The 119,447-nt window shown below is 55.8% G+C and overlaps 9 protein-coding genes and 1 long non-coding RNA gene across 25 annotated transcripts; 6 read left to right on the top strand and 4 right to left on the bottom strand.

The window, feature by feature from the left end:
• Positions 1-210: 210 nt before the first annotated feature.
• On the bottom strand, positions 211-6,340 carry DOK4 (docking protein 4). Of its 3 annotated transcripts, none has more exons than XM_037408873.1 (9): positions 6,274-6,340; positions 4,775-4,982; positions 3,818-3,925; positions 3,018-3,132; positions 2,802-2,921; positions 2,502-2,691; positions 2,049-2,187; positions 1,838-1,961; positions 211-1,745 (listed from the first exon to the last, which is right to left on the bottom strand). In XM_037408873.1, exons 2-9 carry the CDS (start codon positions 4,838-4,840, stop codon positions 1,621-1,623), a joined length of 987 nt encoding a protein of 328 aa, XP_037264770.1. In that variant the 5' UTR covers positions 4,841-4,982; positions 6,274-6,340; the 3' UTR covers positions 211-1,620. The 3 variants fall into 3 exon arrangements, with proteins under 3 accessions (XP_037264770.1, XP_037264772.1, XP_037264771.1); XM_037408875.1 differs by having other exon boundaries at positions 211-1,693; XM_037408874.1 differs by lacking the exon at positions 6,274-6,340 and having other exon boundaries at positions 4,775-5,473.
• A 456-nt stretch (positions 6,341-6,796) lies between these two features.
• CCDC102A (coiled-coil domain containing 102A) lies at positions 6,797-14,033 on the bottom strand. 3 transcript variants are annotated; one of them, XM_037408826.1, is made up of 9 exons: positions 13,956-14,033; positions 11,516-12,113; positions 10,355-10,557; positions 10,131-10,239; positions 9,767-9,883; positions 9,473-9,682; positions 9,031-9,201; positions 8,832-8,935; positions 6,797-7,280 (listed from the first exon to the last, which is right to left on the bottom strand). In XM_037408826.1, exons 2-9 carry the CDS (start codon positions 12,053-12,055, stop codon positions 7,040-7,042), a joined length of 1,695 nt encoding a protein of 564 aa, XP_037264723.1. In that variant the 5' UTR covers positions 12,056-12,113; positions 13,956-14,033; the 3' UTR covers positions 6,797-7,039. The 3 variants fall into 3 exon arrangements, with proteins under 3 accessions (XP_037264723.1, XP_037264724.1, XP_037264725.1); XM_037408827.1 differs by lacking the exon at positions 6,797-7,280 and adding an exon at positions 7,287-7,840; XM_037408828.1 differs by lacking the exon at positions 6,797-7,280 and adding an exon at positions 7,287-7,795.
• Positions 14,034-18,907: 4,874 nt separating this feature from the next.
• On the top strand, positions 18,908-22,934 carry ADGRG5 (adhesion G protein-coupled receptor G5). Its single transcript, XM_037409448.1, is given in 12 exon segments — positions 18,908-18,987; positions 19,093-19,216; positions 20,178-20,312; positions 20,460-20,576; positions 20,749-20,791; positions 20,952-21,058; positions 21,384-21,502; positions 21,647-21,912; positions 21,993-22,031; positions 22,034-22,091; positions 22,433-22,695; positions 22,832-22,934. Coding segments are annotated over 12 exon segments (1,428 nt in total). The 3' UTR covers positions 22,909-22,934.
• Positions 22,935-28,320: 5,386 nt separating this feature from the next.
• ADGRG1 (adhesion G protein-coupled receptor G1) lies at positions 28,321-40,846 on the top strand. The gene is made up of 14 exons (XM_037408798.1): positions 28,321-28,761; positions 34,391-34,478; positions 34,990-35,415; positions 35,945-36,068; positions 36,151-36,298; positions 36,383-36,511; positions 36,757-36,873; positions 37,414-37,459; positions 37,803-37,903; positions 37,984-38,099; positions 38,695-38,969; positions 39,605-39,716; positions 39,977-40,245; positions 40,411-40,846. The coding sequence occupies exons 1-14, from the start codon at positions 28,354-28,356 to the stop codon at positions 40,530-40,532; spliced, it is 2,481 nt and encodes an 826-aa protein (XP_037264695.1). The 5' UTR covers positions 28,321-28,353; the 3' UTR covers positions 40,533-40,846.
• An 857-nt stretch (positions 40,847-41,703) lies between these two features.
• Positions 41,704-46,807, top strand: ADGRG3 (adhesion G protein-coupled receptor G3). The gene is given in 15 exon segments (XM_037408832.1): positions 41,704-41,749; positions 42,218-42,243; positions 42,323-42,417; positions 42,419-42,475; positions 42,558-42,666; positions 43,213-43,353; positions 43,438-43,560; positions 43,637-43,676; positions 43,762-43,862; positions 44,353-44,468; positions 44,618-44,900; positions 45,458-45,552; positions 45,995-46,125; positions 46,128-46,280; positions 46,692-46,807. Coding segments are annotated over 15 exon segments (1,632 nt in total).
• Positions 46,808-47,421: 614 nt separating this feature from the next.
• LOC119157722 lies at positions 47,422-48,022 on the top strand. The gene is made up of 2 exons (XR_005107634.1): positions 47,422-47,655; positions 47,731-48,022. It is a non-coding gene; the product is annotated as an uncharacterized LOC119157722 (long non-coding RNA).
• Positions 48,020-54,691, bottom strand: LOC119157697 (uromodulin-like). 3 transcript variants are annotated; one of them, XM_037408843.1, is made up of 9 exons: positions 54,443-54,691; positions 53,449-53,515; positions 52,740-52,907; positions 51,762-51,967; positions 51,017-51,177; positions 50,206-50,451; positions 49,382-49,541; positions 48,822-48,966; positions 48,020-48,163 (listed from the first exon to the last, which is right to left on the bottom strand). In XM_037408843.1, exons 1-9 carry the CDS (start codon positions 54,443-54,445, stop codon positions 48,060-48,062), a joined length of 1,260 nt encoding a protein of 419 aa, XP_037264740.1. In that variant the 5' UTR covers positions 54,446-54,691; the 3' UTR covers positions 48,020-48,059. The 3 variants fall into 3 exon arrangements, with proteins under 3 accessions (XP_037264740.1, XP_037264741.1, XP_037264742.1); XM_037408844.1 differs by having other exon boundaries at positions 48,020-48,160; XM_037408845.1 differs by lacking the exon at positions 53,449-53,515.
• A 1,766-nt stretch (positions 54,692-56,457) lies between these two features.
• On the top strand, positions 56,458-69,885 carry DRC7 (dynein regulatory complex subunit 7). 3 transcript variants are annotated; one of them, XM_037408801.1, is made up of 15 exons: positions 56,458-57,239; positions 57,669-57,843; positions 58,703-58,828; positions 60,008-60,202; positions 60,525-60,686; positions 61,009-61,227; positions 61,949-62,074; positions 63,326-63,398; positions 63,858-63,986; positions 64,822-64,950; positions 65,584-65,810; positions 66,678-66,896; positions 67,985-68,095; positions 69,176-69,286; positions 69,674-69,885. In XM_037408801.1, exons 1-15 carry the CDS (start codon positions 57,115-57,117, stop codon positions 69,674-69,676), a joined length of 2,130 nt encoding a protein of 709 aa, XP_037264698.1. In that variant the 5' UTR covers positions 56,458-57,114; the 3' UTR covers positions 69,677-69,885. The 3 variants fall into 3 exon arrangements, with proteins under 3 accessions (XP_037264698.1, XP_037264697.1, XP_037264699.1); XM_037408800.1 differs by having other exon boundaries at positions 63,323-63,398; XM_037408802.1 differs by lacking the exon at positions 64,822-64,950 and having other exon boundaries at positions 63,323-63,398.
• Positions 69,886-72,180: 2,295 nt separating this feature from the next.
• KATNB1 (katanin regulatory subunit B1) lies at positions 72,181-90,297 on the top strand. 3 transcript variants are annotated; one of them, XM_037408815.1, is made up of 20 exons: positions 72,181-72,364; positions 72,501-72,683; positions 75,286-75,416; positions 77,491-77,608; positions 79,376-79,476; positions 80,015-80,056; positions 80,765-80,848; positions 81,822-81,937; positions 82,466-82,537; positions 82,798-82,948; positions 83,390-83,577; positions 83,704-83,834; positions 84,656-84,706; positions 84,882-84,958; positions 85,615-85,734; positions 86,708-86,857; positions 87,194-87,270; positions 87,660-87,734; positions 88,452-88,568; positions 89,170-90,297. In XM_037408815.1, exons 2-20 carry the CDS (start codon positions 72,644-72,646, stop codon positions 89,300-89,302), a joined length of 1,974 nt encoding a protein of 657 aa, XP_037264712.1. In that variant the 5' UTR covers positions 72,181-72,364; positions 72,501-72,643; the 3' UTR covers positions 89,303-90,297. The 3 variants fall into 3 exon arrangements, with proteins under 3 accessions (XP_037264712.1, XP_037264711.1, XP_037264713.1); XM_037408814.1 differs by having other exon boundaries at positions 72,182-72,364; positions 83,701-83,834; XM_037408816.1 differs by lacking the exons at positions 72,181-72,364; positions 72,501-72,683 and having other exon boundaries at positions 75,303-75,416; positions 77,491-77,618; positions 83,701-83,834.
• Positions 90,298-91,277: 980 nt separating this feature from the next.
• KIFC3 (kinesin family member C3) lies at positions 91,278-115,360 on the bottom strand. Of its 6 annotated transcripts, XM_037408794.1 has the most exons (22): positions 114,591-114,605; positions 111,595-111,751; positions 106,793-106,907; positions 105,050-105,195; positions 103,576-103,723; positions 101,266-101,480; positions 98,860-98,925; positions 98,424-98,567; positions 98,095-98,334; positions 97,688-97,861; positions 97,397-97,544; positions 97,178-97,308; positions 96,972-97,083; positions 96,534-96,715; positions 96,353-96,457; positions 95,994-96,124; positions 95,195-95,318; positions 94,598-94,727; positions 94,256-94,485; positions 93,465-93,599; positions 93,004-93,112; positions 91,278-92,476 (listed from the first exon to the last, which is right to left on the bottom strand). In XM_037408794.1, the coding sequence occupies exons 3-22, from the start codon at positions 106,875-106,877 to the stop codon at positions 92,451-92,453; spliced, it is 2,781 nt and encodes a 926-aa protein (XP_037264691.1). In that variant the 5' UTR covers positions 106,878-106,907; positions 111,595-111,751; positions 114,591-114,605; the 3' UTR covers positions 91,278-92,450. The 6 variants fall into 6 exon arrangements, with proteins under 6 accessions (XP_037264691.1, XP_037264689.1, XP_037264690.1 ...); XM_037408792.1 differs by lacking the exon at positions 111,595-111,751 and having other exon boundaries at positions 114,591-115,360; XM_037408793.1 differs by lacking the exon at positions 111,595-111,751 and having other exon boundaries at positions 101,266-101,462; positions 114,591-115,360.
• Positions 115,361-119,447: the final 4,087 nt, after the last annotated feature.

Below are 119,447 nucleotides of genomic sequence, written 5' to 3'. Positions count from 1 at the left end.
GGCAACTCGCTTTACCCTTCTCCCCTCCCAAGTGGTGTCAGGGCTTTACTTAACAATGTCCTGGCCACGGCTGGAGGCAAAACAAAGCTTTGAGCCAAGCACCCTGCCAGGAGCATCAGGAAATCTTTCCCCCATCAGCATTTTTCTCTCTGGCAGGCACTACTCCCTCTTGCACTTCCCAAGCGCATTTGGATGGAACAGACAAACAGGAAGGGTGGATAAGGTTGTTTATTCATTGAGCAACTCCTTAAAAAAAAGAAAACCCAAACATTTTTGGTAATAAATGTTAAATCTTTTCCAGATGAGTTGTGTAGTCAGGAAAAGAGAGCGAATTACACCTCTCGCCCAGGGGAGGACGTGCTACTGGGCAGTGCTGGGGTGCTGATGAGCCCCTCCATGCCCTGCTGTGCTGCAGGGAGCAGCATGCTGTCCCCTCGTCCCCTCAGCCACAAGCTACACCAACCCAAGACACAGTATTTACAGAACACAGGTTCCCACATCACAACACTCCCTGTCCCCAAAGCATGGACCTGGAGCTCTAAGGGCAGAAAAAAACCCCACTGACCACCCAACCCAGACCGAAAGAGGACTCCAAAGAAACACCAATGTTTGCACAGCAATAAAAAGATAGCCCTTCTAAAGGAGGTCAATGAATAGGAGAACTAGAAAAAAATCAATTGCTTTTGAGTTCAGCACATGAAGCCCAGCTCCTCCCTGGGTGAGGGCTTTCAACCGGCTGCACCAGCAGGTGAGGAGGGAGCGAGGACAATGGGAATGCAGAGAAACGCGGCTCTTCCCCCAGCAGTGTGGGCTGCTCTGCCCAGGGACTTCTTATATCCACAAAGCTGTCCCTCCAGGGACAGATGCTACTGGCCAAAACTGGTCCCTAGGTTGCCCATCAGCAGATAAACCAGGGGTGTGGCCGGGGGGAGCAGCTGTGGGTAGAGGAGTGAGGGGTGCTGGGGTAGAGGCAGCCCCAAAAAGCTGGGGAGCTCGGCTCTGCCCAGCTGCTCACCCCAGCTGACCCCCCTGGAAGGAAAACCAGTTTCTCCTGAGACATCTCAATTCTACAGCGAGTGTTTAAATAGCTTTGAGAAGTGCAAAAATCAGCTCAGGGGTGGCAGGGCATCCCCACTCTTCACGGGGCAGGGGAGGATGCTGGGACCCTGCACCATCAGCCTGGCATGGTCGCATCCCCCAGCGCTGCTCCATCCCTGCGGTTGGGTGGTGCTCCAGCCTTCCCACCTTGCAGAAAACACACTGACTTTCTTGCCCCCCACCCCCTTCACCTCCCAGCTGGATCCCAAAGAGTCAAAAACCTCTGAGCATCTCTGCCTGAGGGCTCTTCAGCAGCCGTGAAGTTTGCATTCATGTGAGAAGAAAAAATCTCTTACAATACAGCTATTCAATACATATTTCAAGTCAGTCGAGGCTGAGCCAGTCGTCACCTCCACTAGCGCCAGGCCAGGGCACGAGCCAGCGCCTGCTCCTCCAAGGTCCTGGCACAGCGGGTGCCCCAGCTTGGTCGCCCTGTGGACTTGGAGGGGTGGCTGCCTGCGTCCTTACCACCCCCTGGGGAAGAAAAAGGGGACCCCCGCCGCGGTGTCCCCCATTGCCAGCTCACGGGGACGATGTGGGCTCCCTGCTCTCAGGCTTGTCGCATTTGGAGGACTTTGGCTTCAGCAAGATGAACCTGTTGAGGAGGTCGGTGTCCGAGCCAGCCTGGGCGCCCGCGTATGCCTCCCCTGGGGATGAAGCGGAGGGTGGGCTCACCTGGGGGGGATGCCCTGGGGGCTGGAGGAGCAGCAGCTCCTCGGTGGGGGCCAGGGACACTCACCAGCGTAACTGGATGACTCGGCCATGTTCTGGGAGCCGGTGATGTGGTGCCAGTAGGCGCTGCGGGGCAGCATGGTGGTGGGGGTGCAGGGGTAGGAGAAGTGCTCGGTGCCCTTGTTCAGCAGCTGCAGTGGATGAGAGAGGGGTGAGGTTGACACGGGGTGCCCCCAGCTCCCCCCCGAGCTGTGTCCCCAGGGTGGGCTGGAGCTCACCCTGACATTCTTCTCCATTTCCAGCAGGACCCTCTTGTGCTGCTCGGCAATGGCCAACGTGGCATTGTGCACGCGCTGGTAGATCTGCTCACCCTCCTGCGTCTGGAAGGTGTAGAGACCTTCCCCTGCATCACACATCCTGAGGGGACAGGGCACGGGGCATCACTGGGGTCCCCAAGCCAAGGGATAATAAAAAATACACACCCCAGGTGGCAGCTGGCCCAGCTTCCCACGCTTTTATTGCTGTCCCTACGGCCCCTCCACGGTGCTGAGCTGGGACCAGAACCAGCTCCAAACCTCCCCAGCCATAGGGCACCCTATGTGGCCATGGCCATCACCCCGGCGTCAGGCCTGCCCTGGGGTGATGGCTGCAGTGCCACCTCCTGGTGCACCCAGCAGGGTGGAGGCACCCAGCGATGGTGGTCCCCAGTCCCAGCAAGGGTGACATCTCACCGTCCGGCCTCAAATGTGAAGCGGGTGGCATCGCGCCCGTAGCGACGCAGGGAGCAAAGGGGCCAGGAGACCAGCTTCACCCGGGGGTTGTGCGTGTCCCAGAGGTAGATGTTTTCGTGGGTGATCTGCAGCTTGCACTCGCCGTAAACGTCCAGGTTGGGGCAGGGGAGGAGGAACACGTTGAACCGGTCTGGAGAAGGGGGGAAAAAAAAAAAAAAATTTAAATGATAATAATCGGGGGGGGGGGGGGGGGCATAGCAAGGCCAAGCCCCGGGGAAGTGCCCGCCGCCACGTGCTCACCCGTCTGCTCGCACTGCACGCCGGGCGCCAGCAGGTCGGGCTCCCCCAGGCTGATGTCGTTCAGGCGGGCCCCCAGGCACTCCACCGACAGCGTCTTGTACCACTCCTCCGCCTCCAGCTCTGCAAGGCACCACGGCAGCCCCTGGGCAACCCTGGCCACACCGGGGTGTCCCACCCGGCACCCCCCGCCCCGCTGCCCTGGGCTCTGCCCCATACCCGAATCGCAGGTGAAGGTTCGGGCCGAGTCATCGGTGAAGACGATGGCCACAGCCTGCCTCTTGGTCTCCTTGGGCAGCCGCGTGATGCATTTGACATTGCTGATCTCGGTCACCTGCGGAGGATGTGGGGTGTCACCGAGGACTGCACCCAGACCCCGGCTGCTGCACCCAGACCCCGGACCCCACTGCACCCAGACCCCGAAAGCTGCACCCAGACCCCGGCCCCCGCTGCACCCAGACCCCAACTGCTGCACCCAGACCCCGGACCCCGCTGCACCCGGACCCCGAAAGCTGCACCCAGACCCCAACTGCTGCACCCAGACCCCAACTGCTGCACCCGGACCCCGAAAGCTGCACCCGGACCCCGAAAGCTGCACCCAGACCCCAACTGCTGCACCCAGACCCCAACTGCTGCACCCGGACCCCGAAAGCTGCACCCAGACCCCGGCCCCCGCTGCACCCAGACCCCAACTGCTGCACCCAGACCCCAACTGCTGCACCCGGACCCCGAAAGCTGCACCCAGACCCCAACTGCTGCACCCAGACCCCAACTGCTGCACCCGGACCCCGAAAGCTGCACACAGACCCCGGCCCCCGCTGCACCCAGACCCCAACTGCTGCACCCAGACCCCAACTGCTGCACCCAGACCCTGGCCCCTGCTGCGCCCGGACCCAGCCGCATCCCACCAGAGCACAGGGGGCAACAGCCACCCAGCTCCAGCCCACCAATTTCAGGCAAGAAAGGAATCGCTGTGGCCCCTGTGCAGCGCCCCAGCACCCCCCAGCACGCCCCCTCACCTTGGGGCACCCACGCAGGCATGCCGACTTCTCATCTGGATACTTCTCCAGGCGCTGGGGCCCTTTGCTGGAGGATTTCCGGAAGACCAGCCAGCACCGCCGGTAGATCTGCCGGACAGAGAGCGCTGGTGGCTGCTGCGGTGCAGGTGGGGGTCCCTGTCCCCACTCCATCCCCTTCCCCAGGACCCCTGCCCAGTCCTGCCGACTCTGCTGGCCTGGGAGCAGGAGGGAATGGTGGGGATATCCCAGGGCTTCCATCACCCACCCCCACCCTGTCAACACTAATTACAGAGCGTAATTAATGAGCATGGGTAAGGCTCCCAAGGGGACCCCCCATCCTGGCATCTCCCCATCCCCTCTCCCACAGCCCCTGCCTCCAGAGTTGGCGGAACCATTGCCTCCAGGCATGTCCCCCACCTCAAGCCTGCTCCCTCTTTGTTCTCCCTAATTAGCGTGAAATTACCCAGCATGCTTGTTGCTGCCAGCTCTGAGTGATGAAGGCGGGCGACCAAACCCCCTGACCCTCCACCTATGGGTGCTGCACTCCAGCATCCCTCTAATAGGCAGCCCCCCCACTGGCATGGGACATCCCCGGTGCCAAAACGGGGTGTGGAGGGAAACTGAGGCATGGGGGGAGGGGGGTCAGGGACAGCCCCCAAAGCCCCATGGTGACCCGTGTCTGGTGAGGGGATGCCACCCCGTTCAGGAGCCAGTCAGTGCAGGATCAGGCCCCGGGGGCTGCCGGATGATTTGGGTACCAACAAGTGGCCCACCCCTGCCCCCATGCTGCCACCCCTGCCCCCAAATGATGCTTATTCAACCCCAAACCAGGGGTGCAGGCTGCCGCAAGAGCTGACATGGCTGGGCCCCCCATCCACGTCACCCCTCGCAGCAGCTGGCACCCCAAATCCACGGGTGCCACTCCCCGCCCCCCCATTCCTTGAGACCCCCACTCACCCCCAGCTTCTTGCTCTTCATCCTCACATAGCCTTGCTTGATGATGTCGTTAAAATTTGTCGCCATGGTGATGGCCTGATGGGGCGCGGAATATTTTGGGAGGGGGGGGCTGCCTTCACATTCGCCCCCCCCCCTCCATCCTCTTCCCCCGTACCCCCCCTGCCTCACTGCTGGCCCAGCTTGGTGCTAGTGGCATCCCCCATCCTGGCTGGAAAAAAGAAATGACAGATCGATGGGTGACATCTTCCTCCTCCTCCTCCTCTTCCTCCTCCCTTCTTTGCCTGAACCATCTGAGTGGAACAGTCCGGCGTTAACCCCTGCCAGCACGGCTGTGCCAGGTGGGCATGCACGAGTGGTGCCCTGCCACCAGCCCCAGCGTGTGTCCCAAGGGACACCCACACTGGACCTTGCCCACGGGTCTCCACTGCCTGTGGCACTGCCCCTCCTTCCCCCTGGACCACTCGCCTGGGCACCAACACGGGTCAGTCGCTCGCCATCAGTAGGGTTCAGTGTTAACGACCTCCTGCCCCAGCCAGGCTGGCTCTGCTGTGGGGTGTTTCAGCCCCGGGCGCCAAAGGCACCCTGGCTCCCAACCTCGCACCCCCGGCACGACCCAGCCTCCCTCCGGGCCCACCGGGAGCTCGGCCTCGCTCAGCCTGGTCCCCACCTGGTCCCTCCACTCCGTGGCTGGGGGTGATCAGCCCCAGGGCGGTGGGACCAGGCGGGGACCAGGTTCCTTTCCCAGCCTGACACCCCACCCCCCCCCCCCAGAAGACAGTAACCTTGGAAACGGGATGGGGCCACCCCCAGGGATGCTCGGGAGCCAGGCTGCTCCGGGCCGGTGACGCCCTGGTCCCCAAGCCCCGGCACCGCGGGGCGGGGGAGGGGGGTCCAGCCCCATCCAGCTCAGCAGGGCCAGCCCGGAGGGGCCACCCCGCAGCCGCTGCACCCCGGCACCCCCCAGGCACCGCAGCCACGGCCCGGCCGGGTGCCAGCGGCACGGCTCGTGTCCCCCCGAGCCGGGCTGGCCCCGCGGCCTGGGACCCCCGGGGCTGCTCTGGGGCGGCTCGCGGCCCGCCGGGACCAGGGCTGGGGGCGAGGGGACCTGGGGGGGCCGCACCCTGGGGACCCTCCGCTGTCCCGAGAGGGACTGGGGCCAGCGCCCACCTCTGAGGGGAATATCCCCCACCATGCCCCCGCCACTCCATGGCCCCCAGCCCATCCCCCACCCCACGCACATGAGCACCCCAAGGGAATTCAGAGATGCTGGAGGGCAGCTCCTGCCCCCCTCCCCGATCTGTCACCTCGGTCACCCCCAAACCCGGGCACCTCCATCGCCCCCAGGTCTCCGCCGCTCCCACCGGCATCCTCCCTCCCCGCGCTGCCCCCCCCGCCGGGCCCCCCCGCCACTTGTCACCCCGAACCTCGGCCAAGCCCCGTCCGGTGTGTCCCCCCCAGCCCCGCAACCGCTCCCGCGCCGCGCCGTGCCGCGGCCTCACCCGCCTCCTCGCGGCAGCCGCCGGCCCCGGCGTCCGGCTCCGCGTCGCTGCGAGCCCTGGAGCTGCGCGGCCCCGCCCGTACCGGCCCCGCCCCTCCAGGCCCCGCCCCCGGTGCCCCGCCCCCTCCCCCCACCCCCACCCGCCCCGGGCTGCCTCCTCCGTCCCTCCGGGCCCGGCCTCGCCCGGCCCGGCCCAGCCCGAGCCACACCCGGCCGCCCTGGGTTTCCTGCCCGCACATCGTTAGGCTTCAGAGTGAACGCCCCGTGGAGACCGACGGGCGGCGGCAGCCTCCCGCCGCGCCGCTGTCCCGGGCTGTCCCTCGGCTCAGGCAGCCATCTCCTCGTCCCCATCCCCCCCTTCTGTGCTCCCCAAAACGCTGCTTTTCAGGGCCCCCACTGAAACTGCCTGCAGGCGCCTCCACCCCTGCAGCCTCATTTGTCGGGCCATAAAAAAATGAATAATCGCTGGAAATAAATGGGCATTAAAAAGAAAAAAAACCAACACACGAGCAGCAAAAGAGCCATGCTTTTAGCCAATCAATTAAAAGGCATAGCGAGGGGATTAGCTCACTGAAATATCAATTTTTAATAAGGTTGTGTCTGAGCTCCTCCAAAGCCCCGTGAGGCCCTGCTCAGTGGGGGATGGGCTGCAGGGGCTTGGGCTGGGGTGGTCAGCACCCAGGGGTGAGCACCCCCGCACCCACGGGCCAGCACCTCTGCCTGCCCGCTGCAGCCCTGCAGAAACAGGCCCCTCTGCAGCCACAGCGTCACCAGCCGCCCCCCAGCCCCGCTTCTCTGGCAGAGTCACAGGTTTTACCCGAGCTGGGCTCGTCCCCGGCGTGGGGGCAGCGATGGCAGTGGGGTGACACCACAGCCATGCAGCCAGCCCCCTGTGCAGCTTGCAGAGTAAATGCTGTTTCTCCCCAGTGTTGTCCCTTCCATCCTTGCTCCCACGTGGAGACAAACCAGCATCTCAAGCCACTGCCAGAGCCTGGGCCCCTCTGGGCTCTGTATTTATAATAAAAAAATTCATATACAAATACATACATATATATAATATATATATATAAAAAAAAGTGGGCAGGAGAGTGTGGCCGGTTACAGGGCCTGGTGCCCCTCTCTGCCCTGCGCTTCCTCCTCCTGGGCTGCTCAATGATGCCAGCTTTCGTGGCCACATCTGTGTCCCAGGAGATGCTGGTGGCCGAGGGGCACTGGATACTGTCCAAGAGGCAGCGGGCTTGGAGCATCCCTGGGCAAAGTCCTCCCCACCACTCTGTGCCCCAGGCTCCCCATCTACAGGAGGGTCACCATGTGGCTGGGTCCCGCGGTGACAGGCACTTGTGGGCAGAGGACCACCGTGGGACGTCCCCGTGGTGGTGGCACCTGGCCCTGGGCTCTAGGGCACCTGGATCTGCAGGTCCTCATCCTCGTCGGGGTCGCTGGTGCCATCCCCGGCGTCATCGGGGCTGAAGCGGGCACTGCGCATCTTGCTGAAAAGCGGGGCGCTCTGCTGCCGCCGCAGCCTGCCAAGGGAGAGCTGCCAGGGTGGGGGGCGGCGGGGCGCAGCCCTGGGGGGATGCCAAAGCCAAGCCTGTCCCCCTGCACCCCTACAGCATGACTGCACCCTGGTGGGACCCCATTTCTGCAGCTCCCACTAAGCTCTGGGTGCAGGACCAGCCCCCCCAGCCAGGGGCCAACCCTCTGGTGTGGGGCTGGGGACCCCAAACGATGCTCAGCACAAGAGGGCATCAGCTTAAACCCTCCAGGGCCGAACACCGCCACGCCGAGCATCTCAGACCCAGCCGAGAGTGCAGTGCAGGGAGAAGTTGTCCCCCTGAAATGGGGATCCCCCTGCAAATAAAACAAGAGTCCCCATTCCTGGGAGCCTGCAGTGGTTTTAGCTCCTCACTCGCCCTTGCATGAAAGTTCAATGAAAATTTATGAAGCAAATATGAAACCAAAAGGCCCAGGACCTGGTCAGATCCAACCAGTTTGCAGCATTTTACTGGAAAGCATGAATTATTTAAGAACATGCACATGGGGAGGCTGGAGAGGGTGAAGAAGAAGCCTCCATTATTCCTCCATGATTTAATGAATATGTCCCAATAAAATAAAGAAAGATGATAAACACAACCCTCCCAGCGCCTCCCAGAGACGTGGCATTGATCTCTCACAGCCACTTCAGCTCTTTACTGCTAGAGATGAAGTGAGGCTCGGGAAAGTTTTTAAGGGCAATAAAACCCACCTCTCATCTCCCCAAACTGGCGTGGGAACCTCAGAGCTTGCCCTGGCCCCGTTTACTGGCAGGTGAAACTGGGCTGTACTGGTCTGCAGGCTGGTTGAACTGGGAGGTGAATGCCATCCAGCCTGCAGTGGAGTGAAGGCTGCCCCACGGGTGGCTGCACCCTGCCCGCTGAGGATGTCTGAGGCACTTTGGCCATGCTTAGCCCAGGGTTCAACCGGGCAAATGCTGGCTGAGGGGTGGTGGCAGGGAGAACGTCATCTCACCCATGGGTCCTTGCTGGTCCCCACTGTGGCCCACCCTGGTCCCCCACTCACCGCGACTGCAGATGCTCCAGCTGCACCTGGAAGCTCTCACTCTGCTCCGTCTGCTCATCTAGCGACCGCTGCAGCTTCCGTGTCTGGTTGTGGGCTTCATCCAGCTGCAGGTGGGATGGGAAGGGACGAGGCTGTTGGCAGTCACAGGGGGCATGGAGCTGCCCACCCCAACTCTCTGCACCAGCACAAGCTTCCCTACCTCGTCCTCCGCTTGGGCCAGCTCCTTCTTCAGCTCCTCCACCCTCAGGCGCAGCTTCTTCACCTCGCCCTCATGCTGTTCCACGCGACGGTTGGCATGAGCCAGCTCGGCCATCTTCTCCTGGTACTGCTTCTTCAGCTTGGTATGGATGTGCTTCAGGTCAGCCAGCTCCTGCAGTGGGCACGGGGTGGGGGGCTGAGAGGGGCTGAGAGCCATCCCATGCTGCGAGTGCCCCCATCTCCCTCCCCAGGGACCCCTCCCAGTGCCCCACCGCATGACAGAGGAGCTGGTGGAGCAAGGATGGGGGTCACTACCGCCCCTTAGACAAAGGGTGGTGGCAGAGTCAGGGCTTGAGGAGGTCCTGGGGGATGCCAAGCCACCACGGAAACGGCAGGGTCACCCAGGGAGCGGGTGGCAGGGCATGGGACCACCTCCATGGCACCTTGTTCTTCTCGAAGAGCTCAGCCTGGATGGTTTTGAGGTCGGTGTCCAGGGTGCTGGCCGTCTGGCGCCGCTTGCGAGCCAGCACCTCCTCCAGGTCCTCAATCTGTGCCCGCAGCTTCTTGTTCTCCCGTTCCAAGTTGAGCTTCTCCGTCTCCAGCCGCTCCCGCCGGCCCCACTCGGCTGCATTCTCTGCCTGCAGCCGCTCCATCTGGGACAGGGACACGGGATGGCCAGGGGCAGCAGGGACTCCCCTCGCTGTCCCCTTCAGCCCCTACACTGGGATTCAGCTCACCTCCGCGCGCAGCTCGGCCAGCTTCTTGTCCATGCTGGAGCGAGCGCCCAGCTCGTCCTCCAGGTCCTCGGAGATGCGCCCCAGCTCGTCCTGGTGGATCTCCTTCAGGATGTTGAGCTGGGGACACACACACACAGCACCCAAGATGGCAGCAAGCACCCATCTTGTGCCACTCAAGTCCTGCCTGCACTCGTCCACCCATCCTCTGTGGATGGACTGACTGGCTCAAGAGCGTTAATTAAGACCCTTAATGAACACCCCAGAGTTGGGGAGGTGGCTGTGGATCACCATGTCCAACCACTGGGACATGCCACCTTCTGGGGGACAGGCTACCCACCAGGGCACCCCTGCTCCCTTCACTCACCTGCTTCATCACCTCCTGCTTGTTCTTGTTGAGCTCCTCGTATTTGATCTTCCACTGGCTGAGCTCACCCTCCAGCTTCTCGATGCTCTTGCTGAGCGCCAGCTTATCCCTGGGGAGAGGCAATGCTGGTGACAGCTGGCAGGACCCCATGGGACATCCCATCCTGGTGGGGACCAGTCTGGCCTTGGCTGGTGCCCCATGAGGATGATACCCCAAGCACTCACTCCCGCTCCTTGAGCAGCACTTTTTGGGACTCATCCAGCCGCAGCTTGAGGGCAGTGACTTTGGTGGCGTCCTCCTCCACGACGCTGACATCGTCCCAGAGCAGGCGGCTGCGTTCCTGGCGGGAGAAAGAGGCCCGGGGCCCCCGCTGCTCCCAGCTCTCGTCCTGCTTGCTCGTCAAGATGTTTTCCATCAACTCCTGCTCCTGTGGCGCCGTGGGTGGCCCAGCAAAGGGGAGAGGGTGAGGGGGCAGCCCAGGCTTCCCACCCCCTACAGCACCCGACCTTCACCCTGTAACAAAGCCAGACCTAGCAGCATCCCTCCCTCCGGTCCCCAGGGACCCCCTGAGGCTGACGGAGAGGGACCCACCCTCCCAGGGGAGCTCCCATTCACCACCACGCTCTGCTGCCGGCTCCCTGCCTCCCTGCAAATCTGGGATGGATAATACCGATTTATTACGCTAACCTTGCTGCGACCACCATGCGGGTGATCTTCTACCAGGCTCCACAAGCGCATGGTAAATGAGCTGCAGGGGTTTTCTGGGGACAGGACATCCCCAGGGACCAAGCAGGGAGCCCGCAGGGCATGCTCAGATTAGTCTCAGATTTGCCACTCAGCAGCTCTGCCATCGGTGGACTGAACCAGCGCGGCGCGGCACCCTGAGCAGCAACATCTGTGTCGTGACAGAGCCAACAGCAGCAGAGAAGGGAGCACAGCAGCTGGGAGCAGCTCTGGGGAGTCTCTCGTGTCCCCTCCTTCCTCCTCCCTTCAGCACAGACGTCCGCCAGAAGCCCATACGGACACTCTGGCATCGGAGTCGTTGCTAGCAAGACGCCACCAGTGCTGCTGAAGCCACTGTCCCCTAAAGTGGCACAGGCTTCTGCCTAACGCCTCCAAAGGGAAAGCCCTGAGAAAGGGACCAGAGCCAGCACCAAGGTGATCTCGCTGCATAGGGCTATGAGTGTCCTGGACCCCCCCCATGACACTGCTCTTGAGAGGGGTCTGAGCCCCTCCGCTGCTCCAAGGGATCTGCCGCACGCTGCCCACCTCTGTGGGCAGGGAGTGGCCCCATGGGCATGGCAGGCAGTGGTAGCTTGGGGGTGCATGAGGGGAGCTGCTGGGGGTCAGGAGACCCCCCCCCCAGCACCCAGTCACCCTCTCACCTTGGCTTTTTGGGGTGCCTCAGCCCCCACATCCCGCACAGGCTCATGCTCAGGGTCAGCTTCTCCCTCTGCCCCGTCGGCAGCAGGTGGGCTGCAGGTGCCGTGCCGGCCGTGGAGCCGTGCCTGTGGCCGTGCTGGTGGCGGGCGCTCCTCCGGCCGGTCACGGTCACGGTCGCGGCGCAGGCCAGCCAGCTCCTTGGTGAGGGCCTCCAGGCGATGCCGCAGCTGCCGCACCTCCTCGCGGGCACGGTTGCGCTCAGCCCGCACCTTGCTCCACTTCTCCCGCCAGTTGGCCGTGCAGTCCGACCACCACCGCATCGTCTTCTCCATCTGGGCCGCCCGCGCCCGCGCCTCCTCCAGCTCCCGCAGCCGCAGCTCCTCACGCCCTTCCCAGTCCCCTTCCAGCAACGCCGGGGGGGGCCCGGGCGATGGCGTCCCGCTGGGGGGGGACGGGGAGGGCTCGGGGGCCAGCAGGGCCAGCAGCGAGCCCCCCGGCAGCGGCGGGGAGCCAGCCAGGCGCGAGGCCCCACTCTGGCTCATGGTGGGTGTCCCCTAGGGCATGGCCGGCACTGTTGGGGTGGCACCTCCACCTGGGGACCTGTGGGAGAGAGAAGGGGTCAGGGCAGCCCAGGGGGCTGCAGGAGGCGGCTGTGGGGCTGGGAGGGAAGGCGAGCACAGTCCCTGGTTTCGGGGGGCAGCACGCTGAGCAATGAGGTCCCAGCACAGACCCTGGTGATGGCCCAAGCAAGGAGCTGAGTGATGGCTCCCACCACGTCCCCAGCGAGGACCCTGGTGGGGTTTCCAGTGGGGATCCCTGTGAGGTCCCTGGTGATGGCCCCAGCAGGGTCACCAGCAGAGGCCATGGTGAGGTCCCCAGCAAGGACCACAGCCTCCTGCCCGGCCACCAGCACCCTGTCCCAGTCTGGCACTGCAGCAGGCACCTGCCTGACCTGGGGCACTTCAGCCAGCGCACTGGAGGCAATGTCTTAACATCATCTGGGTGATGTTACCCACACGAGGTCATCTGGATGACATCACCTGTGGGCCTCTAAGAGTGTTCCTGGTGCTGTGGTGGGGTTGGGGGTACCCCGGCTGCACCCCAGCAGCTCCAGCGAGGGTCACGGCCCTGACTGGGAACCAGCAAGGCAGGAGCAGCTACAGCGCTGCTGGGCATGCATGGCAGCAGGACGCGTGCCAGGGTGGGATGCATGCCGGGATGGGGATGCGTGCTGGAGTGGGATGCGTGTTGGGGTGGGATGGGGATGTGTGCCGGGACAGGATGCATGTTAGGGCGGGATGCATGCTGGGGCCAGATGTGTGCCAGGGTGGGATGCATGTCGGGGTGGGATGCGTGCTGGGGCAGGATGAGTGCCGGGGCAGCCGGCCGCACTCTCCAGTGACGCCACAACAAAGGGCCAGTGCTGGCCGCCTACGTCCCGGCACGGCCCTCACGGCCCGGCTTGGCCAGGGAAAAACCGCCCCGGGAAACCGTAATGGGCGGCTGCTGCGCGCCCTAATGGGATAAGTGCAGGGGCCGCGCCACAGCCCCCCCGCAGGCGCAGCCCTGACCTGCCGCCAGACCCGGCTGGGCCGGGAGGGCCGGTGCGGGAGCGGCGGGAGCAGCAGCCGCTGGCGGCGGAGCGCTTGGCCCGGGGAGGGGAATCCGCCTCCCTGACGGTACGTGCGGAAACGGTGAATCGGTCACCGCCGAGGCCGGCCCCGGCCTGCGCCCTCCTGCTGCCGGCGCGGCGGCTGCCGCGGGGGGAGCCCCGGGCCCGGCGGCATCAGCCCCGGCAGAGCCCCGGCCGCTGGGCAGCGTCCACCGCGGAGCGCCCGCGGGAGCGCAACGCCCGTGCGATGCCCACGGGAGCACCCGCCGCCCCGCAGCGCCGGCACCGGAGCGGCACCCGCGGGGCGCACGCACGGGCCGGGGGCACCCCGGGGTGCTCGCGGGGAGCACGCGTGGGGCGCCGGCACCCGCACGGCCCGCGGGAGCGCGCGTGGCTCGCGGCAGCCCACGGACGCCGCGGCGCGCGCCCCGGCCCGTCCCGGCCTCCCGGCGGGGGGCGGCACCGCCCGCCCCCCGCGCCTCCCCATTGGCTGCGGACGCCGCCACTCCGCCGCCAGCGGTGACGCGGCCCGGCCCGCGGGAGCCGCCGCATTCCTCCGCGCCCGGCCCGCCCGGCCCGGCCCGGCCGGTACCGCCTGGCGCCGCTGGGCCCGGTTCGGCTCGGTCTGGCATCGCCCGGCTCGGCTCGGCTCCGCCCGGCTCGGCTTGGCTCCGCCTGGCCCCGCCCGGTCCGGCCCGGCGCGGACCCCCCCCACCCCAAAGTTTGCCGCAAGTTTCCCGCCGCCGCGGCAGCGCCGGTGCCGCCGCCCGCCCGCCCGCCCGCCCGGCCCGGCCCTGCCCTGCCCGGCCCGGCCCGGCCCGGCCCCTCACCCGTGTCGGCGCGGCTGCGGTGCGGGAGCCAGCGCGGGCCGGGGCGCTGCCGGCCGAGTCTCCTCCTCCTCCCCCTCCTCCTCCTCCTTCCCCCCGCTCCCGCCCCCCGCCCGCGCCCGGGGGGCCGGTCCCGCCGCCGGAGCCCGGCCCGTGCCCGCGGGTGCGCGTCCTGCCGCCGCGTGGGCATCCGCGCTGCTTTTGGCACGGGGGGGAGGGGTGTCGCTCGTGTGCGCGTGCTTGCACGCGTGGGTCTCCGCGCGGTTACACTCGTGGGGCCTTTACACGGCTGCTTGCACTTGGGGGGCCGTGCACGGCAATGCGTGCCCATGTTGTGCGTGGGTGCACACTGGCGCGCTTGCACACGTGTGCAGGCGGGTGTTCGCCCACGAGGGAGCTCGCTCGCGAGTGTTTCTGCAGGTGTTTGTACGTGTAGGTGGGTCGCACAGAAGTGTCTGCACCGAGGAGTCCATGGGCAGCAATGCCTGCACACGGACGTGCACGGGTGTTTGTACAGGCTGTGCACACCAGCACGCTGGCACACGAGTGTGTTGCACGCTGCTGCTTGGACGCAAGAGGTTGCACGCTGCCATTGGCATGCGGTTGCTGCTGCTCATGGGTGCTTGCCGACATGCACAAGAGCTCCCTGGTGGGGTATTTGCACACGTGAGCATGGTGCACGGAGAGGCTTGCACAGACACGTGCTCACACACATCTGCGTGGCATTTGCATGCAGGAATGCTGGCGCACAAGTGTGATGCACGTGGGGCTGCAGCTGCCAGACTTCAGCTTGGCCGTCAGCTTCTTTCCAGCCTGGGCCCCATCAGGGTGGCTGCACCGGAGCAGGCCTGACACTTTTTCCCTGTGGTTCTGCCTGCTCCCGCAGGATTTGCATTGCTTTGCTCCAAATCCATGAGTCGGACATTGCGGCTTTGCAGGGGACCTGGCAGGGATGGGACATCCCCACCTGAGTGTCCCCATGGGTAAGTGTCCCCCAGCCAGCCACACGGCACTGTCCACATCATCCCCACACATCCCGGTGCTGGCTCCTGACCAAGCAGCAAAGCCCCAAACCACCATTTTCTCCCAGTAGTTTTCCCTTTGCTGAATGCTTTTCAGCCAAAAAAATGGGAAATACAAGCGGCCAAGAGGATTTGTGTCCCACAGGAGGTGGAGATGATGCCATAGGACACTGAGACCCTTTTCTCCCCCAGCATCTAGCAAAGCAGGGAAAAAGAAAACAAATTAAAGCAAAACTTCAAATGCCCCTGCGTGTTCTTTCCAAGCCCGGTATTCCTCTGCTGGAAATGACCGCAAAAAGCTGGAGGCAGGGGATGCTTTGCTCTCCCACGCCCCTATCCCTGCATTTTGCGCCAGGGAAGCCTGAACCAGCAGCGTCACTTGCAGCCGCAAAGCGATTCTGCAGGTGGTTTGGCCAGAGCTGCCGGTGTGTGCTGGCGCGTTGGGGTTTTAACCCACTCCCGGCACTAAAACCAGGCTTTGAAAGCCGGCAGTTTTTTCAGGTGTCTTTACTCTTTGTTTAAATGTGCACATCTTGGTGACACCAGCAGGTTCGAGGGTGCGTTGCAGCATCCTGGGATCTGTGGGTTCTGCCCTTGCAAAAATCAAACCACCTTGGTCCAGAGCATGTCACCTTAAGGATGTGGACAGTGACCCATCTCTGTGGTCCGTGGACCATCCTCCTGGCACCCTTCTCTGGTTCCAGGTTTCCTGCCTGGCCCAGGGTGCCTGGCCATGCCCAGCAGATCCCCTTAAATCCATCCCCAAAGGGCTCCCATCCTCAGAGTGGGTCGGACAGAAGCAAATGGCTGCCCCACGCTATGAATTGAGACCTGGAGACTCATTGCATGAGTGGCTGCAGGCACTGGGCAGGCACAGGGTGGCATGGCTGCTCTGGGGCAGGCACCAGCATGGCCAAGCTGTCCCTGCTCCCCTGCCTCTGCATGCAGCCACATCCCTGCAGCTGGGCCCAGCAGACCCTGGTGCAGAAGGTGAAGCTTTTTGGGGCAAATGTAACCATCTGGGGGCAGGGGGGAAAGATGACCTTTTTTTCCTTCTGCTGGGCCGGCTGGCATCACTGGGGAGCTGTGCTGTCGTGGCTGGTGATGGCATGGAGGATGCCAGCTCCATCCTGGCAGTAGCATCAAACGGTAGTGTCACAGAATATCTCAAGTTGGAAGGGACCCATAATGATCAATGAGATGCGTTGCCCAGATGCTCCTTTGAACTGCGCCAGGCTTGGTGCCATGACCAGAGGTTCCAGGGACCAACCACCCTCTCAGTGAAGAACCTTTTCCTAATGGCAAACATGAACTTCTCCTGACACAGCTCCGCTCCATTTCCTTGTGTCCTGTTGCTGGTCACGGGAGAGAGGAGACCAGCACCTCCCATCTGCTGCCCCCCTTGAAGAAGCCGTAAATTGCGACGGGGTCACACCTCAGCGATGAGGGCACCCCTCAGCCTCTCTTCTTCAAGCTGAACAAGCCCAGTGACCTCAACTGCTCCTCTAAGACCCTTCACCGCCTTGGTTGCCCTGCCCCGGACACGTGCACATAGTTTGATGGCCTTATTGTGAGGCACCCAAACAGCACGCAGAACCTGAGGTGGGGTGCGGCAGGGAGGTGCGGAGTGGGACAGTCACGTCCCTTGACCAGCTCGCTGTGCTGTGCTGTGCTTGATGCCCACCAGGACACAGCTGGCCCTTTTGGCTGCCAGGGCATGCTGCTGACTCATATTCAACTTGCCATCAACCCAGAACCCCAGAGCTATTTCCATGGGGCTGCTCACCAGCCTCTCATCCCCCAGTTTGTACAGGTAACCAGGGCTACCTCATCCCATTGGGTCCTGTAGAGTCATGCACATCCAGCTGGAGCAGTGACTCTCAAACAAGTTCAGGGGCAGCTGGGAGTTTATCATCCCCCCCAGTCATGGTCTATCAACCCTGGGACCACCAGAGCCCATCATTGGTGTTGAAGATGGAGGTGAAGAGGGCATTAAACATCTCTGCTTTATCTGGGTCCCTATTCGTGAGGAGACTGACCTCTTCAAGCAATAGAGTGATGTTACCTCCAATCCTTCTGTTGCTATTAACATATTTTAAACAGCTTTTTTTGTTGTCCTTCACAGCACTGGCCAGCTTGAATGCTAATTGAGCTTTGGCCGCATGAATTTTCTCCCTACAGTAGCAAAGAGCATCCCTGTAGTCCTTCTGTGCCACCTGTCCTTGCTCCCAACATCCACACACTCTCCTTTTCCACCTGAGTCCCAGCAGCTGATCCCTGCTCCGCCACACTGCCCTTCTGCCCTGCTGGCTGGACCTCCCACACCTGCCAAAACGTGAAGTGCTGCTCCAGACCTGGTGGCCCCGCTACAGTGCCAGTGCTGCCCAGCATGGGAGAGCAGGGGCTCCTGATGAGCCAGTGGCAGGGATAAGCTCATTAGAGACCGAAGGCTGATTATATCAGACATGCCTGGGAAGCAGGTTGCCTTTGTGCCACACCAAATTGCAGCCATCTGCCATGTCCTTGGGGTGCCAGGGATGCTCCCTCTCTGCCCTGGTCCCTTGCCAGGCTGTGAAAAAGAGAAAGCAAAAGGAAATTTAAAAGCTCTCTTGATTTAATCTGCTCATCTGCATATGAGCACTTCCTTTTCTGTCACCCCAACTGCTGCACAGGCAGAGCCGGAGCAGCCGATCCCACTGTGGTGCTGCCAACGCCAGAACTGCCCCGTGCCCAAGGTAGGGGCTTTCCTGGGGCGAGGGAGGGATGCAGGGGGCTGGCGTGGCGCTAGGGGCTTACCAGGGCACCAGGCTGCTCCCACAAAGGCAAAACCCACCTGAAGTGACCTCCATGCCCTGCAAGGGTGCGATGCCCTCGTTGGCTTGGTTGCAAAACAACCTAAGGGGGACGCGGTGGCTGTCCCTCGCTGGGGGTCAGAGGGCAGCTGTGCAGGCAGCTGCTCAATGTGCTGCCCACTGCACTGCTGCTCCTGCCCTGGGAGGCTCCAGCTGCTCTGGCATCACCAGCTTCAGCGCCTCAAAGCATCGATCCCATTGCTGCATCCACAGTAAAGCCACTTGCGCACCTGCAAGTGCACCTGCAGGATTGCACCCTGGCACCGCTGGACCCACAGCCTCTCTTCCCTGGCTGCTTTTGGTGCCGGCAGTGTTACCATGGCCGGTGTTGCTGTGCGTAGCACCGGTGCGGTCTTACAAGGGATGCAAATCTTGCTACCAGCCACCTTCCCCCAAGCCTGTGCCAGGGACGCTTCCTTCCTCCCCAGCTTGGTGCTGGCCCCCCGCCAGCAAGCCCAGGCAGAGCACGCTGCTGGCCCTTCTGGCTTGCAGGCTGCTCGCTGGGGATTTGCAGCCACGGGCTGGGATGGCAGCAAGGGCTGAGTCTTGTCCCTGGCGGCTTTACAACCTTAACGGTAAAACGGATGCAAAGGGCACCTTGCACCCTGGTCGCTGTGGCAGACAGCCGCCCTCTCGTCATCCTGCCACTAGCACAGCCACTTCATGCTTCTGGGGTGGGGCTTTGCTGCTGCAGTGGCCTTGGTGGGGCTCGGATGCTGGGGTGTTGGGAAGCTGCCGGGACCCTGTCTTTGTCCTGCAGCTGGCGTGTGGGAAAGGGCCAAGGTCCCAGGGGATGTGTGTGTGTGTTGTAGGGGTGTCCAGGGAGCTGCCCCAGTCCTGGGTGCATCTTGCAGGAGAGAGCCATGGTGATGCCCACCCCACTGCTCACTGCCCTAGTCCTCTGCCTCGCTGCCGGCATCCTGCAGGCTCAAGATAGGGATGTCTCCCATCCCAGCGCTGGGCTGGGTGCTTTGGGGGGTCATTCAGGGCTCCCCAGGCTGGCACAGGATGGGGAGTGGGGCAGGGTGCCATATGCTGAGGCTCAGCTCCCAAAACAGCTCTGTCAGAGCTGATGGAGACAATGGAGATAGAGAGAGAGCTGGACACTCTGGAGGAGGAGCTGCAGCAGGGCTGCAGCAGAGCCCACCGTGCCAGGAAGAGGTGAGGGCTGGCTCCTACCCCGCTGTCCCCTGGACCCTCCACAACCCCCAGACCCACAGAGTCTGGATGCTGCTGCACCCTGCCCTGAACACCCTCCCTGTGCAGGTTAAACCGGCTGGAGAAGCTGACCAGCTGGGGGAAGCACAACTTCACGGGCAGCATGATTGAGGCCTACGTGTTCAAGTTCATGACCGAGCACTTCAGAGGGTTAAATCTCAGCAGCAGGATGGTTGGTGCCCCCACACTGCTGGGGGTGTTCCCAGGGGATGCCCGTACCCCCAGCCCCCTCTGTCCCTCCACCCCCAGTGGGAGGTGCCAGGGGGTGCTGAGGTGGCTGACACTTGCCCATACTGGGTTTCCGTCATCCTCCAAGGATGCTTTATGTCAGCAAAGCCCTCAGAGACACGGCTCTGCTGGGGTGTTACAGGCAACTGTGGCTTCAGGTTCCCAGCGCCGTCACTGGGATAAAGCTGGGGGTTTCTAAAGCTGGGGGGCGGGCTGTGTGTGTTCTGCAGCTGAGAGCCAGGATTTCCATCCTGAAGCTCTTGTGATTTATGAAAAGGGAAGCCCTGTCTTCCACTTCCCTGCGGTGGCAAGGGAGAGTGAAACCGTGGTGGGAAATGTGCGGGGTGACTTCTGTGTCCTGGTGCAAGGGGCTTGCACGGTGGCACCACAGCACTTCCCCCGGCCATGGGGCTGCCCTGCCGGGGACACCTGACCACTCAGCCCTGAGGCTCCTATCTGCAGGACAAGGCAGGTTTGGCTGGCAGGGGTGCCTGCCTGCCAGCTGGGACCCCCCAGTCGGGATCTGGGAGCAGAGACTGTCCAAGGGAGCCTGCCAAGGTGTGAAATCCCATGGGAAAAGCATCTGACATGATGCCATCTGCCCCATGCGGGGCCGGTGGGACAGGTGTGCCCATGCATGGGTGAGAGACCCCACCCACCCACGGTCCCCCACGTGCTACGGGTTGGGAGAGCTCTGAAGCTGAGATGGGAGCAGTGCCATATTTGCGTGTCCACAGGCACCAAGGCAGAGCTGGAGCTGCTGCTGGGGCTGGGGATGCTGCAGGGCCATGCCAGGAACGGGGGTAGCTGTGCTAGGGGCTCAGCCAGGGTAGCACTCTGACGCCCCCGAAGCCAGCTGAGCACAGGGGTGGATGAACCCATCTCTACCCTGCCCACTGGCACAGGACGTGAAGCTGGGTGGCGTTGGGAGGCTCCGGCATGCTATGAACTTCCCGGTGGAGCTCATGGAGGGCATCCAGGAATGGGGAGCGCAGCAGGAGCTGGTCTGCATCTACATCCACAGCCCCTGCATGTTCCAGGTGAGCTGCAGGTCCTCACATAAGCCCCCTGAGCATCCCCAGCAAGCAGCACACCTGCCCCATCACCCACCCCCTGCTGAGATGCTCAGGACGGGCAGGATGTCCTGGGGACCTGGGACTCTCCCTGCAAGCACCTGACTCTTGCAGGACACCAACAACAGCTCTGTGTTGAACAACGACGTGCTAGGAGCCTTCCTGCAGAGCAGGCGTGTGGCTGGGCTCAGCCATCCTGTGGAGATCCAGTTCTGGCATGACATGATGCTGGTGAGCAGGACTCCACTGCAAGCACAAGCTGGAGGTCCCCAGCACCAGCATTTCCCCTAGTGTTGGGGAAAAAGAGAAAGTGTCTCCTCTCTGCATTGGGACCAGGGGTTTCTGGGGTCCCCAGCGTGCAGGGAGGGTCCTCAGATCTCCCCTTCTGTCCCCTTTCTACTAGGATGCCTCCAACGCCACCTGCGTATTCTGGCTGCCTGGAGCTGGTAAGTGTGTCCATGGCCAGGACAGGGGCAATGCCAGCTCGGTGCCACCCTGAAGGCATTGCCTGTCCGCCTCCTGGGCAACCCTGGCAGGCCTCAGTGTCCCCTCAATGTCCCCATGCCCTGGCTGCTGTGCCAGCCTCCGATGGTGGCTCTCTGGCAGATGCGGGCAGCACAGGCAACTGGAGCACGGAGGGCTGCAAGACCACGCACAGGGAGGGCACCGTTATTTGCCACTGCGACCACCTCACCTACTTCGCCGTCCTGCTGGTTCACAGTCCTCCTTCCTCCTTGCCTCTTCCTCCTTTCTCTTTCTTCCTTCCCTATTTCCCTCCTTCCCACTTCCTTCTTCCCTTCTTCTCCTTCCCTCCTTCCCTCTTCCTTTCCCCTTCCTTCCATCCTTCTTCCTCTTTCCTGGAGATGGGGGGGTGGGGGTGTACAGGGTGTACAAAAGGGTACAGGCTGTATGGGGGGGGTCCTGCAGGACAGAGTGGCTGGGGCGGGGAGGTTTGCAAGCCCCCCGCTCCCTTTCCTAGCAGGTGGGTGCTGCCACGGATGCTGCCCTGGCTCAGCCCTCCTTCCCTGCTCTCAGCAGCTCCCAGCGGGCGCCCTGAGCCCGGCTCAGCTGGCATCACTCACCCACATCAGCACCATCGGCTGCTCCCTCTCAGCTGCTGCCACCCTCTGCACCTTTCTGCTCTGCTGCTTCTCCAGGTAGAGCCATGCTGTGCCATTCCGTGCTGTGCATGCCATGTAGGGCTGTGCCACGCAACCCATGCCATGCCATGCTGTGCCATGCTTTGCCATGCCATGCCAGCGAGCACCCACCAGCACCCCCTGCCCTCCCCCCTCTTACAGGCAGCAGCTGAGGGACAGCACGGCCAGGATCCACATGCACCTCCTGGCCGCGCTGCTCCTGCTCAACTGCAGCTTCCTGCTGAGCGTGCCGCTGGCTGCTGGCTCCGAGGGGCTCGGCCAGGTCACCGCTGCCCTGCTGCATGCCAGCCTGCTCTGTGCCCTGGCGTGGATGGGTGCTGAAGCCTTTCACCTCCTCCTCCTCGTCATCAAGGTCTACAACATCTACATCCAGCACTACCTCCTCAAGCTCTGCCTCTTCGCTTGGGGTGAGTGGGCACCTGCCCAGCCCTGCCTACCTGTGCCTGCCTGTGGCACAGCCCCTCACAGCCTGTCCCTGCACCCACAGGTCTGCCTGTGCTGGCCGTGGTGGCTGTTTTTGTCTTCAAGGAGATACATATGGGTACCATGTCATCAGCACCCCTGAAAGCTACAGGAACATGACTATGTGAGTGAAGGGGGCTGCCAGCTCCCCTGGGCATCCTGTGGACCCTGGGCACCCCAGGGACAGCATGCACCCTGGGCACCCCAGGGACAGCATAGATTGCAGGCACAGCATGCACCCTGGGCATGCCAGGCACCCTGGGCACATGGGGCACCCCAGGGTATGCATGGCGCCAGCAGGAGCTAGTCGTAGCTCTGCTGAGTGCCACTTTTCGGTGAGCTTGGCTCTGCCAGCTGCCCACCTCCATCTTGCTGCGTGCAGGGCACCTGCTACCATGCCTATCCTGCACCCAGATCCTTTGCAAGGGTGCTGGCCCTTGTCCCCAGGAAAGTCCTCTTTGCCAGGTGCTGGCTCACCAGCCTGCCAGCCTATTATGCCACCCTCTGCTATGCTGGCCTTATCCTGCTCTTCAACATGCTGGTGCTGGGGAGGGTGCTGATGATACTGCGGAGGATCCGGCGGCAGAAGGGGCAGGCAAGGAAGGACTGGGTGACAGTGCTGGGGCTCACCTGCCTGCTGGGCACCACTTGGGGTCTGGCCTTCTTCAGCTTTGGTGTCTTCTTCGTGCCCCAGCTCTACCTCTTCACCATCCTCAACTCCCTGCAAGGTCAGTGGGGGAGGGGTGTTGGGGGATGGGCACCCTGTGGGTTGGGAGCAGCAGGGTCCTTGTCACCTTCCTGCTCCTCTCAGGGGCTTGGTGCACCCATGGCAGTAACCGCATTTTCACACACACCCCCCCCCAGGTCTCTTCATCTGCCTCTGCTACATCACCGTGCACGGCCGGAGCAAGCCGGGCTCCGTCAGCAACACCTCCGGCTGAGGCGCCTCGGCACCGGGTGGGGGGCTGCCAGGGGAGCTCGGGAGCAGCACCTGGGCTGCAAAGCGGGATTTCTGGGTGGGGGGAGCCGCCTGCTGCTGGGGGGCTGTGCCGCTGTGCTCCCCTGGGGACCCGTGCCAGCCCCGGGCACCCTGCGGCTCACAGCCCCTCCACTGACCCGCACGGACTTCTGCTGCGCAGGGCAGGCGCGTCTCATTAAAAGTGCTGTTTAATTGCTGATGCGCGTCTCCTCCACCGCTGGAAGAGCAGGGCGGCTTTGGCCGGGTCCCGCAGCCACCCGCTGCCACCTGCCACCCCGGCCCCGCGGCGGGCAGCCACCCGGTCACCCGGTCACCCCGGCCCCGCGGCGGGCGCCACGCGCTGCCCTGGCCTGTCCTTAGCGAAGGTCCCGCTAGATGGCACGAGGGTTTCGAAGATGGTCCCGGCTCCGCGCTGCGCCACGGCAGGGCCGTGCGGTGAGCCGTGCTCGGTAGCGGTGCCGGTGAGCCGTGCCGGTGAGCAGCGCCCGGTACCCGTGCCGGTGAGCCGTGCCGGTGAGCAGCGCTCGGTAACCGTGCCGGTGAGCCGTGCCGGTGAGCAGCGCCCGGTACCCGTGCCGGTGAGCCGTGCCGGTGAGCAGCGCCCGGTACCCGTGCCGGTGAGCCGTGCCGGTGAGCAGCGCTCGGTAACCCTGCCGGTGAGCCGTGCCGGTGAGCAGCGCCCGGTACCCGTGCCGGTGAGCTGTGCCGGTGAGCAGCGCTCGGTAACCCTGCCGGTGAGCTGTGCCGGTGAGCAGCGCCCGGTACCCGTGCCGGTGAGCCGTGCCGGTGAGCAGCGCTCGGTAACCGTGCCAGTGGGCGGTACAGAGGAGCCCTCTGACAGCCGGTAGGGGACATCTGAGCTCCCTGGGGGAGCTGCCAACCTGCGTCTCACAAGGAACAGGCAGAAGTGCGGGCTCTCCGGCTACATCCCCCCAACCCATTTGGTGCCTCCACGGCTGTGGGCTGCCAAGCGTGGCTGCAAGGCCATGGCACCCCCAAACTCTTCCCAACCCCAGGTTTTCACTCATGACAGGACCCCACCAAAAGCCCTCCTACTCATCCCAAAGCCAGCAGGGTGGTGGAAGCCACCAGCATCACTGAGCTGGTGGGCAAATGGGCAAGCAGGGCTTCAGCTGGGTGTTGGGCAGACGTGCTGGTGCAGAGGAGAGGGTGGGAAGTGAGTAAGGGAGCCAGTAACTCCTTACTCCCACTCCCTCTCCCACTTAGGGAGGCAGACCCCAAGCAGAGCTCCTCGACGTGACCAAACAGTTTATCAGCGTTTAAGCAGCCCAGCCTGCAGGAAATAAATAGCGAGGACAAATTGCAGGGACTAAAATCATCATTTGGAGACGACGAGTCAGCCCTGAGCCCCTGGTGCATCCCCATACACCAGGCATAACCTGGAACTGCACCTGTGGTTTTGCATTTTCTGGTGCCTGAGATTTTGGAGCTGGGCATCCTCCTCTACCTGCAGGGATGCAGAGCAGCATCACAGTGTGGTGATGCTGGCATGGCCACAAATCCACTTGTGACAGTGGGATCCCCACTGTTGCCATGCTTGTAGCTTGCAGAGTGCGCCAATGAGGTGCCAGTTGCTGCCCATTTCTGGTCCTACGGCGGGGGACTGGGCATCGCCAGGCAGCCTCACGGGGTGACACACTGCCTGTCTCTGCCCTCCTGTGCTGCTCTGCTGAGCAGCATTTCACTATCTGGCTGCTTCCCAGAGCCTGGGTCTGGGCAGTGAAGGAAGCTGCTGGCTATTGTTCTTTGTTCCATGCACAAAGGGCAGCCAGCGCCACCGAGTTTCCATCCCTCCCGCTGGTGGCCAGGACAAAAGCCCGTCCCGCCGGGGCTGCGTGCCCCTGCCTCCCAGCCTACCGGGCACCACGATGCCCCCAGCTCGCGGGCATGCTCCTGCCGCGTGACGATGAGCTGTGCATGTCTCACCGCTCCTGCGGCTGACTTCAGCTATTAAATAAGAAGCCTGAGGGTTTGGTGAGATGCCAAGTGTCCAGCTTGTCCCCCATGAGCCCCACTGTGGGAGAGCTGCATCCTGGCCGTGGCAGCTCCAGCCCCCAAGTTGCTCCTGGCATGTGCTTTCTGTGCCCCTTCTCCCCAGCTCGAGATTTTGGGGCTTGCGGCATGAGTCACGCCTGCTGCCAGTGCCTGCGTATGACCAGCGTGTGAATACACCTTGTTCCGGTATCCAGTGGCGTCTGGAAAACAATTGTTTGGTGGTTGCCTCCCAGCACCAGGAACACGGAACCCTCGGGGCATGGTGGCTCCCGAGGAATGCAGCCTGTTGGGGACCCGTGGGATGTGATGGTCCCCAGGGAGCTGAGCCCATTGCTGGCAACTGGCAGCAGAAAAGGCTCTTTTTCCACCCTGTCACAGCCAGGAGTGGGGTCCAAATACTCTCCGATGTCCCCTGGGAGCGCAGGATGGGATCCGGCCTCCCAGCACTCCCAGTGCCCCACAGCACCAGGGCTGGCTTGCCCCAGCCCCAGGTCACAGTGGGCCCCTCTAACCTCCCAAGGAGAAATAATCCTATTTACCTTTCCCTGTGCCTTATCGGAGGAGAGGCCAGTGCCACGCTGCCAGAGGGGTTGTGCCGTCCTCTTTTCCCCAGAACAGGTGGCTTGGGGTCACCACGGTGCCTTCAGGCTCCAGTGCCAGCCCTAGCCCCAGGGGGAAAGCTCTAGCATTATTGCAAATTCTCCCAATTTTGGGGAAACAAGCAGCCAGAGAAGAGTCTAAATCCATTTGGGGATGGAAGGTTGGGGGCAGACCTTAGCTCCATTTATGGACCCACCTTTGGGACTTGGCTGCTGGGGAACAGATGAGCCTGGCTCTCACACCCCATGGGATCATCCTCACTCGATGCTTGTGCAAATACCCCGGGGACCAATTTTCCTCCAGACTCTCTGACATCGTTGCAGGTTTATTTGCAAAGCCGAGCCTAAACAAATAAATTTGGTTTATTGCTTTCTCTACAGTTGGGTTTTACAGCCCTGGCACCTGGTGAGTGGCTGTTGTTGTTGCTGTCTCATGGAGAAACCCCGATGTGGGGTGGGGGGACCTACCTCCCTATTTCGGGAGCAAGGCTGAGGGAGGTGGAGTGGCAGTGATGGGGGAGCAGGAGCACCTACAGCCGCTCAAGGCAGCAGTGAGGCTTCCTTGGGCTCCCTGCCACCGCCAGCCTCTGAGGTTCCCAAGGCTGTCCTGGCATTGCTCACTGGATTTGGATGGAGGACTTCTAGTCATCTCCTCCCACCAGCACTTCTCTGCTTCATCATCCTCATCCTCACCCTCCTCCTCCGCCCACCAGAGCTGGGCTGGTTGCACCCCTCTGGGAGCACCATGGTCTCCCAGGGGGCTTTCAGGGGGGCCGTGGCACCCTGGGCTGGGGCTGCCAGCGCTGGGCGGCTCACCCTGGGCCCCCAGCGGCGCGGGGCACCCTCTGTCTGGGCTTGCTGCACCCGGCGGGAGGTGCTGAGCCTGCCGCACCCTGCCCACCCCGGCACGCTGCCACTCGCCTGCTGCCACTGCCAGCTTGTAGGAAGTTTTAGTTTTTTTCAGAAGTTTTAGGGTTCTTCTGGAGCTTTTAGGAACTATTAGGGGTTTTAGTAACTTTTAGGGCTTTTAGGAACTTTAAAGATTTCTAGGAGCTTTTAGGAGTGTTTAGGAACTTCAAAGTTTTTAGGAGCTTTTAGGGCTTTTAATATTTTTAGGAACTGTTAGGGATTTTAGTAACTTTTAGGGCTTTTAGGAACTTCAAGGATTTCTAGGAGCTTTTAGGATTTTTAGGAACTATTAGGGGGTTTAGTAAATTTTAGGGCTTTTAGGAGCTTTAAGGATTTCTAGGAGCTTTTAGGAACTTTGAGGGTTTTTAGGAACTTTAAGCTGTTGAGGAACTTTTAGGGCGTTAGGAGCTCTTAGGGCTTATAGAAACTTTAAGGGGTTTTAGGATCTTTCAGGAACTTTTAGGACGTTAGAAGCTTTAAGGGTATTAGGACCTTTTAGGGTTTTCAGGAACTGTTGGGGCTTTGAGGAACTACTCAGCTTGAGCAATAAATCTTTATCAGGCCCTGGCCTGAGCCCAAGGGGGAATGTCCCTTGATGGGACAACACAAAGATTTCCTCCTCTCCATGCTCAGCCAGTGTCTTTGAAGACAGCAGCAAGGCCTGCTGATTTACAGATAATCCTGGTAACAGCAACAAGTGCAGGCATCAACCTAAAAATAACTCCTGATAACGTCAAGTGCAGACAAACGACTCTTTGTTCCATAAACAGCGGCAAAAAAATGGCCTAAAACGTCCTTTCTTCACCCGGACAGGGGGTCTGCACCTGATACACACACACACACACACACACACACCCCCCCGCAGGAGGGCCTGATCCTACGGGAGCCACCACTGGATTCAGCAGCGTTATTCCCGAGAGGCGGATTTACGGCATTTCCTGAAGGAGCTGGTCGGGATGACCCGCAGCAGGAGCCTTGGCTCCGCGCGATGCTCCTGCGGCTCTGGCTGCCATGAGTGTCCATTGCAGAGCCAGCCCTGCTCCCCGCGCTGCGGGCACATTCGGGCTTCAAAGGCGGCCTTGTTAGCCACGGTTCAGCCGCGTGATCCGCTTCCCGTGGGAGCCTCGTCCCGGTCCCGTGGGAGCCAGGGAAATGTGGGGCTTGGATCTGGACACTGAAGCAGGCTGGGGGGTCGAGAGGAGCATGCGCGATATCCCCCACGCCGGGGGTCCCAGTGCAGCTGTGGCATCTCCAGCCACTTTTTATTTTCATCATCTTCCCTGCCAGGGTGGGAGGTTGTTTCCACCCTTCCTCCAGCAGAAAGAAAAGTCTCATTCAAGGCACTGAAAGTCTCTGCAAGAGTAACTATTTACACAGGGCACTTCCCGGGGCCCCCCAGCCCCCCCCACTCCGGATCTCACGGGCACACAGAGCCGGCCTCGCCACGGGGTCCAATGGCGAGGGGCAGCGCGCCCTTCGCCAGCCTCGGGATGGGTGGTGGGAGCCGGGGGTCGCATCCAGGCTCCACAGCCCACATCCCAGCCCACCTCCTCCGGAGATGTGCCATGGGGGGCACGGTGGACCCCCTATCCAGCTCCCCCCGGTTCAGGCCTGGCCTCCTTGCCCGGCTTCCCACCTCCCCCGTTTCCTAGAGGGCGCGGGCCGGGGTTCACGGGGACACTCCGTCCCAGCTGCGTTCCCATTAATTGTTATTTTTTAATCTCATTCACCGCCCGGATGCCCGCCGCCTGGATGCCCGCCAGCCCGGAGCTGAAGGGCGACGGGATGGGGCACCCCCCCGCTCCCGGCTGGCCCCGGCCGGGCATTGAGCCCCGAGCCCCGTGTGCTCCCAGTGCCGGTGCCGGTGCCGGCCGGGCGGGGTGATGCAGCCCGGTGCTCCCAGCCCGGTGCTCCCAGGCAAAGTCGGACTGAGCCGGGCCGAGGTGAGCCCGGCAGGTGCCGTGACCGAGGGCTGGTGGCCCCGCGGCAGGCGCGGCGATGCCGGGGGGTCTCGCAGCGGTCGGTGCGGCGCAGCTCGGCCCGGTCCCGCCCCGCTGAGTCACCGCCCGCCGGGGGCGGGCCCGCGCCGAGCCCCGCCGCGCCGCGCCGTGCCGGGCTGGGTTGGGCTGCCAGGTGCCGAGCCCCGCCGAGCCGGGCGGTGCCGAGCCGCCGCGCCGGGCCTCCCCGACCCCCGCCCCCCCGCCCCCCGAGCCTCCCCGACCCCCCCCCGAGCCCCGCCGACCGCCGCCGAGCCGAGCCCCGCCGGCGCGCCCAGCCCGACCCGGGCACAGGTACCGGGGGCAGCGGCGGGGGAGGGCGGAGGAGCGGGGGGGTCCGATGTTTGCTTTTGGGATCCCAAAGGCCACGGTAAGGAGCGCTGCCCAGCACGGCCTTAGTGGGGATACTGGGAGGGGATGCTGCGGGGTCCTCGGTGCGGGCGGGGAGGCGGCCGGGGCAGGAGGCACCCTCTGGGTGCGGGGGTGAGCGGGGTGGGGGTCTGTCAGCCCTAGGGCTAGCCCAGTAGTACTGGGAGGGCACTGGGGCTGTGTGGCTGGGACTGGTGCCACTGGGCAGCACCCTGGGGTGCTTAGTTGGCTGGTGGGGCAGGGGGCAGCCTGGCTGGCTGGAACCGAGGGGTGCTCGCTCCATGGGGTCCTGGGCGCACCCTGCTGTGGTGGGTGCAGGGACATTTTGCCACCCCGTCTTCATCCAGGCGGGGACCATGGGTCTGTGCTCGTGGCTGTGGTGTGAGTTGTCTGGTGAAGCCCCCATCCCTGCTAAAAGGGGCTCACCCTCGCCTGCCCCGCCGCCCCTCGCCTCTGCCCCGGAGCCAGGCTGAATTCCCAGGCCACAGAGCCATGAAGCCCCCCGAGCCACCCGGGACCAGCTGCTCCCGGCTGCTGCCAGCCGCACAGCTGAGCTCCGCAAAAACCCCGCCGCCGCTTCCACCCCGGGGGAACCACCCGCACACCCCATTCCTCCTCCTCCCACCTGGCGGAGGGCGCAGCATCCCCCTGGGACCGCCAGCATGTCTCTACTGGGTGATCTCCCTCCCCTAAAATGCCTGTTGGGGGGATTCCTCCTGCAACATCTCAGCTTGCTGCTGCCGGTCCTGGCATGCTGATGCGGGATGCTCTGGGTGCTCCCTGCCTGCAAGCTGCCTGGACTGCCCCTCCAGAGGGACCAGCAAAACCCAGCAAGGCCAGCTGGAGAATTGAAATTAAGTCTCCTGGAATAACCCCCTGGCAGCAAGTCCAAATGGCTGTTGAGGAGGGAAGGCAGCCAAAGCTCGTTTCATGGTCCGAGGGCTGCAGTAGCCCCCCTCCAAGCTCCACTGCCAGCAGGGAGCCAGGAGCGTTTTGGAGATGGGGGTGGGGGTTGGGGGGCAAATCCTTTAAGCCCGGTACCGCCGCCACAGCGGGTTTTGCTGTGCCCCTTGCTGGGTTTGCAGCTCCCATGTGAATTAAGCCAAGGACTAAAAATGCTGCATACTTGGTTGCAGTCCAGCTCCTAATCCTGTTGGCCCGGGGGCTGCTATTCGCAGAGCAACAGGTTTGCAAGCAACTGCACGTTGCCAGGATGCGGACCCCCGGGGCTTGCTGTCCCCACACCTTGCAGTGGCACCCATGGGTGTTGGAGGGGTGTGGTGCTGCGGTCTTTGCAGACAGTGGGGCTGGGTGGCTTGTGGTGTGCCAGTGCCTGCACGGTACCAGCTGGGTGACAGCCTGTCCATGCCTGCTTTTTGGGAGGGCTCCGACCCGCCAACTCCTTTCCCATCAGCTTACCGACAGCTGTGGTTTGGTGGGAATCCGCTGGGCGGGGGGCACGGCCTCTTACCTGGCTCCTTGGGTGCTGCAGACTTCACCCTGGCTGCGCTTGGCTTTTCTACAGCTGGAAAAGCCTGCAAGGACCAGGTTCGCCCTTGCTGGGCTCCAGACTGGCTGCTTTCTTTGCCAAATGCCTGGGAGCTTGATTTGGGGTGGTCCTGTGCTGCTCTGCACTGCCCTGTACCTCCCTTCCGCAGCACCCCCGGTGCGGGCAGGCAATGGGGACCTTGCCCGTGCGGAGGGGGAACGGGACCCGGGAGGGGATGGGGTGTTTTGGGAGCCATTTAAACCCAGCGGGGTGGTTTGGGTGGAGGGAAGGTACAAGCCCACCTGCAGGAGAAGGCCGAGGGGTTGTTCCTGAGGAAGGCTGAGCAGTGGGAGTGCACTGTGAGGATGGCTGGCTGTACCCCTGAGGCCAGTGGCATGGTGCGGGGTGCTGGGGGAGCGATCTGCAGCATTTCATGGCAGCCCTCAATTTGCCACAGGTGTACCTGGTCCTTTGCAGCCCCTGCTGAAGCTGCAGGCTTTGTGTGCCACTGAACTGGATGCCGTGTTGCCCAGGCACTGAAGGAAGTGCTGGTTTAGTTCACTGCAGTATTTCTGTCTGTGATGTTTTTTAGGAAATGGTGTGGTTTTTTTTTTTAATATTGAACATTGAGTTCTAGCTTTAAGCAAATGCTCCATCTTGAGAGCCTCAGGCACCAGCAACCAGCCTGTGCCAGCCTCCCCTTGGCTCTCCCCATGCCTGCTTGGGAAGGGGCGGTTGCCAGTGGCTGGTGAAGGACAGATCTGGCACGGAGCTGTGCTGCTCCCGTGGGAAACTTTACTGGGTCTGGTTTTGTCCTGTTGGCAAAACTCAGCTTGCAGGTGCTGGGTCCTGTGTGCAACCCCACAGCCCGGGAAAGCTGAACCACTGTGCCCATCTCGCGGCACCAGCTTGGCACAGCCGGGCCGCTGGTGCAGCGCAGCTGCTGCCCAGCTCCTTGGGCATTAAACGAATGTGCCGGGTCGGACCCTGCCGCCCACTGGTGACTGGAAAGGCTCGCATGCCAATGCCATGAATAACGTGCGGGCACGGGCTGCTGGCCAAGGTCAAGTGCATTTTCTGAAGCACCCGGGTGACCAGTGTTGGGGCATCCCCTTTGCCCGGGGCGGGGGTCCCTACTGGGGGCAGCTCCAGCGCCAGGGCACATCACCTGTTGTCCCTATGATGGGGGCTGGTTGTGCAAAGCTGTTCTGTGTCTTGGAGAGCCCATCCTGGCTTGCCTCTCTGTGCCTCAGTTTCCCTATCTGGTTCCCAAGTCCTTGACTGGGTAACAGGCTGCGTGTGATGAGCTGTGGGCTCGTTAGCATCTTGAGCAACAGAGCGTCTGTATATTTTCCTAATGGACCTGCAAGGAAAACAGAGCTAAAAGTCCCTGTATCTCCCTGTTTCCGGTGTTTGTTTGAGATGTCAAAGCACCTTCCCTTCTCCTCGGGAAAAACGTCACGTTCAAAAGCCACGTGCCACCTCCAAAAGCTTAAATACCTGCTGCCAAGTCACCCAGAGAGCAGTAAGGTGGTAGTAAACACTGGGTGTTTGGTTTTTTTTTTTTTTTCCTGTGGTTTTTTTTGGGTGTTTTTTTCCCCCATTTGCCTACAGGTTTAGAGGCCGTGATATTTTCCTCCTCTTTTCTTTACAAGACCAGCTTGTTCTTTTAATGGCAATGGGAGGTTACAAAGTGATGCCTGGGGCTGAGCCTCCCTCTGTGCTGGCGGCAAGGGAGCCTGCTCCAGACTGCTTAGCCCTGGCGCTGTGCCCACCACCTCTTTTTACGTGATCTGGCTGATTTTATGGCCAAAACAGGAGTTTTTCTATGTGGTATTGTTCTTGGAGGAGCTCAGCCCCCTGGCTCTGGCTGGGGCAATGTGTAAAGCCATCCTGCCTCGGGGATGATGGAGTGGAGGTAGGGTTGGTGCCGGAGGGGGGGTGTCTCTGCTTGGTCATTGCAACAGCGTGGGGCTTTTCAAAACTGGTGACACTAGGGAGATGCCCTACTGCCACCCTGGGATGGGAGGGAAGATGGTGGGGCAGGATCTGGGCCCAGCATGGGCTCCATGCATCTGGCTCCCTCTGGTGCCGCTTATCACGCACGATGGGAACCGTGTTTTCCCACTGTGAAACCATTTTCGGGGAATTTTCTCTTGCTATTGTTCGTCTCAGGAAACAGCAATCAGCGTCGGGGCAAGTGGGACCATATAGGGCTTGGAGGGGAAATACCAGTCCCCCCACCCACATCCCCACAGGGATTTCTGGTCCCCATTGAGTAACGGCTGAAAGGGGCTGATCCTGTCCTCTAGTCACCCCAATAAAATCCGAAAGATGCCAGTGCAGCAGGAGGGGCTGAAGCCTCGTTGGGATTCAGCATTCCCCATCCAGAGGAGATGCTTTCCCAGCATGCCGGCACTTTGCCATGACAATGCAGTTGGCATTCGTGTGCTGCGCTGTTGCTTTTGAGCGATCCAGGTGTTTCTCATCATCACCGGTGTTTTGCCACCCCAGATCCAGGCTTTTCACATACATGTGCGTGATTCCCAAGTGTACAGCAAGGCACCAGGGTGCCAGCCCCATCCACATCCACCTGCCGCCGCCAAGTTGTGCCTGTGCTGTACCCTCCCAGCCCACACTGGGAAACCTTGTTAGTGTCACGCTCAATTACACACATGGCAGCAGGTTAATTAACAACCGAAAATCTTCCTCTTTTTCAATGAACTGCTGCAAGAAGCAGAGGGGGAGGGACGGGGAGGGGGCTGTGCCCACGGTGATGCATGGGCACAGGACGTGCCCTGAGTCTGTGCTGGCCGGAGGAACCTTCAGAAGCCTGGTCTGGTGGAAGAAACCTGCCAACAGGGACACTGAGTTTTCAAGCAAGCAATTTTCCCCCAGCCTTCCCGTCTGATGACCCCTGGGTGCCTGGGAGAGTTCATGAGCCTTTGCAGGTGATACTGGTGGGTGCCCTGGCACCTGCCTGCAGCAGACAAAACAGGACTCAGCCACCGGGTGGGTTTCAAGAAGGATGCTTTGAGAGCAGCACAGAAGTGGGATGGAGCGGTGGCAAACTGGGTGCCAGTTTGCCTTTGGGCATTGGTGAGTGTTTAACTCTGCTGGCTGGTCTGGTAACCTGCACCAATGCTGTCCTGCTCTGCGGGGGGCTTCTGCTGGCTGCTGGACCTTGGCAGGATGGGTGCCACCAGTCTTAACCCATTGCTGGAGTGACAGCAGGGTGAGGAGGAAGAGAAGCTTGGCGCATTGCAGAAGCGCCAGAGATGTGGTTTGTGGCATGGGGAAGGTGGAAGGCATGACAGGAGGGGCTGCAGGTGCAAAGGCTGTGGCTGGGTAGAGACCATGAGTGCGGTGGCACCCTGGGGTGCTCGGCACTTGTCTGGGTGAGGATCACAGGAGCCCCGCATGCGTATGAAGACAAAGAAAAGGGTGATGGAGCGGAGTGCAGGATGAAGGGCTGGGGAAAGAGGCTGCAGAGAATTTTTCTGGCTGGTTGTGGGGGACAGAAGGGGTTTTGGCAGCTGTAGTTGCTGTGTTGGCATCTCCAGCATGAGCCTGGGAGAGCCTGTTTCTGCCAGGCTGGAAAGACAGAGCAGTTTGCAACATGCCTGGCTCCTCAGCTAATCTGCAGGAGCTGAAAGCACTCAAGAAAATAATTTCAGGGCTGGTGAATTAGGAAACCACTGTTTCCTTCTGTTCCTATCGCTCGCTATAAGAAGCCAAGACCCAAAGCGAGAGGTGAGCAGGGAGCGGAAGAGGGGAATCCTCCCATGCTGGCTCGTTGGTGGCTGGCCCCTGTGCCAGGGCGGTGGGGCACCCTCTCCATGCCGGGAGCCCGAGGACCCCGCTGCTAGCCTCCTCCGGCCTTCCAGCCCCACAGCTGGGTGGGATGCCCAGTGCTCGTGGCTCCTCCTGGTAGCAGGGGCACTGGGGAGCCGGTGACACCAGCCAGCATCCCACCGGCACAGCCTTTGCTCTCTGTCCCCTGACCCCAAGGTATGGGTGACACCTAAATAACTCACACGGCCCCTTTCCTCTGTACCCTTCCAGGCTCTGTTTTCTCCTCGGAGGCCAAGGCAAAGCAGAGAGCCGCCCGGGATGAAGGTCCTCCTCCTGCTCCTTCTCTACCCCCTCCAAGGTAGGTCGGCTCAACTGTGTCCTGCCCTGGGACCGTGAGCCAGGTTTGGGCTGCTGAAAGTAATTGGCAGCCTCAAAAAATTGGCTGGGGGGCACCGAGGGGCGTTTGCAGCCGTGGCTTCCACAGAGGTGAAACGTCTTGTGGGCTGATGTGTCTCTGGGTGGGTCTCTGGGCCGGATGGGTCCTTTCTAGGGAAAGGAGATGGGCTCCATCCATCCCTTCTGGGGCTGGAGAAGTCCTCTGTCAGTCTCTGCCAACGCGGGTGGTGGCAGCGGGGAGAGGGTGGCCCTGAGTGGTGGAGGTCCTGCTGCTCCAGGAGCCCTGGCAAATCCTCTCAGTGCGGCCAGGGGCACGTCAGGGAGGTGGCCAATGTCATACAGCCTGTCCAGGACAGAAGCAGCATGTCTGGGGCAGGGAACCTGGCGTGGCACGTGTGACAGGGGCTGCAGGGTGCAGCGTTTGCGGGGGTGGCTGCCTCTCCAGCTGAACTCTGTGCACTTGTGCAATGCAGGGGTGAGAGCCAGTGGCCTCCGGGAAGAGGATTTCCGCTTCTGCGGTGACCGAAACCAGACCCAGAACAGCTCCGTCATCTACGAGCATGGCCCTGCCACCATCTCCATCGAGAACACGGCCCAGGCGCTGATAATAAAAAGGCCCTTTTCGCCAAACAGGAGAAACTCTTACTACAAGTACGGCTTGCCCCCCGCTTTGGGCAGGTACCGCTTCTGTGTCTACTGGTTCAAGGCCAACAGGACGCTGCAGCTGGCGTACGGGAAGCAGAGCTTCCTCCTGGGGGGGGACCCCTCCAGCAGCATCACCTGGGGGAAGGAGAGTCGGAAGACTGAAAGAACCAGCATGTCCATCTTCAGTGTGTCCTACATCTCAAAGGGTGGGAAGAACACCTCCCTTGACAGCGCATCTGAATACTTCTTCCCTGGTAAAGGCAATTCAATGTGACTTTAATGAAATAAAGGGTTCATTTCATCCCCACCCCGTTCTCTAGCCATCAGCAGAGCATTGGTGATGTCCCAGTATACAGCAGAGCGTGATGGTGTGAAGACACAGCTGAAGGGTGGTGGAAGGGGACATGGGTTCGCTTGAAGAAGCCCAGAGGCAGGCCCAGTACCCAGGCTCCCTGAAGATGAAGATGGAGATTTTTAAAAGTGTTTTGCCCCCTCAAATCCTGGGGAACTGTGGGCTTTGCGGAGGTGCACGAGGGTCCCATCTGCACTGCTAGGCACTAGCTAGCCTCAGCTAACTTGGTCCTAGTGGCCTTGGTGGGAGCCAAACTCTGGGTGGCAGGAGAAGCCCTTTGGGTTGGGGTCTTTGTCAGCTCCCCAGGCCTGAGGCCACCTTGAAGACCTCTGCTGTCTGCTCCCACCAGGGCTGTGCCCGGTTAGTTTGGGGCATGAGGAAGCCAGCTCTTCCCGTGAGTTTCATGGTGTTTCCTTCTGTGTGCCCATCAGCCTCTCCAGAGAGCGTGCCCGTCTGGGAGGAAGACGTGGAGGAGCAGCTCACCGCCTTGGACAGCCTCATTGCCCAGCCCCTGGCGCTGGCTGTGGGAGCTGTGGAGCAGCAGACACTTCGGCGGTGAGTTCCTGGCTCGCGCTGTTCTCACTGCCACCAACGTGGTGCCCACTGCACACTCTTCACTGTGCCCCTTCCCCAACAGCAAACTTGGGGAGCTGGAGAAGACACTGGCCAAGGTGGAGCTTGAAGGGCAGAACCAGACCTTTGGGAAGGCCACTGTGCATGCGACCGTCCTGAGGGTCCCCCCCACTCAGGCTCCTCAGCACCTGGCCTTTGCTTCCCAAAGAGAGGTGGGTCCTGGGCAGCCTGCCCTGGTGGTCTTGGCCCAGCAGCATCCTCTCCCAGGCTCTGTCCTGACAAGTCTCTCCTTGCAGGAGAGTGGAGAGGTCCATGGGTTCATGGTGGACCTGCCAGGCAGCCTGTTCATGGTGGTGAAGGAGAGGGAAGAGATGGTGGAGCACAGGGTGCTCCTCATGGACATCAACAGCCAGACCATGTTCCAGGTAATGCCCATGGGTGTGGCATGGTGGGGTGCCCCCACCGTGCCAGGGGCTCCGGTGGTACAGGGCAGCAGGGATGCAGCCCAGAGCAGCGTGCTGGTGCTTGCTTAGAGAAGGTGCTTCAAAGATGAGCTAGAAGCTTGACAGGGAAAGAGGCATGGGACCTCCTTCTTGGGGACTCTCACCTGCTTCATGCCTGGCAGCTCTCCCTTGCTCTGCTGCCACTGCCTCCTCTTCTTCTCCAACAGGATGAAAACAGCAGCTATGTCCTGGGTGACAAGGTGGTCGGCATCTCCCTGGTGGACATGGTGGTGGCCAACCTCTCCGACCCAGTGGTCCTCACTTTCTTCCATGACCAGCTGCCGGTAGGTGGGGAAACAGCCTCATTGAGCCTGACCCCACCAGGAATGAGGGGGCAAGGAGGGCTCAGGCCCTGCCGGCTTAGAAAGTGGTCACAAGCCAGCAGGTCCATGCCTTTGGCCTGCCTGTACAGGGTCTGCTACATCTTCTGGGGCTGTATCGCCATCGTGGCTTCACTGTGTGCACTGGTGGTGGCACTGCCTGCACCTGCCCAGGAGATGCTGCTTTGCAGATGTGTCACCTTCCGGCACAATCTCCAGGCCTTGGTGACACTTTGGCTTAACAGTCCCTTGGCTCATTCGTGGCCCTGCCAGGCACCTGCTCAAAGCTGAACCCCTTGTTTGAGAAAGGGGACCTGGGAGGAGGTATCTGCTCCAGGAGCTGCCAAGAGAACAGTCTCTGCCTGGAGCCTGCTCCTATGATACGGGACAGTTTGTCTCCTGAGACTGTCTCTCCTGCCCCGTGTTCTCCCCTATCAGATGTGCTGGCCAGGCAACAAACCGACAGCTGCATCCTGACAGGGGCCCACGGTTTTGTCATTGCAGAGCAATGTGACCCCGCTGTGCGTCTTCTGGCAGGAGGACACCACGGGTGAGTGCTCCTGCACCGGGCTGTGAAGCCAGGCGCTGCCTTTGCTCCTTTTGCAGGGAACCACAGACCTGCTGGTGGGGATAGAAGTCACTCTGCACCTCCCCTCCTCTATAAACCTTTCCCACGGGGCTGACCTCAGGTTTTTCCCTCTATAGCCAACCTAAGAGCTTTTTCCTGATGCTGAGAGTGCTATCTGAGCATGTGTGCTTGGCCTGGGACAAGCTGGGACCCCTGCTTTTGTCCTCCCCCCTTGCCATGGACACCTTGTCCTGACCTGAAGATCCACAGGCCCAAAGCAGCCGCTCCTGCTGCTCACCAGATGCTCTCCCTTTCCCTTGTGCAGTCGGCTCTGGGTACTGGGACAGCTATGGCTGTACGACGGTGACGGGGGGCAGACAGACAGACTGCAGATGCAACCACCTCACCTACTTTGCCGTGCTGATGGTGGGTAGCACCTTCCCACAGCTCTCTGCATCGTTCCCACTGGCTGTTCTTCCTCACTCTTTCTTGTTCCTCCTCCTCAGGTACCCTCCCCGGAGATCACCTACATACACAGGGATTACCTGAGCATCATAACCTACGTTGGCTGCCTGATCTCAGCTCTGGCGTCCATTTGCACCATCTTCTTCCTCTACTTCAGGTACAGTCTGACAGTTCATCCCATGCTCTCTGTCTGCGTCCCGTCTATTGTCTCTGCCCCTGGCTGGGCACAAGTTCTCCAAGCGCAGATGGTTTGAGTAGAAGCATGATGAAGGAGATGTGCTTGAAGAAAGCAGAGTTCTCTCCAGAAACCACCCCCTTGGTCAAGTGTCCTGCAGGGTGCTCAAAAACACTGGCTGTTTTCAGTGGTTTTGGAAAATCAGCTGGGTGGTTGTTACGGATCTGGCAAGCAGAAGCCTGCAAAGATCTTTTCAAGGGTGCGGTGAAGAACATAAGTGTCTCCTCCTGAGTCGTGTCACTGATCCTACATGGATGATTTGGAGTTGAAATGATGTTGCTCCCTACCCCGCCATTGTCTTGACCTGAAATGCCGAGTCAGCTGCAGGGACCTGAATTTGCACATGCAACAAGCAGTCCCACCCCTAGGGTTGGGCTCTTGGCTCCTGACACCACCAGAGGGTCTCCTGGATCTTCTGGCTGGGGTGACTTGCTCCGTGCAGAGCTGTGGGGTGTTGTGGGGCACCAGGGATACTGGCCAGGCATGGTGATGAGGTCTCCCCTGCTCAATTCTCCAGAAGCAAGCAGCGAGACCAGATCACAAGCATGCACATCCACATGAACCTGCTGGCTGCCATCTTCCTCCTGGACGTCAACTTCCTCATCTCCGAGCACTTGGCTTCCAGCAGCAGCGAGGCAGTCTGCAGAGCCGGGGGGCTGTTCCTGCACTTCTCCCTCCTGAGCTGCCTCACCTGGATGGGCATCGAGGGCTACAACCTCTACCGGCTTGTGATCGAAGTCTTCAATGCCTACCATGACCACTTCCTTCTCAAGCTCTGCCTGGTGGGCTGGGGTGAGCATGGGGAGGCAGAGGCACGGGCCATGGGGTGGAGGGGCACCCGGTTAGGTCTTTCCCACCATAAACAGTGACTGGATGGGGGGTGGAGATGCAGGCGTGGAGGAGTAGATGTTTGAAGGCAGAGGGGTCTCTCTGTCGAGAGACTCAGTGGAGAAGGAGACTCGATGGCTGAGAGCAGAAGCTGGCGCTGGAGAAAGGGTGGGTCGCCCTGGGGGACATCCAACAAAGGAGTCACGTGAAAGCCACTGCTTGGGCTCTTTAAATAGGAATGGGATCCTTTCGTTCTGAAAGGAACATCCAGGACAGCGCAGGGAGATAGACTTGGTGCAGGAAGCACACACACGTCTCTGCCGTGCTTTGGGCAGGAGGCCGTGGTAGGAAGCTCTCGTGATCTTTTGTGGTCCGGGGCCTAAAACTCCACAGCCCCGGGAGACCCCCGGCTGAGGTCAGTGCAGCACAGCTCACTCCCAGGCCAGGGCCGGTGACAGGCACCCCTGTGTGCTCCATCCTCAGTTCCCCCTTGGGAAGGGTTGGTTTGTGCTCTATATGGGGAGGTAGGGACAAGTTGGACTTCCAAGTCCAAAGCTGAGGGACTAGGGTGGCCGCTTCACTCTGTTCTTGCCACCCAGGACTCCCCTTCTTCTGTGTGATGCTGATCTTCCTGGCCAGCTGGACCAACTATGGCCCCTTCTCCATTCCTGTCTATGAATCTGCTAGTGGCAAATCCACCAATGCAACCATGTAAGTCACGGGCAATGGGTTGCCTGGTCCCTGGTCTTAGATTAAGTCAACTTTTCTAGGCCTTCACCCATGTCCTACAGGATTTTTTTAGCTCACCTGTGGCTTTTCTGGGACTTTCTGGTGGTGGGGGAACCCCCTTCCCTGTTCAACTAAGCTGGGCGCTGTGTTTGCACCACACCTTCGTGCTTCCCCCATCCCCTCCAACTCATGTCCCCGTGGGATGACGCAGCGTAACACTCTGCCCTTTCTCCTTCCTCCAGCTGCTGGATCACGAGCTCCCTGATCCATAACGTCGTGAACCTGGGTTTCTTCAGCCTGGTGTTCCTCTTCAACTCGGTCATGCTGGGGGCCATGGTCCGGGAGATCCTCCGGCAGAACAAGAAAGGCCACAAGCTCAAGCACGTCCTAGCCCTCTTTGGGCTGAGCATCCTGCTGGGCATCCCCTGGGCTCTGATCTTCTTCTCCTTCACCTCCGGCATCTTCTGCCTCGTGTCCCTCTACATCTTCACCATCATCAACTCCCTCCAAGGTGAGCCTGGAACACTGGACTTCTCCAAAAGGCACCAGGGCCTTCACAGGCTGTTGGTGGGGTGGTGACGGGGTATGAGAGGAGCTGTCGCTGGCTGGCTGGCTGGCTCTCAGCTGCTGTGGGTCCCTTGAGGGGGTTCACCTACCCTTCTCCCTCCTCACCCAGGTTTCCTCATCTTCCTCTGGTACTGGACCATGGTGCTGCAGGCGAGAAAGTCCCCTGACTCGCAGAGCAGCTCTGACAGCGTCAAACTGCAGCCCAACAGCAGCCAGAGCCACCTTGGCTGAGCTCCCGCTGGCCACGCTGGCCACGCTGCGCCGTGCCAGGGCTCCCCGCGTGGAGGGTGGCTGGGGGAAGGACTGACGCCGTCCGCTGTGCTACTGCACCTGCCTGGTGGGGCTGCTAGAGCCCAGGGACCCTGGTGGTCACCGAGATGGTCCTTCCCCCGTGAAGATGGAATCACTGCCCCTGCTACACCCTCTAGCAGCTGAAATCATCTATTTTTGTTATTTTGTTGTATGTCTATTTTTGGATGGTGTGGAAGTTTAATGAGCGCACCTGCGCACTAGACTTGTGCCCATTAAAGTAGTTCCTGCTCGGAGCGCGGCTGGCTGGGGTCTCTCTGCTGGGTGCGTGTTGGCGGGCTCTCCAGTGGGATCCCCCCCTCGGCCAGGGCTGTCTCATTCCTGGGGCAGGACCCGGTGTTTGACCCCGCAGGATCCTGCCGAGCCAGGACCAGTAACGTGCTCTGACCAGTGCCGGGGCGGGGGTCAGGGTGATGGAGGGAGATGCCATGGCTCAGGAAGCTGCTGCAGTCTCTAGGGATTGTCGCTACCCAGCAAACCGGGAGGCTGGCAGAGGACAGGAATCTGCAGAGGGAGACTTTGCAGGATGGGCATCACCCCCCTCAGTGGCTGCGGCTCTCCTGGCTGTGCCACTTGCCTGTGCAGCACCATGCCTCCCATCCCAGCAGTTCCTCAAAGCTCTGCTTGCAACCCATCCCCCTCCTCCCGGCTCCCAGCTTCTGGCTGGGGCAGGGCGACCTTCCTGGGAAGGGGGTATTTCATCCCCAGTGACTTGCAGCAACGCGTGGCAGCATGCTCGGTTTGGGAGAGGGATGCTCCAACACATCGCTGAGTTGGTGGGGGCCGTTGACCAAGTGTTTGGCAGGATCGAGGGGAGAAGGGGAAAGGAAAAGGCCCTGAGGCAGCTGGGGGAAGCAGCCACGGGGGAGCAACGTGGCTCTGGCGGTTATCGCTGTTGCTGCAAGCGGGAGCAGGAGGCCACTTACGAACCCACAGGAAGGTGTGAGGGGTTTGCAGAAGGGAAATGAGGGCATGGCTATCGCCTCAGGAGCAACTGCAAGCCCTGGGAGAGCCTGAGGAGGGGCAGAGCTGCTGTGACGAGGGCAGTGAAGTGTTGTGGGACAGCCAGGGGCAGGAGAGCCCGCAAAGCAGCATGCACCTGCTGCTAGGCATTGTCCTGCTGTTCCTGGTGCTGCCTGGTGAGTGGTGGGTGAAGGGGACGCAGGTGCCCCCAGCGCTGGGGGGTGTGTGCCCTTGGCAGGTAGGTTTTCCCATGGGAAGATGTTGACCCAAAGACCATGGCGGGGTTTCCCCCCAAAATGTGGCTGGGCCAGAAGAGAGTGTCCCCTGTGAGGTGCAGAGAGCTGGCAGAGGTGAGCAGAGGTGGGGGAATGCTGCTGGGGGCTATTTGAAAATCTGGAAGCATCCTCTCCTGGAGCCACCCTGGGGGTCTGGATGTGGTGATGTGTCAACACAGGCGTGGTGGCTTTGCCTTCACCAGCCCTGATGGCTCTTCAGTTGCTTTGTGAAGCCCATGTAGCAGGGCTGCCCCTTCCCAGCCTGGCAGCTGCCAGATTCTCCTGCCTCCCCCTTCCCCTGTGGGCAGGGGGAGGACTGGGCCTAGATTTGGGGGCTTCCCCCCATTTCCCAATGTGCTTTTCTTCCAGACGCTGCTGGGGGACAGGAGAGCTGTGCCAGTGAGTGTTCCCCACCATTCCTACCCTCGGCCCGGGTGTCCACCCAGTGCCATTGGCACCCAGTGCTCATCCCAGTCCCCTCTGGTGCGGTGGGGTGACAGGCACCACTGGTGCTGCCACATGATGGTGGAGTTGGAAGAGCGAGACAGAACCCCCAGCCCTGCCCTGCCCAGAGCTGGGGCGCTCTGGCAGCCCCATCTGTGCCTGCCTGCCGGAGCGCTGGCTCAGGTAGCACGCAGGGGTGGCCACGGCGGGGGTTTGGGGCTCAGCCCCCCACGTCCACTGGCCCCACAGCCCTTCTGTCCTGCAGGCTGCTGCAGTCGGTGGGGCCGGTGCCGCACAGTGGACTGAAGGTGCTGCTCCTGAATGTCAGCATGGCTGTCACCCACGATGTCTTCATCAAGTTTTCCCCCACGGAGGTGAGATGCACCCCTCACTGGGAAGGCCCCGTGCCTGCCAAGCATCCGCCCTGGGGCTTGGTGTGCCATGGCATGCTCTTCCTCCATCCTGCTCCCCGGTTGTGTCGTGGACCTGTGTCAGCTCTAGCATCCCGTAGCAAGAAGTCACATGAAATGGTGCTCGGGAGGGACAAGCCCTCCCTGAGGAACCATTGCAGCAGCAGGTGGGTGGTCAGGGTGAGGCAGAAGTGGAGGAGGGGGACATGTGGGACCTTGCACCTCCTTCCCACCCCCAGGCTCTCTCACTCTCTGGGTATCTTAGGGGACTGTGTCCTGTGGGGTGATGATGGGTTGGGGCTCTCCTGGGAGCTGCTCCCAGCTCTGCCCCTTCACTGGTGGGTGCTGGGGATGAAGTTCTCCCCTTCCGCTCCCAGGGGTCCTGCCAATGTTGCTGAGCAAAACCCACCCGTACAGGGCTGAATTTGTGCCTGGAGCAAAGTCGGTGGGTCCTGAGCAGAGAGGTGACGCTGCCAGTGACAAACTGCCCACTGCTCTTCTTCATCCCAGGACCCCAGGATGCTGAACATGACAGGGAAGGGGAAGGCAGGCAAAATCCAGCTCCCTAGGGAGATATTCCAGTCCCCGAGCAGCTGCACAGTGCGGGTGGTTGTGATGGTCCTCAATGCCCAGCAGCTTGGCGTATTTCAGGTACGAGCTGGCATTGCTGGTGTCCCTCTGGCTGCTGGCACTTGCTACCTGCCAGCTTGGCTAGGGCAGCGTTGCCCCACACAGGGGGTCAACGGGATGGAGCAGGTCCTGAATGACACCGTGGTGGGCATCCCGGTAGGAGAGACAAACGTCTCCAGGCTGCAGAAGCCGGTGCAGCTCACATTCGCCCACGGGGAGCTGCCCCGCGTGCCCTCCCTCCACCTCTCCTCCGGTGCCCCGCACTGCACTGTGGCGTCGGCTGCTGCTGCTCTCCCCCTCGCAGGGTGTCAGCCCGCAATGTGTCTGCTGGGATCCCAGGAAAGGTACAGTCCTTGGTGGGGCTGGGCACGGGGCCGGGTGCGGGTGCTGTGCCCGGCACTCACGGCTGTCACCCCATGCCTGTTGCAGGGCAGGCAGGAGGCTGGAGCGGCAGTGGATGTGTCACGCAGCCCGGGGCCAAGGGGACAGTCTGCTCCTGTGACCATCTCACCTTCTTCGCCCTCCTCGCGGTGACAATCCCACTCTGCAGCTCCTGCTCGCACCCTGACTGCACTGCCTGCCCCACCTTGGTGGCCCTTTGAGTGTCACGTGTAGCCGCACAGGGATAGTTATAGCTGCTCCCAGGCAAGACCGGGTCCTAAACCCAAGGGCAGCAGCAGCTCAGCAAAGTGGGTGCAGGGTGGAGACAGCCCTCAGCCCAGGGCAGGCTCTGGAGCAGTGAGGCTTGGGGTCTCACCTCCTGGTGGAGGCTCCTAGGAGGGTGCTCGTGGTGGGTCACCGTAGCCATCACTCACCCCTCACCCCACTCCAGGCAGCATCTCCTCTGAGCCACCACGGTCCCGCTCTCCCCCAAAGACCTTCTCGGGGGGACAGACCATGGGCTTGCATGGGGTCTCTGCAGCGGAGCACCGGAGTTACCAGCTGTGGCTCTGGTAGCTGTGGTTGGGCTTTCTAGGCTGGTCCAGGGTCTGTTTAACCCCGTGTGCACACATCTGGCAGAACCTGACTCTGGACAGGTCCACAGCAGCAGAAGCTTTGATGGCTGTTGCCTCTGCTGGCTGCGGGGTAGCCACAGCTTTCTCCATCTTCACCGTCGCCTTTGGCATCTTCTTAAGGTAGGATGTGCCAGCAGCTCCCCGGGGACTCATCAGGTTGGGAGAAACGTGGGGCAATTCTGGTGCCTCTGCATGAACCTGCTGTGATAGGCGTGGGGCCCCGCTCAGCTGTGACCCCTGCCTTTTCTGCTCTCCCTGGGGATGCTCAGGTCCAGGTTCAGGGCCGAGGAAACCCTCCACACCAACGTGGGGCTGCACATGAACGTCATGGGCAGCCTGCTCCTCCTCAACTTGGCCTTCCTGCTCAACAGCGGGCTCTCCGGTGGGACCCCGCTGGGGACCTGCAAGGTCCTGGGGGGGCTCAGCCACTACTGCCTGCTCTGCTGCTTCACCTGGATGGTGCTGGAGGGCTGTCACCTCTACCTCCTCTTTGTCAAGGTCCTCGGCACCTACATCCGCCACTACCTGGTGAAGCTGTGCCTGCTTGGCTGGGATGAGCACCCCCAGCCTGGGCGAGAGCCGGGAGGAGCAGGGGCAGTGGGCTACAACTGGCTGGGGGAATAGGGTGCTGCAGTGATGGGCAGAGAGTGAGCAAGCCCTCACCCTGCCTGCAGCCCTTCCAAATGCTGCGGTCGGGGCTGGGAAGTGTCTTACCTGGGCTCAGTGCACCAAATTCAGGGAAGCACCCGCAGGCACTCTCCATCCCACTGGGGACCAGTCTCCTGCTCATCGGGCAGGTCATGTCCTTGAGGGTTTTCATTCCTCCATTGCCAGCCCTCTGCGGCACCTTACAGGGCACCGAAGAGGATAATCCCACGGAGAGGTTAGGAGACAGCTCAAACCTCCCTGCCAAGTGCTGGCCTTCCCTCTCCATATCATGTCCCAAGCAGCAACCGTTGTGTCCCTGGCACTTGTGCAACCTCAGTGGGTCCCTAAGCCAAATCTTCCCAGAGGTCAGCACATACAGGGCCACACAGAGACCCCAAGATGACCACCTTGGCCACCACTTGCCTTTCTGGCCTCCTCAATGTATCTCCTTTGTTCTCCCAGGCTTCCCTGCTCTCGTGGAGGGGGTGGCAGGAGTCGTTGGCAGCTATGGAGAATACAGCATCCAGACCACGGACCACCAGGTCATAGCCCACCTGTGTGTATGCCACCACCCACAGGGCTTGGGTGGCCCTTTGGCACACAGAATGGTAACCCGGTCCTGCCAGGAGCGTGGCAGTAGGGGGTTGCACTCATCCTGCTTGGCTTTACGCTGTGCTTCGCTTCCCCAGTTGTGATTACAGCACAGCAGCTACAGCCATGGTAGCCACCACCACCTCTTGTGCCGAGCCTCCTTGGTCATGCCTGCAGGCTTCCAGGTCATGGAGGTCCACCTGGAGCTTCCCCCAGCTCCCTCCCAGCAGAGCAACCTGAGGGCAGCGCATGTGCACCACTATCCCCCGTGCTTCACCCTGGCCTTGGAAAACCCCACCAGCACAAGGGTGTCCCCGCATCCCCAAACATGTCCCCCTGGGGAGGCTCCCATGGGTGCTGCTGGGGCTAGCAGAGCTGCTGGAGGCACCGTGGTTGTCTCTTTTCAGGTGCTGGATCACTTCCAAACATGTTTTGGTCCACTACATCACCAGCTGTGCCTACTTTGGCCTCATCTTCCTCTTCAACACAGCTGTCTTTGGGGTGGTGACCCAGAAAAGCTGCCGCCTGCAGGACACGGGGCAGTGCAGAGAGACCGCAAAGTCTGGAAGGTGGCCCTGGTGGTGATGGGGCTCTTCCGCCTGCTGGTCATCACCTGGGCCCTGGCATTCCTCACCCACGGCACCTCCTCTATGCCCATGGTCTACCTCTTCACCATCCTCAACTGTCTCCAAGGTCAGGGACGGCACCGAGCTGGGCTCCCTGGCCTTGGGTGGGGAAGAGGGAGGAGGCAGGAGCCAGACCAGCAGTGGGCTGACCAGGGGTCGCAAGGCACCAGCATCTTCCCAGCACTGTCATGCCCTTCCCTTCGGCAGGGCATGTCAAGCAGCAGGTCCCAACCACATCCACTCCACCAGGGGTGGGTTTCCTCCAAGAAAGCCGCTTCTTGGAAGAGGAATAGGGACATTATCCACCCAGGCCATGTCCCAGCCAAATGGCTTACCTGAAGCAGGGGGAGACCCTCCTGTAGGAGCAAGTTGGGGGAGTCCTCTGGAAGCAGCAGGGAAGTGCTGGCAGCACCCCAGTAGGATGCTTCCCACCATCTCCTGCTGCTACTGCTGAGTGTTTGCTTTCCTTTCCCTGCAGGAGTCTTCATACTCATCTGGCTGGTCATCCTCTACTACCCAAAGACAAAGGAGACCATGGGCTCCATCTCCTACATCATCAAACATGAAAAAAACACCTCAGTTTCCCAGGACTAGCTGCTGGCTAGATCTCCCTCCCTCCCGATGTATGTGCCTGCTGAGAGCGCATCCATCCCGATGGATGCAGCTTCCCCACGGAGGATGAGGGATCAGTTTACCCTTCAGGGGGCATGGTCCACCTTTGCAAGGCTCTTTGCTTTGGCTGTTTCATTCCTAGTGGCCTGCCTTAGCCGAGGACCTCTGGAGCAAACCTTCCGCCAAAGCCCCTCCAGGCTGTGGCTCCCCCATGGTCTCAAAGTGCCCCTGGCACTTCATCGCACTCCTCAGGGGCTCCTGCAGGAGGGAGGAGGGGGCCCATGCCTTGCCTGCCTTCAGCCAGGGTGGAGCCATCCCCCTCTTCACTAGATAGCCCCTGGTGCTGGACCAGCCTGGTGGTGGGTTTTCCTGCTGTTGGAGGTAGGAGGACTGACTCACTCCAGCCCACACTCACAAGGTTCAGGTCTGGGAATTAGCAAAAAAAAAAAAAAAAAAAAAGAGAAATCCCATGAGCTCCTTCGCAATACATCCTCTCCAAATGGACTGCAGCCAAGCTCCTTGGGCAGGGATTTGCTGGACGTCCTCCCTGCAAAGCACCCTCGGGCCAGCAATGATTTCCGTGAGGACACCGTGCCTCACTCAAATGCACGTGCAGCGCCGCCTTGTAGGGAGAACGCTTGTCTTCTTACCTGTTTTCGTATTAATTCTCTGCCAGCTGCCTGAGCACTATGGACTTAGTCTTTGATGCTTACAATGTTGTTTGTTATTTGCGTTATATTAGGGATGTACTGATGGGCAAAAATCTTGCTGGCAATTTGTCATGAAGGAAAGGAGAAATCTGTCCTGAATGAAGGAAGAAATCTGTACGGGTAAGTGTATGTACACGTGTGTGTGCACATGCAGAGCAGCCCTTCCTCTACTAATGCTACATCTGTGTCACACAGAGCCATGCAAAGTCCAGCTTTGGTGAGCAAGTATCTAGTCTGGGTACCTTCATGTCCCCACACACCTGGGTGACTCTCTGGGGAGGAGAAAAGCAGGAGGAAAGACCCTCCCATCCCTGGGTACATATTTTGAGTCTAGAGAGCGTGGGCCAGGAGGGGATGAGAAAGTCCTCAGGATGCTACAGGGAACAGAAACACTCTGATGTGACTCATCCTTCAAGCACCAACATTTGCATCCAACTTGCATCTACCTCCTTCCCCAAAACCCCTGTAAATACACAGCAAGAACTTCTCTGCTATTGTCACATTTATTTGGGAACAGCCATTTTCTACACCATCCGCTGCCACACGCTGGCGGCCGCAGCAGCCACAGTGAGTGCACCAAGCACACACAGCAGGATGAGGGCCCCCGGGAGCCACGGGCTGGGTCCTACTGAAGAGAAAGGTTGGTTACACATCTGGGTGCCCCGAGCCAGCGCTGAGCCCTGGCACGGCATCTCCTGGCTGAGGGCAGATTTGGGGGAAGTCCTCTGCAGTGAAGGGCAAGAGCCCCTGGAGCTGGGGCTACCTCAGGGCTCTGAGGGCACGAACAGCGCTTGGTCACCCCAACTGGCCTCACCTGGGGCCTCCACCCACACCTGCTGCCCAGGGCTTCCATTTAGCTCAGCATTCATGCCTGGTCAGAGTGATACTGTAGGTGGGCTTGCCCCCAGCCCTGGTCCTGGACCACTGCTTGGATCTCCTGGATTGACCTAGGTGCTCAGAAGGAGCCTGCCTTGCAGACGTGCCGCCTGAAAACCCAGCCTTCCTTGTGCAGGGCGCTGCACTGACAGCCTTCTGGCTCCTGGTTGCTCCCTCCCAGCTCCTCTGCTCAGCCTGACCTGTGCGTGGTACGGAGCCACTCACGCAGAGCTAACCTCTCTGTGCTGGTCTGGCTTCTGGAGCACGCCGTGCATGGCCATGACACCTGAAAGACTCCAAGCTTCTGTGCAGGGCAGTGATTTTAACAGCCCTTTTTAATAACCTGGTATTGCCTAGACAGTTGCAAGGGTCCTGAGTGGCTCCGGCCCTCCTCAGAGGGACATACATACCTCCCAGGTCCTGTTGGTCAGTCCTGGAATGGTGGGTCTCCACTCCCAAGGAAGGAGCAGTCAGCAGGTGGATGGGCCCATAGGAGACAATCTTATTGTAGTCATCTCCCAGTGCCCGCTTGCTCCTCCAGTGCCTGGGGCATTGCTGTCAACAAAGTCAAGGGAAGGGTGATGGGATCAGAGGGCAGGGGAGAAGCCTGCTCTGGGGGGCAAGAGCCACCCTGGTGGTCTCTCCCTGGCAGAGACACAGTTGGGGCTGCAGCCTGGGAGCAGCCAAGACCCTGGAGCATGAGAGGAGCTGGCTCCTGAAGGCCCTTAGCCTTGGTCCTAGCATAAACCTCTCCTCCTGCAAACACCCGGCAGAGGGAAGAGGGGAAGGAGCTCTCTGGTGGGTTCAAGACCTTTAGTTCAGGGTGCTGGGGTGAGCTCCTGCTGCTGGGAGATGTTTATTGTGCTGAGGCACCCGAAACCAGAGCAGAGCCCCTTCTCCAAACAGCAGGCCTATGGAAGGGAGGTCCCCGCGCCGGCCAGGGCATAGTGCAGACCCCAGGAGGGCTCACCTTGGCACAGGGCTCCAGGCTGTCAGGGAGGCAGAGCTGGACGCGGCAGTGCAGGAACACCTCAGGGTAACCAACAAACTGAAACATCTGGAAGCTGAACTTGGCAGTAGTGCTCTCTCCAATGGCATTCAGGTAAGTCACTGTCTCATCATGGGGACACCTGGGACACAACGGCTGAGTGAGCAGATGGCGAAAAAGGGGGAGCATCCCAGCCTGGGACACCAGAGCAGGCAGGGACTGGGAGCAGCCCCCAGGCTTGGCTGAACAGGACTATTTCTTTCTTGGTGCCAGTGGGGATGCCTTTCCTTGGCACCCTGCAATGTGCCCAGCTCGGGGAGGAGGTGTTACCAGCACAGGAGCTGCCTCACGCCTTGCTCTGTGGGGCCACAGCTGCTCTGGGTGCAGTGAGCCGGGCTGTGGCTCCCACTTCCCAGCTATCCACGTTACTGGCTTTAGCTTGACTACAGCCACCTCTAACGCAAGCTCTTCAGTTGAGACCTCTCCTTGCAAATCCCAGCAAGGTCTCCCCTCTCCCATCCTTGCCCTTTGCCTCCCCAGCTGGTCAGGAGCCATGCCAGAGGGAAGGCAGCACTACTGGCAGCAGAGCAGGGTCAGGAGAGGGGACTCGGTTCAAAGCACTCAGGGGGCTCAGCCGTGGGGCTGTTCCACTTAATGACAGTGTCCACCATGGGTTCCACCTACAAACACTGATGGTGTCAATGCTTATGGCTCCCTCACAGCAACCTGTCCTTAGCACCCAGCAAAGAGATGTGACTGTGCTCATGGTGCAAGGAGACCAGACGCACTAGGGACACTCCACTCACCCCTTCTCAATGAGCTTGTGCTGCACATCCTGGTAGGGATCCACGCTTGGCGTGGCCCAGCAGTCATCAATGCTCAGCAGGAAGTACTTGAGCTGGCGTTGTCCTTCTATCTTCAGCAGGACATAGACCGTGTTGGTGATGGGGATGGTCGCGGTTGGCAGGTGATAGGGCTGGAGGTAGGAGGAGGTCTTGTACAGTCTCATGCTGACGTTGAAGTGCCCTTCTCTGACCATGAACTGCACCAGCCTGAGAGGGGAGGAGAAGAGCTCACGAGCAGAATGAGAAGGCAGGAGGGACGTAGCACAAGTCAGGCCACTGGCACGAGTGCACTGACTCTGGATGTGCCTCTGCTCCCGGTGGAGCCTCGTGAGAGCCAGGCCCTGGGCTGCCTCCCAGCTGGTACGTCTGTACCATCTATGGACAGAGGCCAGGAGCTCCAGAGGTTCCCACTGACCAGCTGGCCAGTGAGGGCTACAAGAAAGGCAACCCAGGGGTCCTAACCTGCACCTCCACAGGGCCCTGATGGGGGCATCTCCCCGTACCCACCCTTTATTTTTTAGAAGTTGGTTTCAAGCAGTGAGGATAGGAGAAAGGTAGATTGTGCGTGCCCCTCTTTGGCTCTGTTCCAGGCCCAAACCTTGTGTTGAAAAACCGTGTTGGGATGAGAAAGGGAAGCACCCTGACCTGGCATTGCTCTCAGAGCTCTTTAGTGGCTCCCCAGGGCCTTTGCAGATCACCTCATTGGAGGCAGCTATTTTTCTGCAAGCTTAAAGATACCATGTCAGCAGGAAGGCAAAGAGGGACCACTCACTTGTCAACAGCAGTGAGAGTGAAGGGCAGGCTCACCACCTGCTTGTAGGCATAGATGCAGGAGAAATGCACCTCCAGCTGAAAACTCCGGGAGATCACGCCCCTGTGCACTTCCCGCTCTGACTCAATGACATTGGAGTATGACACGTGGGAGCCGTTTTGCTGGAACAACACAGAAATCAAGTCTCCAGACCATGTCTAAGTCCACACACAGAGCTCCAGGCTTTGGTTCAGATGGTGCAACTCAGCTATAGCTGCCCCAGGTCTTCTGGATATCTGCTGGGGTTTTGCTCAAGCCCCATATCCAGAGGCTACTGGTAACAATCACTGGAGGACAGGAGTCAGCATAGTGACCACAGGTGAGGGCTCTTCTGTGCAACACAGAGCTGGGGCACTGGTTCCCCTGCACCCACCATGACCCATGAATTAAGTGAGGGACCAAGGAGCTATAACCAGGGCTGCAGAGCTCAGAGGAGGCTGCCAGAAAGCCAAGGGCTGTTACCAGCTGGTAAAGAGTGTGCTGAGACTTCCATGCTCTGCTGAATAAGACAAGATGTGCTACCAGCAGGAGTTTGGTGGAGGCAGAAAAACTTTCTGACAGCCCCCATGGAAGCCTTTCAAGGGAACGAGAACTTTGCAGCACCCAGATATAAAAGAAAAAGCCTCCAGGGCTTCCCCTTGCTGTCCCCCACTCAGCATGTCTGCTCCTCTCATGGTTTCAGAGCTATACTCTGCTGGATCCTCACCTGAATTACTGATCCACAGGCAGTGTGGTTTTCACCTGTGAGAGTGGCTGCAAAGAACAGCTCACCCTCTTCTTCCCTTTCTGAGACCTTGCATGCCTGGTTCTTCAAGTGGACAAGCTCCCAGGGGATTTTCAAGAGTTCAAACACCTCCTTCCTCACCATCATCTTCATGTACTCTTCCGCACAGGCCAATTTCAATACCACATCTAGGGGAAAAAGCCATCTGCAATAGCAATAAGGAAGAGGCCTGAAGGAGCCCTAGGCCACCTATAGGATGGCATAGTCCCACTGAGCTCAACAGACCCTCATCCCAGCCTTGCTGGAGGCTGCTGGCAGGGCTCTCCAGAGGCGCTGGGCAAACCCCAGACCTTTGGGAACACACAGAAGTTAATGAGGGTCTGTCACTCTGCTGGTTGCCTAAGACCTGCACAAGTCCATGGCTGCTGCCACTCTGAACAGACACGGTCCTTAAGCTCAAGGCATCAAAGGCAGATGCTGCAGGTCTGACCCCTTTTGAGAGCTGCCTACTGTCTACAGAATCACTGCAGTCTGCCAAGGGCACCGGACAGGGACAGCCACCCTCTCTTTCAGATGAAGGCAGCACAGTTTTTGGCCGGTGTCTGGAAGGGGCTTCACTGTAGCTGTGCCGGAGTGCGTGTGCTTGTTCTGAAGCTGAGGCAGCTGTGCTCCGCAGCATGCCCTGCTGTTCTGGCATAGTTACACCATAGCACCACGGCCAAGGAATTAAGGAACTAAGACTTCTGTGGAGGAAGGAGAAGGCCTGTGACTGGGTCTTGTACCAACGTGCAGTCAGGATGTGGTGGTGGTGGCAGGGAATGCACCTGAACCAGGAGCTGAGACATGCTCCTGCAGCCTGTGGTGGAGGGCAGTGGTAACACCAGTGCGCCGTGCCCACCACCCTTCCCTCCGGTGTCTGTGGACAGACCAGGGAGGGCTCACCAGCATCCCCAGCCCTACCTTGGCAGAATGTCCCTGTGAAGCCCGGTTTGCAGCTGCAATGTGGTCTGTCCTCTGCCACCTGGCAGTCCCCCTGATGTTGGCACGGGTTTGGCAGGCAGGGGTCTGGGCTCCTCTTGAGATGGAAGGCAACCCCTTGCCTCAGGCCATGCGGGCTCATCAGCTCACCTGCAGCAAAGGGAAGGCAAGTAGGCTGAAACTCAGCAAGAATACCTCCCCTACAAGAGTTGCAACAGTGAACTCACCCCACAGCATGAAGCCTTGCACAGCTCGCAGGGGCTGAGACCCTTGCCTAGAGCTGGAGCAGACACATCTGGAGAAGAACCTGCCACCTTGGCTTGCCTGCGAGGATGGGACTGGGAGCCTGGGAGGCCTCCTCAGCATGACTGTGATCTGGATCAGAGCTATGGAGCCTGCCACCAGCTACCAAGGAGAGTGGTGGCATGTCACAGCACCTGTGCCTCTCTCCACAGGTTATATACCATACGCGGCTGGGATGGAGAGCCTGAGGTTTCTGCCTAATTTGCCACCGTTCTAATTTGTCACCCTGGTTCCTGCCCCATCCCAGCCCTGCTCTGCTGTCCCTACTTAGCAGCCTTCAGCGGCGCCCTGAATGTGGAACCAGGACATGAATCAGGGGAGCATTTGACCTCTCCTTTCCATACTACCTGATTGTGACCCAGCAGGGACAGTGTACAGAGAGACTCACTCTTGTTGCCTTCACAGCCAGCCAGGCAGAGAGCAAAGACCAGCAGCCAACATCTCACAATCCTTTCCTGTAAAAACAAGCAGACTCTGGGTAACCTGGGTTTTTAGCCCGCTCACTGGAGATGTTTGCAGTCATTCAGAAAGAGCCAACCTCAAGCATGGCTGGGATAATTTCTGTACTGTATTTCCTCCAAAAACTTTAGGTTCAACAGTACAAAGTAATTTCCTATCCCAAAGGGCCAGAGCAGCAGCGCCTCCCCCCTGCAGGCTAGCACAAGGGTCAAATGAATTTAGGTAGCTATTAGTCCTGGATTTAAGTAGCTATTTCCGAAAGAGAGAGTGGGAGAAAGCAGACCTCGGAGCTGTAGACATGTACTAACAATGATAAAGCCACAGTTCAGTAAGAACAGGCACTTTGAGTAAAACCACACAGCTGAGGCATCAGTCCAGGCTCTCCAAGGAGGAAAAGAGCTTCCCTCTTCCCACTACAGCTCTTCCGAAGAGTTAGGATTTGAAAAGGGATCCTCACTTTTACAGTAACCCACATCCATAACAATAAGACAATGGGATAAAAAAACCCCAAAGCCTTGAACACAACTAAAATTAATGCCACAGAGCCACAGATTAAATGGATCTCCCTGTTGGTACAGATAATGGATTTCCTTAGGGAAAGGAACAGCACGGTGCTGGATGAGCTCTGGACATTGGAGTCTCCTTATCAGAGACATGGGTATGAGTGAGCCAGGGCTGGTGGCTGGAGCAATGCTCTGCCCGGCCACCCCTCTGCCCTGCAGGTGCACTGACAGCGGGGCAAAGCTAATGCCAAAAGCCCTGCTCTGGTCTGGCAGCACATGGTGTACACCTTCCACCCAACCCCGACCAGCTGTGACCTCCAGGCGAGGAGGGATTATTCCCCACCCTGCTCCTTGCTCACTGCAGCAGTCCTGATACACCCCGCCAGCATCAAAATCTCACCTTGTTCTCATCCCACTTACCATCGCTAGGCCACTCTCTGCTCCTCCACCCACCGCTGCCCTGGGTCTCTTGTGCTCCCAGCCCGGTGCCTTATATCGCCTTCCAGCAGCTCATCCTTCTCCCCCACGCAAACATGCTGCCTCTGCGATTGCACAAGAACCAGCTTAGCATCCTACGGCGGCGGCCAGGAAGGAAAGGACTCTGCCAAAGTCCATCCTCAGCACGGATAGCCCTTCTGATTAGTCGATCGCTCGTCAGCACTGATCCAACTCACGGCCCTGACAGAATGCCACACAGGGGGAGTATCTGCAAAATCCCCGAGAAGCTGGGGTGTTGTGCATCCCGCTGGTTGTGTAGTATCTGCTTTTGACGCAGCAATAACAACAGATACTGCAGCAGCACACGCGAAGGCCAGATAACTGTGTGTACTGAATACACACAGTTTTGCAACCACAATGTATGTTTGCTTTGGCCAGTTTTTTAATGACTTCTGACATCTAAGATCTGGTGAGAAGTACTGGGGAGGGATGGAGGGGTGAGGGCTTGGTGCCACCATGCTTTGTGCAGGAAACAGTAACCAGCTGCAAATAGCAGGAATCACCCACAGTGATGCTTCTTGACATGTATGGGTTGTACCCTGCATCCTTGGAGCTGTGATGGATGCAGCCACCATGACAGAGCACCAAACGTGAACATACATCCGTCTGGGGCTTCCTAACCAGAACAATAACCAGAAAACAAAAGTTTAGCCCCTGACCCTGCTTCCAGCCTAATGAACTGCCAATTGTAAAAGAAAAAAAAAAAAAAAAAGAAAAAAGAAAGGCCTCTCCACCACATCTTGCTGGCAGCTTTTGGGTGAGAATCTTGGCTTTCTGTTGGGGAGGGTTGACTTTTGTTAGAGAGTGAAACCTGCGAGTTTCAGAGCAGCCTTGTGCTCTCTGAGGGGCTGACGGCAAAGCCCTGGCAGGTGGGTTTGGTGGCTTCCCCCTCATTTCACCCCAAAATCTCCTGCAGGGACGGGCTGCCGGCAGGGCCCGGCTCCCTGGGGTGCAGCGGCAGCTCTTGGGAGCCTGCGGCCAGGGAGGTGCGGAGGCCAGCGGCGGGGTGGGCTGGGGCAGCCCAGGGGGCGCGGGCTGGGCCCAGGTATTGCAGATTCTCTTAATATTTTACTGAATCTTTCTATAGTTTGTGTTTATGTAACGGTTTGTTATGAGATCATTTTGATCTTAGGGAGTTAACCTCCGTGTTAGGATTTTGTTAGCACTTATTGACCAGTGAGGTGTGATCGCTGTGCTGCCTGTTATCCCAGACGGTTACTGGGAGTCCCCGTGCTATAGACCACAGTACCCTTAGTCCTTACCCTGCAGGCCACAACCAGAGCGCCCAGGTTCTAGTGTGTGTAGGATGAGTTACTGGACAGCTTGGCAAGGCCGATATCCAGCCGCCCAACCTGGCAACAAAACGTACTTTTAAGGCATCCTGAAGGGAACTCCCTTCATTATAACACTAAAAATCACGCCCACAGGTCAAGAAGACCCTTGCCCAGGCAAAGACCCTTCCCCTGAGCAAGCCTAGCAACAGGAAAGTGTGACACAGCAAATATTACAGTTATATGCAAATTACTAACCCGTCGTTGCAACTGGGAGTGTACGGCCTTGTAATTTTGTGTCTAAATGTAACGGTGACATTAGACAGGTGTGCTTGATGTGCGGAGACGCCCCCGAGCGCCCAGCGCTGCAATAAGGGAGCGCCTGCTTCTTAATGCTGCGCTGGTGTGACCAGGTTTGGTTCCTGGTTTCGGTGGCACGGGCAGCGCCCGGGAGCGCGGGGGCAGCCCGGGGCCTGTCTGGGGCAGGGGGTCCTTCAGGGACAGGCCGCCGAGGGGCGGTGCAGGGGAGGCCGCAGGCCGCGCCGCCGCCCCCGCGCCGCCCGTGCCGCTGCCGTTGCCGTGGCGGTGAGGCGGTGGGGCGGGGGCAGGCGGCGGGAGGGCCGGGCGGCGGCAGCCGCGGCCTGGCCGTCCTTGAGAGGCGGGGGCCGAAGGGTCGGCGGGGACGGGAGGTTGCCGGGGGGCTGCGGCGACGGGGCGCGGCGCTGGGCCCCTGGAGGACGCGCCCGGCCCGCCAGAGCAAGGCCTGTGCCTCCCTCCCGCGGCCCGCGGGGTCAGCCCGACCGAAGGGAGGGGAAAACAACCAGCTCCCACGCCCCGGAGAGGCGCACACACATCCAGCCCGGCCGCCCGCACCCTCGGGGGCCGCTGACTGCTGCAAAACACCCGCCTCCCCTCAAGGCCGCGGCGCAGCGGCCAGGCCCCGGCAGCCCTTGGCTCTGGCGGGGCCTGGGGGTCCCCGAGCGGCCCGTGGGCCGGCAGCCTCCCGGCGGACGGAGCACACGGCACGGGAGCGGGGGGCACGCTGCCGTCGGAGCGTGGGGATGTGCTGTGCCCCACCGAGCTGCCGTCCTGCCATCTGCCCCGCGCTCGCAGCGCCCAGGCTGTGCAGCCGCTCAGTTACCGAGTGCGGCCCAAAGCCACCTTTAGTGCTTACCCGTTCCTGGCACGCTTCTGCCTGCCTCAGCCATGCTTATGTGCTGAATCCCCGTGGCCAGGATGCCAAGGGTTGGTGTTGCAGTGTGTCTTGGTCCCACCACGTTCACCCTGGTGTGTGCATTTCTGTAGTGCCCCGGACCAGGCAGCATGGAGTTCCAGGATCTGAAGGAGGAAGAGGAGCCAAGAGAAGACGAGCTGAAGGCTTCGGCGATTAGTGATGACTTCCAGAAGAAGGTGTCTCTGGAGCAAGCCTGCATCCCAAGTGATATTGCGTAAGTCACGGGTGTTTGTCAGTTCCTGGGATGAGCAGGGATGGTCCCTTTGAGGTGCACAGGGAGACCACACACATGTGGATGGCACATGTGGTCGCTTTGCACAGGGAAGGGAGTGAGCGGCTTTTGCGTGCCTGGTGTTTGTCCAAGAGTGGGCACATGTGAGTAAGACAAGAGAACTTGCTTCATTGTCCATTCATACCCTGGTGTATCATGACACTATATAAAGATCCCCTGGCCCTCTGGGTATATGTCAGCTTGCCGTTGCTGCACAGAAACTTGTCTCTGTCAAAATCTTGTCCTTGGATACAATCCCTGTTTTTTCCCTGAGAAATAGGGAGCCCCTGCCATGTTTTGATAGTAGGCCATCTTGCCTGAATTGCTCCTGGCTTATTACCTATGTCTCTCTGCCTCCTCCTGCCCTGGAAGTGATTTTGACTGGAGCTCCATTGACACATCCCAGTTACCATCCTCGTACAAGATAAATTCCCCAAAGGAAAAGAAGCTGTTGCATATTGCTGACAGTTTCCTCCAGCGGTACGCTCACCTCCACCCTGACCGCAAGCCGCTCTTCCTCCACCCGGTCAATGAGTGTGGCCTGCAGGTATGGGGTGATGTGGGGCTGGGCCACAGCACCGGGGGCGCTCAGTTTCTGTAGTGCCAAATGCTGGGGAAGGACAGCAGCCCTTCCTGCCCTCCCTCCTGGCCAAGGGTAATGGGAACCCACTTGCAGTGCCCACAGCATCCTGAGCAGGCACACAGCACCCCAGTAACACCCCAGCTGTCTAAATCCACAAGCACGTTGTACCGTGCACGCGGTGGCGGTGTCATGTAGGCTGCAGGCAGCTGACAGCCCTGCGGTGTGATGCTTAGGAAGGACCACAGGTACATAAAGGAAAGTAAAAGAAACACACAAAACGAATAAGGCTCAGGCTCAGGAGTCTGGATTCAGAGTTAGGTCTTATTCTGAACTTCACAGAAGTTGCAGGGAAGGAAGTAAATGTGGAAGTTTGTGGTCTGGTTTTGTTTTAAGTCTGGGTCCAAGCTGCACAACTGTTGTCTGGTTCTGGACTTGATGCTCCCTCAGGTATCTGGAATTGGTACTTTGGGCCAGCTTTCCCTAATTTTTCCTATGTCATTAACATGCAAGACAAAAAGTGCTGGTTTATGTAAAAGCTGGAAAGGGCTGTAGCTGTTTGTCTTGCTTGAAAACTCAGAGAAGAGCTGGCTCACATCTGAGATGAGCTTGATGTTTTAGCCACAGACAAGCAGGTGGCCTCTCAAGCCCATGCAATTTCCATCTCCAAACAGGTGAAGAGGGTTACTGACGCTGTTGATATGCTCTAGGGTGGTTCTGAATGTGAGCTGCAACTTAACATCCAGAGGTGGTCTGAGGCTGGCTTTGGGCGGGAGACTCTGCCAGGCATCTGTCGGCTAACCAAAGTCCTTTTGTTGCACTACAGAAGTTTGTGAGCACAACCGTGAGGCCAACCCTGCTGCCTTATCCAGAACTGTACTACTGGGATGGCTGTGCCAGCTTTGTCTCCGACTACCTCACCATGGTGCCCCTCAAGTCCCCTGTCACACCGGTAAGAAAGGGGCCAGAGTCCCATCAGAAACAGCCACATCCTGGAGGTGACAGAAGGGCCTCTCAGCAGGATGCAATGTGGAAACCCCTGTGGCTGGGATTACAAAGGTCTTTGACCTCCATCATCCCCTGATTACTTAGGCAACCTCCCAGTTTTGCCAGGACCTGTGCACTCTGGAGCTGTAATCCCAGTATGGGAACAGTGTTTACCTGTCCAGCAATTAAGCACCATTTCTACAAGATTTGGCCTGACCCTGCCTCTCGGTCAGCCCAGATGACTAGCTGGTCTACTGTGGGTTGCTATGGCTGGCAAGCTTCCCCTCCGAAGACCGAGACACCTTGGAACAAAGGATCATATAAAGCCTAGGAGATGATGCTTGACCTCAGTGACTGTTCCTGGGGGCTTTAGCCATTTCTATCCCAGTTCTGGGGATATTTGAGCGTGGCTGAAGGGAGGTGTCTGGACTGGAAAGAAGGCAGAGGCAGGGCAAGTTCTGGCCTGTTGTGAGCCAGCTAAAGTGAAGGGAGCATACTCTTTGCTACCAAGGACTGCTGATGCCCTGCAGGGTGCCCCAAACAATCTACAACAGCCCCATGCTGGACAAGTGTGTCCCAAGAGTGCCAGGGTCTCCAGAAGAACTCTGGCACTGTGCGACCACAGAGAATGTCTCTCTATTTGGCAGATGGAAACTGCTCCAGTCACCTAAGGTGATGCCTGAGGTCTGGGAGGAGATTATATAGAATCCCTCTGTAATGCAGTATGTTCAAATTGATCCCTTTGCTTGCTCCCCAGTGAGAGTCAGAAAGGAATGTTTCCTCCTTTGAACTGTAATTGAGCTTATGGGTCTTTTGCTTTGCAGTGCTGCAGACAGACCAGCTAGAGATGGAGGTAAACCCCGCTCCAGAGTTGTGGTTAGCATTCAGCAGATTGATGAGCTTGTTCTGCCCATCTCTCCCTATGGTTAAATTTGTCACCAGATTTGGGGTCAGAATTTCCCCATATCACTTTGGAGGGGACTCGTGGGGTCTGTGGCTTATATAGGAATTTTATATAACAGATTCCCTATGCATGCAGAGCCCAGGGATATGGGCAATGCTTTCTTTATCTCCTGCTGTCTGCCTAGTGCATGTTTCAGCTTCATGAGACGAGCACTGGGAATATGTATCTCTCTCTTTCAAGCCCACTTCACTTTACTCGCCAACCACCATCCTGAAATACCAGCGAGGGAACTGCTTTGACTTCAGCGTGCTGCTGTGCTCCATGCTGATTGGGGCCGGGTATGATGCCTACTGCGTGCATGGGTATGCTAGCCGTGAGATATGCACCCTGGATGAGACTCTGGAGCTGTGCCCACTGCTCAAGAAGCCACAGGAGGTGAGACCTGCAGCGAGTGGGCAGGGAGGAGCCCAGCACGTGTGCTCAGCCTGTTCAGGGAGCTCCAGAATTGAGCTAGGGGGAACAGCTTCAGGTCCAGGCTGGGGTTCAGTCTGTACCAAGCAGGGAGCTTACCAAAGGGATCATTTGAGTGATTTTCCACAGTTCCTTAAGAGGCCTCTTTGGCTTCACAGAATTCCTGCTTACCAGTCAGATACCGCAGTCTGCCAAGGGTTGGGAACCAGGAGGTACCTGTAAGCCATACATTTTCTCCCTTGTCTCGATCTCTGCTGGGCTTCACAGCAATACCCTGCTTTTGCAGAGGCAGGTACCAAAAGAGGAGGAGAAGAAGTCGTCCAGCAAATACAGAATTAAGTTCCCACCAGTCCGACAGAGCCAGTTTGACCTTCAGCAGGAGGCCAAGAAGAAGGCAGAGGCTGAAGCTGCTCAAAAGAAGAAGGAAAGAGAAGAGGGGAAGGTCACGGTGAGTTAGTGAGGGCCACCTCACTGTGAACTCCAGGACCAAGAGCTGAGACACAGGTAATGGGTGACCAAAGAAAGGAGCTCACCACCCTCCACTGTGAAGTATGACACAACCCTGGTCATGGCCATGAGCACTTGGCCTCTGGGAACACGGTGTGTGCTGGCACAGAAATGAGTGAGGTAGTACATACCCAGTACGTTTCTTCTTCAGAAGAAGTGTTAAGGGCCTGGAGATATTTAGAAGTGGGGAGAGGGGAGAATAAGATTGCCCATTGGGTTGGGGTGAAGTGGCAATAATGACTGCTCAGTCTTCTGCACTACAGGAAGTGGAAAAGCCCAGGCGTGACCGTTTGCATGGCTTACGGGTGCACGCATGGGTTTTGGTTCTGTCTGGGAAGAGGGAGGTTCCTGAGACCTTCTTCATCAACCCCTTCACGGGAAGCAGCCACAGCACCAAGGATGAGAGCTTCCTTGGGATCGAGAGCATCTGGAACCACAGGAACTACTGGGTGAACACGCAGGACTGCCGGAGTGGCTGCAAGGTAATGAGCCCTGAAACACCCTGTGCCTGGGAGGGACAGCTGGGATAACCTGAGTCCTGCGGAAGTCCAAGATCAGTGGTGATCCCAGTTTCCATTTCACCATTCCCTGTGTTGGCTCTGGTCATGTTGCTCCGATTCCATAGACTCAGACTACCCCAGGACATCCCAGACCCTGAGCTAGAAAATACAGATCACATCTGTTAAACCCCTACAGCACTAGAATATCAGCTTTTAAGGCTGGCTGGACACTCATTCTCTCAAACAACAGTTTTTAAGGCGAAGGATGTTTTGAGCCTCTCAGGCATGGCTCAGGGCAGGAAAAAAATCTTTATTAGGCCCTTCCCACACCTCAGCTACTCCACAGCTGATACAAAGTCAGGGAGGCAAGGGTGTGAGTTAGCGCAGGTTGACCTTGGGACAGTATGTGCCCCGAGGAAGGAGGCAGAAGCATTTCCAGCAACTTCCTCTCATCTGTGGCAGAGCCACCGTGAGGAAAGGGGTCTGTAGATCTCTAGGCACAGGAGTAGTCTTCAGGGTCCCATCAGCCAGCCAAGGGTCTGATGAGTCACCTCACTGAGATCCAGGGTCTGTCTAGAGTCCTTTAACTCTCTGACACCCAGCCAGGTCCAGAGCACCACAGGTGGGCAGAAGCAGCGTTCAGTTTAATGTCAGGCCCTTGACACTGCGCTTTAGTTAAGTGGATTTCTTCTTTATGGCCTAGGATCTCATCTTTGACTTGAGTAACACTATCTGCTGGGAAATTATGCTTCTGGAGAGCAAGAAGCCTCTTCAGCTGCTTGCAGATTACAAGGAAAATGAGTTACCTGACAGCAACATGGATGACATGGTGAGTTGTCACAGCACTCTCAAAACTAGCAGGCTGCAACAAGGTCTTTTACTATCACATACCAACATACTCTTCATGCCAGTCCCTCTGCTGCCTTCTCCTAGTCTCTTCTCATTCAGGGCACTGCTCTCTCTTCTCTCTGCTTCTTCCTCCTCTCTCTTCCTCGGCCGCTCTCTCTTCCTTGGCTGCCCAACCTCTTAACAGAACCAGCCACAGTTGCACCTTACCTACATCAGCCAACCCACCGCCCCTGAAGCCAGCCCACAGCTGTATGTTACCAATGCTAATTAACCCAGCTTCATTCCTCTATAGTGAGTGACCCAAATGATGGCTCTCATGCAGCAGGGATGTTGTATTGAACTGGTGTGTCCGTACGCCTGCCTATGCCTCCCTGCCTGCTGCCCTCTCCAGGTCAGATCGCTGTTACTCTAGCTAGGTTTCGGTTGGCACTTTTGATTTCTTCTCAATCTTGAATAGATCTGATGCTTCGTAAAGCAGGACCCTAAGTGGTACTTCTGGTGTCCTAAGTAGCTAGGGTTCTCTGCAGGCCTCCCGTGCATTGACCTTTGGGATGGAAGAATTTAAAACAATAAAATCCAAACTGAACATTTTTCTGGTTCCCCTTTCTCTGCTGGTCAGCACTCTGCCCTTCTGGCTGCAAGGTGAAGTTGCCAACCAAATGTTGAAATAATGTATGTACACTAATATACCAAAAATGCTGTGTACTGGAAACAACAAGTGGTATGTTGTCCTGTTGGGAGAGCACAGCATGATAAAGCAGGCATTGCACCAGCACAGCAGGACGGAGGAATGCCAGTAACGGTACGTTCCCTCCTGTTATCTGCTCTTCTCAGCCTGTGCCCATAACCGGGGAGCAAAGTGCCCTCCACTGTCTATATACAATAAGCTGGTCATTAGTTTGAATGGCAATTGTCACCTTCATCCCCTGTCCAGCATGAATGTTAGCCAGGAGAAGACCATTTCATTAGGCTTGAGTAGGGAGGTGCTAGTGAGAGTGTGGGGATGCAATAAAGCTCTCCTTCCTCATAAACTGCAGCGTTTGCTTGCCTCTGTCCTCAGGCTGCGTGTGACTGACACAGTGCTCAGAACTGTGCTAGCATGTTCCCCAGAACCAGCACAGCCTCGCACGAGCTGAGCTCTGATTGCTGCACCACACTCTAGAACCAAAATGCCTCTTGGCACAGTGAGAGAAGCTGCCAAAAATGCAAATCTCTGCTTCTGTTCCAGCAGGAAAGGGAGGAGAAAGACATGAGTTTTGACATTCCACCATCATGGGTAGCTCCAATTCAGCTGTCGCCCAGAGGTATGTATTCTTCCATTGCTCTTTGCTTGACCTTTGCAAACCTTTGCAAACCTTTTAGTGGATTTGGGACATTTCTCTTATTCAGGAGTTCTCCCTTCAGGATGGACAAGGTACAGCGGTGAAGTGTGGTAGCTGAAGGCAGCAACAGCTGTTGGTCTGAGTGCCTGCCCTCAGTGTACTGTCTCATCCTGGGTGGGAACCCCGCTGCAGACACAGGCAGACAGACACGCACGACTGCCCCTGCATTATCAAATACCTGCTTTGGGAGTGAAAAGAGTTATTACACTATTTTAACATTAAAGCATAACAGGCAGGGTCTGAACAGCTTCACTGGCAGCTGAACACAATCAATAAAGGCACAGTTTCCCTTAGAGCATGATCTTCTGCTTCTTGAATTCTTTCTCCTTGGGCTGAGTATAAGGGAGTAAATTCTTCTGACACCTCTCTTGCCCACTGCAGAGTTTGAGACCCGCTATTCCCAGGGGAGGAAGGTGATCCTGTACAAGAAAGCAAAACTGGAGAAATGGGCACCATACCTGAATAGAGATGGGCTGGTGAAGCGCCTCACTGTCTACGCAGACTTAGAACGTAAGAGGAAGGAGTGAACACACTTGACGCAGTGAGCAAACATGGCCCGGGGTGTGCTGATGGGAAGGGGGAGGTGGTCCCCTTTTTGCCAGAGTCTCCCTTGTCCTTTCTCATTCTCCTTTCACATTTGTGGGGGACTTGTCTACCACATCTTCAAACGCTTCATCAGGCCCACTGTCTGTCAAACCCCAGAACTTTCCAGCATTGCTAGGGGATCCTGCAAGAGTCTGGATCTGTTTTAGACCCCAGTGCTGAGGCTGTTTGGTGTTGCAGGTCAGCTGCTTGGATTTTGAGTCTTCAGAGAAAGGAAAGGCTGGTTTGATATGATCCAATAGTATCACTATGCCCACTGGTGTCGACAGGAGCCATAGAAAGGGACAACTACAGACTGTGGATATTTCTGTACTGGAAAGTGTTATTCTTCAAGAGCTGGTCCAGGAAACCGTGCAGATTCCTACTGGACACACAGTGTCCTGTCCTCTGCCAATCTCATTTCCCTTCACTCCTGGCACTATCATTAAGTATTTGGGATAGAATTTCTCTTGCCTAACTGTAGCCATCTGCCATGCCGCTTTCTCCCCCTGAGCTGATTGCTTTAGTCCTTGTTGCTAGAGGGGTGTAAACCCTCTTAAGGTATAATTCATCTACTCAAACATACGTTAGGATCCATCTACAAAACACCCCTGTGTACTGGGCCAATTCCAGTGCCTATACTAGGTCTGCTGCATCTCTATCAGGAGCGCAGGGTGCTTGCACAGACACTGAGAGTTCATCAGGTGACTGTTACCACCTCCAACAGTGATGTACAGTTGTGGAATGGTTTGTCTCCTGCCAGGTACTGAAGTAGTAGAAGGGAGGGAGTGGTTCACAAACCGAGAAGACATGTTGGATAGGAGAGAAGTGAATAAACAAATGCAGCTGACCACAGTGTACTTCAGCCCAGGACGCCTCTTTGGTCTTAAAGGTATTCCAGCTCATCTGGGCAGCCACTGCAGATGATGGGACTTCATGTGAATCCCTTCTGGCAGTGGCAAAGGCACAAAATTGCGGGGGTGGCAAACTTGTGGGATGAATTCCCTAGATAAATAATATGGTCTGTAGTGGAGAGTAGAGAATTGAGTTATGGGCTTCCAGTCCTGGACAGTGCTCCCCTCCAGCATAACAGAAGAAAACCACATCCCTATCACATCTATAGGTTGATATAATTTACCAGTAGAGGTGATAGAAGTAGAAACTTTCTCCTTAGGATTTTGTTTGGTCTCTCAGTGTTGTGTAGCTGGGGGAGAGAAAGTCCTGCATCAGATCTGTTGCTAAAGCAGCATTTCACGCAAAGAGGCTGTGCCTGTTCCTGGTTTGGGAAGAGCAGGGTCCAGGCTCCACTCACTGCTGCCTTACTGTGTAAGAAAGGCAGTGGCCCTGCGAAGCTGTCCTGCTGTCCTGGGCCATGGCATATTGTATGCAGCAGTGAGGAGATAACAGTCCATGCATTTGATTTATTGCCTGCTGAGGAAGGTGAGGCTTCCTCTGGACACACTTGTGTTCACCATACGATGGCTGCTGACTCTGAAAATGTATGCAGTCTCTCTTACGTCCTTAGCTCACACCTATACATCGCTGGAACCTGAGACTGACCGCACGATGGAGTTTTACAGTGAGGCGCGAGCTGATGGCCTCCAGAAACGTCTTGAAAACGCTCGTGAGATGACAGAGTACTTTTTGGGGCGGGATGACTTCCTGCACATCCGGCACATGGAGTTTGGCCAAAGAGAAAAGAACGTACACTTGGCTGGCACCAGTACGGACATCAACTCCCGGCCCATAACGGTATGCCCAAGGCAGGAACAGAGAAATACCTGTCACTGTGATATTTATGTTATGCAAACCATACTGCCTAGAGCTTTAGGTTCACTTTCAGTGGGCACAGCCAAGGCAAAACTCCAGATGTGACCTCCAAGCCTTATTCAACTGCTGTGTCTCACAGTCACTTGCCTGTCAGAGAGCTACAGCGTGACCAGTTGTCACAAAGTGTATTGAGCAGCTAGAATGAAACTAGGAAACTAAGACTTGGAAAATGTCCGAGGAAAGAAAAAATTATGATTTTGGAATGAATTTTTCACAAGACTCAAAACTAGTGAAACGAGTTCATGTTCTAACCCCAAACTAATAACATTTTACATTTCTGATGAAGTGTTCCATCACTCTGATTTGTTACAAGCAGGTACTCTGCCTCTTCCCCTAGTCAGCTCTCAGGAGAGGGAGGAAATCCAACACCTGGCAGTATGGCTCAGACACTTCACCTGCCAAGACAGAGCCATGCCGTGGCCTGCCTTTGGACCAGCACCCAACACGCTCCTTTTTCCTTCCTTATGTTGGGATTGCAGGAAACTGCTGTGCTCCAAAATACCTTGCTTCCTGCGGTTCCTTCAGGCAGGGATGCATCCCAAGCTAACTTTGAGCTTGGACAGCATACTCGGCTCCACAAGTAGGAGACTTCCGTATTGCTTTGAGCAGCTTTCTGCTTTTTTCCTCAGGCATAGGAAAGAACAGTAGGACTAGTGGCCAAGAGATGCTATTGTAGTCCAGGCAGAAGAGCCCAATTTTTACCTTGCGTTTTTACCCACTCTGCAAATTTTGCCCATTTTGTGTTGTCTAACCTTCCATCTCTTTTTTTTTTTTTTAATCCCCCATTAGGAAATCATAGGAGTGTTTCACAGAAATGTAAAAAAGCCTGCTGATGAAGACGTAGCAGAACGTACCTTTCTGATTACAGAGGAGAGAATCCAACTGACGTACCACCTGAAGGATTACTACATTACTGCCTCAACGAAGGAATTCTTCAAAGCAACAAAGAGGAATAGAAGAAGAAATGAAATCTCTGTGACCCCAGAAATTTCGTGCATCACATACCAGGTATGAAGAAAAACTACTTCTATCTTGGAGTTCTTCTAGATCACAAGTCATAAAGGGAAGGTGACATGTCAGTGGAAGAATGACAAGCATAACATATTCCCTGCTGCCCCTCTGCTCCATCTGCACACCTCCCTCACACAGCGCCTCCAGGCTGACAACACAAATGCCCTTGGAGATGCGCTGCCCTTGCTGGAAGTGGCTGGGCACGCAGGACCTAGTGTAGCGTGAAAAGCTTGCTCTAGCCATGCGTGAGGTCATCTTCCCAGACTTGGTCATCAGGCAGTGTAGACACAGCCACTGGGATCTTGCAAGATGCTGCTTGGGCTCAGTCCTGCAGATTCATGGTAGGGAAGCTGAAATTTCCTCTGCTATTCTCCTCTGAAGAAGAGAGAACAGCCGACAGGCAGAGGCAGGCATCCTGGATTCTAGCTCTGTTTCTGCCACGGATTTCTTGGCTCACATTGTTGCTTAAATCTCACAAAGCTTACCTTGCAGACACAGCACAAGATGCTGAGGTTTAATGCATTGCTGACAGATAGACAGCCTTAAAGAAAAGATACTCCAGAAAAGGTGGAGTGCTGTCATTAAGCCACATTCTCTCATTCAGGGCAGGGGGTTTGCTCCACTAACATCATTGATGTGAGTCTGTAACCGGGGGGCAGAAGTCTGCCAGTAAATTCTGTGATGCTGCACAATTCAGTTAGGACAATCAAACAGAATTGCAAACACAGGAATTTTTTTTTTATGTTATGCAATTTTTTTTGTTTTAAGTTTCTATTTCCCATTGGGGATACACAGAGCACAATTGCTGGAATGCCATCCTTTCATCTCTAACCCTGCAAAACCAATTCCAACCATAGAACAGAAACATCAGCAAAGTGCAAGATGTGCTGTCTGGCTCATTACTGATGGATTCAGAATCAAAGTTAAGTCTTAAGAAACTGTTGACCGAGGGTTAGATGTTTAAATGATGGAAGTCGGTGTCACGATATTGGCTTTAGCAGAATTGTGCCAATTGCTATTAGTAGAGTACCTGGTGCTATGCACCCAGAGAGTGCTACTGTCTTTCATGGCTTATCTGCTTCCAGGCAGGGCCCGCTGAGAAAGAGCTGAGTCTGTTCCACCTGTACGATTTGTTGCAGGAGTTAAAAGAGGAAGAGAAACGGCTGAAGCGACAAGTCCGGCAATCTGAAGCAGAGGTAATGGGGAGGTGTCCACACTGTGTCAGAGTTGGTCAGGCATGGAAACAGTTTCAGCTGACTGGTTGCTGTAGCATCCTCAGCATAAACTGTGATAAAAATAAAACTTTGGTGTCACGAAGCTGGTCTTTGTGCTGAATTATCAAGCTTGCAACCCAGACACTGTTCAGTAAAGATGTAGCTTTAACGTATTTATGGCAAGTCCCACACTTTCCAGCTCCTGCTTTTACTCTTTTTTTCTCTGAGAGGAAGACAGTCTCAGAGAGCAAATGACAGCATAGGAATTGGGGCATCTGGAAACATACCTGCTTTTTGCCTGGGAACGAGACCCAAAAAGTACTGAAGTGACTTTTTGTGGGAGCAACTGTAGGGAAACACGTAATAAAAGACACTGCTTGTACTACTAATCACACTGTGACCAGTGTAACAAATCCATGTTCTTAAAAGCATTTGTAATTACTTCATGATAAATACAACCATTCTAGCAGATGGAGGCAAAGCTGGATCCAAAAAAAATGGGAGTTTTTAAAATGTTTTTGTGAGGAAGAGGAAGCCCTGATGGAGCTGGAGAGGGAATGCTCAACTATATTAGCCCTGAATACTAGTAATAATTCTGAACAAGACTGCAAAAGTTCCCCCCCCCCAAAAAAAAACCACAACCAAACACAAAACTTGAAGCTACTTCACAGTGACCTCACAAATTATTTTGCCAAATTTCTGTCTTGATGTATGAACAGACAAATTATTCACATTGCTTGTGCTGTATTTCCTGTTAAGACAAAGAATAAGCCAAAGCCATCAGTGCAGTTTCAAAAGTAGTGGCAAGAGTGTGACTCCAGAAGAGCTTTACGTAACAGATAGTATCAATAATTGTGTTTAAGAATTTGATACAGAGAAGCAGTCTAAAAATAAGACCACTATCAGCTTGATCTATCAGCAGGATATGAACATAACAATCTTCTGTATTTAACCTTATGCTACTGTTCTCGTATGCAGCATCTGCTCTGTTAGCAGGCTGTGTGTAGAAGTACTGTCATTTTGTGAGAAAGCTGAGAGCTCTTTCTCCTGATTTTTTGGAAGGTGTTAGATATTTTGAAGATCTGTGAGGATGAAGAAACCACTGTTAAATTGTCAGTTTCGACTTATAATACAGGAAGGAATGAAAAGAGAAGACAACAGTATGAAGTCATGGTAGGTAGAGCTCATTAATCCCAGTATTTATTACATGTACACAAAGAAATCCAGAGTAAGCTTTTTCTTTCTGAGGAGTTCTCTCTGAAGAGCTTTTAGTATCACTAAAATATATTGGGCCAAATCCCTAGCAGGTGTAAGTCAGCACAGCTTCAGCTGCCTTCCTATGAAAATATAACACGCTTATGCAATGACCTTCTGGAAACACTTGCATCACCAAGAAAGTATTGGTTTATTTTGTTTAGTTAGTTTCTTTGACTGCCTGAGTAGTGCCCAGGGGAGGTCTCCAAGTAACCCCCCAGGAAGTCAGCACTGAAACTATTCTGTAGAATATTCTACTTGATGTCCTGGTGCAGTTTTCCTTTGACATCCCCCTTCTTGTTCTAGTGAAAAGCAGAGAGCCCCAGAGAGACACCTTGCCCTTGAAGAAAAGCCTAGCTGAGCATCTCTGTTATGCCTGACTTCTTATTCCTTCACACCAGACCTGGAATCAGTGCGAAGCTTGTTAGAAACAGCCTGGAGAAAACAGTGAAAGATCTTGCTATATGCCTGCAGTAAACCTTCACAATTATTAGATTCATGGAGATTTAATAAACTTGTTGCGTTCCACTGGCTTTCAACTTTTCTCTTTTCTTTTAAGGCCCATCCTACATTACATCAGTTGTCTTCCCACAGCAATTCCGTGATGTTTTGAGACTGAAGTCTGATGAGACTTTAGCTTTAAGGCCTGCTTAGAACTTGCTACAATTTATGTATACTGTGTTGGCAGGGCTTTTCTTCCCAAACCTGCTCCCTAGCTGCTGACATCGGAGCAGGACTATTTGGGAGTACTGTTAACAAATTTATAATTGATTTTATATGTAGCACAAGCAAATAATTTGAACTTGTGAGTTCACAACTAATTACAAAAATTCCTTGACCTCAATTTGAGCTCTTTACTAACTACAAAACCAGCAAAGACTAATAATCCAATTGACAAACTTTAGATTTTACAACTTTATTTTTCTCTTTGAATATATCTACTTCCTGTTCACAAATATCGTCAGGCAAGGTAAAACGTCAAGAGAAATCTAAAAAGCTTTCCAATCCCATAAATTTTAGTTAGTCAAGTATTTTGGTTAATTCCTCGAGATCCAAAAATGGAAGTTGGTATGTGTGTGCCACGTACTGATACTTATGTAAGTCCCTGCACCTGCTAGGAAGCAATTCCTGATGTTCCCTACAGTACATTAGGCACTGTGGACACCTACAGTGTTCTTCTTCAAGGAACAGCCTCTAATGATCATCTTCAGCTGATTGCACCTGAGGGAAGGCAGAAACTTATTTTGCTGTAATACAGCAGAACAAGGGATGTTACAGCTGAAATACAGCATCAACCAGCGCAGATTAAGCTGCTTGTTTTATGGTAGCTGTCTTTTGTAAAAGTATAATAGATGCACCAAAGGGCTTTTACAGAGAAATGCACACCCCTGACTGCCTATTTTATTGCAACAGAGTCATTTTTTCTTGCCTTCTTTCTGTTAACATTTTAAGGGGTGAACACAGTGTTAAAACCAGAAGCCACCCTAGCTCATTATGTGTGGTCTGAATATCCTAGGTCATTAAAACATACCAAATTACCCTTATAGAGGTTATTAATTTGAGCATCACTGGAAGGACGCACTGCATTTTGGACTCAGAAATGGAGAGCAAAGAATTCCACGTCTCCTGTGGGAAACAGCTGCAGTGTTTGACACCCACCACAGCAAATCCCTGCGTCTGCCTGGGCCTTCCAGCAACCAGTTTTGGAGCTCTAAGATGTCTTACCACAGCACATTGTGTTCCAAGCCATTCAACAACAGCAACAGCCTATTTCACACCAATGCTGTTTCTGATAGCTCTGCGTCCCGCAAACAACCCAAGAAAGGAGAAAGCTCAGAAACAGCTCCCTCTTCGGGGTAGAGAGGCATTCAGGTAAGAATGCACTACTGAAAAGGAACATCAGGAACTAGCCAAAACAATTTCCGAATTGCAGGGACTGTGAACTGCTGAAGGACTAAGGGACCTCAGGGAACTGGGGAGAAAGGAAACGCTAAGGTCTCCAAACAGAGAAAAAGAAGCAACCAAGCCTGTGGTTTGAGCTCATCAGTTCAACACCCAGAAAGGAGACCAGAGCAAACTGAATGAAAAATCCTTCAACAGGTACTGGGGACATAGCTGGTGCCAGAGTCAGCTGATACGCATTATCAAGGACTAGCATCAAACAGATTTGATTTTCCCTTTTGATGGGGTTATTGGCTTCAGAGACAGAAAGCATAGAGGTGGCATGACTCTGCCTCAGCCAGGCTGCGAGAGCCCCCAGCATGGCCCCCTGGGGGGAAAACCGGCCCCAGGCCCCGGTGGGGGGTCAGAGGAGCCGATGCCAGCGCTTCCGGGCAGAAAACCACAGAAACGGGGCGGCCCGCTCCCAGCAGGGCCGGGCCCGTGACACCCGGCGAGGTCAATCACCTGCTGCGGACGCACCGGCACCGCTCGGGGGCGCCTGCGCGGCCGGCGGGCCCTGGCAGAGAAGGGCCTCTCGACCGCCCCGACAGAAGCTGTGCCGCTACCGCCTCGGCTCCGGCCCGGCGCGCCGCAAAACGGCAGCCCCCGCGGCTCCCAGCGCGCCTCCCTCCTTATTGGTCGCCTCGAAAGGCTCCGCCAAGAAGCTGCGTTGCGAATGGCTCGGCTGCTCGGCGGGCGCTAAGGCAACCGCCCCTGCCTCTGTTCCTATTGGCCAAGCGGCGTGCGGACACGGGGCAAGCGCCGGGCGTGGCGATGCGGGGCTCGGGGAGGCCGGGGACGGGCGGCGGGCGGCGGCCCTGATTGGCGGCGGCCGGGCGGAGGCGGGGCGCGGCCCAGGTCTGTGGTGAGGGGCCGGTTGGCTGGTGGCGGGGGCGGGCTGGGGGTGCGGGGCTGGCCTGGCCGCCGGCGGCTCAGCGTCTTCTCGGCAGCTCCAGGCGATGAGCCCCTGCGAGGCGGCGGAGGCGGCGGCCCGAGGAGCGCCTCCCGCCCGCCGGGCTCCCCGCTGGCCCGTCGCTACCGTGATGGCCGTCAGCGGTGAGGCCGCGCCCCGCGCTGCCGCCCGGGCGGGCGGTGGGCTGGCATCCCGCGCCTCGGCCCGGCCTTCCCGCGCCGGGGCCCGGCGTGGCGGGGGCGTCGCCGTAACCCCGGCTCGTGTTGTTTGTGCCTCCAGGGCGGCCGGGGCAGCGCGGGGGCGTGACTCGGCGGCCGTAGGACGCGGCGGCGGGGAGGCGGCCCAGTCGGAGCCGGGCGGCGGAGCCCGGGGAGGAGGAAGGCGCTTGGGCCCTGCCCGCCGGAGGGGCGCCGCGCCGAGCCATGGCCGCGGCCGTCACCGCCAGGACGGCGTGGAAGCTGCGTGAGTGTGGCCGGGCAGCCCCGGCGAGGGAGGGCGGGGGAGTGCCCCGCACGGAGCGGGGGGGCGGCGGAGGCGGTTTGCGGAGGGAGCTGGCTAATCCCTGCCGTGGGTGGGGATGCCCCGGCCCTCCTCCCAAGCTGCTGACGGGAATTTTGGACTCGTAGAAATCTATTTGGAAAGCACAGCAGCGTAGTGGAATAGCATAGGGCCCTGTCGTTCAGGGGGTCACAGCCTGTATTTTTTCTCACTCGTTGCTCTAACACTATCCTCAATTTCTAGCTAACCCCACGTGCCTCTGTTGTGGTACACGAGCAACCAAGGGAGAGATGGAACCGCTCCTTGGGAGCCCAGGCTGCAGCAGAGAGTTCCCTCTGTGTCAGGTTAGCCTGGTTGAAGCTGCCATTCCTTGCTGCTCAGGTGTTACAGAAGGTGCACTGAGCACTCTGCTGCAGGAGAGATGAGGTGATCTTTACAGGGCCTGTGTGCCTCATGCTCTTGAAATTGCTTTACAGAAGAGTGGTAAGGATTTGCTGCTTTTACATCCATTGTTTTTCCTCCAAAGCACAAATCAGTGCTGGTCACTGCGGAGGTATTTCATAAGGGCTGTTGAGGAATGCTTAGAAACAATGGGGAGTGATCAGCTGTTCAGAAGTGCATGCTTTCGCAGCGACTTGGGCTCTAGGAATTGGCTAGCAGAGGTATGGTGTCCTTGACTGGTAACACATGAAGGGAGCTGAGAGAATTGACTTAGTAATTTTGTGTCTCTTTTGAGCAGAAATCCCTGAAACTCCAGTTATAGGAAAAGCTGGAAGTCAATCAAGCTCCATTCTTTTTAAGCGGGCAGAAGTTCTTAATCTTCAGTTTTGCTAGGCTCTGTCTCACCTTAGCATCCTCATTAGAGCAAGAAGCATTCTGAATGTTAGAAATGTTTCGGTGATGCTAATTAGGAGCTTAATATTACTGAACTGATGGGTGATAATCTGGTGATGAAGACTTTGTTAAAAAAAAAAAAGTTTGTGGTTTTAAGGAAATTGGCACTGCACTGGGGGAGTGGGTGAAGCCATCTGGCCAAGGCTAGCATCAGGTTGTAACCTGACTTTTAGGAACAAAGAGTTGAATGCTTCAGCAATGACTTTTAAACTTACAATATGTTATTAAGAATGAAATCAAGAGGAGAGAAAAAGTGGAGCTGCTGACGCACTCATTTCAGCAGCAGTGCTCAGCATCTGTCCTTTCAATTTTAACTAGCGAGTTGGTCTGTTAATGCTAATTGTATTGTTTGTTACCTTCAAGTCTGTGTATACGTATGTACTTTACTTTAGCACTGTCACATGGAAGATTGGTCTTTCAACACAATACAAGCATATTTTCAAATTTTCCCTTCTCTTGTAATTTACAGACCAGTTACCTTTGTAAATTGAAAGGTGTTTCTCCAGCTAAAGTGAAAGTTGCATGGTTTTGCTTTCAAAACAGCACTCTGAGAGCCTGAGATCAAAGTACCTGTAATTATGGCAGCCATCTAATATCCTTTTGGATTAGCGTTGCATGTAAAATGATCAAATTGCTCATCCCAGCAAAACAATCCAAATGAAAGTTGGATTGATTGCTGCCTAGCCTTTTTACAAACAAGTTTCATAACTCTTACACGTGCAAATCCCATGAACTTTCAAGGAGAACTGTAAGAGGAAGAAATTGTTAAGCGCATCAGCCAAAAGCCACTGTCAGAAATTTAACTGGATTTAAAAATCCACTGTGAAGATGAGATGTCCAAGCAAAGATGCTCATTTGGCTTCTCTTTTGGTCCAGAGTTGTTTCTTTATGATGAGGCTTCCTTGGATTTCTGTCACTGCAAAGCCCTCGGTGTCAGAGCTTCCCCTCAGCCTCCAGTTTTTTTAACAAGTCTTGTAGTATCGATCACATTTGTTCTTTTGTGCCCTTTTGGATATATATTCATCCTTCCTTTGTCACAGTTTCACACCTTCGCATTGCTAAATTTCACCTGTGTTACATAGTGGGAACCTGGCAAAGCCTCTGCCAAAGCTCAGAGAAGGGAGCTCCACCTATCCCCGCTGCTGAGTCTGACTCTTTTCTGTGTAAGGTAACAAACTGTGCTGCTGCCAATCTGCCAGTTCCTCTCAGGTTGGACAGGCTGCTGCTGCTTCCCGGAATGGCATTACGGGGCCTTTTGATAGGTGACTCTGGCTGCTGTGTATTACTGCAGCTTGGCAGACAGCTCAGCTTACTGAGATCCACCCCGGGTACTGAAGGTAAAGCAGCTTCTGTGAGCAGGTTGCCACAGCTGAGCAGGTCTTTAAAAACTACCGAGCTGCTGCTGGTGAGAGAAGGTGCTTTTTGTAAGCCACATGAGCACTGGAGCTGTGGGGCTTGGTCAGCAAATGTCTTAAGTACAGCAGGCAGAGCCAAGATGGACTGTTTCAAGCAAGATAATAGTGTGACTTCTTATCTGAAGAGTAGGCTGCTACAGGTTGTTCAGTGGAAACTGGAACATTTTTCTGGAGGGAGAATATTTTTTTAGTTCTTTGGGAGGGATGGGATGAAAATTGTTATACTAGCTCATAATAACTGTTTTTTTTTTGTGCAGAAGAGATCACGGCTCACAGCAGCAATGTATCCTCACTAGTCCTAGGAAAAAGTTCAGGCCGGCTGCTGGCAACTGGAGGAGATGACTGTCGGGTCAACATATGGTCAGTGAAGAAGCCCAACTGCATCATGGTAAGAACAGGCCCGTTTCCAGCTTTTGGGGGATGGGAATATTAATTCTGAGGTATAGAGGGTAAGGGAAAAGATTGTTGGGTTGTAGCCTGTGTGACTTGTAAATGGAGTTTACCAACATGAAGCTGGATGACTGGATTCTAGCGAAAGATGAGCGCAGGATTCGGTAACTGGTGAGACCGCTAGCTCAGGAGAGAATCTGGAGTGGATGGCTGCTTCAGCTGGGCCAGTGCTTGCTCAGGCAATGAATATTGTGCCTTCCATTACAGGCTAGCTACAGATAATTAAATGCAGCATTTTGTATGAGGTCAGCTATTTTTAGTGCAAGCTACAGGGGACAGTTTGCCCTCATAGCAGGAAGCATCCCCAGCAGGATGCATTCCGACCTGTCCCACAGTCACTAACTATCCACGCAAAGTTTGTCGGAATAGTTCGCTAACTTGCATGTAGGCTGGGGAAGAGTAGTGCTGGGCACACTGTGTTAGAAGGAGTAGGGTTACCCCAGCAGTAGCACATCATAAATGTATTTAACAGATGTCTATCCTGCATTGCTTTTGCTTTGAGTTGGTGTTGTGGAAAACCATCTTTAGCAAGTCTCCCTTGTCACTTTAATTAAGAACATTATTGTGTTGTGTTATGGTAGGCATATCTGTAGCCACTGTGACCCTTCTGAGGAAGAAATTGGGGAAGTAGGAGCAAAAAGGCTGAAAGGAGAATGTGCCTACTTTATTTTTCCATTCATTTCCTGCATAAAGAGGTTGAAATAGGTGGAAAAGACGTTGCTCACTTTTGGCAGTGCTGTGCTTTTTGCATAGTGTAGTTAGGCTGTGTCTTTCCAGACTTGGTAGTGGCATGACAGTAGCTTGAAACCAGAATATTTCCTTCCACAAGAAGGTTGAAGGACTAATTATCTCCGTACCCGTTCTTGGGAGCAGAGAGCTGTACTTCTGTGCTTCCTGGGAACCACAGACATAAGAAGCTGGTCTTTCTGAGAGGCAGGGATTGACTGGAGCTGCTGAGGGCTTGTGTCATTCTTGTATATCAAAAGAATCTTGATTTTTTTGAGGGGTTGTGCTGTATATTTTGTTCTCCAAAATTAATTTTTACTGTTTATATTGTTAGGATTCTAGATGTTTATGTGTTGGGGGAGAGGAAGAGGAGGAGCTTTCCAAGCAGCCTTGTGACTTGGTTCAAGTTTTGAGCTCTGGTTTCTCACTAAGCAGTAACAGTTGCAGCTGTAGAGTCTGTAAAGGATTTCAGTTGCATGTGAAATCCCAAGAAAGCCCCGTAAGAACAGATAGCTTGTAACTGGTGTTTGATTCTGTACGTGTGTGGGAGGCACACAGCTAGCTTAGCTATTTAAAAAGACCTGTTTGAGGTGGGAGTAAAGCATAGAATATCGCTGAACTGACAAGAAAAAGTCGACAATAGTGGTATTGGTTTTCTAGTGCTAGTTTTAAATATTCTTGTGTTTTAATTAAATACTGTCCTTTTCTTGTAAGCTTGTAGATGCTCAAGGATGAAAGGAACTGCATACATATGAATTACTACCTTATGCCACGAGTTAATACTTTAGTAATAGCACCACATTATCACTGTGACACCCATTGCTGGCAGCAACATACGGCTTCTTGCTTATGTGGCGATTTCGAAGTAGCCCTGCTTTTGCTCTTGCTTTGGTTTTGTAACCAGTTCATGACACTTTCAGAGCGAACACTGTGCCATTGCACTTGCACAGCATGATTTTTATAATGTAAGCATGTGTCAGCCCTGTCTGGGCACCTGCACCTAATGTTTAACTGCCCGTGTCTCTGTTGGTGCATCCTTTAAAACTTAGTCAGCGTGCCCCAGAAAGTGGGATAATGTGGAAGACATGTGCACGGGGCTATATGCAGTGGTGGTCTTTAGGGTGCTCTACCATACTGGTAGCTGATGAGGAAAGAGGACCAGTGGCACTACCAGGTAATCCCAACTCGTGACTAAATGCTTTAGTTACACTTCAAGTATGAACAATGTCATTGTGGACAGGGCTGTGTCAGTAGCAGTTGGTTGTGACTCATGGTTTCCTTTGCAGAGCTTGACAGGCCATACAACACCCATTGAGAGCCTACAGATCAATATGAATGAGAAGCTCATTGTCGCAGGGTCCCAGTCAGGGTCCATTCGAGTTTGGGACTTGGAAGCTGCCAAAAGTACGTTTCTGTGAGTTTTCACTTCTGTTAATGCACGCTTTTTGGAATATCCTTATGCTCGATATGTATACTGACCCAGCAGAGTACTTCACTCAAGGAACAGGAGCCTGGCATTGCTTTCATCTTAATTTCCAGCCCTCTCAGAGGGCTTTTGTGCGCTTCCTACTGAGACTGCAGAGCTGCGTGTGCACGCTCAAACAGAAATTTGTACGTGTATTGTGGATACTGATCTGAGGAACTAGCTGCCAGGGTTTTGACCTGAGTATGTTTGAAAACTATATCCCACATCAGTTTCCATGCATGTATAGTGTAACTAGGCGTATGGAATTTGTATTCGGTCTCCTTGTCAACATCAATAAAGGGATCCAAAATCAGATTGGAAGATTTAAGTATATTAGGTTTTGTACAAGTCCAGGAATCCCCTGCTTGCTGGCCTCTTATTCTCATTCTTAGGCTCTAACTTTTCTTTTTTCCCTCAAGTGATTGTTCTCCCCTTTTGCTCTTGCGTAGGCATATAAATAAACAAAGACATGATTTTTAATAAATCATAAAAGCTATGAACTTGTTGAGCTCTGATCCTTGAAAGACCAACTGTTGAGTCATGCTTTATTTACTGTATTTTTCTCAAATCCTAGAACAAGTTTGCAAAGGCACCATGAAGCACTTCGGTGCATTCCAGGAGGAATACCATAAAATGACTGAATACTTCTTACAGGTTGCTACTTGTTCATAGAAAGGATATGTAATGGAAATGGACTTACACTGGATAACCTAAGAAGGCAAATGGCATAAATAATAAAAAGCACTTTTGTTGTTCAGTTAGAATGTCTTCAGTTATAAAATAGTTTGGCTCTACCAGTGGAGGGTAACTGATCTGGCTGAATTTATGAGGAGACCTGTGAACCAGCGTCTATGCAAATGACCGCTCCAGGTCTGGCTCAAGAGCTAATTTCTGCCAGGGGAATCATCAGACTGTTCCAGATGATGGAGAGAGATTGCCCTTGTTGCTGTATGAGCAATTTTTCTCCCTCGGAGTTGAGTTCTGCATTTGTCTCTACTTTTGGAGATACAGTATACCAGTTCTGCTGGTCCTTTCTGGTTTCCAGAGCTACAAGGGGCGTTACTTGGTTGATGTCTTGCTGAAACGCTGTGGTCATTTCTTTGTCTCATGCTTCCTAAGCGTCCTTTCCTGGTCTTTGGGATGCTTCTTGAGAGGGGCAGTTGAAGGAGTACAGGGTGAATATTGGAACCTAAGAAGCAGAAGTTTTGATTGTGCCTGGGTGGGGGTGCAGAGTCCAGGGAGAGGGACTGCCTAATAGCTGCAAGGTGAACGATGCAGGCAATCAAATGTTCCTTTCACTTCCTGGCTAACACAGTCCTTGTAGGTTCCCCCTGCCCCTTTTGCTCCCTTTGTAAAGAGTGGAAGGAGACACTGTCTGACAGAAGTATGGCTTTTCAGTTTTATTTTCAAAATGGAGAGCTTTGGAGTTTTAATCATATATACCTCAGGACAGGACTTCCATTAGATTTGTTGAACATGGGCTCTGTACTGCTGTTCCTTTGCATTGCAAGGGTAAAGTCAGAAACAATTCCGTAAAATAATGTATACAGATGAATAAACAGTATGTAGCATACCTAATGTCCGTTGTATTAGCATGTGCTTAATGGTGAGGGTAGTATGGCTAAACTTTTGTGCTGCATTGGGGGAAGTGAACTACTAAATATTGTTCCTATTCCTTCTCCCTGCTCTGCTGCTCCTTTTCCCAGTTCTTCGTACCTTACTTGGTCACAAAGCAAATATCTGCAGCCTTGATTTCCATCCTTTTGGAAGCTTTGTGGCGTCTGGCTCTTTGGACACAAACATTAAGGTAAAACGCAGCTTCCCCTAGAGATTGCTCTCTTTACTTGCAGTATTTTTGTTTTGAAGAGTGCCAGAATGTGTTTTGTGCCAAGCTGTTGGTAGATCCTGTACGTCGTCATTTCCATGTGTGTGGGCAGGTGTATTTACGAGTGCTTGTGAAATCTGTGCATGTATTTTCACAGTGGTAGCTCATGAGTGTGACTCCTCTGTTGTGGAATGTGGCTCCAAGTAAGATGCCAGCTGAGACCTGGTGTCAGCAAACACAGATGTCCTGATTGCTGTGGACTGCATCTGCTTCATCAGGCTGGTATTTGACTGTAGGAACTGAGCTTCTGTAGTAAGAAACACCTTACAGAAGTGATTCTTGCTTGGGCAGTCAGGTTAGGAAATACCCCTGAAGCAAACGGGTTCACCAGCCCCTCCAGTGTTTTCATTCTGCGGTTTCTGTCAGCTTGGTGACAAGGAGAGCTCTTGTTCTGGTGCGACTCTTCGGCTCCCCACATACTGCTGTAATCATATCTTTTGTTTGCTTTTCTTCCCTGTAGCTCTGGGATGTAAGAAGAAAAGGCTGTGTCCTCAGGTACAAGGTAAAATGCTTTGTTAGTTTTCAGATGAAGAGGGGAGATAGATTTCTGTTGGGGACTTGTGAGCAAACCTGAAAGTGATTATGTACAAATAAAAATAACTTCCTAGTTTTCCAGTATGAAAATAAGATCTGCACGATTTGTGAAGTGGCCCGGCAAACCTCTGCAGGCGTCTGTGAACTGTGTGGGAATATGAAATGGATATTGTAGGAGTTACTGTGTACTATAGTCTGGTTGGCTTCAGTGGAGAACAGAGAGCATCCGTGACTGATTCTTTATATTGTGACTGATGCTACGATGCAAGTCCCCACTGCTCTGAGATGGTTCTATTCTTGGGGCCTTTTTCTACCCAAGGAGCTTGCTGAATATTAATTTCATTTAGAAACCAACTTTGTGACACAGCATTTCTATATGACCACCCATAAATCTGTGTAATTTAAAATTTATTTTTATTAATTAAGCCAGATCTGTATTTACCACACTTAAACTGATGCTAGAGATGTCTAGATGAGAGAGATGACATGCATTTAGTGTGGATGGGTGTAGCTTTTGAGTGTAGTGTTTAGTGTTCTGTCAGCTGTGGACTCTGTGAAACAGTTACTTAATTTGATTTGATCTTATTATATAGGATTGAAAGACAAAAGCCAGAATTCCCTTTAGAGGGGGTGGGGAGAAACTACTATAAACTACCATTTGTTTTTCTCATTTCAGGGTCACACAGAAGCAGTTCGGTGTCTCCGCTTTAGTCCTGATGGGAAATGGTTAGCCTCTGCTGCTGATGATCACACTGTAAAGGTAATTTATTGTGACACCTTCCTTATGTGCCAAATGCTGGGATCATCTTTGTACCAGGCATTACCAGCACTCACTCACAAACACCTTTAGTTCATTAGGCAGCTGGCTGAGCCCTGTGGCTTTGCAGGGACCAGTCTGTTGATGAGTCTGGTCATGTCCAGTGGCCCACAACCTCAAGAAAAGAGCTGGATGTGTTGAAATGCACTTATCCAACAGACATGTTGGCTCTATGCACATAAAAGTTCAAGTTTTGTTAGATGTTAGAGTTGTGATACGTGAACATTAACCTCAGTCATTTCAGTAAGTGCTACCGAATGAGTTGCCCACAGCATGTTGCTTTGCCATACCCATTTTTGGTTCTGCCCAAGTTAATTCAGTAGGAGTGCATTATCATACATATTGCTTATGATTATCAGTCTGAAAATTGCTGTCAGGACGGCAAGAGAAGGAATTCAGAAAAGTATCGATTGAAACAGTGACTTCAGTTGTTTCAGATGTGGTGTGGAGGAATGTAGGTGAAGGACTGATTCTTCAGCTTCACGTGAAATAAACTGGTCAATCATTTCACTGGATTTTTCAGTGAAGACTAGAGCACAGGAAGTATTAATTGCTAAGGGATTTGGAGTTTTTTGATTTTTGTTCATTTGCTTTTGAGATGCAATCTGTGGGGATGGGTGGAAGTGCTGTATTTTATTCCAGTCTCTAAATATAAACCAGAAACTTCTAGGGGGCAAATTAAGTGGAAAATTTATAAAGAATAGCAAAGATAAAAGAAGAAAAATAAAAAAAAAAATGCAGCCTTAAATAACTGGGATGCTACTCCTTCCCTGATCTTTGCTTTCTTTGACAAACTTGAGTCTGTTCTTGGAGGGCGAGAAATGTTAGGAGGCTGCCAGTACAAGAAAATCCAAAGTGTATTGGAATTCTCTACTGTTAAATCTTTTCAAGAGTCTCTGTATTTTCCTTCTTCCAGCTGTGGGATCTGGCTGCTGGGAAGATGATGTTCGAGTTTACAGGACATACCGGCCCAGTAAATGTTGTTGAATTCCATCCCAATGAATACCTTTTGGCTTCTGGCAGCTCTGACAGGTACATACGGGGAGGGAGGAAGAAGGGAATTGTATATGGCAGTTTCCTGATGCCCTTCCTTTTGGGAACATGGAAAATAGGAATGTCACACAACTCAAACCTGCCATTGCAAGAGCCTGACATCCAGGCAGCAGCACGTTACATCTGTGATGGGCAGAACATTGAGAGCTTGCCTTCTCATCCAAAATTGACGACACCTTCTACCACACTAGAAAACAATCCAATAGTCTCAAGATAATCCACTAATCGCTAATTCAGCTGACATTTTATCTGAATAGCAAGCAGCCCTGCTCAGCTAGCAGGGTGACCTCTTAGATCTGACTCAGAGCTAAATACCTGCCTGTATCCAGAGTTTCTAAGCATCTGTGGCTGGATTCATGGATCTTTAGCTAGACTAGCCTCCTGTGTTGGCTCATATGTGCACAACAGTGAAAGTCATTCTAGCTATTAGCATACTACTTCAATTCTGGATCCTACATCAGATTTCTAGAGGGGTGAGAAATTATTTTTCTTCTTGTGTGTGTACAGGACTGTTAGGTTCTGGGACTTGGAGAAGTTTCAAGTTGTGAGCTGTATTGAAGAGGAGGCTACTCCTGTCAGGTATATTAAATTCCTGTTGCAGTATACTACTAGGCAGAGACTAAAGTGGGGGTGAGGGGAGGATTTCCTGAAGGAGAGACTTTACTGGGGAGAAGTTTGGGCTGTTGGAGATGTTGCACAGGTGAGCACTAGATGGGTAGGTTCATTGTTAGAAAGGGGTCTGGAGGTTGTCAGCGAAGCCAGTTACAGCCCTGGGGTCCTCGTGGGACTAAGCAAGTTTGGAAGAGCTGTGCCTGATTCTCCACATGCCTTCCTCCCAGGTGCATGCTCTTCAACCCAGATGGCTGCTGCTTGTATAGTGGCTTCCAGGATTCGCTGCGTGTGTACGGCTGGGAGCCTGAGCGCTGTTTTGATGTGGTGTTGGTGAACTGGGGAAAAGTAGCCGACTTGTGTATCTGTAACAACCAGCTGGTAAGCCACTGCTCCTGAGGAGTGGGGGAGGTGGCTGCAAAACACAAGAGAAAATCCTCCTGCCTTCTTGCAGGCCTTCTGACCTTTAAGCTTATATCAGACTGTAAGTGGCCAGGGCTTGCTATGTGCCCAGCATTTAGATAAAGATGATGTGCTTTTGCTTTTAGCAGCCTCATGCTCCACTTTGTCTCTCTTTGGCTTCTGGAGGAAAGCCCCCAGTTCTTGGGGGTTGGTTTGACTAGTATTTAGAAGCTATGCTTGAAAAAAGCGTTGTTGTAGCCTTTCATAAAACATTGGCAGCTTCAAATTGAAACAGCCAAAGGACTGAACGGAGAAATTCTCAAGCGTGGTTGCTCAGGGTCACTCCATCGTGCCTGTTCTCAAAAAGGCTGGCATGTACCCCGCTCCCTGATGAATTACCTTAATCTTTTGCCTCTGCAGATAGGAGTTTCCTTTGCACAAAGCACAGTCTCTTCCTTCGTTGTGGATCTTGGCAGAGTCACCAAGTCAGATTCTATTCCTCATGGGCTGATCAGGGATGATGAGCCTCTTGTGCCACCTACCCCCACGGGGTCCTCCCTTCGCCGCATCTATGACAGGCCCTCAACTAGCTGCAGCAAGCCACAAAGGTAAGGGAATCTGCTGGCATGTTGAATTTCAGGATTTTAAGGAAGTGTACAAGGAGCTTAGTGCTCTTGCTTTCTCTGACAAAGTCCCTATGACTTGCCCTGACAGCATCTCTTTTTCCACAGCAGAGTGAAGCACAACTCTGAGAGTGAGAGGCGCAGTCCTAGCAGTGAAGATGACAGAGATGAGAAGGAATCAAAGGCAGAGATCCAGAACCCAGAGGATTACAAAGAGATCTTCCAGCCCAAGAATGCTATCTGTCAGTACCAAGGTTTACTGTGCTTTTGAGTGGTGTTTGTATTAGAGCTGTAGGCGCTAAACTGATTCAGTAGAAGTGAGCTTTGGCTTATTATAATAGGGGCTTCACCTGTGAGTGGGAGAGTTTAGAAAACTTTTCTTTAGTAATCTGTACTTGGACACTGAACCATACAGATCATGTTGGTGAACTGCTGGAAGGTGGCGCCTTTACTAGGGCGCAGTGATGTCTAGTTGAAGCCTGACTCAGAATACAGAGCTCTATTGTAAGCATACTGTCTTCCTGTCCTGATTAGGAAGGACTACTGTGTTATGAGATCTTTATTAGGTTAGAATTTTTATATGTATAAAAACAGCAGCCTTCATTAAAGAAGGAAAGTCAAAATGTTTTGTTAAAGCAGAGATTGTTGTTTAGGAGGCATAGTGCAGTGCCTGTATCTTGTATTTCTATGTCAATGAGAAAAACGAGATACTCTTTCTAAGGAATTAATAGTCATTATTTTGATTTACTTATGTAAATCAATTTAGCAGGAGGTGAATTTTTTCTAATATAACTTGTTGTGACAGTGCCTTTTCTTGTGCTTCACACCTGTACAGCAGCAGTGAGCTACACGGGTCAGTTTTGTCTTTCCCATCCATGAAGGCTGAAAGCCTTTGGCTAAACTCAGCAATAGCATCAGGGTCTGAAGGAGATGACTGCTTGCCCTATCACTGATAACCCTAATCTGTGCAGTTGCTGGAGACCTCTCAGCTCCAAGGCTGATTTATCACTATTCTGTAGCCTTGGATACTCCTTCATTTCCCTCCCCCCTTCCTCCTGTGTAGGTCGAACTCCTCCTCGAAGCAGTGAGCCATTTCCAGCACCTCCTGAGGATGGTGAGTATGAAAAGGACCCGTTGGTGGGAATGGGGCTAATGACCCTCAGAAGAGGGAGTGCTGCATGTCTGCAGAAATGACTACTTGTACTCTTAGCTATACAGAACTGTTGCTTTCAACTTCCCTTGAAAGGAGCAATCGGTTTCTGTTTTTCTACTTCTTTCCATCTTGCTAGAGCCTGTAACTGCGAAGGAAGCAGTGAAGCCCAGCCAAGCTGCGGATGTCCAGACCCTATTGCCAAAGCAAGAACTTGTACGTACTGTACGGTCTGTTAATAGCTGTTCACACTCCCACTGTGAAAGATATGTGAGTGCTGGAGACTTTACGATTTCTAATTGAGCTGATACCTTTACTGAAGAGTTGTAAAAGTGCAGCTCCAGTCTTTGGCCTGTCATGTCTCTTGCCTGAGCAGTAGAATCGAAGGCCAGGCCTCCAGCAGGTGATGGCTTTATTGCTTTTGTTCACTTCTTGCACTTGCAGTGGTGTTTCTCCTTGTATCTCAAAATTAAGGTGCTCTGAGGAGAACCAAGTGCCAGATTCCTGCAAGTGCTTGAACTGAAGCTATTTTGTCACCAAAATTGCAAGCAGCTGATGGGCCAGGATAGATTACACTGGCTTCCTGAGAATTCTCTCTTAGCCTTCAGGTTGGCCATGGCCCGTTACCCTCATTTTAGATGCTGATAACGACGACTGCGCTTGGCACTTCTGCTGGGAATTCTACATGTTCTTTGCAAACCTTAAGTGTGTCTTAGCATGTATCTGAGAGACACTTTATTGCCTGTTAAATTATGCTAGCAAATTGGAGACTGCTTCTGCATTGGGACCCTGCTGTAAGAGGAAAGTGGGTCAGGACATCAGACTAGGGCCAGCCTGCTGCTGCTAAAGCTTTTACCTGATTTTTCCTGCAGCCTGATCCGGTTCAGAGGCCACCGATTGCCTCCTCAACTCCATTGACCAAAACAGAGCCATCGGTGATTCCTGCAACTAGGAATGAGCCCATTGGCCTGAAGGCCTCTGACTTTCTACCAGTAAGTATCTCTGGACAAAAGTTGCCTGCTGGTGTCTGTTGGGTGGCATCAGAAAGGGGGTTCTGTGAGGCACAAGAGTTGCCTTGGGTGCTTTCTGCAGCCCTCTGTACTGAATGAGAACGTGTTAATTCCCACTCTTCTTCTGCTCACTTGGTGCCCCCCGCCCCCCGCCAGCTTACTCTTCTGCCTCCCAACTGTTTTGACTTGCAGTTCCTGTGAAATCAACACCTCAGGGTTGCTGGACCCAGGCCCCGTTGCAATTGACAGCGGGCTGATGCGAACATGTGTTGATCCAGGCTTGTGAAGAGTGTGTTATCAAAGCAGAGAGCAAGGGATGAGACTGAGACTCTGATTAATTCCATATGCCGGACAGCAATTAATTTAGGAAATTGGTGTCCGCCATTACCTGTCTATAATTATTTCATAGGAGTCTTTGCCTTTTGTGTCTCAGAGGCCTCTTGACCTGTCTTGGGGAGGATATTCCCTGTCCCGAGAAGGGAGAAGGACCAGGGCATCCTGATGATCCTAAACTCTGTGAGCAAAGGAAGTAGTGGTTCCAGCATGGCTTGGGCAAGAATCAAATTGCGAGTCTAATAAATTGTGTAAGAACTATGCTTTGTAATGAAAAGTTCCAATTTCAGATGAATGTTTCACATAAAAAATAGAGTTTATGTGAAAATGTTCCTTCATCAAAACACACTGGTTTTGAAAACTTATTTTGATTCACCTTGTCTTAATTTTGAATTTCTCCAAAGCTTCAAACATGTTTGTGATTGATGTAGTAGAAAAGGCAGAAGAGAAGTAACTGAAATCAGAGCAAATTAAGCATTTCCATTTCAAAATGTTTTTAAAACAATCTGCAAGGAAGCCAGTATTTACTGGCACTCAGCTCTTGCCTAGGCCGGAGAAAGCTCCTGCCCTTCTGTGCCATCCTGCTCTGTTACTGCTGTTCCATTGGTGTCTGTACTTTCAGGCTGTGAAAAACCAAAGCCAGACTGAGCTTGTGGATGAGGAAGCCATGTCCCAGATCAGGAAAGGCCATGAGACTATGTGTATGGTGCTCACCAGCCGTCACAAGAATCTGGACACAGTGCGGGCTGTATGGAGCACCAGTGACATCAAGGCAAGGGTTGGAGATACCTGGGGTTCATGAGGGGAGCACCTGAGCAGCTATTTTTGGCTTGTCTGGGGCTGATTCTGCCTCTTGCACAAAAGGCAGGGTCTCTCGGCTTTTGTCTCTGGGAGTGCACCGCAGAGTGCTGCTGTGTCCCACCTGCGGTTTGATGGTCACAAAGAAACTTGGAGAAAACTTTCTCATGCAACAGTTATCTTCTCTTCCCTAGCCAACTCCACGTTTCCTCTACCTTGTTTTTGAAAAGTGGCACTTGGTACGTAACTGCATTAGCCTAGCCAGTTTGAGCTTTGCAATAGATGGCTTTTTCTTCCTGTTCTCTCTCAGAACTCTGTCGATTCTGCAGTGGCGATCAACGATCTGTCTGTTGTTGTGGACCTCTTGAATATTGTCAACCAAAAAGCGTGAGTCCTGGGTTGGGGCAGCCCCTGGGATACTTGAGAGCCATCGGCTGGGCACTGGGAGCGGGAGCGCTGCATTGGACCCACCTTGCGTCCAGTGGGCGATGGCAGCAGGAAATGCGTGTGCTTGTAGCCAGATCTTCGTCTGCAGTGCCAGTAACTGCTGGAGTTGTGTGGGGCCTTTTCGGTAGGCAAATGATGACTTGCAAGGAAAATCAGTCTTGAGGCTTTATATGTCAGGGCCTGCCACTTTCTATCACAAGGGGGAGTCGGTGACTTGCTCAGTAAACTTGAGTGCCACTGGCTGGGGTCTTTTGGCAGAAAGCATTTGTGTCAGCTCAGCCGTGTAGAGCCTCAGTCTCCGGTCTCAGAATGTGTCCTTTTCTTTTCAGGTCTCTCTGGAAGCTGGACTTGTGTACTATAATCCTGCCACAGATAGAAAAACTACTCCAAAGTAAATATGAAAGGTGAGGCCCCGAGAACATGGTGTGCTTGGGGGACAGGGTATAGATATACATAGGAGAGCTCCACTGGGTATTTTCTAGCTGAAAGGAAATCCTGAAAAATCACAGCAGATGCAGTATAATGCCAACGCAACACCTGAAAAAGAGCAATGGAGTTGCCAAGTGTATGTGGGCAAAGGTATGGGAAGTATGCATGGACAGGAAGAGCAGGGTATTGGGATTTGGCGTGGGTGTGTTGAAGGCAGCTCTGACAGCCAGGAGGGGTCAAATCGATATGAAACAAGTGGGCTCTGCACACTGGTGTGAATGCACCTGTTGGCTTGGGACAAGGGGAATGAAGTTCTGCAACAGCCTTGGGGTCACTTGGAAGATTACTTTGAACCTCATCATAAGGTGGCAAAAAAAAATGCAGCCTGTCAAGGGGCTCTTCCTTTCTGCCAAGAGAGAGGCTCCTGTCAAGTCCCCATGGCAGGACATCTCTGCTCTTGAGCAGAAAGGTCCCGCATAGCAGGGTGTATGCCAGGACCTTTGGAAAGGGCTGGCTTTGTCAGTCTTGACTCAAACCAAGATGTGTTGGTGCTTGGCCATTGCTCTCCTTACCAGATTACAGCGGTGGGGCAGGGCTCATTTGAGTAGGCTACCCCAGTGACTGGATGAGAGTGAGGGCTGCGTGCTGGGAGGACAGGAATGAAATTCAAGTGGGGCCTGTTTGTTTTTCAGTTACGTGCAGACTGGCTGCACCTCCCTGAAACTCATTCTTCAGAGATTCCTGCCACTGATCACAGACATCCTCACTGCACCACCTTCTGTCGGAGTGGACATCACCAGAGAGGAGAGGTGAGGCACTAACCTCCACTTGCTGTGCTCCCTTTTTGAACCCACCTTTCTTTTGGGTGAGCTTTGCTCCTCGCCAATGAAACTTTGATACTAGACTGGGCATGCCTTCCCTTTTGTCTGCAAAAACACCAAACCCTCCTGCTCTGAGAAAAAAACCAAGGACTGCTTTTCCCTCTGTTACTGTATTGAGTCATACCTAAATAAAGTGTGAGTATGTCGGGAGTAAAACCAACCTGTGGCTTCACCTTCTACCTCACAAGACACGTGAGTTGTCAGCTGGGCCCCGGATTTCCAGTTTATTCACGGAATAGCTGTGCTCTGAGAATTGGCCCTCTGAAAACAGCACCTCCTTCCTCCCTGGACTTTACTGCCAAAGGGGAAGATAGGGGTGAAAGAGCTCTTATATGGATGCCATTCTCCTGCATCATCAGGGCGTGAGCTAAATACATGGTGTTCCTGCAGAGCCATGCTCACATTTCATCCTCTTCCAGGCCATTTGCAGGGCTTGTGTTGCATCTTTGGCGCTACAGAAACAAGCACATCTCTTAGGAATCTGAGGATTGATGCTGTGTCTGCTGTATTTATTATTTTTTTTTTGCAGGCTCCATAAATGCAAGCTGTGCTACAAGCAGCTGAAAAACATCAGCAACATTGTCAAGAGCAAGTCAGGGCTCAGCGGCCGCCACGGTAGTGCCTTTCGGGAGCTGCATCTCCTCATGGCTGTCCTGGAGTGACAGCTGCCACCAAGCTCCCCTCTGCTCTTGGTCTGGCTGGATTTCACCTCTCTCCATGTGTCCATCTTCCCCCCCCCCAGCACGGTAGGGAAATGGAATCTCACTGGCTGGTCGCCTACCCAGCCCTGGTGCCTTACGGGCTGGGACCTGAGTGGAGAGACGTCTGCTGTGTGAGGGGACCTGGCTGGTGGACAGCCCTGCAAAGCCCCTGTAGGGAAGCAGCTTCATTTCGGCTCTTCATCTCTGCATCAAGCTCTGACTGCTCTGTCTCTGTGTGCTGGCCTTTCCCTGACGGGTGCAGGGGGGACGCTCTGAGCCTGCTGTCGCCCCTCCTGCACCTGTGTGTGTTGTTGGTTCTTGTTGCTTGGCTCTGTGGGCTGGGGCTGGCTGGCCCCGCTCTCTTTGTGCAGCGTGCTGAGGACTGCAGCGTCTACCCCCCAAAAGCCTGCTGTGGGGTGGAGTGCCCTTTCCCTACAGAAGGGACTTAACTGCCGTGTGAGACCAGCCCCTTTGGTTTGCTTTGTCAAACATGAAGCAGGACACCGTGCCCTCGTGCCTGGTGTAGTCTCAAGGACCTGTATCAGGAGGAGGCTGTCTCTTGGCTTCACAAAACTCTGCTGGCACTCTGGGCCACAGAAGATTCTTCAGACTGTTGCTGGGAACTGTCTACCTGGATATGTTAAGTATGTGACTTAAACAGGACTTGTCATATGTGTTTCCCTTTGGGGTAAAAATCTGGGAGGGTGGGGGATCAGAGGGACATGGACTAATGTCTTTGTATATCTGCCGGACCACTCTTAGAGGGTTTGGGTTCCCCCCCCAATAAATGTCTGTGAGAATCTTTCTGTCCCTCTTTTCTTTCCTGTGGGGAAAGAGGTTCCTGTTAAGTGCTTCCCCTGCTCCTCCCAGCCTATCTCTGATCTTATACACTGGAGCCTGTTCTCCCAGAAACTGTAACTTATAACTAATTGTATTAAAAGATTTGTAACTTTTTAAAAAAAGATGTGTTAAGTGCCTGAATCTCTTGACGTACTGTTCACCTTAGCGCAGCTGCTGGCTGGGAGCGTCCAGGGAAAGCAGGGCTCTGTTCCCTGCGTGCCCCATGGGGAAGCTGGCTGTTCTCACCCTTCCTGCTGGGAGGCTGTGGTGAGTAAGTGGATGCTGTGAGCGAGTTGGAGAGACAACACTCGCCAGGTGGTTCACTGAAACCCTGGGGGAGGTTTCACTCTGCTGGGGTTCCCAGCCCAAAAAGCAGCGTCATCATTTGTGGCTTGTCCTTCTCCCTGGCTGATGCAGATCTCCCCACCCGATTCCTGGCAGATCTTGGCCTAGCAGCAGTGCTGTGTCTGCATGGTTTTCTGTGAGCTCCTGTGCCAGGTGCTGGTGCTGGGGGTGTAGGAGACTGGTCCAGATGCGCATGGTGGGGCCAGCAGGAAAGCTAAAGCCAAGCCCTACCTTGCTGATACTTCATCCAAATACAGTCAGGTTTTAGGAACAAAGGGGAGCATCCTGCCTCTGCTCCATGGCTCTGGAGGAGGTGGCTCCTGCAGCGAGGTGCCCTGGCAATATGCCATTGCAGCACAGCAGAACCCGGGCTGAAGATGCTGCCTCCTTTGAGCACCAGGAAACTCATGGTGCAGGTCCTGCCTGCACAGCGGCTGCTTGCTGCCTTGCCCAGGAGCTCTCCAGGAATAATCCTGTGCCTGAACCCGACTGAGGTGTGAGAAGAGCTGGGAGAAGCACAAGATGGAGCAAGATGCTGCAGTGCTTGCAGTTCAACAACTCTATCTCCTGCAATTTCAGGGAGCCCAGCAGCTGCAGTGCGAGGAGCTGTGCTACAAGAGGACCAGCTGCAAGAGCAGGGACTTAACGGGCTTTTCCAGCTCTGGGGAAGATGCTGTGCAAGTGGGAGGGAGGGAGCATCCACCCCGAGTGGGCTTAAACCTGCTGCAGGGAAATAACAGCAGTGCAGGACTGGCTTTAACAGTTTATTTAAAATAAGTTTTGTTACAAAACAGGATTTTTTTGTTTTTAATTATTAAAATACATAGAAACATCTAATCTTACAAAAGGCTAAATTTATTTCTCCCCCCCCCCCTTTTCTTTTTTTTTAATAGAATACGCTGTGGAAGAGCGAGAGGAGAGGGCTGTGGTGGGAAAGAGCCATCAGTGCATCCAGTCAGTTATCTGCAGCAGCAGGTGGTGTCCCCACAGGCGGGTGCTCAGAGGTCCAAGGAGCAGTGCCATCTTCTCCCATACCCCTGCCAGCTGCTCTCCCAAAAGCCAACAGGCTTTTGGGCTGGAGGTTTGCATTTGTTTGTTTGTTTGTTTTCCACTCGTTTTCCATTCCCAGACCATGTAAACAGGGTATAAATATTTCAAACACTTTCATCTTGATCACACTGTGATCTCTCTTGACAAGACAACTGGTAAATAACTTCACAATAGCTTCATTCAAGACCGCTAAATCCACCCCGGTGCCACGTAACGCGGGCAGCTCCGTGTCAGAGCGGCTGGTGCAGGGCCCTGGCGACACGGTGAGTGGCGGCTCGGCTCATGCAGGGCACCAGGCTGCCTTCATGCAACAACAGGGCTTGACAAACCTACCGGGAAAGGAGCTGCTGGGATTTTTTTTTTCTGGCTTAAAATAGAGGAAGTGCTGCTCTGAAAGACAGTGGGCAGCTGCCTGGACATAGTCTGGGGGGAAGCTGTGGCCAGGGTAGCAGAGACATGTCCCGGGGCTCACCTGGCTCTAAGCACCCCCTGCAGCCGGATACCTCTACTCCTGTAAAAACAAAGCTGGAGAGACAGAGGGAGCACCCAGCAGCTCCCCACTCTGGCTAAAAACATCTGTCCGGCAAAGCTAAAAAGTTACAGAGCTGAGTGTCTGAGGGGGCAGATCCCTGCCCAGCACCACTCTCCCCCACTCTGAGATGCATGGCCAGCTGCTGGGAGACCCTGGCCTCGTGCTGCTCATGAAGTCCATCCATACATCCATACAGTCCAGGTAGTGCTGTCACCCTCTGGTTTGGGGTCCTGGTGTATGAGGGAACGGCACCGAAGCCTTCACATCTTCCAGCAGCCAGCTCTCCATAGCACTGTGAGGGGCTGGGTCCTGCAGTGGGTTTGATGCCAGGGCTGGCACTTGTCACACGGGGACCGGCCTCAGCTTCCCTGGGGGGGAAGACACATGTGGGTCACGCCAGGCAGGGGGCAGAGCCACCGCTGCCCCAGCCCCACCCAATGGCATTTCAGCAGGTGCTGCACTAAGCTGGTACTGCAAGCGTCCCCAGGAGCATCCCCGTGAGCGGCACAGCCCAGCACCCCACCCCTGCCCGGGAAGCGGGGCCAAAGCAGAGCCCTCCACCGGCTCCCGGCCGCAGGCACTCACCTGGCAGCCGTGGCTGCCCCTAATTCAGGCTGAAATCGAAGGGGAAAGAGCTTCAGCCCAGGGGCACTGCTGCTATCACTCCCCCACCCCCAAGCCACTGGCAGTGGCTAAGTACCAGAGTGCTAACCAGGCTCCCAATGGCTAATTAGTTAATGAGTTAACCGGTTAATGGGATGATTACAAATCTTCTTTTGTTTTCCCCCACCCTGCACGTGGCTGGGACAGGCTGGCAGTGTGAGCCTCCTCCTCTGGAGGGACCCTGGCTGGGTGCCTGGGTTGCGGAGCAGGGCCATGGTGTCCCACCACCCACCTGAGGTCTGGAGCTTCCTGCGGATGGAGGCGGCGCGGCCAGAGAGCTGCCCCGGGCTGGGGGATGCGTGGCCCCGGCCAGGGGCTGCTGCAGTCCCTGGTGAGTCACCCTGGGAGGAGATGGGGCATGGCCCCAGGGTCAGCCCGTGCCAGTCCCCTGGGGAAGGCACAGGGAATAGGCTTGCAGGCAGAATGTGCCCGCCTGGGTAGCAGCATCCAAATCTGCTCTAGGGTACGCTGGGGCTGCTGCCAGACAGGGTCTGGAAGAGCCAAGGTGGCAGCATTGGCCAGGGGCTGCTGCCTGGGGACAGCCAGTGTCCCACCAGGGGATGGTCCCCAGTGGAGGTGGCTCCAGGGGAACACCCAACAGCAAACTGCCCTGGGGCTCACATGCGGGGGCAAAATAGGGGAGCCCCTGAGGTGAAGGGGCCACTGGTGCCCTTCCTCTGCCCCCCCAGTTACCTCCAGCTGTTCCTGGCTGGGCCAGGAGGCCAGCTCGGCCTTGCGGGAGACAGGACCCAGCTCCACGGAGCGAACCCTCTCGGCAAACTTCAGGGAGCATAGTGTCTCACTGGTGTTCTTCTCAGCAGGGGAGACCTGCAGTTAGGCAGGAACAGGCAGAACATCACCCTGCTGCCCGCCTGCATGCCCCCAGCGCTCCCCTGCCCCCGCCAACGCTCCCGTGCTGGACCGGCGAGATGCTATTATTAACCTGCCGCTCCCAGGATAGCCCTCTTCACCCGTGCCTGGGCCAGCGTCTCAGCCAGCCAGATCCTCTGTCACCAACTGCCCCAGCACAAGGGACAGCTGGGAAAAGCTGCAGCAGGTGGCAGGGGCTCAGGCACCCCCGGGGGGCTCGGTGTGGGTGCAGGCAGCTGGGGCAAGGGGAGAGGCACAGGACAGGAATGGAGGAACTGCCAGAGCCTAAATTCCTCTCGGCAAGAGAGGGGATGGGGAGATGCCAACATGCCCATAGGGATGGTATCCATGTGCAGGCAGGGAGGGCAGCACTGTGGACCTCCAAGTTCACACACACACCCCCTCAGCCTTGTCTGAGGGTGAAGAGATAGTGACAGAGCTGCCCCTGGCACCATGGTTACAGACCGGAGGGGTGTCCCCATGGGCAAGCCCAGTCCCCTGGTCCCAGCCCAGCTCCTTCCTCCAGCATCCCTCCTGCAGGGACCAAACCCATTCCAAAAACCATGCTGACCAGACACAGGGATGCCAGCAGGCCCCAGGTGCCCAGCCTCTACCTGCACCATCATCAGAGTCTTGCTGTCACCGCTGAGTGAGTCCTGCAGCAGGTAGGTCAGCTTGGAGTTGCGGAAGGGCACGTGGCCCTGCCGGGAGCGCAGGGCGTAAATGACGTCACCCAAGGCCGAGAGGGACTTGTTGATGTGCTGTGCCTCACGGAGCCGGCTGCCTTCTGCGCCCGACCGCCCAACCCGCTCCGACCCCGCCAGGTCCACCAGGTTCAGCTTCCCTAGGGGCACACAGCCAAACCCCCCCAGCTGGCATCAGCGCCCAGCCCCGCACACCCCTGGGCAGGCCGTGGCCCAGACACCCCGGTGAGGGGCTTGCTGCATGGCACTCACCTGTGGTACGGAGCCCTGTGCTGCGGTCGAGGCCACGGACGGTGATGATGAGCAGGGCGTGGGAGCGGGAGCTGTGCTCGTTCAGGTTGGTGCACTCCGTTGCCCGATTAACGTGGCCAAACTCGAAGACCTGGGGGAGCCCAGGGAGGTGGGGGGTGAGGCCAGCCTGCCCCAAACCCACCACAAAGCCCCCGCGACCCAGCAATGCTCAGGGATGTAACTCGAGCAACAGCCCTGCACAAAGTGCCTGGTCCATTGGGGCGATGACTGCAGTCAGGTCTCAGCCAGGGAGACACGCTGAAGGCAGAGGGTGACAGGCAGGGCACTGTGGTGACAGCCAGCATCCTGCTAATGCCCCCCCCACCCCCCACCCCCACCCCCGGGAGCTGCCTGGGGCCCACGTTTTTATTTTTAACCCCCTATGGCCCACCCCAGGGGACAGTGACCGTCACATCGCACCCAGAGACCTATTTTGGTCTCTATCGCTCCCCAATGCTTCAGACATTCCTGAATCCGGGGGTCATGCAGCAGAGGCACACACACCCCCCAGTTCATCCTCACCACCCTCCTGCTCCCGCTGCCCCCATCTCCCTGCACCTTGTTGATGTCCTCCACGCTCTGCACCCTGAACTCGGTCAGCCCGGGCACGTAGAGCTGCCCACTGCCATCGGGGCACAGCTTGATCTCCAGCTTCTCCTGCGGCTCCTTTCCCAGCAGGTCCCTGGGAAGAGGTGGGAAGAGGAGTACCCATTACCATCCCTGCCCCATGGGGGTGACATGCATGGCACCCCTGCCGCAGCTCAGGGCTGCGTGCCAGCACTGCCAGTGCAGCCATCTCCTCCTGGGGATGCTGCGCAGTGTATTTGTAGACCCGGGTTCACTGGCTTCCCAGGTGCCTGCTCCCACCCAGCCCAGCCCATGATCTCATCCCTGTTCTTTATTGCCGTTCCTGGTCCCCGTTATCCACATGGATGCACTCCCAGCCTCCTCCCGGCCCCTCCTGCCCGTGGCTGGGCAGGGGAGGAAAACATGCTCCCAGCTCCCAGTTAGTAATTTCTAAATATAATGTCTCGGTGGGGCAGGGGCAGTTGCGGTGGAGAGGAAGATGCCCCAGCCGCTGCATCAGAGCTGGGGGAGCAGGAGTGATGGCAGGGCTGGGAGTCTGCATAAGTAATGGAGCTTGAGGAAGAGTGCTTTGAAATGGTGGTGTGCACCAAAAAAACCTTCAAAATAAACCCTTGCATCACCAAATCCAGTACCCAGTGGCCTGGGAGCAAGCTGTGTGGGCAAGGCAGGGCTGGTGGGATGGGGAGAACAGTGTGGGGTGATGCCCACTGATGCCAGCAGCCCAGCAGCTCTGCTCACCCCAGCAGGAAGCTTCCCCCCCGCCCAATACCTGAGTGCCTCATTGTAAATCTCGGCAGCGCTGACACTGATGGCATAGTCCCAGTCGGCCGCCTTGCCCCGTACCTCGGAGAACAGGAGCTGCAGGGCCCGCTGGTTGATTCCTGGGTTTGCTGCCGTTCCCTGATGGATTGAGGTGAGAAATGGGAGGAGAACACCCTCCTGCATTTTTTTCTGAGCAGGAGCAAAGCTTTGGGGGGAGAGCTGCATAAGCCCCTGGGCAGCAGCAGTGAGCATCACTGGCGCACACTGGGGCCGAGCTGGCCCCCAGCCTGGTTAGGGGAGGATGCCAAGACTGGGCACTGTGGGATGGGAAGCTGAGGAAAAAGAGGGAAGGAAAGGCAAAATCACCTCCATTGTGTAGGTTTTCCCTGCCCCCGTCTGCCCATAGGCAAAGATGCAGACATTGTAGCCATCGATGCAGGAGGTGACCAGGGCTTGAACTTCCTGAAACACCTGGGAGGGACCAGATTGTTTCAGAGAAGGTGGCTGCGTCCCCCCTCACGCCAACAGTGTGGATGGCAGCACCCACCTCCTCCTGGGATGCTTGTGGGGGGAAGACCTTATCCAGCTCAAAGGACACCTGCTTCCCCTTGTGCAGGAGATGCAGGACAGCATCATCATCAGCATCAAAGGTCACCGCGTTGGCCGCCTCTGGACCCTCGCCATCCTCCTTCATGATGGGGCGGACTCGCCCAAAAACACGGATGTTTCCTTGGGGCAGGGGGGTGCAGAGATGGTGTCAGCCCCAGCGCATCCTGCTGCTGCTCCCGGTCACCATCAAATGCCGGGTGGGCTGAATGCTGCAGCCCACTGCTGACCAAAGCATTCCACCACCAGCCCAACCATCTTACAGGGGCACGGAGCACCCAAAGCCATGGTGCTGGGGTGCAGTGGGGCGATGCTCCCCTGTCCCTTTTGCCCCCCCTCCCACACTCCCACGACAGGACCCGCTGCCCCTGCCGCACACCTTTCAGCCGCACCAGCTCGTTGTGACACTTCTTGCGGAGCTGCAGCTCCCGACGGTACTTGCGCAGCAGCTCCCGGTTGGTGCTGTGCACCTCCTCGATGGCCTGGCCAATCTTGTGGGGGATGGAGACCAACGGCTCAGTGACCCCCCCAGCACCTCCACCCTCCATGGCGGGGAGCCGGGGTGGTGGTCACAGGGGAGCTAACCTCAGCCCTGGCGTTCCGCAGGGTCTCCTGAAGGAGCAGGGGGAAGTCGCGGACCTGACGCTTCAGGCTGTTGTAGTCATGGGTGAGGGTGCGCAGCGCTGGCTGCAGTGTCAGTAGGTTGGTCCGGACGCCTGCAGGCACGAGGCAGGGTGAGATGCAGGTGGCACAACACCCCAGTACCAGCCAGGTGACCCTGTGAGGCCCCTGCACTCTCCTCACCTGCCAGGTTTTCGTGCACTGCCTTCATCTCCACTTGGGCACGGGAAAATGCCTCTTCGATGGCACGGTTCTTCTCCTCCTCCATTGCCTGCATCTCCTCCAGCATCTGCCCGTGGGCTTGCTCCAGCTCAGCCTCATACATCACGATCTGGGAGAGGCACAAGGGCGGTGTAAACTCCAAGTCAGTGACCACCGGCTGCCGCACTGCACCACACGGTGAGCACCATGCAGGCCGGAACCGTGATGCAGCCAGGCAGGGCAATTTCTGATTTACACCTGTTGTGCTCGGACCTGAGCTCGGAGCTGAGCCACCATCTTTTGGGAACTCTGCAGCTGCTGCTCCATCTCCTTCAGCACTTGCCTCTGCATCCCCACCTGCTCCTGCAGGTACTGGTTTCGGGACTGGCTCTCACACAGGGCTTGCTTTGCTTTGGCTGACTCCACCTCCACTGTCTTGATGATGTACTGGGAGGAAAACCACCCGGAGATGGAGTATACTGGGGAAGCAGCACCCAAGGGGCCCAGGACAGAGCTGGTGCTGCCCGAGGGGGGACAATTTACAAAATCACAGTGCTGTGCCGAAGTGCTCAGAGCAGAGGGATGGGTAGCACTTGCAGGACGTGCACTGGGCACTGCTAGGCACCCAGCCCAGCTCCCCTTGCCCAGCCAGAAGAGATAGAAAGCCCCATGATGCTCACCTTTATCTGCTGGGGCTGGGACTTGAGGCTGGCGATGGTCTCCTGGCTGTCCCGCAGCCGCCGGCTGAGCCGTTCCTCCTCCTCAGCTCTCTCAGCCAGGGAGTCCTTGAGCCGCAGCTCCACCTCGGCCAAGCGGTTCGTCTTCTGCTGCACCTCCAGATCCAGCTCCGCCAGCTTGGCCCGCGTCTCCTCTGCCTCCCGCTGCAGCTGGGACAAACGCTCCTGCAGCTCAGCGTTCTCCTGGCCCCCAAACAGCAAAGTCAAGGAGATGTCACCCATGGGTGCCTGCTACCCTGCTGCCGCCGCCGCCGCCACCACCAGCGACTCACCTGGAGATGGGCACAATCCCGGCATGGCGCCTGCTGCTGCCGCCGCAGCTCCCGCAGCTCCCCCTCGCACGCTTTCATGTCCTGCCGCAAGCGCTCGTTCTCAGCCGCCAGCAGGTCACGATGCTTCTCCGCATCCGTGCCGCCCTGCCATGGCAGGGGGTGGAAGCCTGAGGCACCCCAGGGCCCCCCGGCCTGCTGCACCCCAGCGAGTCCCCAGCCCACCTTACAGGGAGCCCCTGCCTGCCACACCGGGGACCCCCCAGCCTGCTGCATCAACAAGCTTCTGCCTGCTGGCCCCTGTCCACAGCAGCAGGGCCGCCCCAGGCTGCAGCACCCGAGGGTGCCCCCCCTGTGAGCCCCCTCCCTCCTGACGGCCCCTCAGCCCCAGCGTCCCCCCGGGCAGGGCTGGCTCAGCCCAAGCCCAGCAGCAGCTCACCAGCTCTGAGCGCAGCCGGCTGATCTCCTGCGCCTGCTCCAGGAGCTTCGCCTTCAGACTTTCAACCTGTCAACACAGGCAAGGTTAACGAGGCGGCATCTCGGCAGCTTTTGGAGGAGACCCCACGGTGCCACCCAGGCCACCAACATCCAGTCTGGCTCACGCCTTTGTTATGCCTTAATTTTCCACCTTGCTCTGAGCGCCTGATTCACATGAGCTGATTAAAACGAGCACTAATGAAAGCCTTGCTTCGACCTTGTTCGACCATGGGTATAATTTGTCCATGTTGAGCATTAGCAGAGATCATTATTAAAAAAAAAAAAGAAAAAAAAAGCATTGTATTTGGAGAAGGAAAAAACCCAAACCCATCTGTAATTTTGTTTAAAGAACCAGAAGTGCCTTGTCCTGCCCTTGCAACACAGCTTCACTTCACCTTCTTTATTTTTCTTTCTAGGAAAGTCATCTTGGGAGAAAGAGGGAGCAGGAGCCCTTCGAGTAGACTGCATGTCTGAGTCCGACAGGAGGATGCTCCCCAGCCACCCCTATTTGGGCACCTGCCCATCCCACGGGGACTAGGTTGCCCTTGTCCAAAGCCAGGTGAATTTCAGAAATCCTCAAATTTTTGTGCAGGGGCTAGCAAGTCTCCCTGGAAAATATGCAGCTATTCAAACGAATGCAGCAGTGAGTGACTGGCAAAGCCAGCAGTCTCCTGGGCTGTTTTTACGTGGTTTGCCTGGCTGCTCTATCCCTTGGCCCTGTGCCCCAAACCCTACAGCCGCTGCGTGAGCACCACCACCTCCCCAAAACTCACCCCAGGGAAAGCCAGACCTGGCCATGTGCTTCACCCTCATCCCCCAGATCCCAGCCTGGCTCCTGGTTTCCCCGCACCAGAAAGCTGCCCCAGCGCCAAGCCTCTTGCTGGGATGCAGCAGGCTATTGCCCCATCCCAATAACCAGCTTTTTCTAAGCACCTGGGCCTCCGTGGATGATAATTTAGGAACTGCTGATTAATAACAAATGCAGATGTGCTGACACAGTGCTGTAATTAATAAGTCATTAAGCCATGCCCTTGCAGAGATGGCAGTGCGGTGGGCAGCACCCACTGTGCAGCACCCACTGTGCAGCCCGGGCGCTCGGCAGGGCACGGCCGGGGCTCTGCGGGCCAGCTCGGTGTGCTTGTGGCTACGAGCTGCGGCGAGCGACTGGTACCTGCCGGTGTCAGAACCTGCCTCCCTCCCTCCACAGCAAGTCTCCTCTGCTACGGCTGGGGGGCTGAGCACACCAGCCTCGCGCTGAAGTGGAAAAATCCCGTTCAGGAAGGTACATGATTAAGGTATTTTTTCCAAGTATTTTTTAAAAGAGGGGAGGGACCGAGAAGACAGAGCCGTGGCTCGTTGCAGGGAATCCGCCACCCCAGCCAGCAAACGTGCACGCCGGAGCCTGCCCAACGCTCCCCGTGCCAGTGGCACCTGAAAATGCTGATGCACCTCCATCCCCTACCTGCTCTGGCATCTCCAGCTGCATCCGGATCTCTGGAGGCGACAGGGACTCCTTGGCAGCCGGATCTGGCTCAAGCCGTGGCCCAGCCATCCCCGAGCTTTGGGGGTTCGGGTCAGCGCTTCCCTCTGGCTGGCGTCGGCTGCACTTGCTGCCGAACTGGCCAGCGCAGGGCTGGATCCTGCTGGCGCTCACGCTTGTGTCATGCAGAGTATGCCAACCAAACGCAGGACAATTACGTCCGCCTTTTTGACACCCGTGGAACAAGCAGAACCTGACTGTAACAGCTTCCACAACAGCCACATGCAAATGCCTTTATAAGCAGCCAGAATTTCAATCTCCCTGGGACGACCCAGGTCCTCACACTGAGAATGTGGCCACACCAGCACAGTAGATAGTTTCTGGGGAGGGGGGGTTCTGGTCACAGCAGCCAAAACACTCTCCCCTTTGGCAGACAACTCTGTGCCTTCATGTTCAACTTTCTACCTCCTGCTGACTCTCAAAAGCCACTAAAATTAATCCGCTGGGTTGGTCTAACAAGCTTATCCTGCAGTGGCGGTCCTGTGCTGGGAGGATGGACAATTGCTGCAGGGCTGCAACCCCGATGCCCAAAGCCCTTCCAGCCACATCACGTCCAAGGAGCCACGCGCCCTTGCCAGCGTTATAACATCAGTCAGAGGGCTGCGAGCACCCCGAGGGAGATGCAGCCTCAGCCAGTAGGACAGCCGCAGCGCTCAGGAGCGCCCGGCTCCCAGATCATACCGACGCACCTGAGCCAAGAAGATGCTCCATGATGGAGGTCCTATGCTCCTTTCAAGCATGGCCCTCACTAACTGCAAGCCATGGCACTTTGGCCAAGCCATAGCCTGAAGCTGGAGACCCCAGTGTGCCCCCCCGTCCCCACCATACCTGGCCTTGCAGCTGGAGAGAGCGGGATAGCTCGTCGCTCTCCCGGGCAGTGAGCTTCTCCTGCAGCCGCAGCAGCTCCTCCTGCAGCTGCAGCTTCTCCTCCTGCAGATGTGCCATGGAGGCCATCACCTTCTGGATCATTGGGAAGGGCCGGGCTGCTGGCAGGCTGGCACGTTTTCCACCACAGAGCCTCCCTCCTGCAGTGGGAGCAAAGACTGAGCCAGTCAGGATCTGGCCACCTCGCCAGGGAACAGGATGCCAGCTACAGGAAGAGTCCCCAGGGGCTGTGGCGGAGATGGGGCTGCGGGAAGTCTGACTCACAGAAGTCCCGTGGAGAGCAGTGACATGTCAGGAGATGCATCCCAAGTGCCACGGTGCTGACCACGACCAAGGTCAGTCAGGCTAACGGGTGGGGTCTTGCCGGATTTGGCCGGGGGGGGGGGGAGCCAAAGGGACCTGCCAATGCCAGCAGAGCATCCCAGGCCATAACACAGAGTGCCTGCCCACGCACCGTGCTGTGACCCAGCCCCATCACACGCTGAGATGCTGCTGCCTCACTCAGATAACAACTGCCTTCACCACGGCGCTCTGATTCATCCCGGCATCCTTTTTTCTGAATGAGCAGGTGCCGGTGGAAAACCAGTATGTGATCGTGTTATTAAAGACTGCGTTATTACACACAAATATAATGGAAGCCAAATTAAAAATATACAGGTACCCTGAATGGCTGTATTGCCTAATCCTTGTGCATTTGGCTTCCTAACCTTCCTAGTATTATATTAAACATTGTTTTCTGCATGTTAATAGAGCCACCGGTGCTGACAGAAGCCAACCTGGCCGTACATCAGAGCCTACCAAATGAATCCCTACGTGATTTGGTAGTTCCCAAGAAGAAATGAGCTGGCCTGACTCATTCCCAATGTGGGGATGAGGCACTGTGGCGGGCAAGCTGGTGGCCAGGATCCCGGCTGCCTGGCGCCCTTCCCTGCCTGCCATGGATTTCATCTGCTGCCACCAGAAACCTGAGGTTTTAAAGGCAGAAGGCGATGCTGGGAATTGCTTCACTGCCTGCGGGCAGGTGCTGCCCGCCTTATGGGAAACATCCTGAATACAAGAAACAAGACTTTTTGTGTCTGTGAATCAGACCTTCTACCTTTAAAGGGAGTTTAAAAGCCAGCAGAATGGGTAAAAAATGCAACTCTGGGACCAAACCATAGCTCTGCTGTCGACTGCATGCCCTGGGACTTAACCAGCGACACCTGCAGAAGTGATCACTGGATTCTGTCCTCGTGTCTTGGGCTGGACACCCTGAAAGAGCATAACGGGTGCCAGCTTTTCTTCCTTTCCACGACAAAAGCTCAGGCAGGAGACTGTGAAGTTCTCTTTAAACCCACGCCAAACAAAACCGACCCCAAAACTTCTTAAGTTAACAGGAATGCCAGCTCTTGCCCCTTGGGGAGCATGCAGGGATAAGACAAGATTACAGGAGGCCCCAGGACTCCTGTGGACGCATCACCTATCTGCACACATCATCCACGCTAATCCTGGCCTGGGACTGAAGGCAAAGCCAAGTTCAAAGCCACAACACTGGCTGCCAGTCACACTGCCAGGCAGGGGTGATCCTGCACAAATAACATGCTCCTCCTTGCTCCAACACCTTTCTCCTGCAAGGGCATCCTTGGGGAGAAGAGATGCTGGCACGACATGCATTACATCTATGCCAGACAGACGCATGCTGGTGGCAACATGGGTCTGAGCGCAGCAGGCACGGCATGCTGACCCTCCTGGCTTCCAAAATGCTTTGAAACCCATTTGTAAAGCAATCCCTTTCCACAGGTCTGCCCCATTGCCATTGCCACACATGTCCTTCTTCCTGCATCCCTACTGGCAGATGCTCGGGCATGCAGCCAGGGACCACGCCAGGAGCAGCTCCCGAAATGCGCCCTGACAAGCCTGCACAATTCAGTCCCAATGGAGAAAGACGGGGAACTACAGGGATTCACCCGCCCTGGTGCAGCCATGCACACTGCGAGCATTTCCACAAACATTACGTTTTCCTTAGAAGGGAGGAAAGAGCAGTGGGTTTCCTAGCGCTCACCTGCTCTGTTCACCCAGTTAAATAAATTATCAGTTGCCTGGTGTCACCCGACAGCTGGCTGGTGTTTGTTTTCTACCGAGACCCGATCCCCCCGTGGTGAGCGCAGCCGCATGTCTATGTTCACCCTGAAAGAGGAGAGGTCCCCCCAGTACCCGCTGGCAGGTAGCGGGTGCCCATCCCATCCTGCTGCCATATCCCAGTTTCCCCCTTACCTGCTTTCTCCAGGTTCATGGCAGAGGCTGCCTGCACCGGCGTGGCAGCTGCCAGCTCACAGGGGGCTGCTGGCGGCTCCTCCGTGGCTGGTACCAGGGCCCGGCGCCCGCTCTCCTCCCACCGCCTTCCCCCGCTCTCCCGCAGGACCTGTGTCCGTGAGAAGAAACAGGATGGAGAGCCGAGATGCAGCAACCATGCACATTGTGATGGTCACGGTGTCGGCAGCCAGCGTTTCAGCGGGCTGGCCGGGAGGAGCAAGCAGGGAGGAGGTTGCAGAGGACAGCACAGCGGGACCTGGAGAAACTCTCCCTCCGAGGGATTTCAGGTTTGGGAAGCTGCCACGATGAACTCACTATGTTGCTTTTAGTTCTCTCCATGAACAACTCCTTCCCTCAGCATGGTCACACAGTTATACTGAATATTACCTATTTTTCTTTTTATGGCATTTAAAAAAAAAAACAACACAAAATGGACCCTGTCTTCCAGGCAGGATTGAATGTGATATTGAACACTCAAGTAATGCCATGCTCTGTGGGATGGAGCACAGCTCCAAAACAACCAGAAAAGAATCTAGAAGGAGGCAAAGGAATACAGAGAAGGTCCCGAATTTCTTTACCTGTCATATCTATCACTTGCTTGCAGAGGGTGGGAAATCGAGGGGGTGGGTGGGGCATTTATCCCCATTTATAAAAGCACTACAGCATGGATGCTTTTAGAAAGCCAAGCTGCCAACCGGCCAAGCTCGCAGAATCGCTCCCTGCCCCACTCAGAAGTGCCTTTTCTTATCTGTATCTTATCTCAAAGCCCATGGCCTCACCCCGCAGGCCACTGATGCTGGGGAAACCCGTCTCACCCCAGTAGAGGGGTGAATACCCGGCACATGCCAAATATTTCTGAGAGTAATTTGGAAGGAGGTGGCAGCAGCATCCTCCTGGAGCAGCTGTGTGTCTGCAGTGCATCTACATTTAAGACTCCGGAGGGTTTTGCCAGAGGGAATTCATCAAAGCTGGTGTGAGATAAGAAGGTGTTTTCCTTCTTTTTAAGGAAGGGCAATTTGCCTGAAGCCCAGAATGAACTGGCGGCAGCAACACCAGTACACCAGGTGTCCCAACACTGTCCCTGGCCACAGTAGCCTTCCTACTAGCCATCCCATGGGCAAACACTATCTCACAGCACAGCATTTTCTTATCCCCCTTCTGCCTTGAGCTCTCCTGCCTACGTGACCCAGAAGTGACCCAGAAAATGTTATTCCAGGCTGTTCCCTGGCATTTTTTGATGCCTTCTGACTTCCTGGGGATACTCTTCCCTCCCTGCCCGGGCAGCAGCTCTGAGGCATGCAGTGCCAGATCGAGATGGAAACTGGCTGCAGTGATGGGAGGGACCAAGGATGGCCCAGCAGGGTGCAGGGCAGCCTTCCCACCACCCCAAAAGCACCCTCCCCACCCGAGCCACGGCTGGCCCAGCACTCCTCACCTGGAAAGGCTGGCAGAGCCTGTAGGGGTTTGCAGTGTTCGGCCACCTCACACTGAGGATTTTATGGTTAACCAGTGCAGACAGCAGAGGAACCTGGGGAGAGGCATCCACTCTGCTCCCGGTGACAAGCGTGTCCTGCCCACAGCCTGAGACGGAGCAAAAAGTGTCACTGGATCAACCTGAGACCCCAGGACGGACACAGCCTTCGGCCTCCCTCAGCAAACTCACCTCCTCCTCCCTGCTGCCACCACTGCACTGGCACAGTGGAGACAGTGCATAAGTTTTATTAAAAATGTTAATTATGTTAATTAGAAAAATTAGCCCTTCAGGGGGTGGAGACTAGTTGCCAACAACTAGTAATGAGAATTTAGGGTGTAGCATCCGTCTGCAGTCTGCAGGACCAGATCCGTCCCCCCACTGGGGACATCCCACCCCTGCCCCTCACCACACTGCTCCACTTCCTGCGATCCTATCTCGGAAAAGCTGCCGAAGTCTGCTTGCATCACCGAAACCAGACAGACAGACCCTGCCAGTGTCACCTCCCTCTGCTGCCCCCAAATATTTCCTTTACTTGTCATGCAGCAAACCTGAAAGCAGACAGGGCAGCAGTTCCTGTGCGGCTCAGAAGGAAAACAGCATCTCGAGGAGCTTTTTCCTGTGGCTGTGTCCTCCTCTGCTATGGGCAAAGTGGCCGTCGAGGGCTACATCCCAATGGGAACTGCTTGGGGGCCCTGTGTCCCCTCCCCACCTGTCTGCTACAAGTGCTGCCACCATCATGGGCAGCCAAATGGCTTCTCTGGCAGGCAAGGAAAAAACCAACAAGCCACAAATCAAACCCCACTAATGCAGGGGTTTTTTTCCCCTAAAATCATCCGCAGGCACCTGGGCCAAAGGCTGTGAAGCAGCATCTGGAGGTAGATGTGCCCTGACGAAGTCAGTCCATTGCTCTGGACTTCTCCTCAGCCTATAATTAGCCATAACATTTTGCGAGCCATGAAAATTGAGCGTTTCCAATGCAGTGGCGAATGCCCGGATAAAAGGCGACGAGTTCCCCTACCCCGGCACGGGCAGAGGAAGCCCTGGGAAACCCCGTTTTCGGGGGGCTTTGGTGCCCCCAGCACTCCACTGGGCTGGCCCAAAAGCCAGGGAAGCAGCAGCGCCTGGATAAGCTGCTGCCAGCCCATCGGGATGGCGGACGCTGAAGCCAACAGCAAAAAAAGCCCAAGTAAGGGGGGGGGGGGGGTGTCAGCCTCCCCTTTGCCAAAACCTGGCAGGGAGGGGGGAAGGGCTGTTCCCCGACAAGGGGCTGCAGGCTGGTGCGCGCAGCCACCCCCCGCCCGCGGCAGGGAGAAGCCCCCGCTGAACTCACCCGCGGTGCCGCTGCGCTGGGGAGAGACAAGGAGCCGAGGCTGGGGAGAAGCAGAGAAGCGAGGGCTCTGTGTCTTCCCTGCCATGCCTATCGCCCCGTTTGCTTTCCTACATATTAAACTTTACCCTCTGTCCCCAAGGTTCTCGCTCGGAAGGGCCAGGAGGGCGATGGAGTCTGCCCTCTCCGCGCACCCCCTAGCTGTCTACCGCTTCCAGCCCGCTTCCGAGGCTCTGCTTCTCAAATCCCAAGCTTCATCCGGAAAGAAATGTGAAAAATGCGGGCTGGCCTGTTCCCGGCCTCTCCTTCCCGGGCGGGCACGGGGCGGGAGCGCCGGCTGAGCCCCAGGGCAGGACGAGCCGCCGCGCCGTACTCACCGTCCGGGGCCGGGGCCGTCGCCTCCCAGGCGGCTCCCGCGGCGGGCTCGGATCCCAGGTCCCAGGGCGTGCGGGATGTGATCATGGCACAGGGGTCCCGGGCGCGGTGACACCCCTGCGTACAAGGGCAAGGAAAGGCCTCTCAGCCCGGCCGCCCCCCGGCCCCGACCCCCCGCCGCAGCCCCGGCCGCCCCGGCTCCCGAATCCCGCGGAAAGTTGCCCCAGTCCCGCTCCCGGGGCCGCGGGTTCCCCCGTGCTCCCGGCGGATGTGACATAAACCGTGTCTGCAATTAATTCACTCATTCCTGAAGCCCTTCCAGGCTCCTCCTGACCGCGAGCGGGGGTTATTTATTGCCGAACTCCCGGACGGCGGGCAGCCCCGGGCCCGGGCCGCAGCCCCTCGCCCGCCGCCGCGCCGGGGGTGTCTGGGCGGGGTACGGGGGTGCGGAGCCCCGGTGCCGCCCCGCCCGCCGCGGGGGTCCCTTGTTCTCCCAGCCGGCAGCCGCGGTGGCGCGGGCGGGAGCCGCAGCGGGGCGGTGCCGGTGCCGGTGCCGGTGCGCAGGAGGCGCAGTCCCGCCCCGCCCGCGCCCCCCGGTGCCAGCGCCGGTCGGTACGCAGAGGCCCAGCAACGCCCCGCCCCGCGCCCCGCCGGTGCCGGTGCCACCCCAGCGGCGCCGCCCACTGCAGGCTAACGGGGAGCCGTGCTCTCGCCGCCGCCCCAGGTGCTCCGTGCCGGGCGCCCCCAGCCCCCTACAGACAAAGGGAGCCCCGGCCCGGCGCGGCGCGGCTCGCCCCCCTCCCGGCGGTGCTGGTGCCGGCTCCCCGGGGCCACTCACCGGGCTCGGGACGGCGGCAGCGGAGGGACAGCCGGCGCCAGCCCCGTCCCCGCCCTCCTGGGCACTTCGGTAACGGAAACGCCGAGCTCCGCCCCGCTCCCGTTGCTATGGAAACTCTCGGAACCCCCCGACGGGCGGCGGAGGCGGGGCTGCCCCCCCGCCCTGCCCCGGGCGGTGCCGGTTCCGGCGGGCGGGGGGTTGCGGGGCGCACGGCCCGTTCGGGCCCGGGGGAGCCCCCGGCGCGTCCCCAGCCCCTGTCGCCGGAGCCCTGGGGAGCTGGGGGGAGCCCCCTGTGCCCCCGGCGGCCCCTCGGCCCTTCCCCGACCCTCGGGTCCCCCGGTCCTCCCCGAGCACCCCTTGACAGAGCCCCGGGGGGCTCCCGGTGTGTCCCTGGTACCCCTGGTGTGTCCCCGGCCTTTTTCAGCCCAACCCAGGTGCTCTCCGGGGAGCCCCGGTGTACCCCCCATCCTGCCCACGCACCCCTCCTGGCACACAGCTCATTGGGGTGCTCCTGCCCCTCTCCTCCGACACCAAACCCCGGCTCAGCTCATTCTTCCCTGGGGGACAATAGGGACAGAGCCACCTGCACCACCAAGAAGGTGATCATAGTGCTGGTGACCCACACGCTAAGGACCGGAGGTGACAAACCGTGCCCTCGCCTCCCGCCGCGTCCCCACCGCTCCCAAACACCGGTGCATCCACTGGCACAGTTGCCAGCCAGCACCCAGGCTCGCCGGGGCCCAGGGACACCGATTTCACCGGGAAAACAACCTGTTTCTAACCCACAGGCGTGAAGAAAACAGCACAACGTGCCCCGAGACCTCTCCAAAGGCCCTGGTGTCAGAAAGGCAATAAAAAATTCTACTTTAAATATAATTTATACACATTTTTAGGGTGTGATTTGTATCTACCTGTCTGTATTGCACGTACAATCATTATGTTAATGGCTGGTTTGGGTGACACAAGTTACTCATGACTTGCTCATGGTAATTAACTGGCAGTACCGGATATTTCCCACAACAAAACTTCACTTGGCTTCCGCGGTGGCGGGTGCCCCGTGCCTATGGCTCACGTCTGCACGCCTGCTGTGGGGCTGACCCGTGGGGTGTGCAGGTCCTGCCTGGCTTCGGGGGGACACGGGTTTGGTGCCGGCCCTGCGGGGCTGGGAAGGGGAAGGCTGTGCCCACCAGCGGGCTGTGTGCCCTTCAGGCAAGGGCTCCTCAACCTCCCACCCTGTCACACTCAGTCGCAGCCTTTCGCTCACTCCTGGCCAGGTTTGGAGCAGGATTTGGCCTTGTCCTTCCATCCTGGCATCTCCCTCTTGGGTAGCCTCAGACCTGCCCAGGACAGACTGCCCCATCCCCTGCCACCAGCCAGCTCCATGGATGGGGGTGATGGAAAGGCACCGGGACATGGACAGATGGATGGACAGACACCCACACACCCCCACAGACACACACCCCCACATGACACACAAGCTGCTCCAGCCACTCACCCCAGGGAAAGGGGTCTGGGAAGTGTCACCTCCATACCCCCACACCCCTGGCACAGCCAGGCCCTGAGCAAGGCCGTACTGGCCTGGCAGCTGCCTCCACCTCTGTGCTGCGGCTGCCTTCCCCCCCCGCAGCCAGCGCAGCAGAAATACACCCAGCGCAAACCTCCCAGGCTCTGCAAAGCGGCGCCTCCCCTGCACCTCAGCTGAGCTTTATTGATGTTCCCAGTGCAGAGACCTTGGCTTGGATGGATGGGGCGGGGGTGCCTACAGACCCACGGATATAGTACATATATGTACCCCTAGAGCCCCTGAGCAGTTGTGCTGATTTGCATAAATACCCTATTAACTGTGCAGCTCCTTCATCTGGTTTGGTGATAATATTGACACACATAAAGCTACTTTCTACTTTCTGATAGCAACTGTAATGCCATATCATCACTGACTTCATTTACGAGCTGTAAGGGTAATATAAATGTTTATGTAAATGACTTTAACTGGTAAGTAATTTCCTGCCTTTTGAATGCTTCAAGTTTTTAATGGCATTGCTATTATGCAATGCATGTAAGTTGTATCAATTACATCAAATACGTCTAAATTAACTAGGCATATGTGTGAATTCCCCTGTTTAGAAAAATAACTTAATGAATAAGCATGGAACAAAATCTGAGATGCAGAAAGTGGTCTGTGCCAACAGTCATATTCAAATAGTATTAAAAACCCCACCCCTCTGAGCTGCAGGGCTGATCTTCGGCAAGGATGGCATAGTTTTCCACCAGCCCCAGCACACCAGGGACAGGATCCCCAGGGATTTGGAAGTGGGGTTATTTAGGGTTGGATCCATGCTGGTGGCCAAGTACCAGCTTCTTTTCCCTTGGCCACAATGATATTTGTGCCGTAAAAAACCCCAGGGGATGCCTGCTTGCTGCCGGGTGGGCCGGGGGCAGCATGGGAGCCTGTGCAGGCAGCGGGTGCCCTGCTCGCCTGCCCCTCTCTGGAGGGATTCATCTGCGCCGGCTGGGATAATCTCAGCCTGCTCCCCCAGTGATGCTCCAGTCCTTTTCTCAGATGTCACGTCTCTGAGACCTGAGCAAGCACTATCTGACGACATCGCTGGAGGTATTTTTAGAAACGCCACTTTGCAGGCAGACAGTGAAAAGGCAGCAACTGGCAGGTCTCACTGCCACAGCTCGCAGGTCCTGCGAGCACCCGGCAGGTAGCGGGAAGGCTCGATATATCGACGACCATCAGTGTTCAGACACTGCCCTCCACGAACAGCACCAGTGGCACTGGCCCGCCGTGGGGCACGCTGCCAAGGGACGGTGACCCCGGCACATTTTTAGCTCTTTGCTTTTAGCCCAGACTTTTTTGTTAAAAAGAGAGGTTAATTTGCCTTTTACTTGGATTGAAGGGAAGCTCCAGCAATTAAAACACATCGCTGAGCAGGGCCTTTTGCGTTAGGCATTTGTTCTGCCCTGAGCAAATATTTAACCTACATCTATAAGACAGTTAAAAAATGTCCCAAATCCCACCAAAAGTTTAACTGTCACTCACCTTCCTTCAAGCAACCCAGTAACCTAGGCCAGGGACGCAGGCAGGAGCATACCTGAACACTCTTGTGTGTGGGGATGCTCCCCCCCATTGGAAGCACCAGACGTCATGAGAATGTGTCCCCAGAGCACAATTAATTACAACCCAGCTCATTACTCTAATTTTGCTCCTCCTCGAGGAGGTGAGGGGATTTCTCAGCATTGCTGAGGCACGGTTTGCCAAGCTGACATGAAGTGCTTACCAAAGCAGGAACAACCCCCCTGCATTCCTACATCGCCGTTTTGTGCAAAGATAGGAGTTTTAATTAAGTCTTAGCATGCTCCTGAGAAATTTAATACTCATTTTAAAGTTCACCAACTGAATTAATTCAGCCTGGAGGCTCTGATCCTTCAGATAGGGTTGCGTTGAGATGGGTGGAGAGCTGTAGCTGGGGAGGGACGTTGCAAGGATCGCTGCCTAAATCCAACACCTTGGGATGCTGCTGGCCGCAGCAGCAACTTCGGAGGGTGGCGGGGGGCTCGGCAGCTGCTTGGCTCAGCCCCCCTGGCCAAGCCCCGCGAGCCGGTTAGGCCAGGTTGGGGCTGCTGGGGTGGCAGGGAACAGCCCAGGGCAGCAGGGAGCTGGTGCGGAGCCGAGGAGCCAGCCGGGCCGGCTGGGAGCCGCTGCACGCTGCGGCTCGGCTCTGCCTGCGTCTCCCCCATGCAAATCTCCTTTCTATCAAGCAAATGACAAAAACAACATCTTTTTCAACCTGCTGTGCTCAGGCTGAGAAAAACTGTACGCTGTGCTCAGTCAGGGGAGTGCCTGCAAGGCGTAGCAGCCATCAGACAGGCGGCTCTTCCACCCCTCTGAATCTCTTACTTCAGACCGCATTGCAGAGCCACCAACCAAAACCTCAGCCTCCGTGTCTCCCCTTCACCTACCTTTTGCCTTTGTCATGTTCTGCAGCTGGCTTCAGGTACCGCGGGCGTTTGGCTTTAATGCTGGTGCTTCCCATAAGCGAAGCACCGCCAGGCTCATCCTGCACCACGTCAGCTGCTGGGGAGCTGTGAGCTGCTCTGCTGGAGGACTGCAGCTCACCTGCTAAGTCATTAATGTTTCATGGCATTAACCAGTATGAGCTCCTGCTTATAAAGCACTTCTTAGAAACAAGGCTAAGAGTAAGTACGAGGTGGCCCGGCCAAGGCTGAAACTGCCCCATCTGCTGGGGGATCGCCCTGCCGGTTTGAGCGGACCCAGCGAGGGGACAGCTTGATACCAAGTGCATTCCATCCAGGACATTTTATCCAGCAAATCAAATTTCAGGCTGTGCTGAAAAGGTCGCTGCATCCTGAGCAGGAACTCCTGGAGTTCCTGGTCTAGCAGGAGCCCACTGGTGGTCCTCTGGCCAGCACTTACAGGGCATCCTTGCGACCTTATGCTCAGGACCTCGGGTGCTTTCTGCAATTCTTTTTTAAACAAAAAAATGTATGAAGACAGAAGCTGCAGGTGGGTTACTGGGATTTTTTCAGAGTTTTGCTACTTCTGCCTCTCATTTTACCCTTGAGGCCAAGCCCCCGTGAATCCGCCAAGCCCCTTACCCTGACTGGGTGACACTGGTGACAGGGTGTGCAAAGATAGGGTTAGGCTTTCTTCTGCACAGGCAAAAGCAAGGGGAGCCATCTCCTTTAAAAAATACGTTCAGTTCTCAGCAAAATCATTTATTTTTAGTGCCCTCCAATGTATACTTGGCTTTGGAGAAGAAATGAAGCTGAGGCAGTAATGCTGAATAATTTAGGGAAAAGAGTTTTGGGGCTGATGTAAGTGGCCATGCTGTGCTGGGGTGGGGAGTGGCCGATGGAGGAATGCAGGGCTTGCTAATAATATCCACAGGCATGTAAAATGGGCACAGGTAAATCAGTAAGAGCCTCTACAGGGCAATACTCCTGTGGTCATAAAGTAAATGCATCCATGTAAAGGAAAATACTGTGATGGCAGGTGAGACATGAGATGGGCTCAGCTGCATCCCGGCTACAATGCAAAAGCTGCACCCGACAAAGAGAAGAATATGCAAACAAGGTCAGATATTCTTCTATGAAATTAAACAGCCCCCCTGCTAACCAGCTTTGACTGCTCGATATCGAGCTGTCTGCAGAATCCCACTGTGAGTCCAGCCCGGCAGGGCCACAGCCCTGCTCTCTGTGCACTCCGTGTCACCCACACATTTGAATGTGCCCTAGGGATGTTCAGCAGGCACGGTCCAGCCACTCCACTTGTCTGTGAAGTCTCAGGGCCATGATGTGCAGGATGCTGTACTGCCACCGCTCTGCAGCTCTGACACCAGAAGTCCTCCAGCGGGACAGAAACATTACCCTCCCATGCATTATTGACACCTGTTGTATGCAGCGGATGTCCCTATGTCTGCACTGGTGATGCAGCTCGGAGCCCGGTGGCAGCGGTGACTGCCAGCTCCCGGGTGGGCATCAGCAGAGCCCTTTGGCCGCAGCCTGGGGATGTGCTGGCTCAGCCGTGCCCAGGCCCCTGTTTGCATGCAAGCCACCCATTTCCCTGGCACCGCAGGGATGCTCCCACTGCCTCCATGCATTGCTGGGCGATCTCTTCCCTGCTGTTATCTTCCCTGAGCTGGAGCATGCCAGCCCACCCCATACTATCACAGCTTCCCACTTAACAAGGAAAAAGGCTGAGGTCTTTCTAATTGAACTTCCTGAAAGGTATTTCATGATGATTTAATCATTGTGGAACTAAGTGGGACCAAATTCTCACATTTTTCTTCTAATGTGCAATTGAGATGGTGAAGAAAACTGCGCTCAATTAACAGGAAGAATTCCCAAAGAGATCCATGAATCTACCTGCCAAAATTTTTCAGAGGAAAATGTTTTTTCCTCTTTAAAACTAACACACAAAGAGATACACAACTACCACAGAAACTCATCCTGTTTCAAAACAGAAGCAAAATTTCTTGTTCCCATGCTGGTGCTTCAAAGGCATCTTTCTGTTGCAGCAGACTACAGAATTGAAAACTTCAAATGAAGTGCCAGGGTCTGTCCTCAAAGCAGGTTTTATACCCAGTGAGGCTCTTCTGCTTCTCAGCTAAGCCAGTGGAAGTTGGGGAGACAATCAAAGGAAATGTTAAATTCCAGCCTCCCACTAAGGTTTAGGGAAAACAGAGCAGCACAGCGCTGTGCAAAGCTATTTTAGAAAAGAAAACTTCTACATCTATGCCCAATGAATATTAAACAGCCACACACTTCAGCTCTGCTGCCTGCGCCTGGCACTGCGTGAGCAGATTTAATTTGCCTTTATGAAGAGGAGCAGACCCACACCCCTATTTCCATGCATATGCCTTAGAGATGAGCGGGATGTGAGGGTGAACCCAAGTCCTCTCTGCCAGGAGATTCCTTGAGCAATCACTCACAACTGGAAAAACAGGGAGACATTAAGGAAAATCTGGCAGCACAGGCAGGAGGAAGAGGGAGGAGGGTTTATGCGGATTGACATGGAATAACTGCCAGCTTGCCACTTTTTTCATGCAAACCTTCCTGGGCTTTCAGGTCTATTTGGGGATCCTAGAGAGGTGTTGAGTGAAAAAAATAAGGGTGAGCTGGAAAAAGAAATGGTACACAAGGTGGGACTGAGGCATGGTTGGGGCACTCAGCATGCCAGCCGAAGTGGCACTGGGGCTCTCCAGGGCTCAGATGTCTCTATTCAGCTATATTCATCTTCAGCCCACCAGAAAAAAAAGTGCTGCTAATTAACTCCTTGGGAAACAGCTGCAGAAGAAATAGAGAGCCTGTGTGCAAACGTCCAGGCACATTTCATGAAAACGACATCAATCCAGAGGCATTTTCATCCCCAGCCTTTGCTTTTGACTCAAACTCTGCCCTGCTCACCCACCGCCCCACCGCCCCACCGCTCGCACCTGTGGGCCTGTCCAGGCCAGCCTTGGTCCAATTTCTTGGAAGCATCTTCCTCCACGGGCCAGTCTCTGCAGGGCACCCACCGGCTGGCAGCAATACTCTCCGAGGCCGTGGTGCTCACCCTCCTCACCGTGGGCAGGGATGCTCTCCGCAGCCTGCAGCTCGCTCCTGTTGCGGCTCGCCTTGCTCCAGCCCCGCACCGACAGTCCCACCAGAGCACACAGGGCGTGCATGGTGCAGCACAGACCAGGAGGGGCTGCCGGGCTCTGGGCACAGCAGACCTCTGCCGCCAGCCTCCCTAGGGCCCTGGGTGCAAGTGGCTGTGCTGGTGTAGCAGATGCTGGCAGTGGCCGGCTGGGGTGGAAGGCTTCACTGTGCTTTTCCACGCATGGTGCCATGTGGCTGGCACACCGGCACTGAAAAGTCAAGCCCTTTTTGTCAAGGGCTTTGTCAACTCCACCCCAATTGTTGATCCTCGAGTGAAGCCCCCCCACCCAGCAGTTCTCCTCTTCCCCTGTTAAGGGCCAGAAAATGTTTTTGTAAAGAGGGTCTGTAACAGTGCCTGGTGCCAGTAAGGTCTCAGCGGCTGATGCAGAGCCAGGGTGGCAGGACTCCCCAGGAACACTCCACTCACTGCCAGTCTCCCCAGCAAGCAAAGGCAGAGGATGGCTCCACACCCCCAGTGTCGCCCTTGCCAACGAACTTAGCCTGCGCAAACCTCTGGTGGCTCTGCCCCGTCTGTGACTGGAGATGGAGAAAGCAATGTCCTCTCCACTCCCATCTGCCAGTGCATTAAGAAAATGAGAGCCGATTAAGGTCCATACCCTCCTGAGCACCATTGGTCCTCAGAAAATTGCTGACACAACCGATTTAGTAGCACTGGCAGACAGGTGGGCTTTCCTCCCTCTGCAGACAACCAGATTTAGATGGGTTTTGGGCTGCTTGGGGCTGCTGCTCTGAGCATTTGCTGTAGTCAAAAGAAGTGGTTTAATTGCACAGAATGAGTGTGTTAATTGGATATTATTTTTTTCCCCATCACCTGTTAGAAAGTTGGCTCAGGCAGTGCCTTTCCTTGCAGACCTACTCCCCCACCATGTATCACGTGAGGATGCCAGTATGGGATGGGAGGGAATTCAGAGGAAAGCGCTCCTGTGTGCCCACACCACCACATCAACCTGCATCGACTGGAAGGCCCCACAGCACCAACACCTCTCCTGTTTCTCAAGGCAGGCTAGCTGGAAAGCCCCATTTCCTTCCCATTAATCTCCACCTGGGAGCACTTTCTAGAAGGCAGCCAGGAACATGAAAACCGGGGAGATTTGCAAAATAAACAGCGATCAAACGCAAAGACCTCTGTTCCTGCTCCAGAGGCGGTCTGCCAAGACACACAGATTGTATCGGGCTAATTTACAAAAGAAAAACCTCCCTAATTAGTGTTCAGGAAAGCCCTTTAATGAGAAGCACGTTAGTGTAAAAGCGAGAGCGCCGAAAGGTCAAGCTGTTCCTAAATGCCAGAAAAACAGGAAAGGGGGCAGAGCCGATCCCTGCCCGCCCAGGCTGCAGCACCGTTTTCTCACTTTTTAAATAACATTTCAGGTTATTAGCAAGGCATTGATAAACCCCAGAGCCTAACACCCAGCGACAGAGCAGAGCCACCGGACACAGGCTCCGAGCATCTCCCCGCCAGCCGTGGCCGCTCGCCCCGGGAAGGCTGGGCAGCCCTTGCCGACATCTCTCTCGCATTCCGGGGCAGAGCGTAGGCTTTATGGCTGGAGTTTCCCCTGGAGAAGGGAGGACCAGAAGCCCTGTCGGTGCTACAAGTCCTGTCTCGCCAGCAGCGGTGACGGTGGCTAGTAACCATGGCAGCAGAAAGATTTTCACGTGATGTTGGTATTTCTGCAGCACAAAAGAGCCTCTTATCTAGAATGAGTAACTAGTCTGGCTGGCCTTCATTCCTCTGGTTATTGCTAAGACAGCAGCATGGGCACAAGCCCACGTGATGCTCACCCTGGGGCAAATTCGGACCATCCACTGGGAGACCCACAGCCAGGACATATGGGAGGTTCCAGAATGCACAAGGATGCTCTCACAGAAGTTGCGGGCATGGTCCTGATGTGTGGAGGCAGACCCGGCCCACCACTCCTGACCAGTTAAAGAAAGCTGGAAAGGGAGCTGTGGCCGTCCCGGTGAGCTCAAGCTTGCAAAGCGAGCATCTGCAAAATGTGCAGCACATCGGGCCATGCCATCCCCTGGATGTTGCAGCCCAGAGGTGGCCGGGATGTCCCCTGGCTGCCTTGTAGCATCCCTGCAACCTGATTTATATGACTTCTCCAGTTGTTTACATTTCCCCCTGAATTCCTGCCAGTTTATCCAAGAAAATGGTTTTTAGACTTCAGCTGTTTGACTTCCAGCTCTTCTCATGCGTCAAATGACTTCTAAAAGCAGAAAAATCCCCGCATGTAATAACATAGGTAACCTAGGCTTGGCATCTTCAGATGACTCAAACCCAGCTTGCTGGATATTGCTCAGATCTCCCTTCGACATTCACCCTAGGGCATGAGCCCAAACTGGAAAGTTTCACCCCAGAATAAGAATGGGTAAACAAGGAAAGAATGAAGAAAGGAAAAAAGTCGTCCAGCCTGAGCTAAGCCTAAGCGGCTGCTAATAAACACTGGCGCGGGCACCTGTCAGCCTGTGTACCGCTGTGTGACCCCTCCCAAACTCCACCGGGACTGTTACGGCACATAAAAGGAGCTGTGCACTCGGGGCAGAGAAAACCAGACTCGTATTAGCTCCATTTTAGAGGAAGGTAAAAGGGGTTCAGGGGAATTTAATTGCAACAATGACTCAAAGCAGATGTACACAGCGGAAAAAATACATAAGGGCAGAAAAAGTGGTTTACAGACTGTTCCCAGAATTGGGAGAGTGTCCTGCTGCTTAGGGTCTCAAGTTTTCAAGGTTAAACTGCTTAATTTTATTTCAAGCTTTCTAATTAAATGTCATTTAACTAGGCTTTCTATTTATCCTACAATTTCTTTCTAGTCCGAGTCTAATCCCCAAACCTGCTTATTTGTTTTTACTTTCATTATAACCTTATCAGTGATTAACCTGCAATTGCACTTAATCTTTTTAAAAGATTGCTCTGACTATAAATACAGAGAAGCTACCTGCTCTGTTTTTATCCAGAAGAAAACAACTTCCTCCACAGTCAAATGTCTATGGTAGGTTATATTATTCCATTTCTAAGTTAATTTTTTGTATTAGAGACATTTGTCTTCTCTAATTTCACACAGGACATTAAATCAGTATCAGTTTTCTGAAAGATGTAACAGCACAGGCCACAAGGAATATGAATACACCTTCAGTGTAAAAGTTATACATACATACATATATTTCAAAGTGTGTGTATATATATGTAAATATATATATATATATTTAGAAGTGTGTATATAAATAATGACAGTATATATAAAGCCTCCAGTAAAGATGCTGCTTGTGACAGTGAGGCAAAACTTCCCGTATTCGTACAGATCCAGCAACAGCAAGCTCTGCTCCTTCCTCCAGCAGTTACCTGTTCCACTTACTTCACTCAAAAGGAGATACAGATAAAATATTTTGCAAGAAAACCTGGTTTCCATGGCTATGGACTTCTGAGAAATCCGTTAATCAGAAATATAAGTCAGGAGGAAGACTGCAATGCAGAATTTCCAGGGTGCTGGACTGGCAATAAGACTGCCCAGCAAAATCCCCCAAATAGTGCATTAATATTATTAGAGGATCTCATATCGGATCAATCCAGCGCTTAAGGACATCAAAGTCGAATGAGCAAAAGCTAGTAAGAAATGCAGTAAAGGTACATGGAGCATTACCAAATCCATCAGGAACGTCACAAGGGCAGTGGAAGGAACAGACCGTGATAAGGGCATGCTGCAAGGTATTTACGGAACCAATGCAAAGGAAGCTCATTGCAAACACAGCAAAACTGGTAAATAAATGGAATGACAAAATTCAGCAGAAAGCCAGTTTATGGTAACCCCCAAAACAAGAGGCGCTAACTGAGCTGCCCATCTCCTTAGCCCACAGCAAATCGACCTAAGCTCAACTCTCCCACCCTGCCTGTCAGCCCAACCCAGCCTTGTAAGCCCAGCCCTACCTTGACCTTAATTATTACCTGGAAAATAATCTCTCTAAAGAACTAAAGCCATAAACAGATTGCAGAGGAGGATAATTTCAAATCTCCCCACCATTCCAGAATTACTAGTTATGTATCCTTCACCATCTAATGCTGCGTGTTGAAAACTAAGATCTTCAAGCATTTGCCACTTAATAAAGCTTTTTTTCCCTCCTGGTGGTTCAAACAATATTACAATTCACTACTGGCATTATGTGACCTCTGTGTCTCCAAAAACTTTGTTGGAAAATCTGTGAACCACGTGCAGGGGGGCTTCCCTGGCTCCATCAGCGCACCAGTGAGCAAAAAGATGGAAAACAACTGAAATTTTGAAATAAATCTATAGCAAATGAATGGTAATCTATGTTGTATTTATTGTAGATATAGTGAATTATGAAATCCATTACAGCCCACTATTTATTTAAACACTTCTTCTAAACCATATCAAATTAAAGCAGCAAATCAGAAACCCAGTTTGACTTTTGCACATTTCCTGGTTTGATCATATAAATATTTATATAGTGAAAAAAAGTATTTTGCACTCTCCACTGAAACCTTCTACCTAGCAGGAAACCACTTGCAAATGACTGAGGATGAGAAATATTTAGTGAGGTGCGGGTGAGCCCAGGTTTTCCACTGCAGCGTGGTGGCTTCTGGCCCTTCTGCAGTATATTTGAGCTCATTAAAT

Source organism: Falco rusticolus, chromosome 15, assembly GCF_015220075.1.
Source record: "Falco rusticolus isolate bFalRus1 chromosome 15, bFalRus1.pri, whole genome shotgun sequence".
Taxonomy (NCBI): domain Eukaryota; kingdom Metazoa; phylum Chordata; class Aves; order Falconiformes; family Falconidae; genus Falco; species Falco rusticolus.
The sequence above is the reverse complement of the archived record's forward strand: the minus strand, read 5'-3'. Positions and strand labels throughout refer to the sequence as shown.

Excerpts from the sequence above, each read along its gene's own strand:
- CCDC102A (XM_037408826.1), bottom strand. The coding sequence starts at position 12,055 with ATGAGCCAGAGTGGGGCCTCGCGCCTGGCTGGCTCCCCGCCGCTGCCG. Across the intron at positions 8,936-9,030 it reads TGGCCCAAGCGGAGGACGAG|CTGGATGAAGCCCACAACCA; the intron begins GTAGGGAAGCTT and ends TCCCACCTGCAG. Across the intron at positions 7,281-8,831 it reads CTGGAGCATCTGCAGTCGCG|AGCCCAGAGGGGCCCAGGCT; the intron begins GTGAGTGGGGGA and ends TTATAAATACAG.
- ADGRG1 (XM_037408798.1), top strand. The coding sequence starts at position 28,354 with ATGCAGCCCGGTGCTCCCAGCCCGGTGCTCCCAGGCAAAGTCGGACTG. Across the intron at positions 36,069-36,150 it reads GAGCAGCAGACACTTCGGCG|CAAACTTGGGGAGCTGGAGA; the intron begins GTGAGTTCCTGG and ends CTTCCCCAACAG. Across the intron at positions 40,246-40,410 it reads CATCATCAACTCCCTCCAAG|GTTTCCTCATCTTCCTCTGG; the intron begins GTGAGCCTGGAA and ends CTCCTCACCCAG.
- DRC7 (XM_037408800.1), top strand. The coding sequence starts at position 57,115 with ATGGAGTTCCAGGATCTGAAGGAGGAAGAGGAGCCAAGAGAAGACGAG. Across the intron at positions 61,228-61,948 it reads ACTGCCGGAGTGGCTGCAAG|GATCTCATCTTTGACTTGAG; the intron begins GTAATGAGCCCT and ends TTTATGGCCTAG. Across the intron at positions 62,075-63,322 it reads ACAGCAACATGGATGACATG|CAGGAAAGGGAGGAGAAAGA; the intron begins GTGAGTTGTCAC and ends CTTCTGTTCCAG.
- KATNB1 (XM_037408814.1), top strand. The coding sequence starts at position 72,644 with ATGGCCGCGGCCGTCACCGCCAGGACGGCGTGGAAGCTGC. Across the intron at positions 86,858-87,193 it reads GGAGCACCAGTGACATCAAG|AACTCTGTCGATTCTGCAGT; the intron begins GCAAGGGTTGGA and ends GTTCTCTCTCAG. Across the intron at positions 87,735-88,451 it reads CTCCAAAGTAAATATGAAAG|TTACGTGCAGACTGGCTGCA; the intron begins GTGAGGCCCCGA and ends TTTGTTTTTCAG.
- KIFC3 (XM_037408792.1), bottom strand. The coding sequence starts at position 114,986 with ATGGCACCATGCGTGGAAAAGCACAGTGAAGCCTTCCACCCCAGCCGG. Across the intron at positions 97,862-98,094 it reads CCCAGCCCCAGCAGATAAAG|TACATCATCAAGACAGTGGA; the intron begins GTGAGCATCATG and ends TTTTCCTCCCAG. Across the intron at positions 96,716-96,971 it reads CGAGCTGGTGCGGCTGAAAG|GAAACATCCGTGTTTTTGGG; the intron begins GTGTGCGGCAGG and ends CCCTGCCCCAAG.
- LOC119157697 (XM_037408843.1), bottom strand. Across the intron at positions 51,968-52,739 it reads CACAGGGACATTCTGCCAAG|ATGTGGTATTGAAATTGGCC; the intron begins GTAGGGCTGGGG and ends TTTTTCCCCTAG. Across the intron at positions 48,967-49,381 it reads GCCTGGAGCCCTGTGCCAAG|CAATGCCCCAGGCACTGGAG; the intron begins GTGAGCCCTCCT and ends CTTTGTTGACAG.
- DOK4 (XM_037408873.1), bottom strand. The coding sequence starts at position 4,840 with ATGGCGACAAATTTTAACGACATCATCAAGCAAGGCTATGTGAGGATG. Across the intron at positions 2,692-2,801 it reads CGTGCAGTGCGAGCAGACGG|ACCGGTTCAACGTGTTCCTC; the intron begins GTGAGCACGTGG and ends CCCCTTCTCCAG. Across the intron at positions 1,746-1,837 it reads CGAGTCATCCAGTTACGCTG|GGGAGGCATACGCGGGCGCC; the intron begins GTGAGTGTCCCT and ends CTTCATCCCCAG.